This window comes from Ischnura elegans, chromosome 9 (assembly GCF_921293095.1).
Source record: "Ischnura elegans chromosome 9, ioIscEleg1.1, whole genome shotgun sequence".
NCBI classification, from domain to species: Eukaryota; Metazoa; Arthropoda; class Insecta; order Odonata; family Coenagrionidae; genus Ischnura; species Ischnura elegans.
Genome location: NC_060254.1, coordinates 27,832,446 through 27,954,341, shown reverse-complemented (window position 1 = coordinate 27,954,341; position 121,896 = coordinate 27,832,446). Strand labels below are relative to the sequence as shown.

The 121,896-nt window shown below is 37.8% G+C and overlaps 2 protein-coding genes across 2 annotated transcripts; one reads left to right on the top strand and one right to left on the bottom strand.

The window, feature by feature from the left end:
* The first annotated feature begins 2,327 nt into the window (after window positions 1-2,327).
* LOC124164905 (UBX domain-containing protein 4) lies at window positions 2,328-30,440 on the top strand. The gene is made up of 10 exons (XM_046542135.1): window positions 2,328-2,615; window positions 2,702-2,836; window positions 5,365-5,495; window positions 6,365-6,635; window positions 20,122-20,398; window positions 21,659-21,781; window positions 23,522-23,644; window positions 25,202-25,313; window positions 27,101-27,333; window positions 29,474-30,440. The coding sequence occupies exons 1-10, from the start codon at window positions 2,534-2,536 to the stop codon at window positions 29,703-29,705; spliced, it is 1,719 nt and encodes a 572-aa protein (XP_046398091.1). The 5' UTR covers window positions 2,328-2,533; the 3' UTR covers window positions 29,706-30,440.
* A 13,854-nt stretch (window positions 30,441-44,294) lies between these two features.
* LOC124165532 lies at window positions 44,295-61,037 on the bottom strand. Its single transcript, XM_046542976.1, has 9 exons — window positions 60,893-61,037; window positions 58,196-58,465; window positions 55,893-56,120; window positions 53,461-53,655; window positions 51,953-52,115; window positions 48,410-48,615; window positions 47,753-47,965; window positions 45,854-45,877; window positions 44,295-44,589 (listed from the first exon to the last, which is right to left on the bottom strand). Exons 1-9 carry the CDS (start codon window positions 61,020-61,022, stop codon window positions 44,585-44,587), a joined length of 1,434 nt encoding a protein of 477 aa, XP_046398932.1. The 5' UTR covers window positions 61,023-61,037; the 3' UTR covers window positions 44,295-44,584.
* Between the last annotated feature and the right edge of the window lie 60,859 nt (window positions 61,038-121,896).

Here is a 121,896-nt window from a genome sequence, read left to right as displayed (position 1 = left end):
AAAACATATTCCTAGTTATGCTACTGTTACAGATGGTGTCTATTCCCCTGAAGTGTGTGTGTGACCATCTCTAGAAAGTCAGAAACGCTTGGGTATGCGACAGGCACATAGTTAGGGGGCTTTTGGGGGTACATGCTTACCAAAACATTTTTCTCTCATGGCGACTACTCATCCTTACCTCATGAGGAGACCACCAGCCCAGGGGCACATGTCATCTGACACTCCAGTATTTAATATCCATACATAGTTACATTTCATGATGTTTGAGAATGACCACATTGACTTTTACTTTCAGCATTATAAAAACAAAATATATAGCTGAGTTAATGAAATGTGTGTTTTTCCTTTGCGTACGAACTGACAACTTATAACAGTATAGGCAAACCGTTTACCACCAAAGCTCCTCCAAAGTTAATTTCTTGCTACGTGCCTGCAGGTATCATGATGGCCAGTCAATCAGGAAAGGCCAAGAGAAATAATACAACTAACCTAAGGAAGGAGGAATCTAAACCAGCCATCAATGATGACTGAAATTGCACATGGATTCATTGAAGCGTATGACCATAGAGTTTATATTACTGTTACTGTACAGTATTTATGCGTATGATGAATATGTATGTACCTGGAGAACCTAACCCTGAACTAAGGGTTACCTAACCTAAGGGTTAAATATGAAAGATTATCCTGTATTTTTCACTGGAAAAGCATGTGACAATACCTCAGGCCTTCTGAAAATTTGCACCACCATTTAAAGAGTTAACTTTAAATTGAAATGATCTGAGTATAATTTGCCCTTATTTCCAAATTCGAGTGATGGGAACTGTTTTCCCAACTACCAGCTTTGGTGTTCAAAGAAAGAGGGGCCAATTTTCTCCAGACCCTCATGATTGATAGAAAGGGTCCCTGAAGATAATTTTGCCTCAAGAAAATGCAGGCTTCATAGACAACTGTGGCTGCTTCCATTCCTCTTTAAAGTGCTGGAATCAACACAAAATATTCCCAACTTAAGCTTTTCATAAAGAAAACAAAATCTTGAATGAAGGCAGGACTTCCATTTCCAGGAAGGCTAAGTAACCAACAATAAACGAAGCAAGAAAGGTAAAGTCAGTTCAATTCATCTTTGAATTCAACTTATTACTACTAATGCAGTTAACACTCAAGGTAAAGAGGAATCTACAAATAGCAGTGGTGAAATAGTGCATGCATGATAGTGAGGCATTTGTAATGGTGGTAAAGTAGTCAAGAGGCATCATATATGTGAAAGATTAAAAGCATATCCTCGTTCATGAGGAATATGATTGAAAGAAGGAAGAGTGGGTGAAAAGAGCAGTCTCCGGAAAACCTGAAGAGGAAGATGGGATGATTTAATCCGGCAAATTCTCTAACACAATGATTAATAAGACAAACTGTTGAAGGACAAAATTAAATGGAAAATCTGCAAGAGAAAGTTTGGGATAATTTATAGAGAAAAGCAGTGAATAAAAGGGTCAATTAAGAATATTTTATTGCTTCAATGTGCTCCCCTCTTATAGACAAAAATCTCCAGAAATTAAGACATGGATAGCACAGGCGAGCACAAATGACTTTTCATAAATTGAATTCTCAATAATTATGGAGTTGGTCATATCTGTAGGGGAATGTACTTAGAGAATTGCGAAATTTAAGCATTCAGAGATTGGCATGTTGGATAGTTGAGTGATTGGCTTGCTTCCATCAAGCTAATCCCAGATTCGTTGAGATGATGTTAATTTTTTTAATATTTAGGAATCCTCATAATGATAAAATTAAGCCCCAAGTGTAAGGAAAAAAAACTTAAGAAGAATACACAAATTCAAAGTAAACTGACAGTATAATAGAACTATTTTAGGGCAAACCATTGAAGTATATGCATACCATTGAAGAATAGCTGTATGGATGAAAGGATCCTTTTCCAGTCGACTACCTTGAACAAGCACCTTTATTTTGCAATTAAGACAACTCAAATATTGTTCCACCGTTAAATAAATCCAGCACAATATGTTCGATAGTCCAAAAGACATTTAAAATTCAATATTTTCGCCTTCATAATATGTGAGTGTCGGAAAAATTGCAGTACTTGAACCGAAGAATGGAAGGGAGAATAATGTGAAAGGAGATGGGCAAGTCAAAAAGTGATTTAAAATTTTATTTTAGCACTTATCAAAGGAAATCGAATGCTATATTTCCCTATTTTTTTAACTATACCTCCACGTTCACAACAAATACTCCACAAATTGAGAATTTAATAACTATTTCATAACTACAGCAAAAATCGTTTTTTCTTTGTTATGCGCTCAAACAATATTCATCTGTTTTTAAAAAATCAGTGTCATCATCTCAGGGAAAATGTTATGGGCTACAGAATTTCCTAAAGTATTATGGTATTGACATTGAAATTGGCAATTGATTGTGAGGAGTGACGGCTAAAAACTTTCATCTGGTTGCTTGATCGAAAAATTACTGCTGTCTTCGTCGTCGAAATTATCTCGAGTCACCAACTGGAGAAGATAGCAAAATGAATTGGTTCCAAGGCTCTATCGGAGAGGCTATAGTCGCCTCTAAATCCAAGCAAGCATTATTTGTTGTCTTCATTGCAGGTGAAATTCTGTTTCAAGGGCATCTTTAATACTATTTACTTGGTCTTTAGTAGTTGGAATATTTGTATTTTTTTCCTTTCATGAAGGTGACGATGGTGCATCGAAGAGCACTACGGCTGCCATAGAAAGCCGTGAGGTGTCTTCAAAACTTGGAAGTGATGATTTTGTTGCCATTAGACTCGAAAGTGGTTCGGAACCGTACAGGCAGTTCGTCCAAATATGTATCCTTTCCTTCAGTCATGTAAGAACTTGAATTCAATCCCATGAGAGTTGGTTGTGTTCAATTTTTATGCCATTTTTATGTTTCTGACATTCGATTGAAGGTGAATTGAATTACTGATTATGTTTTAAGTTCAGTGAATGACCATTTTTGTCTGTGTACGTGAGCAATAGCTGTGATTATCATTACTTAAATCAGCTACTGGCGTTCTTACAGTTCACAGGTTAACTAAAGCCAGTAAATTCAGTTAATTTCAGCATTCCTCATTACGAAGAGAATTATTTATCGTATAAGCGAATCAGTTTTTGTCTGAAGGCAGAACACTAAGTATTAGTTTCCGTCGTGCACAAGCATGAACTGAGACACTGCAGACGTAATTTTAGTTCGTTATTTTACAAGTTGCTCCCGAAAACCTTAATGCCCTAGGTCTCCGTGAATATTATTAGTACTTGTAAACTATTGGTCATGCTGTCCTATTCCATCAGTATTGTCGCTCTTACGTTACTTGTGCCATTTTACAGTATGAAATTTATATTTGATATCATAAAATGGTTGTCAAGCATTGTTGTTACCTTTTTTGATGCTATTTCCTGTTTTTATAAATGCTCTAGTATGTATTTTCAACCATTTTCATGCTTAATTTAAATGCTAAGAAGTAATAACCATGTTAAGAGGGAACATTGTTTAAAGATTATGTGATAACAAATTAAGAAGGGAGGCGGAGGAATTGAAAGTGATGGAGATTAAATATAAATGGTGTATAATAGGTTGGTTTTTTAGTATTGGGAAATAGAATTTTAAAATGAAATAGGATTTGGCGCCTTTAGAAGTTTTCTAAGTTCCACCTCTAGGCCAAGATCCAATTCTGTTGATATTTATATCCTCTACATCAGGATTATTTTCAAAGTGAAATGATTTTCATCCTTGGAATTGTCCTATATAGGTGCTTCAAGTAGTTTTTTGCTTTAAGAAGTTTTCTCATGTCGTTCAGTAAGTCTGGGCATCGGTTACATATCGAAAAAGGCATATGAAGCCGTTTCAGGCTTGATTTTGTGGAAGTTTGCTATGTCCACGATAAAAACACAAATGGTAATTTCCACACTATTTAATTGAACACTCTACGACCGACCATGGTTTCAACACTTCGTGTCATTGGTCGCGTTCAGCAGACTCGAAAGTTGCGGAACCGGTGAGACAATTTCTGCTGAACGCTCTCTGGTAGGTCACCGGTGTTACTGATCAGACGCCATTTTTTCCACCAGAGAAAATCATCGATCACTGGTTGGAACATGTTGAGAATCAATATGGCTGCGCCCAGTACTAGCAAGTCGTCTGGTGCTATAGTTGCAAAAAGACATGCTTACGGAGGAATGACATTTGAAATTCTGGATACTGAAGAAAAACAAGTAAAACTGGCTTCAGGTTTGTCATCGACTAAGTAAGCTATCGTCCTGAAAACGAGGGACTATCCTTTCGTAATAGTTTTCATTCCGCGGCCTATTTCTTCTGAGGCGTACGGCTTAGGGATTTCTTCTAAAGAATCTCGTCTCGCGTTGAATTAAACCGAACAAATTGTTCACAGTATCATCGTCTCCCGCAATTAAAATCGCTAGCGCTTCTAAAAGAATCTAAAATTCTAAAAGAATTCTAAAATAATAAAAAAAGAATTCTAAAAGAATCGCATTACCGCCCATTTTGAATGTTTCTGCTCTTTGGTCACGTGACTGATCACTGCTCAGCAACCGTTCAGCAGATCGCAATGACCGGTCGCTCACCGGTGAGGGATCTCTTGATCCTGGTGAGTATCTGCTGAACGCGACCATTGTCAAGGATCATCAGTCACTTGCCGTCATGGTTCAAGTGACTGGTGATTGGTCAATGGAGGTTCCAAAGTATGTCAAGGAAGCCCCCTGGTTGGCTGACATTTTTCCGTCTGTTTTCTTTTCTCCTCTTCTTAATTTTTACCACCAGCACCAGTTTTCAGGGACTGCTTAGGTTATAGCTCCTTTTTTTGTTTTTCTTTATTATATAAATTTCAATGGCTTCTTTGTAGACTCAGTTCCAATACCCAGCAGAGTTTTCTGGCATCATTGAAATTGATGAAGCTATTCATAGTGAAGCTGCGCTCACCAATCGCTGATTTTTTAATGTGTCACTGGTTCTAAAATCATGTGTACTGTGCGTAGCAAGGCTTTCGGGTTGACCTCCGTGATGATTCATCTTCATAACGACATTTTCGCTGGCGTTGCAGCTGGTGTCTTCAGGTTCAAAGTGTTTGATGCAGGTTTTTGCCCATCTTATATAGGCCTTGGTTTTGGCTAGGTGCGTTAGGATTGATCCGTTTGGGTAAGAGTCTCTTCCAGGCGTTTGAGAGCGAATAGCTGTCCACCCTGTTGAGAGTGGATGTTTTTGATATTTTGATAGCTTGAAAAACCAAAGAAGTTACAGAATTGACATTCATTTCCTCATTACGTATACTGTGATATTTGTGTGCCTATTTTTTGTTTCACTCCTTAACTATGACTGCAGATCAACTAGTCCCAATCCCATCTCTTTTCTTCATTGGTAAAAATGGTGAGCCTGTTGAAATACTGGCAGGAGAGAGGTCAGCATCTCAGCTTTGTGGCCACATAGACAAAGTTCTCGAAAAATGTGGCAAGGTAAGTCAAATAATCGAAATCTTATACCTTTTAAGAGTGTATTGCACTTTGGCTTTTAAAAACTCTAGATTTAGTGCTCCTTACAAATAGTGCAATAGTTTTTTAAGTAATTGATTATTATTCCTGGATTAAAACAATAAGAATCTGTGATAATTTTCTGGATTCTGTTGTTTGTTTACAATATGTTGATGTTGTGGTTATTCTAATGCATTTTGGGAAATTCGTTGTGTCATTATAGACCATAAAGAAAACTACACACCCATAATGAAGCTGGAAATATGTATCAGTCACTTCAAGCCTTCTCAGACTAGAGTTGACCTTTGACCTATTAGTTGTTATAAAAATAAAAATGGACTTTTTGTCATTTCTTATTTTTGCTAAGCATATACCAACCTAAAAATAATTGTTAGTTAATTTGTATATAATACTCAGTGTTATCAAACATTAATTTAATAATCTGGAATCATATTTCATACTACTGCAACAGCCATAGGCGGATCTAGGGGGGGCACGTGCCCCCTTCCCCCCCCAGACTGTTAAAAAGATGCAACATTTTTAATACGATCCCATTATCATTCGTCCGTTTTGTATTACGAGGTATCCTTGTGCCCCCCCCCCCCCCCCCCCCCAGAAAGAAATCCTGCATCCGCCCCTGGCAGCAGCTAATTTAATGGCAACTAATATGTAATTGAGTTCTACAAAAATATTAAATTTACCATTTCTTCCCTCATGGCACTCATTCACTCATCAGAATTACTCACAGTTGGCTTATGTAAGCAGTCAATGAATGTGTACAAATGTGCTTATAGCTCCAGCCTATCAATTACTATAAATTTAAACCTATATCCATTATTATAAATTTAATTTAGCGAGCTCCAGCTACGGATGCTGCTGCATCTTCGTCAGAGGGTGTTGCTTCAAAAGCAGAGTCTGCCACAACAGAAGCTGTTCCTGAAATTGTTCCTGTATCATCAGCTCCAGTGAATTCAGAAAAAGCTCCTGAAATAGAAAAGAGTCCTGCAGTCGTGGCCCCACCAGTTACAGAACAGTCTTTGGGAAGTACTTCCACGGCAACTGTTGAGGTGAAAGCTGAAGGTTCATCGGAGGTGGAAATGCAAGACGACAAAGTTCCTGAAAAAGGTTTTTATTCATGAATTTTATTAATTCTCTTGTTGTGGTGTTAATAATCTGTGGTGTGTGTGAATATCAAGTGTGAAGTTTGAATTGCTCAAAGTTTAACGAGTACACTACTCCCTCGTCCATGTAGGTTGTATATTATCTCTGACTTACCATTCTGCCAATTTATAGTGCTATTGTAGACTCATGTTATTACGAAGATCACGGGACTGAAAAACCAGAGGTTTGTAATAACGAAGTTGGTACGAATGTTACTTTTAGGAATCATCGAAAAAAACATACTTTGTCAAAATTTCTTGTCTCTCCCGTGCTTATAGTCGCACTGTGAAATGGCTTCAGAGACAAGTGTATAATATAAGCAATTATACCTCATGGAAATATATTAAAACAAGCACATTTATTTGATTTTTCTCAATAGAAGAATGAGGTATGATGAAATCGAGGGTTGATATCTTCCCAAACACTGTAAGTCCTCGACTTATGAACAACATGCATTCCGAGACCTAGCTCGTAAGTTGATAAACCTATGCAAGGCGGTTATGCTGCAGAGGTTATGAGGAGAGCGGTTATGCTGCAGAATGCAGTGCTGCTTCACAGTAGTGTGTTAACTCATGATTGTGACGAACTGATCCAGTCGGGCATGCGATGCAGCCGATGCCGAAAAAAATCGTCCGCAGGAAGGAAGAATGGGCGAAACACTGAACAGTTCCTGACATCACACCGAAATAAATGATACTTTGTTCAGATTATGCCCAAAGTGCAAGTTCCTCTACTACACCCATCCGATACTCCGTATCACATCGGCCAACTCGAAAGGCACCAAATTTGAAAATTTGGGCACGCTTGAATTTTTCGAACGTTCGTATCTCTGAAAGTTCATAAATCGAATGTGCGTAGGATGGGGAATAACTGTACGTCAATTTACAAGCAGTAATGAGTGGGTCACCTTGATTCTACAGGAATGAAGCTTATCATTTGATGTTGTCGGCATAATGAAGTATCTCCTACTGAAGAAAGAACCATAAATTACACTTTTGGGTACAGTACACAAGGAGAACTGAAATGTAGCGTAGTGCACATCCACCTAAATGCCATTGCTTATTCGTGGAATTTTGTATTAAAGTTCATATTGTAACCGCCGGGACCGAGACTGAGGGTCGTAATTTAGTAATAATGTTTTTTTTTACTATAGATTGGATAGGTCTTTTCTTTGGGAACAACGATTTACTTCGTAATGATAAGAACTTTGTGGTAAGGTTGTTTGTATTAACAAGAGTCTATTGTGTCAATATTTATGCACTAGTCGTTGTAGGTTATGGGCACATTCATCTGTTACTTTCTTCTGCTTTGTTTTTTTCTTTCCTTATTAGTACTGTCTAGTTTATTTTCTCCTATACTTATACCTAACGCTTGCTTTAACATTTACCAAACAGTGGGGTTGATCAAGCGCTTGCTTATTTGGGTTTTCCTGTTATATTTTTTTTGCCTCTGGCCATCTATTTTTCTCTTCCTATCATTAATTGTGAAAGCTGAGTATGGTATCTTAACACTTGGGCTGCATGCCTAGCTAAGGATACCAACTTAGTATATATACCATGCGCTAACTCAAATACATCTTCAGGATGTTCTAGCAAACCGGAACCTACCTACGTATGATCAAAGTTCTTGTAGTCTAATGCAGTTGTCTTCGAGCTATAAAGCAAAACAAATCGCTTGGTGCTGTGTTGTGCTGAAGGATATGCATAAAAGTTATGGATAAAATGGTAATGACCATCTTAGATAGTTCAAGCGTTGCTTGGAGAATCATCGTGTTTGTAGGAAGTTTGGAGGCATTACTTCGGTGTTGAAATGGAGAATGAAATGTGTCGACAAAGAGCTTCAATTTTTTTTAGTACATTATGTTACATACTTAAATTATGCATTAAGGAACAGAAATACTAAATGAGACTCTCTCAGGGGGAGGGCCCTTTAACTTTGAAACACTATTTAAAATTATCAGTAGGGCATGGACATAAATGCAGTTAAACCTTGATTTGATGCAGTTGGGGCAACCAAACTGGGAATCATTAAAGTATACTGTGATGTGGGTATACATGACCCTGAAATGATTGAAATAAAAATTAAGCATCTCATAAAAGATATTATTTAGATCATTTCAGGAATAATAACTCAAAAATTTAGGCTATTTTGATAAAATAATCCAAAGCATATACACATGACTCATAACTGCCCGTAGGACATAAGAGCAAAATGGAGCAATATTTTCCCTAAAATTAACTTCCTAACAATCGGTTAGCAATTAGCAACGTGCAATTGATACTCATCACTCCATGTTAATTTCACTTCCGACAGATTGCTAGCAATTGCTGCTACTGAGCTCTAGTAGTGAATGTTTTCCGAAGATTGAATCTCTTGTAATAGTGGATGCCTACTCCAAAAGGGGTTTGTCTTAACTGTATTTTTTTACATGCTAATCATGGGTCAGTTGATGGTGCCCCTGTAATTTCTCATTTTGGTAGGGATCTTGCGACAGGCCATACTCATACTAATGTGACTCCACTGTAACAGATAGTTAATGATGGTATGTGATCCAATCAATAGGTAAAGGCATTAATTGGTTAAATTGCTTCATTATAAATTTTAAAAACTTGGTAAATTTCACATATTTATAATTTTGGAGGACTGGTTTTGTATGTTGCACAAGAGTTTCAAATGTCATGCCGTGAAAAAACTGGCCATGATGTAAAATTATATAAGTTTTTATTTAAAGTGTTATTTTTTTCTATTTATCTGATGAAAGCATTCCTGCAGAGTTCATTCAAACCTCTGAATTTTCCATCTCATGAAATTTGTTATAACTTCTCGTGTATATATATACCGTATTTCTCCGAATATAGTCCCCTTCTGAATGTAGTCCCCCCCCCCCAAATTTTGAGGCTTCAGTTTCGGGAAAAGTGAAAAAAATGCGTTTGAATATAGTCCCCCCCCCTTTACTTTTACCGTGGGCAGTTTTGGAAAAAAAGGGGGGACTATATTCAGACGTATACAGTATATTCCATGTATATAGCTATGTTAGAGTTATTTCTTGCACATTGGTCTGAATTTAGTTTCCATCAAGTGGTAACTTTTTTAAAAGAATAGATGTGAAAATTTTAGGGAAGTTAAGGCTGTGTCAGCATTTACTTCAGGAATAGGGCAGGGTTGCATGCAAATGAATGTGGTATGCTCCTTCAATTCCTGCATGCTATAAAATTATTTTTTCTCCTTGATGCTTTTTTACTTTGGCTTAAACATTTTATTTTCCAGGCATCTGATGGGTGGTGGCAGTTTACCTTGTTGATCAAATCATTTGTGAAAGATGCTGTTGATAATTTATACTCTGTGGTTCTTTTTGTGTAGAAGTCCAATAATATTTGTCCATGTATTTATTACAATAAGCCATCTGTGTTTGTTCCTAATGTATTATAATCTTGGTCTATCGTTCTCAAAAGTAAACATCCTACTTAGCTAAATTTTTAATTTTGTAATGATGTTCATATATTGTCATACTTATTCTTTGGTAGTGGATATTTCTTGAAATATCAATGACTGAAATTATTTGTGGAAAAGTGACCAATAAATCTGTTTATCAAATATGAAAGAATTATCTCAATCACATTTAGGCTAAATGCGATAGGAATATAGGAGAATAGTAATCCACATTTAACATTTTTAATTTTAAAAATGCTGCATTCTTTTTCATGTTATGCAGTCATTATTGAGAATGTTTAATTAATAAATTCATACTTGTAAGTTTTGTTGGCCTCAGGGTCCATCTGATGCGTACACTTTTTCATTTCTTTGTTGAATATCTTACCCATGCATGTTATATCAGTCGCAATTTCTTGCAGCTTGCTCTTTTTTACTTAAGTGACATCAGCATAATGTCTGCATTATATTTTTTGCGAAATAATATCAAGTTAATAGCTTTTCTTGTACAACCAAATTTAATTTAAAAAGTTTTTATTGCAGTGCCGTTGATTCACTCATTACACCCATGTCTCGTATAGCGCAATTTCGATTAGCGCAATTTCGATATAGCGCAAATTCTTTCCTCGGGGAAACATTGCAACGCAGTGTAGCCTAATCAAAATTTTTAAACGCTCTCGTGATAAAACGTGAACTTGCGCTAAGTACACACGTAATTTCTATCAATTTACGCATATTAATATTATTTCTTGCCTCAAATCTTCTTTTTTGTTTATATATTAATCGAAATTCATTGCTGTGCAATTGCCAAAAGTATTACTCGTCATTGGGTCCGGATAGCCGGCCTACCGAAGATTTATCTCGTCTCCTTAACAGAATGATAATAAATAATTTAGATCGTTAATTAAGCGTGGGGCTAGTGGAAATGAGTTTTTTTTCAGCAATACGGTTTGAGACGTATTTTTGCCGTCGTAGGTTACCGGGCGATTGACTTCCAGGTAGGTCTAGGCCGTCTACGCTAAAGCCTTCAAGGTCATCGGTATTCACGGGGGAGAAATGGAGCGGTGGCCGAGTTGCGCATGAATAGCATCAACACATAAAAGGGTACGCTATAGAGCCTCAAACACAATGGCTTCGTTCCCTCCCCGCAGTCATAGGCCTTCTGCGTCTCAGGAATACAGTTCAGCAGAAGAAGGTGATTTAGATAGAGCCATACAGAGTAAAAACCAAGAGAATATGGCAAAAAATAGGAATGCGTGTAGAAAAATCAAGAATTTATCAAGAAAAACCATAAACCTAGAAGAGGACTTGAGAGAGGTCAATTGCTTTGAAAATGGAGAGCGTCAAAGCGATATTGCGTGGAAGTTTAAACTCACATGATGCCTTATTTTGAATAAAGACGAAGCTAAAATATCAGTGACCTCAGCCGCACCAACTTCAACCAAACGGTCTACACATACGGAAAGTTCATGGTGAATCAGTACAAAAAGACGAGAGTGGTAATCGCTCGGAGACATTTAGTGAAAGCGGTTGGTTCCAGAATTTAAACGGCAAGCAGGTATTTTCAGTGCGGCGCTATCAGGTGAATCTGCAAGTGTTGATAGCGCAGCCACCACAACATTTTCTGATGAACTCCAAGCTGTTATTGAAAGTGGCTCCTTTCCCCCTCAACTAGTTTTTAGTGTTGATGAGACGATATTATTTTGGAAAAGAATGCATTCTCGTTCATTCATTTTCAGGGAAGGAAAACCTGGGTCAGGTTTCAAGGCATTTAAAGACTGTTTCACGTAGCTGCTAATGACTCGGAGGACTCCGCTAGCTATGAAATGGCATTTAAAGTAGCATTTTCTTGTCATTTCGATGAGCTACAAAAGGGCGTGGGTGACACAACAGTTGTTTTTAGACTAGTTTTAAAAATCGTCAACTGCCGGCAACGCATTACAATCCCCTGAGATAGCAGATGTTAGCCCACCCGCACGACAGGATGGAATTTCGAAAGCACGTAAGAATTTTTTTTAACGTGAATAAAAGTCTTTGAATGCGTGAATACTATCTTTAAAGATGTTTTAAACTATAAATATTTATAGAAATAATGTTTTCTAAGGCTTTTTATGGGAATATAGATGTTTTAGAGGAAATTCAATACCAAAGACCTATGCTACCAGGAACGCATCCCTATCTTCCCTATGTTAAAACGCTCTCGTTTAACGCAAATTCGTATAGCGCAAAGACCCCAAGGAACGCATCCCTTGCGCTATACGAGACATGGGTGTATATTCTTTCAATGACGTCGCACGCATAATACTCAAAATGGAACATTTTTTTAAACATAGGCAATTTTAATCACATCATTAAGATTGTTGAGAAGACGTTTTAGTGTAGATAATGAAGACATTGCATTGGATGATTGGAAAGGTCTTCCAAGGCAGGATCGTTCTACCACCTTCCACCTTTTTCATTTGCAGAAACAAATACGGTACATTATTTCACATAACTTCCACGAAATGTACGGGAACAATGAACATACACCAATGTGAGCATTTGAGGCATTAAATAACTGCGATACTGTTTTATCAGCAATAGTTTGAATTTTCTGCGGGAAATACAAAAACAATAGATTGATCACGTAAATGCACAACGTGCATAAAAAAAAGGCTTCGTCGGTTGTGCATTGGGATAATGTTGACTAAGCAATGCTTTGCATGATTTTTATTTAGTTCTGCACTTAGAAATTCAATGGCTTGTTGGTTAATAAGGTAAGGAAATTTAGTGATGCAACAAAAGCATCGCCTTTCATCTGAATTTATGCTTGCGTTTATCAGATAGAACTGTCTACATTACCGCACCTATCCTGTTCCTATATAAGTGTTGACAATGTGTTTATTGGATGTTATTTGCTCCACCTATGGTAAAGCGACAATTTAGTATTGCGATTGTTTATTTGAGTACCATAGGGTCTCGTTTTATCAAGGTTGCTCTGTATATCATTAGTAGATGATGACAAAGTGTGGTGAAACATAGTTATTTGACAAAATACGGAATAGTTTAAATAATTACAGGGTAGAACAATAATAAATTAAGGAATTATTGATCAATTAATCTCTGCATCCGCTATGCTAACTGGTGCCAAGATTCTTTGGAGTGCAGCATTTCCAAACTTAGCTTTTTCTTGGCTGATGGCAAGAAATTTTTGCTTTACATAACAGAAGTTACCAGGGATCTCTCTCAACCTCTCTAGTAGCTGCCAATGAAAATACATGTAATCATCTATGAAGCAGGCCCAGCATCCAGTGGAGTAGCAAGAGGGGTCCAAACCCCCTCCCACCAAACAAAAGTACTCTGCTTCATCATGAAAGACAACAAAATATTGAAAAACCATGAATTTACGAAAGATTTCTTTGAAAAATGAAGTGTTTTCGAATATGAAAAGTGTTTAGATTAGTTTAAAACCCTCTGCTTAGTACCCAATTTTTCAAAAAATTTCCCCCAGAACTACTAAATACTGCTACCAAGGTTATGGAATATCCCCTCCTTCCCCGAACGAAATTCTTGGGTGCACTACTGCCTATGTCTCACGGCAATACTTACCAGCAGTGGCATAGCCAGGTCTAGGAGGTCTGGATCCCCCCAAAATATAAAAACGCCGTTATTTTCCTTCATAAAAGAAAAAAATAATGAAAAATCATGAATTTACAAAATACATATTTCTTATTTGGAAATAATGGAATTCTTCAAATATGGAAACTCTTAAAATTAGTTTAAAACCCTGCAACTTTGTACCCTTTTCAGAACAAAATTCCTGGCTACACCACTGCTAATCAGTGGTGTTATAGCAAAATTAGCAGAGCCAGAACGCATTGTCCTTAACTTTTCTTACAAGTGAAATATTACTCTCTGTGTTTCAATTATTTCAGCAAATATAGAATAAACAAATAGAAAAAAAATGTTTTGGTTATGAATTTATACCAGAAATTTTGAGGTACCAAAATGACAAGAGTATTATTTGACTATTAAGTAATTTCTTAACCAGTGCCAGAATGGCATTCGGGCACGTTCTGGCACCATGACACTACTGGTACTAACGCTAGTCTCCCGCAAGACCTCCACACTCGAAGTGAGACCCAAACGATCACTCTGTGTCCCGGTTCACGTGGTGCCAACTGACCTCCTGTGCCCTGCTGCCCAAAACCACCAGAGCCATGCCATATCTACATTTTCACTAACACAGTCGGTCATTGCTGTGCTCCACCAAAGTTTTGCCGTTATAGCTGTCCGCCACAATGCTATTCTAAAATCGTAATGCAGGGTCTGCCTTGTGTAAATGCCAACGAGGTAAGTCTGGTGGTGGAGGAACAGAGTGATGCGTTCTCCGATCTACGAGTTTAAGACTGATGTGGGTGCCAACGACACTTTTTGACACTGACCCTCTTCCAACCCGGCAGCATGCGGTGGGGATGGGGTAAAATATAACTTTACTTTCCAGGAGTAGAGTTTTTTATGACGACGCAATCTTTGTGCGATGATGCCATGAAGGAACCTGATTCAATGTCAAATGCAAATGGCAGAAAGCAAATCACAAAATGTAATTATCACTAGGTATAGAATTATCGCTAACGATCTTCAGTTGTGTTAAAAACTGTAGTCAAGGTCGTAGTTTGATAAAAAACTCCATTCCCAGGAAGAAATGGAAAGAGAGGGAAGGTTTTCTGTCTTCCGGCAGCTATCGCATAGGTTGGTGAACTCGCCGATTTCACACCTTCAAATTGGTGGCAACAGCATGCGAAAATAGGCTGGTGGCGGTGATGTAGCTTGCCCGTGCCCAAGTCTAGTTTGAGTCCCAGCCAATAAGCAATGGTGGAGCATTTCAACAGCACTCGGCACTGAATTTACGAATTATGCCATCAAAAAGGCAAATTTGCATTTTAAATGTCATGAAAGTCCAGTCATCGTGCCTCTTTCACACTTATTCATGTGCATTCCATCCATATCGCATATGCATGTGCTATTTTCATGTATCACTTATGATTGGGAATAATTTTTTTTGTCTTTCTTGTCGGCTTGATTCCCTCCCCCTCACCCCCTAAATGCCTTGTGTTATTAATGGATGCTCCCTAATGTAATAATGATAATTTATTTGTCCTATGATCATTTGACACTAGATATGCATGGGTAATTCGGCAAATCCTGAAATTTTTGATAGGCGCAATGCATTATTATTTTTATTGCATTATTATTAATGCATTATTTTGAAAGCTCAATCACACATTCTACTTTTTCACTTGGAGTTTAAAAATTCCTTTAGAAAATAAAATATTTACGGAAAAAAACTTGTATGTATTTTCTCTGAATTCTTCAAGCTTAAATTTTGGATTAAAGCTTGAATAGTAGATGCTCACAAATCATCAAGGATATGGACATAAAGTCCATAATCAGCAGTGGTGGTGGTTACCAAAAAAGTTTGATGATGGTTTCTGTGCCTTCCGGTATTTTGAGATTAATATTGTTATTATTTAAATAATTTGATAATTTTTTTTTCCTGGCTGACATACAAGGAGCATATAAGCACTAGGAATTGGTATTAAACCCAGCCTCTTAGACAAAGGAAGACAGTTTGCGTCAGCTATGACATTGCTTATTAGCCTTATCACATGTTTTTGAATGTTATACTTGATAATGCTGAAATTGGCAATGTTATCTTTATTTATAAAACTATTTTAGGTGAGATGTGAGTGAATGAATGATCCTTTGTAGACTCTAAGTACTTGCACTTTTTATGAAAGGCATGTTTCAGCATTGTCACTAACTTGACAATTATGTAACAATGTCACAATGCATCGTGTCTAATATACTAGGGATGAGTCAATTCCACTTTTTTTCGATTCCAATTCCGATTCATTCAAATCGATTCCCGATTCTCGATTCCGATTCCATCAATTCTTATTCCTTCTAACAGGTGGGATTTTGATTTATCTGTAGCATTGCTGTCATTAAAATTTGAGAATTGAATGGAATAAAACAGCTAGGGATGGACGGATCCAGAATTTTTGATCTTTCGAATTGGATATTTTCGAATCCAAATGCATTTTCAAATTCCTGCCATTAAACAAAGTCATTATTCAAGTTTATTCTGGGTACATATAATCAATGGAATGCTTTTTAGATTTTCATACACATTTTAATATTTTTATAAAGTAAAAATTATTTTATGGGATTTCAAGTTGTTTTTTTAAAAACATCTTTACATACTCAGGGCCTAAACTGTTACGCTTGGGTTTGGAAATGAAAATAGGAAAAATCTTAGGATGAACCACTGACCAGAGGCGTAGCGAGAGGACCCCCAAAATATAAAAACACAATTACTTTCCTTCATAAAAGGAAACAAAATATTTAAAAATAATGAATTTACAAAAATGAAAAATGGAAAAAATGAATCTTTGAAAAATGAAGTTTTTTCTATTATGAAGGGTGTTAAAATTAGTTTGAAACCCTCTCCTTTGTACCCTGTTGTTTAATAATTTCCCCCACCTGGTTTTGGACCCCCCTTAACAAAATTCTCGGCTACCCCCCTGCCATCGACTGAATTCAAATTTTCCTCACGCACGTTTCCCCCGAATTTTTCTTTCTCATCACATACGGACTTGTGTTTCACCCGAAAATGCTTAAGCATGGTGAGGTGGATTTAGCATATCCTCGCGATAATTTACGCTACCGTGCACGCACACGGCATTCATTGGTTCTCCTTATCTCAATGGAAATGTTTATACACAATGAAAGACATTTTTATCGGTGTATCATTAAATTGAATTGCAACGGCGCAATTATCAACACAATTAACAGTATTTCAAACGGCATTAACGTCACGTGCGATGAGGTGCTCAACCGCTCAGCATGAGGAAGGAGTGGGCAGCAGAAGCGTGAATAGGAGAGGTGGAGGGGAAGGAGCAGTGGCGTAGCCAGGAATTTCGTTCGGGGGGGGATCCAAAACCAGGGGGGAAAATTTTTGAAAAAACGGGCACTAAATAATGGGTTTTAAACTAATTTCAACACTTTTCATAATCGAAAAAACTTAATTTGTTAAAGAAAAATATGGTAAATTCCTGATTTTTCAATATTTTGTTTTCTTTTGTGAAGGGCAATCATTGTGTTTTTATATTTTGGGGGGGTGGGGTCTGGACCCTCCCCCTAGCTACACCAGTGGGAAGGAGCGCGTAAGGGAGAGGTGGAGTGGAAGGAGCGTGCTCCCTCCGTATTTCAAACAAGGCTACAAATGAGGGAGTCAAGGACGAAGAAGTCAAATCTTGCTTCAGTGACATCGTTGCCTTCAAAGCGAAGCCGGGCACGCTACGTGATATATGTAGCTGGCGTTTCCAATCCATCTCTTATTATTTGAGGGGTTAATGCTGCGCTTGTTCTTTGAAAATTGTGCGGTTTGGATAATGTTGCATATCAGTAAAGTCTAATTGTAGATAGAAAACTGAGTGGCAATTACTTAGAGCTGAAATATAAACAGAAATATCGTCAGGAATGCGTCTCATTTGGTCTAATTCTTTTTTAAATCTCATGCATGTCATCTAATTGTCGAAGCTATCAAGATATCTTCGGGCCCAGAAAGTCACTCTCCTAGCATTTGTCATCTAGAAACGGAGAGTTGAAGCAGGTAGGCCAAAAAAGGTCTGTTGGTGAGACGAGGTAGGGATGAAACACGCTTCAATTGTTTTCGTGTGATTTGATATTTTCCTTAGAAGACAATGATGATGGACGGCCGAGGGTGGTTTTCTGAAATCTGCGACGTAGTTACTTTTGACGTTGTTATTATCCTACGGCGCTGAGATTCCCCCGATGATTGTTCAATCTCTTGGGAAGAGTCACACTATGTGCCAGTCGTATTTTGTATTTTTTATTTTCTGGCTCTAAATCCTGGCCACGGCTGAAATTCTACTCGTAACCTCTGCGAGAGCTTTCAAACAAAACGGTCCATGAGTAGGACAAGAATCACATGCGACGGCGCTTTCAAAGAGAGAATCGGAACTCTTTCCACCATTCACTGAAGCTATTATTTAAAATTTCGGATCCAGATCCGATGTCTTCCGCGACTTTGGATCCGATGAAGGGCAATATCCGCGGATATTTGGATCTGAGGCATCCGATCCGACCATCCCTAAAAATAACAATAGCCGCGGTGGCTACATTATCGTTCGGCCGCGATGGCTAAACAATAATGTAGCGTTCATTGTGTCCATACATACCAGAGCAGCCTGGCGGGTGCGCGGTGGCGGCCGAACGCAACCTGTCGAGTCCGCCTGGAGGCATATGCCAAGCAAGTATCAACTTTCTCAAGGGTTGCATTGATGAAACTGGTCTATACAAACGCGAATGTGTCTAAATTTTTTATTATTGACGCAGACGCGTGTTAGTCTAAAAAAGTTACATGTATAAAAAACCCGCTCTCAGTGCGTATTTATAAGATACATTTCACAGGAAAACTCGGTCTCTGCACGTTTTTATTATCATCAGACTTTCGAAAATAAAAAAATATATTTCAATCTATTATACTTTAAAATTGGTGGTCCAGATGAATTCTCTGAATGTGATTCTTAATCGCAATATTTGATTTGCCGTGACCAGTGGTTAATAAAAGAACGGGAAACGCATGCATTGCTTCCCGATCCCGTGGTTTCCAATTTTTTTTTCTCTGAGAGTTGCTCATGAACACGCGCCATTTCAGGGTTCGTCGGTTTGTCGCTCTTGCCAACATTTTCATGTTTCCCAGGCCTCCAAGGCATGTTCGTCGTAGCACCCACGTGCCGGGCGTATCCTCCGCGCGGGCAAGGCCGGTACCGCTTAGGTGTGTGGCAGCCTTTATGCCCCAAACTTATAGTCTATGCTCAAAACATTTATCTTCTTGGAATCGATGGAATCAGAATTGACTTTAGGCGATCGATTCCGATTCCGTGCCCGAGAATCGATGGAATCGAGAATCGACATTTGGAATCGACACATCCCTATAATATACTGTCTTTAACACTTTCACTGTCTCTTCGCTCTTTCCTCATAGGAAAATCCACTAGAATCGCTGGAACATTAATTGCTTATGCTTGGTTTCGCTAATAGTAGGGCCCTCTTCGCTTCTATAGCGTTGGGGTGTTCTTCCCTCCTCCCGTCCCTTCCGTCCCTTTCCCTTCCCAGAGGCGTCAACGGGCTCCTATTGCGGCGGCGCCTCTTTCCTTTTTCCTTCCTCTCCAGCCTCTCCCCGGGTGATCGGTCGTATAAGCCACTGGCTTGGTTCCCAGCCCCGGTGCGTTGTATCCTTCAAAGGGTTCGCCCAGAACCCTCTTACTCTTGTCTCTTCGGTCTATCTAGCGATTTGATCGATGGATTTTCCTTCCTCATAGAAAAATCCTCTAAAATCGCTGGCACATTAATGGCTTTGCCTGGTTTTGCTATTTAGTTGTGCCCTCTTAGCTTCTATAGCGTTAAGGTGTTTTTCCCCATCCCATCCCTTCCGAACCTATCCTACCCCAGAGGCGTCGACAAGCTCCCATCGCGGCGGCGCCTCTTTCCTTTTGCCTTCCTCTCCAGCCCCTCCCCCGCTGATTTGGCGTATAAGCCTCTGGCTTGGTACCCGGCCCCAGTGTGTTGTATCCCTGAAGCGCTCTCCTTGAGCCCTCTATCCGTTTGTCGTTTCAGTCATAATAACTGAAGAATGAGTCACTTTTTTGGCCTCTCATAACATGCCGTCGGTCACAGTGACTTCGTTACTGCATATATAATGTGACTGACACGACCCACTCAGTTGAATGCACACGAAAACTCAAATGGAAATGATCCAAGTGTATAAGCAAAAGGAAAAGAAAAACACATTGGCGCAATGGATAAATTCATCTAAAAACCCATGGTTGGGTGTTAAGTGGAAACTGCGAAGGATCATTCATGTAATCTATGTTGCTATTGACTCATTGTCCTGGTAACCATATCATGTGCTGGGTAAAAATTGTATTTTGCCTTTTCTCACCGTTTCCAGAGACTGACAAGAAAAAGGAAAGTGGTGAAGGTGTTCCTGTCAAAGTGGATCACGCAAAGGAGCTGATAGCCCAGCGTCGGCAGGAGAGGGAAGCAGAGGAGCAAGCCAAGGAACTGGAGAGAGAGGAGATGAGGAGGAGGTCCGGGAAGGAGACGGCTCGCTTCCGCCGGGAGCAAGAGGAGAGGAACATCTTAGCTGCTCAAAAGGAGAGGGAACGGGAGAAGGCAGAGGAGAAGGCAGCAAGAGAAAGGATTTTGAAGCAGATTGCCATGGACAGGTGAGGAAGGAAAGGATGTGCTGTGAAAGCTTTTGCTTGACATTTCCCACAAATTCAACACAATCACTGCAGCATGACTTACTGATGTGACATCCATCTTGTAAGATGTCAGTTTTCTATTTTGGGGATTGGGTTAGTGTGGTAGGAAGACTGTTGGCCCTCCTACTGTGGGTTAAGTTCACATCTCGGCAGTAGCAAAGAATTTTCAGGTATCTGATCCCTGCTACGTTCTTTGTGTAGGGCAGTTGAAACCTGGGTCTGTTGTATAAAATTGTGACATGTCAAAAAGCTGACTGTCTTAATAGCAGCTAACTGTGAGTTTCACTAACTTCTGCCTTGTGCTATCAAGTATACAGTAAAGCTTATTGGTTACAAATCCGTGTTTGGCAAAATGACGTGAATTTGAAAACTTCTTTCCTAATCCCAGTCATGCATATGTAGTTGAACCTCCCATTAACGATCCTGTTATTTTCAAAGTGACACTATTTTACAAACTACTCTCCTGGTCCTGTTCATGCATATGCAATAGAACCTCCCATTTATGAACTTGTACTTTATGGAGTGGCACCATTTTACAAACTACCTACTGTCCTGGTCCTAATCATATCTATAGGAACAACTGTGTAAAAAAAAACCTCTCAAGTCATTTCATGCAATAGAATTGGGCCTCCAGGGATTAGAAAATTTAGTGCAGCAATTTAAATGTTCAACTAATATGTTCCTTGCAGGTGGGTAGCAACCAGGGGTGAATTTAGGCAAGTTGTCACAAGGGTCATGACCCCCCCCCCCCCAAATTTTATCAAATATTTTTAATTTTTATTATATTAGTAGTTTTGTGTGTTGCATGACTAAAATTATTCAATTTCATCCGTAGTTAGGAATAAAAATGAAATTTTAGGCTCCAGAAAGCGTAAAAATGGGTATTTAAAAGAAATTTACATGGTAGAAAGCCCCTCTCTCGTGGGGAATAATCCATACTCCCCAGAACCAGGTCATTACCCTCCCACCCCAAAATTTGATGCTCCGCCTCCATTAGCAACCATATATGCAGCTTTTGCTATTTTATTTGAAAATAATGACTGAAAGGTGGAATGAAGAAGATTTTTTAAATCATAATTTATGTCTACCAAATTCTTTTAATGAATTGCAAATGAGAGTCCAAGTAAAGGATTCTGTTTTGAAAGTAGTCAAGGAAAGTCAGGAAATTTTATATTTAGATTTGATTGGCCACCCTGTGATCATTTGTTGTTGGTTTGGCAGGGCAGAGCAGTCGGCACGCTACGAGGCTGAGAAGAATGCAGCTAAGAAAAGGAAGTTGGAAGAGGACCAGAGGAGGGCTGCTGAAGAACAGGAACGGGCATCCCAATTGGCTGCTGCTCGAAGGTCAGTTTTTTACTGCTTATGTGGGAAAATATTTTTTATCACCTCATGTACCGCAATTACTGGGGCACCTTGATTTTTGGAAATGTGAATTTTCATGATCTCATTGTTGCTTGCAAATTTTGAACTTATTACTAAGGTGCAATCACCAATCTAAATCATGCTAAAGTCATAAGTGACTCAAAAAGTCATAAGTGACTCACATGACTCTTGAACCCTTTCGAGATGGTGGAGTTCTCGCCTTAGCATGACTGCTGTACTGAGCCCCAAGAGACTCTTCCGTGCCCTCCATACGGACCATTTTTGCAGGACATTTGTTAACACGTTGCGTACGGATGGCGAGAATTCTCATTATTTTTTTCCCGAACATTCCGGACGGATGACGAAGATTCTCATCATTTAGGCGCGTCAACCTAAACAATTTTAAAGCGTAGAATATGTATTCGTTAGTACGTTTTCAGTTGTTGTTCGTTATTCATAATGAATTGATGCATCATAGCGTTTGATTGGGTAAAGTTATATTCTAAACATTAGCTTTTTAACCATGTTCAAACCAAAGGCATTATGCCCTAATAGGCACAATTTCCATTCTCGGCATTCCTAGGAATTTCAATACCGCGGTACGCAACGTGTTAAGAAGGGTCTCGCTACGAACCTTTTTCGACCCTTCCTAGTGGGGACTCCGCATTATCTCAGACTCTAAGGGTAGTTGGGCTCCCTCCTTTCGGGGTTTATAACTCTACCAGCGGCACTGGTTCGCGGTCAATCATGCCTCGTTTATATGAATTAGCAATATGGATAATTGCTGCTTGAGCATAAATTGCAGACTTCAAATTGTATTCCTCATTTGATTCTGAGAATTGTCAAATTTTGAACAAAGATCTACTGTAAAAATTAATGCATTTAATGCAGCAACAATTTCCATATTGATGTTTTTACTGAAATGGAGATATAAGATAATATCTATCGTAGAATTTCATTTTTAAATTACTGCTCAAAAGACAATGCAATCCTTATTTTATATTTTTTGAGAAAGGAACAAGTATTTATTTCGAAAACTGACTAAATAAACAATTGAATGACCGCAGTCCCTTACCACAAAGAGGGGTAATACAATACGAGGGGTCCGGGTACCTGCTCCCGGATTTCAAGGGTATGGCCAAAGTCCCTCTTTATTGGGTCTCAAAAATAAGACTTTGCAAACTCATGGCCATCACAAAAGGGGGAGAGCAAGGAAACATATATTTTCGGCATTCAGTCGCTTGCATAGAAAAATCTCTGACGAAAATTTGCTGCTTTCGTCTCCTGGGTCAAGAAACGTCCTACCTCATTTTTTTGTCATTTGTAGGGAAAGGGTTAACACTAGAATGCTGGAATGAGTCATATTGGCTATGGCATGCTGTTGTTCTTGGGAAAGTATCATTTATTTCCTAAAAGTCTTCACACTGCAGATACCTGATTGTAATAACTTAAAATGGATGAAAAGTCACAGAAGACCAAATTCATCAAAAGAAGTTGGTAAATAGGGTGAAGGAATAAATTTCACTGGTATACTTCATCATTCTAGTGCTAAAATCATGGAAAAAATACAAATAGTATGAAGTCTCAAACATTTTGACTTACTAAAATTAAGGCAGTCAGCATTAAGTGTAAGATATTACTCTGTAAAATTATTCTTCTGCCTGTTTTGGTGTTCATTCCTTTGCATAAGTTTTATTGAAATGAGGTCCTTTGACATTCCAGTAATTCAGCCCGAATCCAGTTCCGATTACCTGATGGCACATCACACACCCACCAATTTGATGCTGGAGCTACGCTTGGTGACGTCCGTTCATACGTTAAGAGCAATGTCACCCTACCCTTTAGGTAAGACTTTTTAAGTTGAAGCATGTATAGTTTATGCTGTGGAAACTATTGTCATGCTTTGATGACTTATTCGGCAAGTTTTTTGCCTCCTTCAAGGTCGTGTATTTGAATCCATCTAAGGTGATGAATGTTCTTCTTGGGATTGTTTGACAGACCATGGTTTATAGTTTTATTGCATTAAAATTCTAAAAAAAATTATACCACTTTTTCCGTGTGCTGAAGACCAGAAATCTAGAAACCCTTTGGTCCCAATCTTTCCGGATTTGAGGTCCTCAAATGTATAGGACTAGGATCCTTAGAGATTGCTGGCCTTTATAAGTTCCCTAGCAATCTCTAGTCTCTTGCAGCTGAAAGCAGGGATAATTTCGTGGAAGATTATTTCTCAAAATGTGATTGTGTGAAGCCAGATTTAATCATTCAAATGCACTCATATTGTGATCAATATCTGGTACCCAAAAGAACATCGTTCATTGATTTGAGGTGGAATTAACTGTCATCATAATTCTTTTTGGTAGTATTAATTATTATTATTTAAGTATTTTAGAGTTAAAGCATTTAATGAATCACCCTGGTCTTGTCTTCAGGAGGGCCCTCAGTGTTTTAAAATGAGTCATTTTTATGAACCATGCATTTAATGGAAACTAACTGAGGTCAGCATAACCAGCACTTAGCTAACTCTAAGCATAAAGTGAATAGAGCTTTTTATGTTCTCCCAATAAATGTTACAGGATAATTGAGTGGAGAGCTGGATCAAACCAATATTAGGATTATAAAAACTGTGATGATTATGAAATGTTCCTTCTAGTTTTCAATTAAATAAATAAAACATAATAATTGCCTTTATTTGCATGTACAACTTGGTCCTTCTAAGCCATAAGGCTTGTCAGAAGGTTCCATTTATCCTACACAGTAACATATTGAATGCATAGCATTCATTTTACATTTCAAGTTTCAACTTCATAAACAAAAACAACAACAATAACATGGCACAAAAAAGTTTTAGGAACTTTGAAACCAAATTAGGAGAATCAATATAACTTGTACATTAATATAAAATTTACAATATTGTATGCATTAATTAAAATATAATATTTAATAAACCTTTAAAAATGAATTTTTACTACTATTATTCCGAAAATGCACATTCTTTAATTTATCACCTTTGCCCATATTAAGCAGCCACCCCTTTAAATGGCCACTTATTTTCAGAACTAGTAGTGGCCATCTTAGGGAGGGATTGCTGTATAGAATTACCGTATTTCTCCGAGTATAGTCCCCCTCTGAATATAGTCCCCCCTCCAAATTGTGAGGCTCCAGCTTCGGGAAAATTTTAAGAAATACGTTTGAATATAGTTCCCCCTTCACTTTTACTTTGGGCATTTTTGGAAAAAAAAGGGGACTCTATCCAGATAAATATGTTGATTGTTGCATGCTTTGATGATTTGGTGTGGTGTAGCCGTATTTACATTATTTTTCTCTGTGTCCTTCTTCCTTTCTTTTTATTTCCTAGTGAGATTTATGTCACATGACTTAACTTGCGACTTTTAATGCTTGCAGGAATTTCACTATGTCCTTGGCATTCCCTAGAAGAGAATTCACGGCTGATGAAGATGTAAAAACCTTACGAGAGTTGGAGCTGGCTCCTTCTGCTGCTGTTCTTATTCTTCCTGTAAGATCTTTTTTATCATAGAAAGTTTAGGTTTCCACCTCTTTAAATTTCACTAAATTCTGGTGACATTTATCCTTTCTTCAATTTTTGTTGTAATCTGCTCTTTTTGTTGCAATTTCTCTTTCGTAATGAAATCATGTTTGCCAAATTATGAATAGATAGTTATTTATTGAATCATGTGAGAACCAAGTGTCCCAAAGTTACCTATAATTATTTATTACCCTCCTAACAGATGTACATATTAAAATTCACTTAAATTTTCTAAGTTTTTACTCTGTTTACTCTTTAAACACATGGTCCTTCCCCTGCTTCTTAGTGGCCATTATAAGCAATTCTTTATTAATTTTATCATGTTACTAACATTTTTAGCTTAGCCCTATGTTTGTGTATTAAATTTGCACTGTATTTATTATTTAATGAAATTGTGATCCAGAATTCAGCTGTGAACTTATCTTTTAAGTCTTGCTGTTGATTGACCTAGAACACTGCTAAAGGTTGTCTAAAACACTGCTAAATTTATATAGTTTCCTTGATTTGAGCTTAAGGAGAGTATTATGATTGATAATGTGCCATGTATTTTGATTTGAAGACCAAAGTATTGTATTCATTTTACTTGGATTTATCTAAAATTGCCGTTTTCTATCCAAAGTTTTGTAATAAATTTTCCCTTAAGAGGATGTTACGGAAAATTCTGTGTACTGTTTCCCTTCATTTCAATACTCTATATAACAATACTCTACTGACTACTACAGCAGGAAAATTAAGGAAAAGATTGAAGTTACATGAAACACAATCTCCTCCAATAAGCTGTGGCATTTTTAGAATATATTGAGGATATTTTTAATAGAATGGCACTAGTGCTTATGAAGTCTTTTGGTTTACATTATCAAATGTGGGGAAAAAATTCCTGGTGAAACAAAAACACAGTACTATTCCACAAAATTTATTTAAGCTGTCTACTAGTTTCAACATTTACACCATCATTATCAAGACTAACATTGGCTCAGTTGGTCTTGATAATGACGGTGTAAACGTTGAAACTAGTAGACAGCTTAAATAAATTTTGTGGAATAGTACTGTGTTTTTGTTTCGCCATAAATATTACATCGTTCCACCAAGTAACGCCCAAATCAGTTGATTTTATTCGTGGGGAAAAAATATTGCCAAGCGTAAAGAGGCTGGAAGTAGCAGAGTTATTAATCAAAATCTATAATTTTTGTTCTATCTTTATAACACTGGCATCGCATCCTTTTGTGTTGAAATGGTCATGTAATGCAAAGTTTTAGAGTAAAAAGACTCCATGAAATGCATCAGTTGCTCTAAATGAGGCATGTCTAAAAGACATCACGCTACTTCAAATCCAAATTTGGCCATTTTGTAATGAAGGCATGGGCATTAAACATGGATATCGCTTAACTTTATTTTCGATTCTGTTTTTGAAGGCAAGAGATGCAAACGGTTGGTTGTTTCATTAAACTTATCGAACCATGAAAATAAATATTATCATTTACATTGTCAAAATTGTTTTTTGCTTGAACGAACGTTAAAAAAAACATTGAATTATTTACATTGTCAACCTCTTTTTAAAATATTTTGTGTTCAAAGAAAAATTTCACTGCAACAAAATTTTGCTTATGAGCTTCTATCCTGTCTTATCACCAATGGAAAATTTTAGATACATATTTTGTGTTACAGACTGAATAGCATATATCATAACATCCCAAATTTCCTTCTCTGATTCATTTCAGTAATTTCCCTACAAATCGTTCAATTTCTTCTTCACCCAGGTCATGACGACTGAAATAACATCTGCTGGCCCTGGAGGAGGCGGTTTGTCTGCATTTATTTGGAGGATCATATCACCTTTCATGTTTATCTTCTCTTTCCTTCGTGGTCTTGTGTTCGGGAGCAGCGACCGACGAGACGACCAGAGCCAACAGTCTGGAGGCCGCAGGGAAGACGCTGATAGAAAGAGCCACTCTGGCTCGGCTTCGATTTCCTCTCCACCTCCATCCATGCAGTGAGTTCTCTCACTCGTCCTCTCATATTCTTTACCTTTAGTTTTGAGAGCGATCAAATTAGCCACTTTCGAGTTGGTATTGAGTGAAATGCTTTCCTTTTACAAACCTAGAATCCTATGAAGACTTAATGGATATATTCATCACAAAACAAACAAATTCTTTGTTTTCTGGGAATAGAGACCCTGTTTTTGTATTCATGAATCTCATTTCTGACAGTCCAGTTAGCGTGTCTCAAAGATAGGGGTGCTGGTGCACTGGCATGTATGTTAGGCCCCAATTTTCATCATTTTAGATACATTTAAAAGTGTTATGTTCTCTTCTTGTTGAAAGCCTTTCAAAATGTATTAGTTGTGTCATTTAAGTTGCTAATGTACTCCTTATCTTCGAATAATTAATCTGTAATGAGTGTTTACAGTTAAATTTCTTTTGAAGGTTAAGATGTAATTTATGTTAAAACTTCATTAAATCGTCCTAAGATGTTATCTTTCTTGCCAATGCAAATATTATTTGAGATAAATTTGAAGACATTTTTCCCTTATAGTGATCATATATTTGTATTTAGCTTCAAAACAATTAATGAAAGTAATTAAAAGAATGGTTTTATCAAAATCTAATGTCAAACTCTGTTTACACTGTTTAACTTTGGCATAGCCTTTTCAAGGTGGTTATTGTAAATTAGTGATTGTTACCTTAGCAGTATTTCCTATGGTTAGGATTCAAATCTTGTAGCTCAAATGGTGTTCATTTTCCATGATTTCTTGTTTTTCTTATGTTCAGCATTAATTTTACAATAACTCAGATTGTAGTACACTCTGTATTTGCACAAATCTAAACATATGAGATGACACAAAGGATAAATTGTTATTTTGCATTAGAATATTTTACGTGGAATTTGTTACATCTGACATTGTCTTCAATATCTCAACTCCTTCTTGTCAGTCTTTGTACACTTTTGTCACATTCCTTTCTTTCTATTGATTTATATATTCCTTATCTCCAAAATCTTCTGGGCTATCCTCTTTCTAGTTCTTGTGGAGGTTTGCATTTTAGCATTTGTTTTGGCTCCACAATCCTAATCATCCATTCTTCTTGTTTGGCTTAGCCAAACTAGAAGTTGATTCCTTTTAACAGAATCCAACGTATATATGTACATCCTGCCAAATACATACACAAAAAGGGTTGTCATAAGTACAGTAGACTCTTGTTAATACAAACAACATTATTATGAAGTTCTCGTTATTACGAAGCAAATCGTTGGTCCCGACGAAAAGGCCTATCCAAGCTGTAGCAAAAGAAACGTTATTACACAATTTTCATTTTTACGAAATTACGAACCTCAGTCCCTGACCCGGCGGCTACAAAATGAACTTAATTACGAAGTTCCACGCATAATCAACGGAATTTAGCTGGGTATTAACTAAGCTAAGTTTTAATAATTGCGCCACGTTTAAGTTCTTCTCGTGTTGTGCCCATCACATACATCAGCATAAAACCAAGTATTTATGCCCAACTTTTGGCCTAAGGCTGTTAGTTGGAATTTGATGATTTCCTGTTATTTAATTTTTGACTTTGCTTTGGTAAAAAGTTTGCTCTGCCAGGCAGTATGTTTTTGCATATTTTCTTTACTTTAATTCCTTGTCAAAGCTTCCCTTTAGAATGGCCAATGAAGAAAACAAAAAGACCTAATACAGAAAATTTGCATATTTAAATCCCCATTCTTCAGTGAATACCTGTATGCTACGAAAGGGTTTTGGCATCGTGAAGTCAGGCTATTTATTATGTAATAGTACCGTTTAAAATTTCGTGACACTTACATAAACCAATAAGTGTAACTGGTTATGTAGATTCCCTGTAGGTTTTTTTGTGGGAAAATTGTATTAGCCATTCTATTAGTTTTTTATGCAATTTCTCACCAAATATGTCAGTAAAACTATTGACTAGTTGAAGAATTTCAATACAATGGGAAATCAACTCATTTTTATTCAGAAATCTGGATGTTTGGAGAAAAAAACTGTCTTAGATTTGTGCAAATATGATAGATTGCTTCTTGCTTGAGTTATTTTTATCTTCAGATCTTGTTAAAACTATTCTTTTACCATATTCCTGTTAAGTATTTCATCCCTATTTTCACGAATGTAGCGGTGCCATAAGACGTAGGGGAAGTGGAATGTCCCTGGCAGGAGGCAGTGTCGGAACAGGTGGTGGCATTGGCATTGGGGGGGGCAGTTTGAGTGGTAGCCTTGGCACGTCGACGGATATGCCATCTAGGATGAGGAGGGAGGGCAACGTCCACCGTCTACCCACCGGACATGACGGCGACTCTGATGATGATAATAACACATGGAATGGTAACTCAACACAACAGATGTGAGAGTAAACGAAACAAAGGGTGAATGAATTTTTTCAGACGACAAAAAAGGGATGGTTCTCTTCTAAATGATAAATATTTTTTTCAAGTCATGAATTGTTGCTGTTGCTTTTAAATTTGTCATTGCTCATTGTTTTACTGGAGGAGTTGAAAGTTTTTGTCGTTATTGGATGCAAGTAGTGTGAATTTTTAAGAGTGAATCGCTCAAGCAAGAGTGCATGGATTTGGATCTCGGTGATTGGACTAAGTTTTTGCTGATTTTCTTAACGCTCTAAGCTTTGGGATTTTTAATGCTTCAGAATTAAAGATATCAGCTCATTTCACCAGCAGTCTTAGTGATGCTATCCACATCTAAGCCTAAGAATTTATCCAGTTGTGAATAAATTATTGCATAACTTTTATGATCTGTTTGAATTACTCCGATTAGTGGATATTTCGCATTCTTGCATTCTTTTTGGAATAACAGCAGTTGTTAAAAAAAAAGGCTCTTATAAATTTGTGAAAGAAATGTCTCATGTTACTTAACCCTGTTTGGTCTGTTTGATTGGAGTTGTGGAACCCATTTAGGTAGAAAATGTGGGTATCAATCAGACTAAGACCTCTTCTGAGTAATCAATTGAGGTGGCCTTTAAAATATATCTATTTTATTTAAGCCATAGATTGTAAAGTAGTCAACGGCCACAGGGAAAAACGGATACTGAATTCTTGTCTCTCTTAATAAAAGTTATGTTAAAATAATGTGTCGTATTATTTCTAATTTACTGTGTTAACACTTTCGCTGCGGCGGACGCACCGGTGCGTCCTGCGAAAACTATTATGCTGAGCGGAGGACGCACCCGTGCGTCCTGCTTCGACCCGTTTTCAAATGCCCATAGAATCAGCCGAGAACGTCTTGGGCGCTCCAAATTACCTCTCGCTGCTCTATTACATTCCGTACCATCCAGTATTGGCCGTCGTTTCTAGGATTCACCTTTCATTATTTAGGTAAATACTTTTTCATCTTTTTTCTATTTTTTCGTAATTTTTTTGATATTTTAATTTTTCTGACCTAAATTGTCTCGGAACTGGAGATAAATGGGTCTCGTATGCCTTATAAACTCTTCTAAATATTATTTATGTCAAATAAAGTTTTATATTCAGTTTATCCGAATATGTGGAAATGTGTCGATATATCCGAAGATTGCAAAAATATGTGAACACATTGGTTTGGACAATTGTCATGGCTGCTTCTTTTGTACATAAAAGGTATTACGTTTAGCTATAATAAATCCTTTGAAAAAGTAATACGCGTGATTGAGCCAGGTTCGATGCCAGAATTTTCTATACATGTCCCTTTATCGTGCATAACGTGGAAAAAGTTAGCTCTAAGAAATTATCACCATACATTCGATAATAATGAATTATAATCCATTGCACTCTTCTTTTATTCTTCCATATAGCCTATTGATTATGTAAACATGCCGTAATGTTGCCGAATTTTGCTGAAATATAATGAAAAATTTTGTTGAGCATTCAATCACTTGTTCCACAAAACCCCGAAACACAATATTATAAACAAGTGTCTCGTTATATTACGGTTCAATCGCAAAGGCTATGTACTTTGTTAAACTGACAGATAGGTATATAATTACCACTCTGCGTATACATTACACACGGAACTGAAATCGACCACTATTTCAAGATAAAATATTTTACACAGGATCCATTAGCATTGACCTTGAGAATGAAATTCAATGCCGGTATGACGGAAATGTAACACCGGGAATTCCAAGACGATCACGATAATGTGTGAAATAAAAGGGTAATATTTCGTCTCATTTCATGCGGATATCGTTTCGTATGGCCTATAAAAACAAAGTCGTCGAGGCATTCCTTTCACTCTCATCCCTCCACGCCCTCTGGCCGAAATATCATTGCAAGTACGACGCTGCCACAGGAAAGTACTAGGTGCTCGTGGCCTTCGGAATAGATTCATATGCTCGATTTTCGGAGATATCTATCCTCTGAAGTATCATCGGAGGTGTCATCGGTTACCTGAATATCTTGATTTTTCCCATTACATTAGATGGCTGAGGAGCCAGTGGCATCAACGTCTGGTTCAGCGGGAACGCGATGAAAAAAGAGATGAATATCCTTAGAGAATTTTGAAGAAAAAGACTAATTAAGAGTTTATGGATATCCTTATGCAGTTTGATGAGGAGATGGACAGCAAGGAAGATAATGCATCCCAGGAAGGAATTCCAGAGGAGTCGTCCGAAGAGAGTCAGGAAGAAAACGCCCATGCTTCTTCATCAAAACTGTTCCGAAAGCACTCAAATAACTTCGATTTATGGTACAAAGCTGAACTCCAAGTAACAGATATCCCTTTTACTGGCACCTCAGGACAAAAATTAAATGTTCCCAGCGGGAATCCTTACAACTTACGACTCATTGCCAATGATGTTTTTTGAGTTGCAACAGAAACGAATATCAATGCTGAATATGTGGTTCGAAATAATACTTCTCCAAATTAGAATATCGTCTTGGAATAAGTCTTGAGTCGAAGATAATTGGAAACTTTTTTGACCTTCTATTTCCGATGGGTTTTATTTCTCTTAGTAGATTATAATATTATTGGAAAAATCTGAAATATATTATCTCCCTGTTTTTTCCATATACATGTCTCGAGATAGCTTTTGCAAATATTGCGCGCTATGCACTAAGATAGAAATGTGGTTGAATGCGAACACTTACCCAGTGATCCATTTTACAATATACGACCCTTGCATGATACATTCTATGCAAGTATGAGTGAATTGTACTACGTGGAAAGGGCTGTGAGTCTAGACGAATCCATGGTTCTATGGAGTTGACGTTATCCACAGTTACTATTAAAACAAGTCATTCCTTACAAACGTCACAAATATGAAATAAAATTGTACATTATCACTGAACCACGCGGTTTGGATTTGGATTGCTTGATATATTGTGGCACCGAGGGTAAAAAAGTGGGGGGAGCATGGAACGCAGAGAAAGTCACTCATAAATTGTTGGCAAATTTAAAAAATAAGGGGCACGCTGTGTACAGGGATAACTTTTACGACAGCGTGAACCTTTTCCATTGTCTGCAAAAACATGCTGTACAGAGAAAACATACTGTTCAGTCATTCTGATAATGAAGAGATGTGAAGATGATTTCCTCCGAGTATGGACACGATTTTGCGGGCAGGCAGGGAAGGGTTTGAACTAAGCCCAGTACGGTGGACGATTACAATAAACATTTTGGAGGCAAAGATTAGACCGATCAAATGTTGTCATATTATCTTTACGAAACAAAAACTCGCCGTTGGTACCTACAGCTGAGAATATACTTAATTCAGATAATAATGATTCATTCTTTCATTCTATACCAAAGATTTAGTGGGAAACGTGTACATTTGTTAGAATACCGCGATGAATTAATAAACTATACTATAAACATTGCTAAATGTCCAACCTGAGGTAATGCCTTCAATAAGTTCCCCTAAACATGGTCACTCACCACATAATTTGGAAATGAAAAGAAAAGGAAGAAAGAAGTGCCGAGTATGAGCCAAAAATAGAGTGAGGAAATATGTTAGCACTTACGATCCAGGTTGCCCGTAAAAACACGGTTTTATGCTTTAGGATATTTTCTAACATCTTATATTTATTGCTGACTTAAATAGCACTCTTCATTCTAGTGTTTTTTCAGGATGATTCTTGAAAGTTATCCCAAAACCATGAGTAAATTATGAGTTTGTAATTATTTTACGAGAAAATTATATTTTCATTAAAAAAATTATCACTTTCGAATACTCCAAATTTTTAAAACATCTATTTATTTGCAAAATCAGTCGAATAATAAGAACGTTAGATGAGAATTAAGGGAGATAAAAATATTTGTGTAGCGGGTTGCATAACGCATGTGACACGGGTTGCATAGCTTTGGCAATGCTGTGAGCGGCAGACGCACCGGTGCGTCCTTCGTTTTATTTGTTTAAAACAATCATAGGATTTTTATTATTATTTTTTACGGTATCCATAGAGACATATCTACTTGGTTATGCTGAAAAACCACTGCCGCTCACAGCGATATTTATCATCAAAATGGCTAGCAGCGAAAGTGTTAAATGGCAGGACAAATGCTAAAAATTCCATGGATTAATTACTGTTCCCTGTTGATTTTAATAACATCATTAGGCTACTAGGAGACAGTTGAATGCATTTCTCATTTCGAAATTGACATTTTTTTGAGTGAATAGTAAAATCTGGCAGAAGTTGCCTGCCTAAATGCATATTGGCCATGTGATTTTTTTCCGTAGTAATTACCTAAGTCTGAGTATTTGTGAGTTCAAAACTTAGCTTACTCACTTAAGTTGGTCATTGCTTTTAATAATACAAGGTTTTCAGTGAGTGGTATTTTTTATTGATAGAAATGTCTGGTATGATGTAAATTTGATTTATTGCCTTGGCTCTTGCACTTGTATGTCCTGTATATCCTGTGTAATGCCACTTTCTATTAATTTGATGACCTACGCTGATTACTGAAGTTATCTTTGTTCATAGTAGGCTATCAGCATACTAGTTTTACTTTTTTGCCATGAAACTGAAATGCATGGAGAACCAGTCAGCGCTATAAATTAAGGAGGATTTTATAGCAATATTTCTAGTCAGAAATAGCAGGAAAAACATTTTAATATGGAGATTTACTTTAGGGAAGGAGTGAAAGGTGGAAATACCTTGCAAGTTGCCTATAGTCTATATGCATATACATATTTTAACTCACTGGGCCGTTCACCAATTTTATTTTATTGTTTAATGTGATAGGGTCATAATATGAATTAAATTTAAAAAATTATAAAAACATGCATTTTCCAAAAATATTATTTAATGCACTAAAAGGAACAAAATTAGCTTTTCATCACTCTGAAAATGAAGTGTGGGTTCAGATTAGGTGTATTAAGGCCGTTTTACACGGTACACGGAATTGCACAGGTTAGAGCTGCATTCATTTCAAATGAGTGCAGAAGAGCCTGTCGAGTGAGGAAAGGCCATTTTACACGGTACACGGAATTGCGCAGTCTGACGTACGTGTGAAGGTGCAATCAAAATTGCGTCGTGTAAAGCGGTGAATTGATAGAACACATGTGAGAATGTGTGGATGCGAGACGGCAAAATAGCCACTGTTCTAATTTCGTTCATGCATTCGCGCAATTCCACGTCATTTTAGAAATAAATGCAGCTCTGACCTGCGCAATTCCGTGTACCGTGTAAAACGGCCTTAAGAATTGGCACACAATGTTAATATCTAAACCTAATCAGCACCCACACTTTATTCTCCAAGTAATGGAAAGGTTAACTTTTACTTTTTAGTGAATTTTGTACTGATTTTGGAAAAACTTGTCTTTTATTCTTTTTATTTTGTACCTATTTTTATTTCCTGTTAACTTTTGGGCAAAAAGTTTTTAGCCAACACCGTCTACCGTATTTCTCTGAATATAGTCCCCCCCCATAATTTTGAGGCGTGAGTTTTGGGAAAAGTAAAAAAATGTGTTTGAATATTGGTCCCCCCCTTTACTTTTACCACGGGCATTATTGGAAAAAAGGGGGGACTATATTCAGTTATAAACGGTATTTAGAAAATTTAAAACCTTTTATCCATATCGATGGCTAAGTTCTAACAACACGTGTATCTCAAAAATATAAACTTTCCAGGAGAGCAAAAAGCTATTAATTTTTTTTTAATTGCACGCTAAAATTAAAGACCAAAAGTTCATAAAACGGAAAAAGAAGCACACATTTGCCAAAGAGAGTTTTTTTTTGCTTGAATTTTATTTTTTAATGTTATTACACTTTTTTTTAAGATACCTATGTCAGTCCAGCCAAATTTGGAGATACGTGTTATAAGAAATTAGCCATCGATATGGAAATTTAGTTAATTAATTAGATCACAATGGAACAAAATTTCAAATGCCTGGTTATTGAATATACAGCAGACTCCCGATTATCCGAGTGCGGCTTATTCTTGTTGCGGATTATCAGTGCATGAGTTCAATCTCACTTGATGTTTTCCGCGATCCTTTTAAAAAAATAATATCGTACTCGAAAGCAGCTGGATATTTGCATTTTAATGCATGGTTACATGGGACCCTTTATTTCCATTAGATTTCCCTCCGTAAAAAAGAATTAGTTAACTGCTGACTAGGAATGTTTCAAGTTTACTCGGATGGCTGATTTAGCATTACAGACGACAATCGGTAGTGGGAAAAAACTATTAGAGTGATTTTAGAATATTCTGCAATGGTTAACCAATCTTAAAGTGTAAAAATTTTATCTACGATCATTTAATGTATATTTCATGTCACGAAAGTACAATTATTGCCGTGGATTCGGATGCGGTTGAATGCGGCCCAAGGAAGCTGGAGATTTCATCGCACTTGGGCATGTTTATGCCGTAATAATTAGTCAAGGTCATACTGGAGTGGTAGGGAGTAATGGAAGCAGATGAGTTGAAGTGAAGGCAGTGGGGGAAGTAGAAGTAGAGATAGCATGGGTCATAGCCAGGCACTTGCTTGCGTTGAGTTTTCCATAAGACCTGGTTTCCCATAACCACTGCTGATCGATGGAGTGAAAATTTTCAAGCGCGGGAAAACGCAACGGCTAATTATGAATGCTGGGAAAAGCCCGTGTGACATCATTCTGGTTCCCGCCGCTGCCGTGTGAGGTGACCCTGGGGCGAGGATATGTGCACCGCTGCGATGCAAGCTGCTAGCAGGTAGCAGAGTACCCTGCTAGCAGGTAGCACTTGGCTTAAATAAGGATTATTAATACCTTATCAAACGAAGGAAACTTTCCAACGATAGGGAGTTTTTATAGGTGATTATTAAGAGATGTTTCCCTGATCTCTGTGCCTCATGCATGCATTGGTAATCTCAGACGATGTAAAACTCCTATCTACTCATATAGAAACTAGGTCCCTATGACGTCACATGGAGTGGCATCGCATGGGTGCCAATCTGGCCTTTTTCAAATGCAGTTAAAATTGACCATTCCCCTTCGTCTATACTGGGATTTCTAAAACCAAATAATTTTTAGATAATGAATACACTAATGGTGGGTAACGAATCGTAATCAATGCCTTTCGTTTTCTTCGAGGAAGGAAACTACCCTATTATTTTCCCTACTCTTGGCTTTGCTGACGCTCTTGCCAGGCTTGTAGCCAGAAATTTACTTTGGGGGTGCTGGTGAAGTTTAGGGGTTTGGCTATATTGATATTCTGTTGTCAAATTGCTCCCTCCGGAAAACCATAAATTTCAATAATTCCACTATGTATTTCGTTTGAATAATGCTGAAATTTAAATTCATCGTTCATTAGTTTCAGAAATTATGAAATGTAATTGCATCGGAAAACCGAGTGTCAGGCTAAAATGCACAAAGTAGGGGGTCATGCATAATTGAAGTTGACAATTTAAGAAGGTATGTCCAAGAAATGAGGTTCTTCAAAACATCGACTGGCATAGGTGATTCAGCGATGTTTGACTTCCTCTACTTCAGTTTACTATTGTATTTATAGATGCCCCTGATCTAGTGGTCTTCTCAGCAAATGAATCGCAGGCGATCGCCACGAGGGAAAAATTTTTGGGGGTATCAGCCCCCGAAGGTCCCCCTGACTACGTACCCCTCGATTACATATCATATGACGTGCAAACCTGACCTCTCCCATCAGACTAAGGAATGTTCTTGGACTAACTGAAATAAAGTCATCAGTTTTTTACTCTCTCAGGTGTAATATGCATGTGGCGAAACCCCCTACATTCCATAGCCTTTCCCATCCCCCAATCAATGTCACACCATGAGTAAGCAGCAGTAAGAAGCACGTCAGGGTTTTTTCTCAAAATCCTGATGCCGTCATAGTGAAGCGTGAGAATTCGAACAGTACGGTGGGTGTTCAGGCTGACGGAAGTAGTTGAAATGTCACTGAATAATATTTAAGGTAAGTCTTAAGGCCTGGTTTCACTATAAATCAACACATAGTAGTTATGTAATGCATTAATACATTGATTAATTGTGCACATACTTCTTTGAGTTTCTTCGATTCTTTTTCCGGTGTTCATTCCAATATTGGCATTATTGAGAAGTTAAGGTTTTCATGTTTCCTTGATGTAAGGCCTGGTTTAACCACTTGCAAATTAATGGATGAGTTAAGGGATATGAATGGCATATATCCATATAAGTTTTGAAATGCTTTTTCCAGTTTTCATAGCATTATAGTCATTATTGGGAAGTTCAGGGTTTCATTTTGCCTTTGTTTAGGGGTTTCAAGATGCGAAAACGTGCAAGTTGATGTGTAGTTGTAAAAATGTGAGAGGATAGGTGAAAATTAACCATGTAACAACCCAAATTGTATGATTTTTTGAACGGAGAATATAAATTGTTTTAGTTACTAGTCTAATCCACCACAATCGTACACACAATCTCATTAGCTCGTTTGGGTTTAAGCATCGAGTTGCCGGACCTTGACTATCATGAATGATTTAAAATTCTACGCTGTTTTTTGCAATTATATACAGAAAAAATAGCAAAATTATGCATGAAGGCAACATATCCTTTGGTAATGACGCTGCCTGATAGCAGCGCCAGATCCAGGATAGGGACAAGACTCATTGCAGTAGTGGTGGCCCGAACAAAATTAACATTTTATCTAGCGTTAATTGGATACCCAAGCACCTCTGTATCCGCTACTGCCAATTAGAACCTAGTTGTGTTGTTTCCTTTATCGCTGACAGTTCGAAAATCAAATTTGTGTATTTGGTCCAGCCCTTAGAGGCCGTTTTACACGGAGCACGGAATTGCGCAGGTTATGGCTGCATTAATGTCTAAAATGGCGAGGAATTGCGCAAATGCAGTGGCGGATACAGATGGGGGGCGCAGGGGGTGCGCGCCCCCCCCTTGCGGGTCCGCTTGTATTGCCGAACATTGCAAAACCACAATTGTAACTTTTTTATATCATAAGATGGCATTGTCTTTTACATGTTCATAATCACTTTAAATAAAATTTTCATATACTTTGCCTGTGACTTGATGATCTTTTATTACGATAAAAGTAAAGACAACTCAAGATATGTTGCACCCCCCCCTTGAGTTTTTTCTGTATCCGCCACTGCGCAAATGTATGAACGAAATTAGAACAGGCTATTTTGCCATCTCACGTCCACGCATTTTCGCATGTGTTCTAGCAATTCACTGCTTTACACGATGCAATTTTGACTGCACCTTCGTACACACGTCAGATTATACAAGTACGTGCCCCGTGTGAAACGGCCTTAAGACTATTATCGTAGGTCATAGGTACTGCCATGGGCGTACTCAGCGAGGAGCCAGGGGGGTCAGCTGCCCCCCTCCCCCCTAGAAGCAAAAATCGTAAAAGTCTTTAAGCAAAATCAGTACTGAATTGAAACGAAAATATTCAACAAATTTTCTTCAAACCCACGAAAAATGATATGTATTAGTAACTATTTTTACTAGGTAAACTATTTTTTCAAGGAAATAATCTCATAAATTAATAAAGCACTGTTATAATTTTCTTAAAATGTTGGTTTCATTCACCTTTTTCATGCTAAAATGTCATAACTTGGCTTCCCCCCCTCCCAGTTATGATCCTGGGTACGCCCTTGGCTACTGTTCGAAGAATGTATGTCTTATGGAAATAATGTGAAGGTGTTTTACTCAACGGCTGCAGCGAGTTTTATAACAGAAATACAATGCAGTGATTGTCAGTGTTCATAGAAAAATATATATGGTCAGTTGTGTGTTGAGTGTGAAGTGCTAGTGAACTTGTCTTTTTATGTTTGTGGAATCGCCGATCGAAAGCTGAGCTCTATGGCCGATGGACCCTGCAGCGAATACGGCGGGAAATCTATTCTTCTTTTTCAGCATGATGGTTTAAAATGAAGAGGAATGAGGCAGTGTTTTCTCGACTTAAGAAGCGGGCCACGGAATATATTTCAAAATGCATAGTTTCATTTGAAACTTCGATTATTTTTTTGTATCACTATCGGTTAAAGATGGAAAAATTGCAATGGACTCGTAGCCACTTTTAGTTTATTCTCTATTTCTACTATTATTCTATTATGCCTTCACTCAATGGAAGTTTCTGCCTCTGCGAGTTAATAACCCAGACCTCAAATGACGTAACCAACACATGTTAGGTGGATATAACTTTCTTATTTTCTTAATTTACTCTTACGAGCTCATAGCTGAATGGGGAAGATTATTTTTTGTCGTGACTTTATCTTCCCATCTAGATACCGAATTCTTTTAAAGAATTATAATTTCATGTGTTAGTGAACAACCTAACTATCCCATTAAGTCAATAGATGTCTATAGGTTTTATGGGGTGAAAGGTAAAAATATTCTCTATATTCTGCGCTGTTGAAACGAGAACATGCAAACCCATGAGCAGCGCTGGGGCATAGGGCGCCATTTGACTGAGACTTCATTCACCGATATATATGAAAAACTGGGTGGTTTTTTAGTTGGTGTGATGCGTTGTATCACTTTCAGGAAGTTTTTTCTATGAATAAAACTGAGAGTATGGTCAGGGGGGGGCAAAGATCAGTTTGTCATCCCCCTTTCTCCCTCCCTCACCCTTCCCTCGCCATTAAAATAAAATATAATAATCATTAAGCTATTTCTTTTAGATGCGGTAGTTGAAATTACACACCGCCTGTTTGCAGTAAAGAAGTTTTATTAATATCATTACTTAATAATTTATAAATTAATAATTATTGTTAAATGACTTAATTAAAAAAAATGAAATAACTTTAATAAACTTGTCAAATTTTGCTGCCCCCGGAAATCTGCCGCCTGGGGAATTTTCCCCCTCAGCCCCACCCGAATTCCGGGCCTGTCTAAAGAAGACCCACTTCAACATTTTACAATAACAGAGACAGTTGATTCAGGCTTTATCTGGTGGCATTATAACTAATTGTGCTTGAAAACTTACCAGCAATTTTCCACGAAAATTCTTATTCTCGCGACCGGTTTCATATACATCGCATTATCATCTTGTGACTTTTTCTCTGAGAGTTCGTTTTTATACCCTTGAGGTGAAACAAGTAGTTGTAGGACTTGGTTGGTGGGAGAGAGAGTCGTATGGGAGGAGAGTAGAGGACTAATAATGTGTTCGGAGAGCAGAAGTGAGGTGAAAATATCATTAATTGGCTCGGAACGAACACGTAATGCTGCTGGGACGAGCACTAAAGATGACGCATCCCTTAATGCTCAACTTATCCGATTTCCTGACGAAATATACATTAAAATATTTTCTGTGATTTTTGTGTAATTTTTTTTGCCGTATGATTCCACAGCGAATCAATCCTTGAAAAATGGAGATAATTGGGCGGAGTAGACCTACGAACGGATGATTGAAGAATAAGTTACTGGCAATTTTATACCAATACTTTATTAATCACCGGCCGCTTTCAATACAATTTGTATTACCTTCCGGAACCAATATATCGAAATCGGTCGTGAATTGAAAATTGAGCATTGTCGGTCAATGGCGCCGACTCCATGGGGCAAGAGGGGGCTGGAGTCCCATCAAAAAATTCGTTATGGGTGTGAGGAAAAAATGTGTCAGGCTTGTCGATTTTCCCCGGAGTGTGCAGATATCGAGATTCGAGTTATCAGGGTTCTAATATTGATCAAATGACTCTTCTAAAATTCTTTAAAAAAATTAAAACTCACTACTTATAAAATTTCCCGGGGCAAGATCCCCGGTTTGAGCCCCCTCAATATTTTTTGTAAGTCGGCATCCCTGTTGTTGGTAACTTTTAATTTATTAAAATATGTTATAATTCTACCATATTAAGACTGAAACAACTCTCTTTATATGTTGTACGGAGAAGATAAAGCTCCCCCCATCTACAACAGATTTCAGAAAAATAACTTGCGAAAAATCTACTTAGAGTGCCAAGGATAAATGGGTCGCTCTGCAGAAAGGAGGATGTATAATGTTATGAAAAAGTTATCGAATTGAAATTTTCAGAGCATATAAAGTATACCCATGTTATTATTTGCCTTCTTATTATTTTCTTGTATTGTTTTATTATTTTCTATATTTTTTAAGTATTTGAGATGTAGGCAAATTCACTTGAGGTCGATTCAGTACGCCCTTAAAACTTAAAGATGATAGTCATTTTTTTGAACGAACTATATGTTAACAAAGACGATATGCTATTGGTCGAACGGGAATAATGCGTCATCGTATGCTATCTTCTTTCCTGCTTTACTCATTTTGAACCACATGACATTTTTTAAATCCTTGTAAATACTTATCGACCCTTTCCTATATGACTTCTTCCCTTAATTCACATCCTTTCCCGAAACTTTACTTAAATGGACGCATCGCGGTCGTATATAGTATGAGATATAGTCAAAGCCGAATTCCGATCGCTCGTAGCATCTACTGCACACGCATCGACATTACACGTTTACAACTTCAATTACATTTAGTAATAGCAATTATTGTTCCATCCCAAGGGATGTTTAAACAATAGCTTAGAACCCCAGCCCATTGCAGACATATTTTATTATCCCATAATCCACAATTAGCATCAATTTATAAAATTAAGAGAGTATTGACTGATTATTCAGCGTATTGTGAGGCGGCAGCAGCTCTTTCCCGTCGACCACTTGCGATTTTCCAAATGGTTGAATACTTCTCGGGAATCGATTAAATCACGTACTGCTTTCCTTACGGAAGTTTCCATTGAATAATCAGCTGATCCCATGAAAACCCACGGTACTGATTCTGTTGCGAGATGAAGTCCACGTTTGCATGTGATTCCAGATGCAAAAATAAAAGAGGTGTAAAGTACTGTATGATAATAAAAATCGATATAAATACGCCCCTTGAGATTTTATAGGCATTTATGTCGGTGAACCTTTGATTTACACCTAATTAAAAAACAAAACTTTGCAAGTAAATGGAACGCTAAAAGACCATGACCGCATACGTTTGATTATTACAAATACTTCGCCGTTAGAGAAAAGAATCGAGTTAAAGTTGGGTAAAACTCATTTGAGAGATGAATTCAACTAAGATATTGTTTTTATACGATTAAAAATCGTACATAATCGTATACTGCAAATAAAAAAAGGATGCAACGGAATTAGAATGGTTTGAATCATGGCGGACTTCTTTCTATTGCTCTTCGATTGTTTCTCTCGAATGCATGCGATATGCGATTTTGTCAGTTCCATGCTCTGTCAGTGCTGTCTGTATCTCGGTATTTCCATCCATGTGACTCGTGCATTTATGCGAAGAAAGTAATGACAATATGCGGAGGAAATACATTGAGCTAGGCTCGTAGTTTTATTTGGATTGGTGTTTCCGGTATGTGAGGATAAAATTCAAGGAGCTCTCCACTCGTGACATCGTCTCCTTGAAGGTGAGGTAGGATGGAGCATTCTCAAGTGTAAGTCATTTCGCCGTCATATGTACTATTCCATTACGTGGTATGTCGCCATAACCCCTTGAAAATTTGCTGTTGAATCATGCCTTGGATTATTACCTTTGCTATCAGTGTTTTATGGGTTTTTGTTGCCTGCGTTTCGTATTTTCAAAACCTTGTTTGGTAACCCAATATGAGAGTCGTCTTCGAGAGGCGTGGTGGCATTCCTGACTGGCAATCGGGAGATCTGGGTTCGAATCTCTGCTAAGCCAACATTTTTTCATGGCTTTCATCCTATGTGTGTATTTGCTTGAAAGGCTCAACTACGGGCCTCGAAGACCAATCGCAATACCTTGGAGCCATTCAATCAATGGCAAGTAATACTTCATACCTTATCACTAGAAATATTCTAGTGATAAGGTATGATCATTGGTACTTCTCGGCAATTAAGCCTGACCCTCCCACTCATTTATTATCATCCTCACTGCAAGAATCCGTTGTGAGGTGAGGTGAGGATGTTGTCAATAGTTTTTTCAATGATATTATTTGTGCATACAACAATTTTTTTAATACTTTGAAATGAATTATTCAATTGTTCCTTGCATAAGCAATTTTTGAACAAAACTTTAGCGTCAAAAATGACAGCCTTCCGGACTTATAGCCTTATTACCTTGTATTTAATAACTTTGCTGTTATTAACATGGAAAACTCATTTAAAATTCCACAGTGCTTAAAAAATGTTATTAATTCTTGTAGAAGAGTAAATTATTGAAAATTAAATACAATGTTTTGTAGAAAAAACACAGGTAACGCAATAAGTTGACTGTGGATTCGTGCTATGATAGGGTTAGAGGGTGTAGTCCAGTGGCTGGGGTAAGGGTTGGGCGCCTCACTGAGCTAGGTCCCATATCTGAGGGACGAAAACACCCAGGCTACTCACCCCCAAAAAAGAAGTCCGTACAGAGAGGTTTAAAATATTCTCCTGCTACTCGTCACACGAAAAAAATTTCGTAATGCAGGTGCTGGCAGGAAAGGGTTAACAATATTACCTCTCAGGTTTTGAGGAAACTTGTATGTTGGAGACAATGTTCTTCAACCTTTGTAAATCCTCAATAAAGGATTAAGTATCCATTGATTGATTTTAATGCATTCTTTATTTTATAGCAGCAATGTAATTGTTGTGTTAAAAATTACCCATGCATTGGGGTATACTCTTTAAAAACATATCAGGACTATAAAACAAGGGTAAGTTTCATGAACTTTGTGTGCATGTGTCTTGAAGCAGATACATCATCATGCTTTCTTTCAACTTATTTGCTGAAAAGCATTTATACATAATTAGGTACACAATTTTGATCATTGGTAACTTTACTGTGCTGAATGTTTTTGTTGTTCCAAATCAATCATCCTAAATGGAGTAGCATTTTAGCCTGAAATGTAAGAAAAAATAATGTTATATATTATTGATTGTTTTTGGTGTTTTGCCTACATGTCTATTTATTAGTGCTTAATGTAGTATATGTGAAAAAATTGAAAAAATTTTCATATACCCCTAAACATTTCATGAGTTTGGCTTCCTTGAAATACCTACGTGGTTTCAAAGTGTGGCTCATCAGTTACTTTTGTGCCTCAACTCAATAAATCAAGTGAGCTCCTACTTCAGTGGCATAGAAATCATGCTTCAGTTTCCCAGAAAATTTGCTTCGTTCAGTTCAAGCTGCTATTTCGATACTACTTAATTAGTTTACTTTTATGGGAACAGCATAAATTTTATATTCCCTTACCCCTCTAACAATGAACACTATGCATCATTAGCCCTGCCCCATGGATGTAGGATTTTGTGAATGTGGATGGAAATGCAGCTGTTATGCCCTCGTAATAATGTTCACTCCTGATCGTGTCTCTATTAATTCTTGTTCTTGTATGACAATACATACAAGAATAATATTTCAGCCTTTCTCCAGCGTGTAGCTAACCAGATATATCATTAGCCCTGTCCCATAGGTATGGGGTTAAATTAATTGACTATACCAATTTATAGGTTGGGGGTGCAACTTTTATTCCCTTACTTATAGCCCTGTTTGCAAATCTATCGATGTTTTCTTTTCATTCAAGTTATTAGCTTTTTAAATGGACAGATTTTTTATGTTTTCCTCGAGATAAAATCACTTGATCATTTTTTTCATCCCTCTTAGTGATGTCTGTGGCGATAGCTTTTCAGGGACCAAAAAAGTGATTGCTCCACCCATCATTTTCTGAATCACACTGTTATTCTGCTATCCCTTTTTCCATAGTTTTTTCCACTGTGCTCACCGTTTATAACTGTCATCCCAACTAAAGTCAAATGTGGCATTACTATCATTATTAGTTGCCATACATTCTGATTGGCTCGAAAACAGTATTAGTGATCATTTCATAAACAGAAAAATGGACGTGCCGAGTGATGGAAAAAGGGAAGGGATTCCAGTCTCTTTGCAGAAAATGCTTGTGTCAAATTTCTAACCCCTCTCTCTACTCATAAAAAAATTTGAAAATATGTATAGAGCACCATAGTTAAGCATGCATACTGTAAATGCATCTGAAAATCTGGCTGGGTTATTGGCATAGTAAATAATTAAATATAAAAGGATATGCATTAGACATTAAATTTTAAATGCTATAATTAGGATAACTAATTTAATTAATGATACTCACAGTTTAGCTTGTTGTCCGAGTAGGCTGCAAAATAAATAAGATTGACTCAATTAAGAAATTGTCATGTATCCTTAGAAAATAATTGGAGTTACAAATGGAGGACTGTTAAGTTTGTCAGTTATTAAAAGTGATCATATTAAGAATTATTCCTCATTTTTATTGCCCTTATGGATAGTTTGCATTAAAAGAAGGTTTCTTTGCTGAAGAGTGATAGTTATGCTAATGGGTTAGAGGTTTTTGTTCAATATACTTTGTATATGATTCAAATATTCATATGCATTGAGCCCTCATCTTTCACTATATTTTCTTGTATAATATGCTAACAGCCATGGTGATTGCTTGTCAATTCCGCTGTATTGCCTAGAGTCCCACCGTTATCACTAACTTACGTAAATGCCAACATTAGTGTGAGGAGAACTAATCACTCAACAAAATTCAGCTGAAGTCATCCATCGGCGAAAAATCAGTGACATTAAAAATTTTAAAAATTAATTGGCTGTACTCTTAAATTTCCAAACTCATTCTAATGATGTGTGGATGTATGATAGTGTATATATTTAAAATGCCTATTTACCTCCCTGTGAGGAGAACCCCTAGAAGTTAGGCAAGTGGCCAAAAACTAGCTGAATTGCTGCTGTATAATGAGGCAAAAATTGTGGAAGGAGGAAAAAAACTCTTCATTTGTGTAAGTTCTCTTTTTATTAATATGCTGTCATGCTCAAATCATTTTTCAGGCCTCTCACTCGTGTATGCCCTAGCCGCAGTCCTAAATACCAATTAAGAAATCCGGAAGATGTCTAATATTTGTGGATGCCTTGTTTGCTGATGATGGAATTTCCATGCAAAATACGCCATGTTTTTGGTGGGCTTCAACCCAACAAGCATAAGTGGGGGAGTGGGTAGGTCAAGTTTCTTGACACACGACTTTCCCTTTGCTAATCAATAAACTGTAGGCTTGGTCTAGTGCTTTGGAAATGCGGTCGCTCTCAGATCTCCGTCATGTTAACATTGTGAATCTGCTCGTGGAGCAGTGACGCCAAACCTCCTGCATTCTCCTTGTATGTCTTTAAGTATACCTTTCACCAACAGTACAGTATTCGGTTTAGTAGCTGACAATGTCATGGGCTTCTGTGAAGGAATTATCCTCAGTAACTTCCAAATGAGTCGGCATATTGTCTCGGCGCTGGGGCCAGAATACCTGTGGCCACCTATGACTCACACGTTTTCAGTGACAAAGTAGGGCAGCTATGTACATTTGGCAACGTTATGTTCGTTCCTCCTCTCTCTATCGGTACTACCCCTCCCCCACCAGCAAAGTACTCCGAGAGTGTCCTCATGAAAGCTCACCCACAAACTAAAAGTGAACAGGTAATAGTGAAATTAAATAGAGAACATTCTAAGTTATGCCCTCTCTTTCTCTAATTCTTGTACACTCTTACAGTGGTGGCCACAGAGAGTTTGTTTTTGTAACTGCTTGTAGGTCTACATCTTCTACCTGCTCCGCCCCTCAGATTTCCCTATTACAGTGGAAGACGTGCAATATAGCTACCACATCCAGAGGGTTAACATTGTTTTTTTTTACTGTATTAATCGATCCTTCCTATTGAATGATCATCTCTGCTAGACTGAGATACTGTTTCAGCCCACAGTCAATGGGGAAAAAAGATATTTTAATCACCTTCATACGTGGCTCTACCATGTTTCTATCTAAAGCTAGTACATATCTAAAACTAGTAAATATGACTTTTCAATTTCTCTGTGATTACATGTTTCCACATTCAGTTTTGGCCTAATACAGCCATTAGAGTCTTGTGTTAATGAATGCTAATCCCTGTACATAAGTAATGAAATTTACAGTGGAAAACTGTCTATCGTAATTTATATTCTATAGTAACTTACTTGTGTTTAAGTAATTTGCTACCACATTGAATACGTCAAATGAGGTGACACCAAAGAAATTTGGAGATCCATCATCTGATAGTGTAGCTAATGGTTCCAGTTGGTCACGTTGATAGTCTGCCACACCGATTGTAAAAACAATGTTTCCTGCTGCTTTAAGTTTATTTGCAGCTGGTGTAGGATCAGTGGTGCTGATGCCATCTGTCACAAGGACTGCAGAATAATGAAAGAGAGGTTTTTGATTACAAAAATAGTTCTTCTCTTTATAATGCATGATGACTTGTTTGAATTTTTTTAACTACCTTTAAGAATCTAGTAAAATGGAATCTTTTTTTTTCATAAGATGAAGTACCACATTGGAATGCATTGCTGAAAAAATTTGTATCAAATCCGAATATTTTAATATAGCAATTTTTCAGCGGTGAAGGCTTATCCTGATCAGCGAAACATTTTTTTTATTTACTTTATTAATGTCTTGTGAACTTAATTTTTGGCCATTAAGTTACTAAATTCTCATGAAAATGAGTAACACCTTGTTTTTACTTAAAGAAAATTCCTCTTCTGATAATATTCAATTATTTCTGGGATGACGACGTATATTTAACTGGTTTTAAGTTTTAAAAGTAATGAAATTAATGAGAAATAAATGTAACTCACAAACTAGTGTTAGGTTGTGGATAGCATTTGTTTGTACTTCATTGATGGCCAAATTCATGGCATTCAGAATATTTGTTCCTCCCTTGGTGTAAACAATTTGATTCATATCATTAAGGAATTCGCAGGTGTCACTTGTTCCAAGGTGAATATCCACATCAGCAACGTGGCTGAAAGTAATCACTCCGGCACTGCGATTCACTGATAGGCTGTAATAGAGAGACATCTATCATTTGCAAAATAATTGATAACAGTGGTGTAACTATGGGGGGACATGGATGAGGGGATAGATCCTCCACAAAGCCTTGGAGAAAAAAAAATTAGAAATATTGTCTAGTTTTGACATTTAATAAATGCATTTGCTTAAAGTCAATATTTTATTGCCAAAATGGTGTAAAATGTTCGAGGCATGTCAAAAAAAATTTCAAAAATTTTCCTGGACATTGCTTTAGGGGTTAGGGTCGCTACCCCAGGCCATCCCATCCCGCCCCCAAAGCATATTTCTAGTTATGCCACATATTGATGCGTCATCATATAAAAAATATGAATGGCTGTATTTTTTTCCTTCGGGTAGTGTGGTGGCTTAGTGGGTAGAGTGCTTGGCTGATACTCTGAAGGTCCTGGGTTCATGTCCAAGGTTAAGCCTTCCAACCTAATTCAACATGCTGGTAGTGTAAGATAGTTCAGGGAAAGGAAATGACTCCCCTACCAGGAATTTGTGAATTTACATACCTGTGGCTTAGTCTTGAAATTAACTATATATACCCTAACATAATCCCTCAAACGTGACTTTAAATGCACATGGTCCTTCTCTCCTCATGTATGACGTAGCGTATCGAGTCCTCTGAAGGCCATGCCTCACGGCTGGAACTAGTAGTTTTGTCAAGAGGGGAATACAAATTTGTACACCAGCAAGCACATTTGTACAATAGCAAGTATATGGTGTGATATTACACACCATATGCTTGTGAAATTACACACCATATGCTTGCTATTAAGACATTTTAATAATTTTATTATTCAATGATTTATATCCTAATAATTTAAGCACTGACATGGAGAAGGTAGTGAGTTACTAAATATGAATTTTACAGGAGACGAAAGAAAGAGGTTTGCTAACATTGTGAAGCTTATATTAGTGAACAAACTTTGTCAATCATAGCAACTGATATATTGTACCAATTGACTTCCTGCCTTGTCCATGCCTTAGGCCTGTGCAAGAATATAATACCTTCTCCAAAAATAAAGGAAATTAGGATTTTTTATAACTTACTAATTTTCCCATGTCAAAACTTCAATTATTGTTAAATAATTAAATTAGAAAAATTAAATGACTTTTAAAAATAAACTTTTCAAATTTTGCCGCCTCCTAAAATCGGCCACCAGGGGAACGTGCCCCCCCCCCTGTCAAACCCTAGTTCCAGGCCTATCTCAAGTGTGTGTGACACACCGTAGGCCTTTGAATGTTTCAATAAGAACTCCTATCTCTTGAGCTCCCATATATTTAGTTTTGGCGAGTATATACATATGTGAACATCTGCCTGCTTTTTTTCTGTGCCACCACATTAACTGTGTTTGTGTGCTCGTATTTTTTTAGAATACTTTTTCCAATTAATGCTGGGAAAGAAATGCTTCATCTAGGAGCAGTGTGTTGTGGATGCTAATGAAAAGTATTCTTCCACTCACACTCTGATTTATGAGTTTTTTTAGTGATTGTGTGTTCTTTGTGGCGATGCAGTGGTTCATTATTTTCTGATTTTCTGCTTAATCATTCCTTTCTCTTTTATCATTGCTATGACAGAGAACCCTCGAGGCATTGCCACTCAATGCATCTTGGAACCTCAAAGACCTGCCAGCATCTGGCATCTTATTTTTGACCTTTTAAGCTTATGGTTGGTAGTTTTCATGCCTACACTTACTTTGGTGATTTTATTACAATTTTTGCAAATAGTAATAAAATCACCAAAAATTTTTGTGGATAGTTGGTGTTGATGGTCTGCTTATTGCTCCATAAGTTCTGAGCAGAACTGAATGAATTTCTCTGTTCAGAAAAATGGCTGACCACTCTCTGTGAGCGTTCCCAGAGAGCATGTGCCGGATTGTTTAGGAGCAGTTCCGAACCTGCTCCTTGTCTGAAAACATCCAATATGTTTGTTAAATCAATGCAGTGAAGCAAAATATAGCTGTGTAATTCCTCATTATCACCACAGGAAAGCTAATAAAAGGGAGAAAGGAGGTTGATTTGCAAGGAATTTTTTACCTTTTTTAATTAAAATTCTCATTGGGGTTGATTCATAAGTTTCTTCTGGGTAGGAGCCTTAACCTTTCGGTAGGTACAATATTGGAATTGCTCAGTTCAGATGCAATGTGCCTGACAGGCACAGATGTGAAAAAACATTATTAACTCCTGGCATGGGTCACTGGTACACATTTAAAGTCAAAAGCGCCATTATTAGTGTAGTTGAACACTTACATGATGTCTTTCGTGCTACGCATATGCCCCTTTACACACTGCCATACGGCCCTGGACTGATCCAGCAAGGTCCTATTTAACGTGCTCTTTAGACTATTTAGTATCATTATAAGTAATGTATTTTAGCATGTGAATCCTATAAGATCAGTGTTTTTCATTTTTCTATCTTATTCATCTAATAATGCTTTTATTTTCTTTATTGTGCCATTATTTTGCTCAATTATGCTGAATAGTCTGCCTTTGAACTGTCGGCATAAATGCAAAAAGTGAAAGACTGTATGGAGCGTGTCAAAACAAAAAGCTACTACAGTAGATTCCGGTTAATTGGGACATATCAGGACTTGTGCACTTTGCCCCAATTAAGCGGCTGCTCCAATTAGGCGAACTCTCTTATGTATGGACATAAAAAACTTTGAAATGGTGGAAAGAAGACTAAAGAATGTTTGTAATGCAACATAAGTTTATTAAACTATTAATTTGATTAATAAATCAGCGAGTTTATTTAATTAGTTATGAGTTTTATGAATTATAACAATTTAGTTAAAAATATTTTTCACGGCCTCGGGCGATGCTGAATGAATGTCTTTTACCAAGTCCTATTAAAGAAAAGTCCTATCCTCTTGCGGATAGTATAACAAAAAGAGCTTTCAAAAAAGGGCAAGAATAGGAACATTTGTGAAAAATAAGAGTAAATCAAAGAGGGAAAATAGAAAAAAATGGTATTCTGGAAACAAAAAAATTTAATTTCGTTGCGAGTATAGATGTCGCCGACTCATGGCCCAATAAAGCGGCATGCTGTCCCAATGAAGCGGAGAATGCTCTGGGATATTCCTCTATTGGGTTCTGTTCTTCAAGATCTGCCCCAATTAAGCGGCTGCCCCAAGTAACCGGTGGACCCATTAAACAGAATCTACTGTATAAGCATCAAGGGTCTAAGCCACATAGTGGCTCAGAGAAATGAAAAAAAAAAACTCGTGCTGTGCCTGTCAGATCCATTGCGTCCGATGGAAAGTTAAAACTATAGGGGTGTGGTTTTTTGGGTGGATTGAAACATGACATGGGAAATAACTCACGGAAAGGCTGCTGCTAGAGCTTTGACAAAAGTCAGCTCCATATCAAACTGGGCTGGTGACACACTAACAGATTCATCAAGAAGGAATAGCAGTCCTGCCGGTCTCCCATTGGACAAGGTGTCGTTGATCTTGTCCACAAAATCCTCTCCGAGTTCTTCAGGAGCTGTAACGGAGTTGAATATGTAATAATGACCTTACTTTTTGGTTGGATAGTTTTAGCACTATGATATTCGAATCCTAGTTGTATACTGAAATGATTTATTTTTAAAGGTAATCTAATGCAGAAAATTTTCATGAGTTGTCAACCAGGTGAATGGATCCATCTCTAATTTTTTGTCTGCTCACTCTGCTACTATCTTCAGGGTAAATGAGTGAGTCCTTTGAGAGGGAGAACTCTTCAATCCTGAAAAGGCTAGCAGTGTGTGCTATCAAAACGCTGGAAATGAAGCCATACTCTTAGTTCAAAACCCAACTGAGAAGAATTTATGTATATTATCCACTTGAAAAAATTCTAATCTTTTGGTAATATATTGGTTTAGATAGATGTACTATGGATCACAATACATACTCTATTTCAACAATCATCCCTCTGCCAGTTCTATTCATTGTCAGTTGTCAAAACATCAGCATGGAGCCAACTCCAGCTGTTTGAAAGCCCGAGATCGTTTCATCTCACAGTCTTAAGTACAAGGTTGATAAAAATAATACTTTTCAAAAAAATTATTTTTGTTGATTATTTTCAATTTCAAAGAGATGTTTTTGATTTTCAAATTAATAATCAATAAGTCAGTAATTTTTAATACTAGAACTGTATGCTTGCAAATTTAACTATTAAATGTAACCCTTATGTTTGTAATTAGCTCTTATAATGCAATGGAAAAATACTAGAGCTTTTAATGAACCAAATATAAGCTCAGGATGAATGCTTAGTGTAATACTCGTAATGACAATTATTTTATGATTAACTCAAGAAAAAGCTGTATGTATTATTTGGCAAAGCAGATTTATTAAGGGATTCCCATATGTGGATCATTACATTAATAACTATTGAAATGTGCCAGAAAGAAGCCGTTTTGCAAATTACATATAAGGTTTTCACTGAAAAGAGTATTAAGCGATTTGAACAAGATGAGAAATGGATAAAAATAATGATTAAAAATGGGCCCATTAGCATTTAAATGAAATTCACATATCCTTAATTAATTCACTGAAATTTTCAGGTAATCAGCACTGTTAAGAAAGGAAGAAAAACTATTTTGTATTTCTTGCACTTGAATTATAATTTTTGTATGTTGATATTTTATTGTTAAATCGCCTTATTTTTATAAAAAAAAATCAAGTGATTGAAATTGCCATTTTAATCATGTCTTATGTCAATGTGATGATTTAAATCAATCATCTCCGTTTAGATTTACTACCTCCAAATAAACTCTCTGAAATGCATATCTCCCTCCAGAGTAATACCCCACGAAACATTTTTCTGGCCAGGGCTTTTGTATTGAACTCACTTCTGCAGTGTGGCAGGTGTCCGAATCCTCCTGTTCCGTTCCAGCCGGCCCCCGTGCATTCAATGACTTCACTGCCGCTCAGCTGGTACTCTGGGTTGCACACGAACCGACACTTGTCACCCTTTTCTCCGCCTTCATCCACGCATGACTCCGGCTCCCAGTGACCGCGGTCGGTATCCTTGAGGCGCACACATCCTGCGGTGCAAGAATCAATCTGTTTAGGATTTATTTTTCGCGTGGATTCCATCAGTGCTTATGAGCGCTCTCAGGAATGAAGTCTCCTCTGCATTTGCTCCTGTACTTCCTGCATTCCAATGGCCTGACATTTATTTACTGCATAGTAAATGCCATCTAGCGCGCACAGACGTGTCTACAGTGGGTGTCAATATTAGCCAATTAATCCTGTATTTTTTTCAGCTTTGGGGTTTTCAATTTTGTTATGCTTTTATGTTAATTGATTTTAAAAATAATGGGAACGACAACTTAAAGTACTTAAAAAAAAAGTTTTATGACGATTGATATACTATGAAAATATCATTATGATTTAAGTAATTTTGATTCTTCGCAATGTGGCTATACTTAGCCTTGAGGATTGTCAAATGGAGGAAGCGAAATGTTGGTGGTAAAAGTGGAAATTGGAAAATTTTTAATTAATTTACCAAACCTCCATAACATCATTTTACGAAATAACCGTTGTCAAGAACGATTCCATAATTATAAATTGAGTCTCTTATATGAATAATATTTTGTCGCGATGCTTTTCTCATTTAAAGCTAGCGCCATCATCTTCAAATTTAGGGCATAAAGATATACCCTTACCCTAGTCGAAAGTTGCATTTAGGTCGAATTAGGAAAATTTACTGTGATGTGTTCATACATGTCAATTTTTTACCTTTTAGATGCAGGCAAATGTGGGCAAAGATCATCTGTGTATACTTTGGAACTTCTAAATTTTATGCATGAATCTAAACGAGTAATATGCCAGGAAAAAGATGTCCGGTCGAGCGAAAAAATGTTGCCCAATATGTAAACTTATATTCTCAAAACCCAAGATAAGAAACATGCAAAAGCTACAACTGCTAAAAAAAGCATTTTAAATGCCGATAAGGACTCCTGCTTCATAATTATTCATAAATGAGACTAAATTTTATACCATTCTGTCGCTCCTGACCACTCCTTCCTCTTTTAGGGGACTCCTCACTTTCCTCGACAGGTAGTATTTTGGGCTTTCGTCCTGAAACATTACTTTTTTTTAAAGGCATAACGCTATCATATTGATATTTTCTGGGGATACTCGTAATTTTTGTAGGGTAGACACATATCACCATTTACTATTACTACAAATATAGAGTGATGCGTCCATTTTAACACTGCGCCCGAATTTAAGGGAACTTCCTTTAAGGTTGCAATGTAACTTCTTGATCCGACAATTGGGTCGGATACACTTCATATTGTCGGATAATTTTTCCGACGATTACGTCGGGAGGAATGCGGCACTGTAAGATTGAATAAAGTAATGCGGAGTATAGGAATATTTGAGTGTTAGGGGCAACGTATGAGTATGACAGGCTGTGTTCAGCATCAAATGTCATTTGAAACTATGTATTCTAATGTTATTTAAATAAATTATCGCGGCCTACGCAGCCACGTACCTTCACTGACACTCGTAAGTGCACATTCTGTGCGAAAATTCAACAGAAAAAATTCATTTGTCTTGACTGGTATGTAAGGAAGGAGAAACCATGGTTTGTTTAATTGATAAAACATGTGGCAGGAATGCGGGAGATCCGGCTTCGAATCCCAGTGAGGGTTAATGAATTTTTTCCGTGGAATTTTCACACTGGCTATTCTTAAGCTTCTGCATGGCGTTATTGCTGAAATATTATTCCTGTATGATTTGGACTGGCTCGATTCGAATCTGACGTCATAGGAAGTCGATCATGCAGTATCAGATTCCCTGTAACGTAATTTGCGGAAGGATCTTCCGACATCCAATCTGACTGTCGGATTGGAATGTTATTTCGATTAAAGGCGTGTTTAAGCCATACATTAGGTACACGTACGAGTTAATGCCTGATTTCATGAATGATTTGGAGGAACAGAACGTATAATGTACGAATGCGTGAGCCAAATTAGAGCAGGTTCTTTTTTCTGTAGATGCGTTCGCACAAGTTTGGTGGTTACACGTTACATTTTTGCATTCATTCACGCGTTCCGACATTAAGACTTGGTTTTATGTAGCTATCTTGTAAATAGGCCTTAAGACTTGTTAAAGCCCTTAGCGTATTAGAGAAATGGGGCTCTCAAGAAATTGGGGCCCCTGTGTAGCTTTTACGTAAATGCTTCACTTTTCATGGTAAATTACAAGGAATTTTTTTTTCTTCCTTTGCCTTTAAGCTCATATCTCCCCTACAGCAGTTTTCTAAATATACCTCTTTCGCAGACGAAGCTCCTGTGACGGTCGCACTTCAGATCCTGGAATCGTGGTCTGTTCCAGAGGAACCTCTCAACCGAGAGGCAATCCCTGCCCTTGATGCCAGTGAAGAGTCCCCACGGTGGGTAGCCGTTGCTGTCCGGCTTAGGGGGGATGACTTGTCCTGTATAGTCCCATCTCCATCCATCCTTCTCGTAATGTCCACCCACCCAAACGCTTTGTAGAGCTGCGAAAAGACATTTTGATTGAACATGGAAATATTTTGACGTTTGAAATTGGCATTTTGGCTTATATCCGAGGAAATTATGAAGGTTTTGTATTGGGTATTTTATTATCGCTGGAAATACTTAAATTTTATGCGTATTTCAATAGCTGACACTTGCCAGTGCCGGATCCAGACTGGGGCTTGGGAGAGCTATAGCCCCCCTCTGGGATATTCAATTTACACAAGATAAAATGGTAATTTTGTTTTCATATTTTTTTATGATTTAATTCTTTGGAAAATTATTGTAATGAGACATAACTTTAAGTGCTGTCATCAGCCCTAAAATTTTCGTAATCTACCGGACCCCCCCTACTGCTGGGAGGTTACCCCCTTAGGCCGCCCATCTAGCCCTTGTCGATATCCTGGATCCACCGGTTCCACTTTATGACAGTTATGGAAATTAATTTCTCGGAGAAGAGCGTCGCTGGAGTCGATCATAAATTTTCCCTTTTCGTCACTCAACGTTGACGATGGAACACTTACAGTTTTCCGTGTATTTTATTGACAAAGGATGGATATTTGAACTTATAATAAGGCATAATTAATTGAATTGCGGGTTTCAATTAAAAATAGGTTTAATTAAGGTTATTTTCCGTTTCTCGATAAAATTTCATTAAATTTTTCCCCCGCAAGGGAATATATCTAGGGGTATGGCTTCAAAGATTGGATATTAATTTCGTGTGAAAATAACATATATTTCTGCGTTTATAGATAGAAATCTACAGTTGTATCATGTACGAATGCATGTGTTAGAGTTTTTTTCATTGGCGTATTTCGCCTCTTGTGGCAAAAAAACAAAAAACATGCGTTTGTCTATTCTGTAACGTATTTTTTTTAATATTTCAATTATACAGCTGACTTCTTAGTTCCGTGCTTTTCATACTCCTATATTATGGCACCTCTTAGGAGTGGAGGTACCTAACTAATTTACTAATATTGGGTACTGGCATTTTGAAAACACTGCGGTGTATTCCGGCTTGGAAAAATAAAACAATACATATAACGATCCCTTCTGCCCACCATCCCAAGAGCTATTACGGACCGAATGCAGATGGGATTGAACCTTAATCAATTAATGGATTAATATTTACTTAAATGACCTGAAGATAATAGAAAATGCATTGAAACCGCTGGTGAAATTAAAGTCATAGTTGAAAATTGCCAGTAAATTTTAATTCCTTTGTAAATTAGCTAATAACCCAACCGCATGCGGCCCGCGATAGCCTCTGAATGTTCTGCATTAGGGATGTGCCGTGCATATCAGAATAATGGAGTAATCTTCTCAATGTATCGATAAATTATGATACATTTGTCCGGTTTGTAAAGCCGGAGTGTTCATTAATGTTTTCAAAATACCAGTACCCGATACTATTAAATTAATTATTTCCTCTCTTCGGAGGATTCATAAGAGGAGGAGAGTACGGAATTAAAGAGTCAGGTGCATGTCAATTAGACTAAAAATATAAGCTATAGAATGTACAAACGCCGGTGAAAAAAACTCAAAATAAGCGTTCGTACATTCTATAATGCATATTTATTTCTTGATATTCCTCAATGACGTATTTACCATAAATATTACCCATGTTGGCAAAGACTCAGTATAAAAAGACACAGGTCTTTTTTAAATTTAGGTGGCACGACTATACTCCTCAGAGGTAGGAACAATAGTCTCTTGTTCCTATCTCTGGTGAAGGTGGTAGTGCTACAGAAAAATTAATGGAACCGTGCGTCTCTTTCTTAAACTGTGTCTTTCCGAACATGGCCTTCACTCTATATCTATATACATAAAAATGCATGTTTCTTTACTGTTAAAATAAGAAATATATTAAGCTATTCTTTATTATACCTTTATATTTAGGGACTAAAGGAATACATTAAAGTTGATTGGAAAACGGTAAATATCCTTAGCCAGTACCCAATCCGAAGCAATTATGCAAAATTTCTAGTTAACTTTTGATTTATTTATGTGCTAGAAATATACTATAACAAGCCTTAAAAAACTCATCATTGTGGGATTATAATGTTTAGGTGCTCACAGACAAAATTGCAGAGGCTTCCAGCCATGGCTTCTGAGAGGAACTGCGCCTCCTCCATGTCCTCGATGACCGCGAGATACGATCCCGGACCCTCGGATTCGCAGATGGCCTTGGCCTCGTGCCAGGTCACCCTGTCCTCGTGGTGGAAGCGGTAGATGTGGCCTTCGTACTCGTACACTAGGATTCCCTCGCCCGGAAGGGAGCGAGTGGAGATCCCGGAACTGGAGGATAGGGGGCCAATGTCCATTCGCAGCTCCATTGGGTCCGTGCCTGGAGAAATAATGAAAAAGTGTTGTGAATTATAGATACAGTGAAACCTGTATTGCTAGATCGAGAAGCATGAGACCCGTCATTTTGACGTGTAACCTCTACTTACTTAATCAAACTGCCTAGAATTTTTTTCCGTCGTCTTCAATTTAGTGACTTATATTTATTTTCTATGGGACGTATGCTGTTAAAATATAATTTATTTATATTTTAACAGCACACGTCTGTAACCTGTATTCAGCATAGTTCTGTTGTTTAATAAGTTCAACAGATTCAGGTTTCAATTGGCGGAAGTTAGACATATTTAAATAAATAAAAGATCGTTGCACTTTTCCACAAGATTTGTTGTTTAACCTGTCTACCTTAAAAGACCAACTCTAGTTAAAATGACTGGTTAAACGTTTCTATTATATTTGTAACGGTAACGCGTGTTTTATTCTGGGTAGCACTGCACTATGTTAATTATGGCCATTTTGATGTTTTAGTTAACACATTTCTGTATGCAGCTTTCTTTGTTACATTTTGAACGGAAATAAACAGCATATCTACCATAGTCAGGTACTATACAGGCTATATACCAAGTGGCGTGTGGTAAGCCAGGCCAAGGGAAGGAGGAGCGAGGTGAACGCTTTTCAGTTTTATTCCAAAATGATTATTAAAAAAACACTCGATTTTATTGACAAATAAAGGAAAAGGTTATATTTGATGAACTTATCAATTAAATTTCAATTAAAATAAGAAATACTTAAAATAATGCTACCAGTCAAAATGACGGTTCTGCTAAAATAATAGTTCTTTTAGGTAGCCATACAACCCCGGTCCTTCTATTGTTTAACGACTATCGATGGTTCCGCTAAAACATAATGGGTGGTAAGGTCCGGTTTGGTTGGATCGTTGAATATATGTTGAAACGTAGAAGAAAATCTATTCAAAGAATCGGAAACTTCATTTCCTCAGCCACGCGAATAAAAGAATACCATCCCTCTATCATCTTAGAAAGTAATTTTAAAAAGAAGAATACGATACCACGGCGGCGCGTTGGATGGACAACAGGGGAAGACCTAGGGGCGAGATATAGAATAAACTGGTGGTACAAAAACCTTCTTCGGGGAAAAAATTCGTGCTAACTTACACGATTTACGAAGTTCCGGTTTCGGGGTCTGTCGATTTTGGATGGGTATACAGACTTCAGTTCGTAAGGGACCAATAAAGGAGTTATGGGTTATAAAGGACTATGTAACCAAATTGGAAAAATTCGCAAAATTTCGGAGCTCACGAAACGTTTTAAGCTGTGAGACAATATTTTGTTTGAATTTTTTTACAGAATCCCCGGAAATTTTCTAATTGATAATAATTTAATTCGATATTTTCTATTCCAAAGCATACAATTAAATATGTCGGACTGGAAGAGAAATGCCAATATCATTATATAGATTAGCCGGTACACCAAATATATTTGCGAAAATGCGTCACGAGTGTTACAAATGCACGTAAAAATGACGTTTCTTAGTTTACAATGTCTAGTATATGGAGCTTTTTCATTCGCTGAAAATGCCTTACGAAGTGAGTGTTAGGTTGGAGTGATGGGTGGTCTTTGAATAAGGGTATTAAATACCATGAACCTTATGAGTAATGCATTCGGTTCCGCAAAGTACTGGACTCTAAGAGAGATTTCACTTTATATTGAACTAAGAAAACACTTTTGAATATCACCTGTCGTTTCCATTCAGGATTTTTGTTAAAATCTCCCCCGTTAATGTCATGAAATCATGAAAATGTTGTCAAGACGAAATCCATCGTATTATGTGTCAACTTCTGCTGGAATGTATTCGATGATGTAAAAAAAATATTATTATGAGAAATTATTTCCACATTTACTGGGATGGCATCAATACAATGCGAATGTATAGTTCTGATATATTTATTGACTTTAATATCGCGAATTCCAATGTACGCGTGCGATTGGTCAGTTATGGATTTTATTTTAATGAGTGATATGAGTAATGACAGTGACAACCATTTTCGTGTGCGCATTGTCAAATTATGCTCCTATTCAGTATTTCAAGGCGTTTTCAAGAGTTCCTATTATTTTTTTTCTTTTTTTGGGGGATTTGTTGCCATCCTGGCAGGACGGCAAGGGGTGGTGCCGATTTGGGGTTATTCCACTTAACTTTGACTACTTTATTTTACAGCGAACCATGATGCATTTTTCCATAAAATCCCTATGTACGACTGATTTTTCATTGACATAAAGTCAGAGAATTAAAAAAAAAATCTAGAAGTTATGGGAGTGTCAGGGAAATTGAACATAGAAAGTGAAGGGAAGTTAAGAGTAGATCGTTTGAAACCTACTTATCAATCAGGCTGAATCACTTTTATTGTAGGGAGAGTGTGTGAACCTTAGTGATATTGTAAATAGATTTAACTTACCGCCATCGGCAAGGCATGAAGCCGTCATAGCGAGCAAGACGAACAGCATCCCACTGAGTTTGGAGACCGCCATGGCGAAAATGCACACGTTCAACTGGAGCGGGTTCCTAGCAGATATGGACGGTGGCATCTCCGAAGGCTGCTTATATGTAATTTTTGTCCCCAACTCCGGGGATTTCTGTTCAAGATAACTCGTGCATTTGAAGTATCATCTCTCTACAGTACTCCGATAATCTTTAGTATATCCACCTATTAATTGTTTAATGGAACAGAGTAAAAGCTTTTCCGCATCTTTCTTAGAACACATATATTGAGTTATAATTGCTATTCTTATCGCCATAGGTGCTTTTGAATTGTTGTCTATCATCGGCTTTTATGGAATGTACCTGATGCTATTCATAGTCCCCCTACTCCCGTGAATTGCTGAGTTATTGCCGGTACAATCATTGGGGCTATTTATCAACCATCTACGTAAGGAATGGGGAGTATGAAACTGATAGCATCGTAATATGCTCATGGGTTGGAATAATGCTATATCTTCGCATTATCAAATCTGCTTGATGGGAAATGGTGCATTTGAGTGCATCCCGTTACATTGTTTGTTCAAAGATTAAGGTCGTTTCTCTTAATTCTTTCACCCATTGTCGGTGTTAGTGCTCGAGTATGAACATAGAAAGTGAAGGGAAGTTAAGAGTAGATCGTTTGAAACCTACTTATCAATCAGGCTGAATCACTTTTATTGTAGGGAGAGTGTGTGAACCTTAGTGATATTGTAAATAGATCTGGACATTACTCAAAGGGGTTGGAGTTTGAAAATTACTTTTGTTATCCATGGCATGCGTAAAATATCAGGAGGTGTATCAGAGTTAAACTTTTTTAGCAGGGAAATGAGACGTTAATGACAAAAATTATTTAATGGGACCGTTGCTATTCGTCTAAAGGCATTTTATTTCACTTTTTTATCAATATCCATGTTATTCATCAAGACATCCGGCCCTCGGAAAACCATTAGTTGTGGATCGAGACTTGATTTACATCTCAGTAATTTAGTCCATTCCTTGGTTGTCTTGTAAGCAATGATTGACCGATATTACATATCGCATTTTATGTATTTACCTGGGGAGCGTGGTTTTCTAGTGGGTACCGATTAGTGGGTCTCGGCTTCATATCGTGCATCCTCAAATGAAATCCTTGAAGTTTGAGGAGGCCTCGGAATAAGGACTGCCGTCTAACCCTGTCATTACTTACCAATGACTTAGTCTAGGGTGAGCTTAATTCTCACGTATCCAAATCAGCCTCACGGGTTGCATCACGAGAGAGTGATGCATTTACTCAGTATTCATTAGTTCCCGGGAGTCGACTAATTTCTATTTCTTTATCAGTGGCGGATAATGAGGTGGAAGGGACGGGACGCCTATTCCGTATTTTATGGAAAAATGAAAAAATATGGTAATTTTTACGGTGGTATAATTTAGTCCATGTCTTGGTTGTCTGATAGGCCACTTATTACCGGTATTACGTGAATGTTGCGCTGATGTAAGTTTTTATTTCACCAGCCAAAGAAATAATGTTTTGGAATAATTGATGAATTGGAAAATTAACCACTTGTCTGCGCATATCAGACCACTGATGCATTATCGCTGCGAGGAAAAGAATTGGACCGTTCTCTAAAAACAATGACCTTGTCTGTTATCTTGACATTGTTCTACGTGAATGTTTATTGCGAATTAATATTTTACGCGAGCAGTACATTATGTATATAGATAAAATGCCCATGAATGGCCTACAGAAAAAAGTTCTCGTGGACCGGGGATCAATTGACGGTGTGATGTCTTGTATTTCGATTTCATATCGGTGCGGTCAAGGTAAATGTTTCACATTTCCTATCTTTTCTTGCTAGTGTAGAAGTAGCCACTGTAAAATTGCCTAGGACTATCCAAATATGCCTACTCATTTCTTCCTTTTTATCTTGTACCAAATATTGATCCATTGTAACCTACTGTGACGCTTTTATAGAATTCTTTTCTTGCTGTATTCCTCCGACGGTAATCTTCAGTGGCCTCTACTCTCGTAACAGAATGCAAATGGACAACAATTTGCGCTGGCCTGAAAGTGCACCGGCCGCTATGTAACTTGCTGGGCATGCTAAAATATACGTACTTTCAACTGTACAATGGGTCATATTAATTTCTCAACTAATGAAGTGGCGCCGCGTATCCTCTTGGACGTAAATTTATTTTCTATTTTGTTGTACATCATTTTAAGACCACGCACATGAACGAGCTAAATTGGTAAACAATTCCTATGTTTACCTTTTAATCATAGAGGATAATTACGTGGATTGTATAACGCCTTTCCATTTGCCGTGCTTGGTCGACCTGTTGAAAATAAATAGTAGATGTAGCAATTTCTTTGATCTTCTCGATATTTCTAACATTTTTGAAAGTCCATCACGATAATAAAATCCAAGAAGATATGAATTGAAAATTATATTTATTCGCAAGTGCGTGGATCGAATAACATGCATTATCAGAGAAATTCAAATTCCGTCAATGAGTATAGGTGGCGCCTCTCAGTTTGTTGGTTAACTTTTTGACCCATCTTACATGGTTGATGGAAATCCTGAAATTATGCTCTCCATCTCAGCATCTACACATTTTGAACTCATTTTATTGTTGTTCTTGTGACTATTACGGAGGTGCTTAGATCATATAAACAGTTAGTGTGTTCCTTGGATAAAATATTGGTCCCAACATCTTAACTTTTAAAAGATTCATGAGGAATTTGTCCTAGATCATTAGCGTCCCGTGCCTCATGAGTCCTGCTGTGCATGAGCAGTCCAGTCTGTCCTCCAACCTGAAAAACGTGGGGTACTCGGGAAATTCTGAGCTTCCAGAAAAAAACTCAGGGAAATACGATGAGTGTTCTGGAAAAATCTGTGGACGGCGTATGGCGAAAACTAGCGTTGAATGCTCGCGACTAATCCAAAGCAAAGCAATTGCATATTACTATTTTATTTTTCTTGAAAGTTTTCCCTGAATTCTTGACTCTTTTAAGTGCAATATCCTTTTAAGATAGGATTAGGAAAGTGGTAAATTAATATGCTTCTCTTATTGTCATACCTACAGCTCGTATATCGTTACCCTAAATGTAAAACCTCGTAATAAAAAAATTTCATGATAATCAGATTTTTATGCCAATAGTTGTAAAACCTCATATTTCGAATAATACAACTGAAAAAATCTATTTAATATTGAATTTAATGAATTTAAAAACCAAAGCAGTTGTTTAAATGTTGTATGGCAATAAAAATGAAGTTTTTTGTATATACTGTAAATTTTGATATTTTTGATTTACGACGGTAATGACGGTATGTGAAACTAGGTAGCAGAACTGTTTGGTTACCTACTGGAATTCGGCTCACTGCTACTCCATCTGGGGTATTTAATTATTTCATGGTCGCTGTCTTGCGTTTCAATATGAGAGCTGTGCTGTGGTCATTGCAATGAGCAATAGCTTTCAATGTCTATGATGAAGATTGAATAGCAACATGTGAAACAAAGCAATTCCCATGGAAAGCCTGAGAAATCTCTGGGAAAATTTTAATTGCTGCATCGCAGATACCTTGGCACTCCGGAGCACCTCGCTGCAAAACAGTATGAATTGACTCCAAAGTTGAAAACGTGAACAGCGTGGAGTCAGTTGCTCTGGTTGATGCTGGCTCCACTTACCTCATTGGTAATCTCTCTTAAGGGATGTATCTGTATACTAATTTGATCGAGGATACCGCACCGATCCAGGAAAATCGATATAATAAGGGTTTCTGAGAGTAATTGAAAACAAAAGTGTGAAAACCACATAATAACCAAAAGCGAAGTTTCAAGAAAACGGAGAAATTAATTACTGTTCTTGCATTCAAAGGTTAGAACGTAAGTGTTCTATAATGTGTTCTGAATTTATTAAAAACTTAATGCTGAAGAAAAACAATGTGTGCTGGTACAGTGGAGGAGTAGTGTGTTTTTTGGAAATCTCATATTTTCCCAAATTGGTTATCATTGTGTCCTAAAACTCAGGTCTTCAATTCTCATCTTCCCTATTCATCATCCTTGGTTTTCTTTCTTCCGCGTTCATCGTCCGAGATTTTCTTTAACCCTCACGAATATAATTTAGTTCATCACACGTCTTGGTTGTCTGGTAAGCCACGAATTTTCTCTGTCAAATGTACATGACATGCTCACTGTTACTGCATTTTATGTATTAACCTGGGCAGCGTGGCAGCCAATATTTTCTCCTGAAAGAGCAATTATTTTTCTCTAATACAAAACTATAAGTTTTCATCTCGTCGACGTCATTTCATACTTCGTTAATAAGGCTCAAGACGGTATGCTCTGTCGTCAGGGAAGCATTGAATGACTTCACAACAATCGACCGTAAGCCATGACAAATATTCATCTATTCTTATATATTCCATAAAGCCCCTTAACGATCACTCACTCACTCATTCATTCATTCACTCACTCATACAAATGTTTGGGGTGAGCGAGACGAGATACGACAAAAAGTCTTATGAAGACCCCTTCTAAAATTGTCTGAAACCCCAGGAAAAATTATGAAAACACTAAATCTCCTATTATTTAACTGTTTATTCAATTAAAATTGAGTATGGGGATTAGTTCAAAAAAGGCCACCAAAATCCAATGGCGGATCGGCGATCATAGAAACAAATAATCATAGCAACACCTTTGTTTATGCAAGCAAGAGAATCTAAATTGGAAAAGAAGATAAAGGAATTAAAACGAAAAACTGATAAGATAAGGTAGGAAATTTAGAAAGTAATTTTTGAAATGTCTATTTCTTTACGTCTTCTTTCCACATGAACAAACATTTGTTTACATCAAAGCGTATTCAACTGGTAGGAAATTACTTATTGTTTTTGGTATATTAAATCGAAAGTGTGGTTGTTATTAAATTCAAGTTAACAAGTGCACATTATACCATTTTAAAAAGATGATTCGTGCCGTTGACTGTAGTTCGTGCCTTGTTGGCGATACACGATTGTCGTAGAAAGACTTACACAAGACTTCCATAAAATGTAGGTAGGTAAAAATGATTTTGTTTTCATTTTTATAATGGCGATAACTTTTTATTTTTGTTTATGTTCTTATTCCGTTAATGTCCTTTTTAATGTGCAATGTTATCCGTGAGCAGGTGCATCAAAGGCAGTAAAGAATACAATATGGAGGATAAAAGCAATTAAAGTTATTTCTTATTCAATTATTTGTCTTACGAAAATCACGTTTCCTTGAGTGACTAAGTTAGTCAACTGTAAACATTATCGAAATCTTGACATTCACAATGTCTTGTTCACCCAAGGCTGTCATCTGCTACTCACCAGATTTATTGCGCATTGCGTTTGATATTAAAGCTCTATATTTGTGAGCTGAGATGTTTGTGTATCCCGATTCATTAAAATTTTAAATAGAGGTATTCCTGAAGTGGTATCATTCGCGATTATGATAAATAATCTTTCGATAAAATACTTCGTCATACAAGCCCCAATTCATGCTAAGGAACTCCATCTGGCGCATTTGCACTAGATACTGATATTCAGTTCCTACGTAATTCTATTGTGCGTACCATCTCTCTCTAAAGCTTACGAAGGGAAGCAGCTATGACATCTTATTCATATATAAAGAATTTGGTTGAGTTTTGTAAAAAAATAATTAATAAACGTTTATTTCATTCTAGTACGTATGCATTGGGTGTTACAGTGGAACATGGTCTCAACGTTTTTTTGTATTTGAATTGAATAAGTTAGAGATACTCTCAGATTCGTAGAAATTTATTTAACCTTATTAGCCCCTCAGAAAAACTTTTTCTTTATAAATATTTATATTCATGTTGTAGCCTACGTACCATGCGCTCGTTTTAAGTGAAAGTGGAAATATTGCTTGCCCCTGCAGCGAGCAAAGCAAGTCTCAATACATTATATGAGTGGGTTGGAAGCCAAGGGGTACAAGTGATTTCTTTCTTAACAGAGTTAGGTAAAGTTAATTGTTAGAATAAATACACAAACACCTGGTTGCCAAGAGAAACGAGTGAATCTCTGTTCTGTGCCGACATCGAGTGGAAAATCCTAAATACACTACTAATTATCTAATTGATCTGGTTTGTTTTCTATATCTAATTTCTGTACCTAACTCTGTATAGAAAAGAGAAATCACTTGTAACACTTGGCTTCCAACCCACTCATATATGAAGAATGCTTTCAAACTGTTAGTGAAAACAAATTTTGACCTTTAAATTGGATGTTGGCTTGAGAAACCTCGGAAATTCAGATGGTCAAACAGTTTTGATTATGGACCGTGTGCACCGTGGTTCTTCGTTCTCCTACGCCGACTTCGCTGAGGAGATGGAATTTCTCCCTTCAATTTATGACCAACGGCTTTGAAATAGACTTTGAACGCGCCTCCCTCAATTATGAGTTTCTCGGTGCGACACAAAATTTTTCAAATTCCAGTAATCGAAAAAAAATTGAGGATATACGACTAATAGACCATCTGCGAGTAAACAAGTGGAGATGAGGGCAATATATTCATAGCGGTCTGCGCAAGGCGCGGAAATGATTCCAGGAAATGAGTTGTGGGTGGAAGACAGCGATAATCAAGGTCGTAAAAACTAGGGATTGGTCAATTTAGAACTTATTTCCGCTGCTTATTGATTAAATGAATGTTGGTTTATCCTAGGCTGTCACAATAAGAGATTGCCATTAAATTATTTGTCTCATTTTATTTTGTAAGCATAGGCGGATCTAGGGGGGGGGGGGCGCGTGCCCCCGCACCCTTAAAAAGTATGCAAGATTTTTAGTATGGTTTTAATTATCATTGTGCTCGTTGTATATTACGAGGTATCCTTGTGCCCCCCAGAACAAAATCCTGGATACAGCCTTGCTTGTGCCTCCCCAGAAAGAAATCCTGGATCTGGCCCTGATTGTAAGTAATTAGAATTGGTATATAGGATTGGTTTTTAAAATTTCATTTCCCACAATATATCCAATAATTTAGGAGGAAGCGCCACGCTCTCTAAACCGTTACTCTAGTGAGGTCTTGCTTGTTTATATCTTAAGTAATACTCTTCAAATATTTAGTGTGTAGAGAATAAATCCCTTGTCAACACCTATATGCATTTATAATGTTTCTCCAGTATATCTCAGTCATATTTTTTAAATATTTGAAACGTGTAGTGTTGTTCGTAAAAATAATTTGCCGTAACTGAGATGCGAACTCGTACCTCCTAAATCCGCCAGATGTTCTACCATATGTTGGAATGGGTCTACTCTATATTATCTGAAAATGTCTTGTTGATAGCTTTAGTTTTAAACCGGTAATTCATCGCGGGAAAGAAACTAGTTCTCCATGTTGATTCGGGGTGATGCGTCCTCTTACATTTATCGACGACGAGGACGAACGAAATCGTACGACAACTTACGAGCCATCTCCAACGGAGGAGACATGTGCTGGTGATCGACGTGTTATATGGTTTTCCGTCGTATAAGTAGGGCAGGAAGTGCGTCTAATTATTGCAATATAAAATTTGAACAACTTGAATGTGAATTAAACTGTTGGTAATTACACTACATTGTTTTAAAATACTATGTCTGTGGTGAAACAGAAATCGTTATTTTCCGAATTCTATCAAAATCAATGTTGAACGAGCACTTTGTGTGAAATATCCAAGCCGGTTTTACAAGTCGAAGTAGACTGCTAAAGGAGTGGCTCAAGAAGGTCTTCTCTCTGTACTATTATCTGCACGGAATTGTCCCATGAGTGTCACAAAGAGGAGAACCACAGTGAGGTATTGAATGGTAAATGGAATCCTTTAGGGGACTTCTGAACACCACAATCCGTCCGACCCAACGTGTTTTGCTCACTGTCGTCTGATAATTAATGTCTGCTTTCGCGATCGGTTTGCCGTGAGCCCTATTCCGCTCAATTCGCGCTAGCGAATTTTTTAGAAGCGTAGGATGGAATGGTGTCCGTCATTGATTTTCTGATTTTTTTTAACCTGATTATTTTAGATACGAATCGAATTATCCTTTCCCAAAAGTGTCCAACTTTAACATTTTCAGGCTAGCGTTGGATCACAACGAAATCTGTACTCGAATTATTCTACGTTCTTGAATTCATTTTTTCATTACGGTGAGTCAATTTCCCTGTATGTGAGATGCTTCCATAGGTTTACCGGATACTTATAGTGTCAGTTTTAAAAATGAAAATATATGCTTGAAAATAAATAACGCGATTACGCCATCGTTTTTCGGCACGTTTAAAACTACCTAGCTGATGTGCAACTTTCATATGTCGCGTTCGACGAAATTTCACGGCCGATATCTTGAATTATTACTAATATCGCGAAATGGTATGGATTTTGGGAAAACGAAATGCTTTTCCATCACTTTTTGATAGCGATAACGCATGTAGAGGTGCAGCTTTTTTAACTTCTTGCGGGAAGTTCGCGATTTTGTCAAAATCGAAAAAAGCCAATCTTTATCCATAGCCAGCGACTTTTACTGCGTTAAAAGTTGAATTGCTTCAACAAAAGCTAATAGTTCGAATGAAGACCTCAATCGATTCGTGCTCTCTTAGGGGTGTTTTGTCTTCACTGTCCTCACGTACAATTCTAGTTTAAAAGTAGTCTATTGAGGCTATGAATGTTACAAAAGAGGATCCTCTAGTCGGCATCTAACAGTGTTGTCACCCACCGCGCGTATAAATGGGTTTACAAAAGTCGCCACTCGCGTCGCTGACGCACAAATCGATCTGAGTTTCACGGGGTAATAGGGTAAAATTAGGGGTGCTAACCGAAACTCATACACATGATGATGTGATCTATCAAAGTCATTACTTTTCAAAGCCATTACTCGCAATTACAAACATTTTACTTCAAAATATTGGATGAAAGTGGATCGCATTGCACTCAACGCCGCGCCACGGACATTTTTGAAAACCGATTACAATATTATTATTATTATTATTATTGCATAAGTTACAATTTGGCAACTGGCCAGGTGGTAACATATATGTACAAAAAAGAAAAACACAACATCCCCACAAAGTCATATATCAACTAGACAGTTGTACAAATTTTAAAATTTAATTAAAATTTCTAAAAAATTAAATACTTTTTCAGCTTTTTCTTAAATATTTTTACATTTTTAGGAAAGGGCTCAAATAATTCTGCAGGCAATCTGTTCCAATCTTCAATTGTTTTATTCAGGTATGAAACTTTTTTAACATTGGTCCTCTGCGCCCGGCATTTGATTTTGACCTGATGATCGTTCTTACCAATGAAATTAGGTTTTCCCACTTCATTGCTTAATTCCCTCCATGCTTTATCCCCTTTGAATATTTTATACATACCGCAGTGTCGGTTTCTTTTTCTCCTACTTTCCAAAGATTCCCACCCCAGTATTTTTAACATGCCTGTTACGCTCTCTATCCTCCAATGCCTACCCAAAACGTATCGAGCCGCTTTTCTTTGAACTCTCTCCAAGGCCTTTATATGTCCCACCTCATAGGGATCCCACACCATTGAGGCATACTCTAGGATAGGCCTAACCAGTGTTTTATACGCCATTTCCTTCGTGCGAAACTTGCTTCCCTTTAGATTTCTCATCACCCAGTGCAGTTTCTTGAAGGCTTTCTTGGCAGTATATTGAACGTTCAGCCCCCAATTCAAGTCTTTAGACAGGTAGACACCTAAGTATTTACAGTTGACACACCTAGGAATAGGGTTACCTAAGAACTGATTGTCCCTTTTGGTAGACTTTATCTTGTTGCCGAAGGATATAAGCTTACATTTACTAACGTTTATATCCATCCCGTTCTGAGTCACCCAATCTGCCATTTTATTAATGTCCACTTGCAGAGTTTCATGATCGCTCTCTCCTCCTACCTGTTTATAAATAATGCAATCGTCGGCAAAAAGTCTAACATGCGAGTTAATTTTGTTTGGGAGGTCATTTATATAAATTAAAAACAAGATTGGCCCAAGAACACTTCCTTGAGGCACCCCCGATGTAACCATTGTTTCATCGGAACTCATATCCCCAACTTGTACTCTTTGAGTTCGACCTTTCAGAAAGTCCTCAACCCACAGAATCACCCGTTTGTCTATTTGCTGGGGTAATTGTCTCATCTTTAGTATGAGTCGATTGTGTTCGACTTTATCGAAGGCTTTAGACAGGTCTACTAGAACGGCGTCCACTTCCAAACCCGCATCCATGGAGTCAGCCATTTCTTGACAGAACCCTAGGAGTTGGGTTTGACATGAGTGTCCTTTTCTAAAACCGTGTTGTCGTTCGAATAACCAATTTTCACTTTCCCACAAATCCCGGAGGTACTCAGCAATTATCTTTTCAACTAATTTACAAACCACTGAAGTCAAGCTTACTGGCCTATAATTCTCAACAAGTTTTTTGTCACCACCTTTAAATATGGGCTTTATGTTAGCCTTCTTCCAGTCCTTGGGTAGGGTATTGTTGTTCATAGTTACATTGAATAAATGAAGAATATAACCCGTCACAGCACTCCCTCCCAGTTTCAGTAAATCGATTGAAATTCCATCTGGTCCTATTGATTTATTTGGCCTCATTTTTTTGATTTTGTTATATATTTCTGAGTTGGTAGTGGAAATATTTATAGGGTTCTGTGGGTTCGTCATCCCCGACCGTTCCCAAGAAACCAGTGAAATATCTGAATTATCTATTCTATTCATTGCGCTCGCAAAAACATTAGAATACCAGACGCTGAACTCATTAGCCTTCTCTTTATCATCTGTAACTAAGGACCCCTTTTTGTTTAATAAAACTGCGATGTTGTCCCTGCTCCCCTTCCTCCTTCTCAAATATTTATAAAATTTATTACCGTTGTCTTTAGAGATAATATTCCGCAAAAACGTTTCTTTGGCTAATTTCTTTTCCTTATTTAATAAGCGGATTAACATTTTATACTTGGTAGATAAATCTGGACTCCGATCCCGTTTTTTGTGAATCACTCTTATTTTTCTCTTCAGCGATCTATTTGTATGGTTGTAGTATTCTGGGTCGGTATTTTCTTTGATTCTTTTATTCGGAACGAAGGTACTTAGGCATTCATTCATTATCTGCTTAAATGTCTCCCAAATTTCCTCAACACTCTGTCCCTTGCTTATCCATTCAGAGAACCTCTCCCTTAAAAATAACTGGAATCCTTCTCTATCCCCTCTCGCAAAATGCCATATTATCTTTTCCTTATCTGGTTCTTTAAACTGAGCCTTGGCCCAGTTGAGTTGTACGCACACCGCCGAATGGTCGCTTATTCCTGGAGAGACAATTACTTCACCCGCCAACCCTCCTGGTCTCACCAGCATGACGTCAAGTATGTTTGCCCCACGGGTGGGTTTTTCCACCACCTGCACAAATATGACCGAAGTGGCAACAGAAATCAGCCTTCTATAGGATGAAATTGGGCCTTCTATATGCAGTCCCCTATTTGCTGTTGCAGTCAACTTCGGCGTGTAATTCCGGATATTCTCTTGGACAAGACCCCACCGTGAGGGATAGAGCCTGCTCTCTTATGGAGAGGCTCCTTGCAAGAATGTCGGCATTGGGTTTCTTAATTATCACCGCCACGTGCCCCCATGGCATTCTGGGCACGTTCTCTGGCGTTCGCCTGCCGCCGCGCCAATTTAATTAACAGGCATCGCGCGAGAAATCAGTTTTCCGAGTTGATGATGGAAGCAAACACCGCCTTTAGCGTTGAGATGCGCTTGCTAATCGTGTTAACTCCCGCTTTTTTCCGTTTGTTGGCCGGCTGAACGATAATATGCTCAGCTGCTGGGGTGGAAAAAATGTAGCTGCCTGTTGGAATCCCTTGGCAGAAAACGGAGGAGTACACCTAAGAGAGAGCCAAGGGTTTAAATTCATACTCTACTGCTCATTAATATATACTACCCTGTAGTTGTCAATATTAACATAGTCTTACTCTTAATGCATGCAATTATTATCGCAGTCCAGCGTGCCTAAGACAATAGAACGGGTCCTATTTCCGACCTACATTGGTTATCTTGCGCTTTCTTTATTGTCATGATGTAATTTTCTCTGCTCTTTTGCGCTTATGGAATGGCTTGGGTGAAACGGCCTTTATAATGTGGGGACCAGCTCTGTTTTTTGGTGGATTCCCCGATTTGTATCGAGTTTATTTGACAATTAACATGTTCACTCGCAATTGGTGGTATAATATGTATTACAATTAGTCTTGTACAAATTTGCAAAACGCATCGATTGCCAGTAGATCATTGAAATTGAGGGCACGGTACTATTTAATTTGCACTTGCATTATCGAATGTTTTTTCCTCGTTGTCGCGCATCAAATTACACTGTTCAACTCCGTGCAATCGTCTCAACTAACATCAAAATCCGGCCGTTTAATGCCAATGATCTATGGAGAAATTGTACTAAACCAGCGGTTTTTTGCTAACCTTGAGTGATTCAACGTTTCAGCTATTACAACGGAACATAGGTACGATTTAATAAATACCCTGAAGATGAAAATAACACTTTTTTCATCTGAGTAGAAACTTGATAGGACTAATTTTTTATCTCGTTGTCATGGATTTTTATAATATGATCAGATCAGTATGCACTGGTTCCTAAATTCAAAATTGGCAGTTTTTTTTTATTTATACCCAAGTATGCGTTCGACATAATTTATTTCATTGACAAAGGAATATAGACGGTGCAATCGAGGCGAAAGCAAGCTCTGTATTTCTGTTAGTTCCTAAGTTACAGCTCTTCAAAAGTGGGCATCAATCATTTTTGGTGAACATACAATTTTGTAGATTTTTGGTCTCATCATTATACCGTCCTAAGTTTAGTGTCACCTATTGGGCAGTCGTTATCATACCTCGAGAGACTATCATTTAGGCTCCCTTTTCTCTTAATGGAACTCTGGTATGGAGAATTAAAGTTATCATTATTGATGCAAGGCAACTAAATTTGGCAGTCAGTACCAGTTATTAGACCAGTTTTCATATTGTCTATTTTCGTTTATGCCTTCAGTTTTAGCGTGGTGCTTAATGATTTCTTTCGAGTAACGCTAACTATTCTATAACGAATAGAAAAGAAAACTTTGTAATTCCACGTAAATATTTATGTGGAATGGAATGGAAATATAAAGAGTTCTCGAGATCGCCACCGGGTCAGGAACTCCATATCTGCCAACGTTTCGATGTCCGACTCGGTCATCGTCCTCAGGGCTGTGACAGTCCTGTTCACAGCCCTGAGGACGATGACCGAGTCGGACATCGAAACGTTGGCAGATATGGAGTTCCTGACCCGGTGGCGATCCCGAGAACTCTTTACCAAGTCCATTCGCCGGGAAAGCACGAAATCTTTCTTCATGGAATGTAAACTTTACTTTTTATTACATCTAGTTGATTCCATAAAGTCACCCCTGAAACGACTAATTATGACTTTTTTAGTATATAAAAATGGATGTTCGTATACCCGAGATCCTCAAAGGATAAATAAGCTTTGATGGTGAATTGTTAGCTGACCGTTTCGGGAGCCCCAGCGCCCGTGCCCGCGTTAATTTGAAATTCATTAATGAATATGGAGAATTAAAGTTCTCAGTATTGGTGCACGGGAGATAAATTTGATTTATTAGACGCGCATTCAGAAAATAGAGCGCCTTAGAAATCCCTTAGACATTTAAATACCTGATGTGGAGATTAATAATCCCTTTTAACGACAAAAATATTTAAAACGTAGGGCCAGATGAGCCGTGATGATGGTAAGGGGATTATTCTTTTATTTTTCCTTCCTTCTTTTCTACACTATTATCATAATCCCAACCATGCAATTACGATGCCGCGTTCGTAGAAATACACTGTTCGATGTCTCTTAGAAATCACGGTTAATGAGAAAATAGTGTGAAATGAAGATATTGCATTTAGTAAGGTTTACTATGGAGATTTAATGGGCTCGACCCGGGTTTTATAGCACAGTTACATTTTCAGATTTGTCTCCAAAATATATGTAGTGACCCTTACTAAGTGTAATACTTTTATTCCATTATTGAAAGTTATCACAAGGTGATGCCTTAAATTATCAGTACCTTCCTACCTAATGGGGAGTAAAGTTTTTACCTATATTTCTTCGAGAATATTATGTCCTTATTTTTTTATATTTTTAATGAATTTTAAGATGCCTTCATTATACTATTTGAATTTTTTGCTTTACTATTTACCCTTTACTATGAATTCACATAATTACAGCATAATATAGCTGCATTCTAGCTGCTCCCCAAAGTGTTAATCATATCTCCTATCTCGCGATTCCACTTTTTTGCGACCTCGAAGAATTAGCTTTTTGAAGTTCTACTGTCTGTTTTTAGAATATGCGACGAGCTTTCTTCCCGAGTTGTGCTATTTTATAATGAGCATCCATACACACTTTTTCGTGGTAATCGCAATTGTAGCGTGGCAACTGTAGAGTTGGAGGTTTTTGCAACATCAACTCAGCACCAGTTTTCATAATGTCTATTTTCGTTTATTTCGCTCATGAGTTTTAGCGTGGCGCTTAATCAATTTCTTCAGATTTACTATAACTATTCTATGAAGAAAAGTAAAGAAAACTAGGTAATTCCACATAGTACTTATCATTTTTCACTTTTCATTATGCCTATTAGATTCCATAAAGTCACGACTGAAACAATTAATTATAACTATTCTATTATATAAAAATGGATTTTCGCATACCTGAGATCAATAGACAATGAATCATGCGTTTCACCGACCACCTGGAAAGTTCGTACCTTATGTATTTTTTAATGATATTGTTTTTACGCAATTTGATTTGTTGCAACTAGTTATAAGGTCACGCAAATCTCGTAGAGGTGGCCCTCAAGCTAAACAGTGGGTTCAGTGCATCAATTTCATTTTTCCTGTTTAAAGTGCGTACTTTAACTCAGGATAGAGGGCTGGGTTATTTACCAGATCGCTCAATTTTTACGCTTCTCGTTTCTGTCAGAATTTTGTATTTTGCTTACATGTGTCATATGTTTTGCGGAAATCCTTGACAACCGGTGATATTGGTTATAAATATGACTTTTATAATTATAGGTGAGTAACTTTGAAGCGTACCTAGTATCGTTTCAATTCTAATTTTATTGAATGTTGGATGTTAATTTTTAATTATTTCTCCCCTTTCAATATCTTTTTTTATACAATAACCGAGTTTAAATTAAATATAAATACTAGGAAAACGTAAGCTAGCGTTGTAGTAAAATTTCAATGAAATGAAAAGGCTACCATAGCGTGGGGACCTGTTACACTGGCTCGGACTTCATTCTTTGAAAATCAATTTAATTAGTTTTGAATAAAATAGGTTAGTTGCCGTTCCATGCCTGTGAAACGACCAAAATTTATGAATAATTCAACGAAGATTCGGGCACTGTGTGTCATTTACGAGTGGTGATTAGCTATTGTGCTGATATTGTAAATATGTTAGTTCGACATCTTAATTAATTTGCACGGTTATTTCGTCTCGGTTTGCAGATGACTCTGATAGCGATGTCCCTGTGGGTAACATTCGTGATACGCGATCACTTGTTGTTTTTGCGGTTATGGTCGTTTGTGTGTAGTAACAATAGGGTAGTTTCCTTCATCAAAGATAACGAAAGACATTTATTGCGATTCGTTACCCACCATTAATATATTCATATTACACAAATTATTTAGTTTTAGAAATCCTAGTTTAGACGAATGGCAATGGCCAATTTTAACCTCATTTGAAAAATGCCAGATTGGCGGCCATGTGACGCCACTCCACGTGACGTCAGAGGGGCCCAGATGCTGTACGAGTAGTCAGGAGTATTACATCGTCTCAAATTACCAATGCATGTATGAGGAACAGAGCTCAGGGAAACATATCTTAATAATCGCCCATTAAAATTGCCTATGGTCGGAAAGTTCCCTCGGTTGATAGGGTATTAGTATTCCTTACTTAAGCCAAGCGCTACCAGGCTAGTAGGGTACTCTGCTGTCTGCTAGTAGCCTGCATCGTAGCGGCGCTCATAGCCTCGCACCAAGGTGGCCTCACACGGCGGCAGCTGGAACAAGAACGACGTTACTCGGGCTTTTCCCAGCATTTATTCTTAGCCGTCGCGTTTTCGCGCGCTTCAAAGTTTTCACCTTTCTTTTAATTGCGAAAAATAGGTATCGTCATTTAAAAATCTAAAAGCGTAAAATACGTGCTCTAATAATAATCTTTCGATTTAGGTAATTAAAAAAAAATAGGAAACCATCCTGTTGATATTGGCGAGAATTGTTTCAAAATTAGTTTATCGGATTCGACGTAATACACGCAGGTCACAATGAAATTGTTATTCCTTGTATTTTAATCTGTGGTATGAAATACATTTAATGCTACAGAGTAAGTTAAATGAAATCGCATGCTCTTTGGAACGGTTGAATGGGCTCATTTCTCCTGGCTCCGTATTTTTAAACGGCGAGAAAATATTAGAGCTCTTTCAAACGGAATAGAAAGCGAACTACATATTCTCCATTTGGTATTTTTGGTATTTTCAAAAGGTTTAGTATTGAAAAATCCTTGAAAAAGTCTGGAATTTGGTTTTCACGTTTTGGTGGACATCGTTTATATACTGCCTTTAATTGTTAATTTCTTTCTTTTTCATTGACATAGTACTGAAATAAAATTTCACTTTCAAGTTCTCCGTCCTTTATTGCCAATGCTCATGATAAATTAATGGGGCTTTCCTGAGTCCAAATCATAAATTCGATTGTTCTCTTCCTTTGGGAGATAGGTCGAGCGATAGGTTCGAATAACCGTTAAGGTTCTCAATAACCGTTGTAGATATTACTAATAATTTTCTAGCGAACGACTTTTGTTATAGCAATGCCATGCCGAGTCTTTTCTGGAGTCTTGTTCATTATCAATATCCTGTTTCCTTTTCTTGGCAGACCAAGACGCCGGAAAAGACTCAGCATAGTTTAGATTGTACTATCATTTTCTGTACCCCATGGTTAGAACAATGTATCCAGAGATTTTGACCATGTTAAAATTTCAATTTCCATATTATTTTTATTTGATAATTAGAGAAAAATATAGGCCTGTGATGTACATATGTTTGCGAGGGTTGCACGCCGATAATTTACCCCACCTCGCCACAGATTTAATGTCAGTAACCGTTTACGGGGCAATCACCCCTCGCCTTAGGCGTAGTAAGGTGATAATTTTTTTATCGCTCTAAGCGAACGGTTATCTGATTACCTGCTCATTTAGTCTGCGCGTAGCGCCACTCCAGATAGCTCTGATTACTGGGTTCATCTGCCTTATGTTGTTGGCCTTCCAGTGTTACTTACCTGAGCTGTATTTCGATAGTCTGGAATAATAGATACGCGAGGGTGAATGAAAATGCTGTAAAATCAAAACACAGTTACTTGCAGCGTGTTTATGCTGTGGATGGTATTAAAATAAAGACTACAAACGAATTGTAGTACCTAGGAGTTACGATAACCTCGAACCTCTCGTGGGGGAACACACATAAGGAATATTTGTGGCATAGCCCTGAAGAAATTGGGATTAATCAAGCGTATTGTGGGAAGATTTTCGGATGAGAAAGTAAAAGAAAGGCTCTATTTCGCACTCGCCCGACCGCACCTTGAATATGCAGCGAGCGTATGGGATCCGATACAGAAATACTTAATCCACGAACTGAATAAAATACAAAGGAAAGCTGCGCGGTTCGTAAAAGACTGTTACGGACGTACAGACATCGTTACGCAGTTGTTAAGCGAATCAGGCAGAGAGCCGCTGGAGACTCGAAGGCTGAGCGCAAAGCCTTAATTGCTTGAATAATTGAGAATGGATATCTTTATGAGCGACACGGAGTACATATTACTAGAGCCCCTCTGCATTTCCAGGTCCGACAGACGCGATAAATTAAGAGAGATGGTTTGCCGAGCTGATAGATATGGGAATTCGTTTTTCCTTCGAACCATAAAGGACTTTAATAAATGCTAGTAGTAATTTCGTTAGAGCACTTCCTTTTTGTGTGCTAACGGCTGGTGTCCTAACACCCCCTGCCACACGCCTTTTAGGCGATTTGCGGGGAGGTATGTAGATGAACCGATTTACTTTTACATCCATTGGTAGATTGATCATATGCTATTAGAGTGGATATCATTCAGGAATGGCTATTAATGCAATTGTCTATGGATGCAACGGTTAATGGCTTTTCGGTCATAATATTTTTATAGTATTTAAAATAGGCAAGCAAATTTATGTTACGATTGTCTATTGCGAAGAAATTTATAGCGTCCGATGGAAAATGTAGCAAGTCCACTTGTTAGGAGTAAGAAAAGATTCATGTTTAAAGTGGATACTCAATGGACTTTAAGTAATGTAAATACTTTTCCTGGAATAAATAAGTTCATCGTTTGGATGAAAATTGAAAAATAATGTTCAAATTATTTTATCAATGACGAAAAATCGTAGTTTTCGTTTCTACTTAATGAATATTCAATTCGTTGAAATGCGTGAAGAGTCCCTAGTTTTGTACTACGTGGGAAAAGTATTAAAAAAATTTTGCCGCCGCTGTCATTCACCAGAAAAATGCGTTTTCGTACTGTTTTTATACTTTGGTCGACAAGGGTAATTCAGCAATGCAAACCATCTCCATTTTTCGTAGTACAAATTCGCGACGAAATAGGGGTGTCCCTCAACCCGAGGGCCTGTCTGCTCCGCAACGGCCCTACGCCATGTAATGGAGGTGCATTAGATGGCATGATGTGCCCATTGGATATATTACGTTGAATTCTTCTTTGCATGCCTTGACATAACGACAGCACTAGTGGACATATATGGGTTACAGCGACACCAAGAACGACAAAAGCCGTAACTCTTAGCAAGACGGTTAAAACTATGACTTCTCAACTAAGAGACAATTAATTATTATTAAATGAGTGAAATGTTAGTTAAGAGTTCTTCTAGTGATGATAAAAAAGTACCAACTAAAATATAATTAACGGTAATTATGATTTTTAAACATCAATATAGGTGTAATATTTCAAACCCTGCCGCGTGAACGGCGGTGAAATATACAAGAATTGCCATGAGAAAAAATTTAAGTTGATTAAGTAGTTTAAATTCATTAAGTAGAAACGAAAACTACGATTTTTCGTCATTGATAAAATAATTTGAACATTATTTTTCAATTTTCATCCAAACGATGAACTTATTTATTCCAGGAAAAGTATTTACATTACTTAAAGTCCATTGAGTATCCACTTTAAACATGAATCTTTTCTTACTCCTAACAAGTGGACTTGCTACATTTTCCATCGGACGCTATAAATTTCTTCGCAATAGACAATCGTAACATAAATTTGCTTGCCTATTTTAAATACTATAAAAATATTATGACCGAAAAGCCATTATCAATTTAATTTAATCAATATAGGTACTTAAATTTAGAAGAAAAACTTACCGTCCTTTGTCACAATTTGCTTGTGCATTGAGTAAAAAATACTAAAAGCGGTTAACATAATAACTAGATGGTGATGTGGTGATGATTTTTGAGGTACCAGATTTTCAGAGACAAGAGAGCGAAGGAGTGGGGATGATCTGTATTCCAGGATTTGCACGAGTGAAATAGTAAGTGCAAAGCATCGGAGGAAACGGTAAAGGATGATGGGAGGGACGTATTTGTTAAACGTGAATTTAATAAAGGATATTGAATGCACCTCCATTCTGTTAACTAGCACGAATTACGCTTGAGGTAGGCGAGCAGGCGAAACTCCGACCCAACCTTGCTTGATTATGGGAGACTGTGTGAATCCCCTTCGTCTAGTTTCTAAGAGTAATGTACCGTCTGAAAGGAAGATAATTTTTTAGAAGAGAAAAATTGATTGCCCCGTATATTACTACAGAGGATCCTCAAGTCGGCTTATAAATGTGTTGTCCCTGCGCATTTAAATGGGGTTACTAAAGTCGCCACTCGCGGCGCTGAAAGACAAAGTGATCCGTGTTTCACGGAAAGTAGGTATAATTAGGGGAGTAAACCGAAATTTATACACATTGAGGTGATCTACCAAATTTATAACTTTTCAATGCTATTCCTCCCTATTACAAGCAACGTAATGCAAAATATTGGAAAAAAGTGGCTCGCATTGCACTCATCACCGCGCGGCGGACAGTTTTAAAACCGAGTAAAATGCGACCTAAGTGGCAATGGAATTCAGCCTTCAGTGGGATGGAATTGGGCCTCGTCTATGCAGTCCCTTTGGTGGTGGCATAAGCTTTGTTGGGATACTTGTTTTCCCCAAGTGCATATTTAACCAGTTTCACTTGATTTTGACAAAAATCTAGGTTGCCAATGTCTAGAAATTATTAATTTTTCCTATGGAAACAAGAAAAAGTTTCGATCAATATGTGTCCATATTTTCAATAAAAAATTACCCGAAGTTGTGTGCTAATTATCAAATTAATGTCGATGAGTGGTAAATTGGACTTTGCCATCAAAATAAGTTTCCATTCATGATGCTTAAACAGCAAGCAATGATTTCGATGAATTTTTGACAAACTTTTATTCTTCGACATTTCTTTGTTGAGGCTCTAAAAGTTAATGGCATAGCCATTGTTGGTTTTAAAAGGTTATATCAATACAATGTATCATGAAATAATTTGCATATTTTTTCTGGTTTAAGTTTATTATATTATCCTACAATTAGGTATCTCTTTGGGGGATGGAACTGGTAACGAAAAAAAGTCAGAAATCAATACAAATTCATTAAAAGCAATACAAATATTTTGAATAAGAATTACCGTAAAATAAGAAATAACTGTTACTCAATAAATAAAGAAATTACGAAAAATATTACCTTTTTAATTGCTCTCGCTTTCGTTGTGTATCGTTTTAACTGAGAAATAAATAATTTAAAAATACATAGGCACTTAATTATTATGAGTTCCTAAGAATTTGTAAATTATGGAGACCATTATTTTTCTATTGCCAACTTGTCAAATCGTTAATTTATACGTCTAGAAACGTTATTTTCAATGATTATAGTCATCTACAGCTGATGAATTGATATTCATATGATTGAACATATGATTTCCATAAAAGTAACACATTTCATAAATAAAGAGAAGATTTCTATATTAACAATGATTGATTCGTTAGTGTAATTGAGATTTCTGATCCTTAAACGGAACTTAATTTCCGAACAGATATTGTATATCTGTCACGTACTCATTGTGAGGACGCATTCTCAGTTTTGAATTAATAATTTGCGACAGAGACATTCGCCTCTTTTTAAGTTTGAAGCCTCTTTCCCCTCTAAGATAAGAAACATATGTACAATCTCTTTAAAATTTATCAAAATTTGTTAAGAAAAATTGGAATTCGTAGGTTGGCAGTGCAGGTGACGCAAAGTTTTTTCATCTTTTTCAATGGAGCCAAAATTTAATTTGAGTTTGTCACGTTTGGAAACGTTGCGTAAGATACTCAAGTCTCCTGTAATGGCTAGTCCTTTTTGCATACAGAAACTTGGTATCTCCATGTATCGAGTGTATTCCAGACCTCCAACCAGCGCAATTAAATGGTATTCTGTCACGAATTGGTGTTGGATAGACAAAGATATTCGCCTCTACAGGGTTAAAAATGTATGCTTATAATTAGTATAGGTGATGGACGAGGAAGTCACATATACTCACCCTCTCAATAATATAACAAATTAGCACAATGCGTGAAGTACACCTTTTGAGCAACAATGCGAACCTCATTGTCTCTATAACCCGTAAAGTAACTTGCTGTGAAAAATTCAATCACCACATGACAAACTCAATCTTTCACTGTTATTTGTTAAAAAGGAATCGATCTTCTTCGATGTATGTACTCCAACGTTGGTTCATGTAGTCTTCTTTACTGGTTGATCTATCCATGTGAATTGATGTTTTAAGAGACGCATGGAGCCTGTCCATAAAGAGAGCAACTCCATGACAGTGTATCAACAATACTGTCGACGGATAGCTCTCTTGATAGCCACGACTCTAACAATCGAAGTATTCATCTGATGTCACTGTTGAATCGGGGAAATCCGTGAACACTCCCAGGATTACTCTCTCCAGGCCATCATGGTTCAAAATGGGTACATCGATATGGAATTAAAAATGTGCGAAACATAAAAATGCATAAAAAAAAGAAAAATATATTACATCGATCATCAGAGAATCTTAATGGCTAGATAGGTTATTATCACATATAATCGTAATTTCTTGAATAACTGAGTTTATACCTATACTTATGGTCCAAAATGGATATTACCGCAATATAAATGTAAATTTACGAAGCACTTTCATAAATATTTAAAAACTACTGATGGGGAAAAAGAATCCATAGCTGTACTAGATAAAATGACCATAGTATAGGAAACAGAGTTGTAACGGCCTCTTAGCACCAATAATCGTGGTTCTTTTACTCCTTTACGAGTTCGAAAAATTGAATTTGTTATGAGAAAAAAATATTCTTACAGGAATTGATCAATGTACTAATGCTAATTACTGTATGAAAATATAAACCCCTTATGAACTGTATATGATGTATACACTCAACAACGCTCGTTGCGTCATGAGTTTCGTACCATCCTTCACGTGATGCGTTTACCGAATTTTTTTTATTGCGGATGTATTGAGGGTTACGTGAAATTTTCGCGGCCGGATTGGAAATGGAAACACTTTGACTCTTGTCACTATTTAACTATGGGAAGAATTGCATTAGTTAATGTTAGGTAAAGTTTTCCGCATGTCTTGAATTAATGTACAATTATAATATGTACTTAAGTATTGTTTGAATTTTTTGATTTCAAAATTTGATTCTCTGAATTTTGGAGGTTTGTTCCCAGTTGTAATGTTAACTTATGGTTTGTTGTACATAGCTAAAAACATGGTGTATCGTATGCTGTGTGTGAATGTGTCAATGCATTATACAAATTTTTTTCGGTGCAATGAGTGCTTTTAATCCCAAAACGGAAAATGCTTTCCGTAGAACCCTCATAAGTCAGTCAAATTCTGTAAGGGAAAATGGATTCGCGCTTTGTAGAAGTATAACTCGACGTGAGTATTTCCTCTTCCAATTTTACTGCCTCTGGGGGTATGCTATATGGTTATATGCTATCTATTCTGTATGGTTACTATACCTGTGTTGCTAGTCCGTGTTATACGTATGAGAATTCGCACAGTCACCTGCCTTCCAGCGCCTGTGGGTTGCACGTCTACTCCTCTGCCACGTGGAAATGTATCTGATGTTCATTTGGCCATTGCCTCACCTCAGTGTCAGGTTTTTTCCCATCCAGTCCGATTCGCCAAGACGTTGCGTAAGCTGCAATAAAGAAAGAAAAACAGCCCCAGGTCATAACTCCACCGTGAGGTTTTAAACACATTTCAGGTTAACAATGAGTGTCGGCGCCATCATTAGGGAACTCAAGATCCGTATTTCTTATCTTGAACCATGCAAACGGAATGTTTGCCTAAAAGATTTACTTCAAGCGCCTCTTGGTAGAAGGGAATGATAAATTTCGTTACAAAGTGTGTCTCAGTCATTGTCTTCGATAAGAAGAAGGCAGCTGTTGCCAGTGACGCATTCTTAAGCGTCGTTTTGTGGTAAAAAATTATCATTTTGTCATTTTTAGTGGATTTCTAATTATAGTCCGGAAAGAATGGCTTCACGGGAAAAATTTCTGAACATCTTTAAATACCATACTATTACTGACGTAGATAACGTCATTTTTAAAATCATATATTTATGAAATCCTTGGAACATCATCTTAAAATATTCTCGAGGTGGACCAGGAAAAGGAGGTGGGTGGTTCCCTTAACGTGCATTTGTAATATAACACACCTACGCCGTAGTTCGAGTTTAGCTTTACCCTCACTTTTCCTAGCCAACCTGTGGGTTGAATTACTAAGAGAGTTATGCTAGACCGTATGCACAAAACATTTTCAGAGGGTGTGGGAAAAGAAGTGCTCATTTGTTGGGAAGGGCGCATACAGAAGTTGAAATTTGTTGAGGGTTCACTTAGGCTTGAGGACATCCCCAAAATTTTGTGGAATAAGTATTGAAAATGTCAATTTAATCGGGAAATAATAGTTTTGCAAAGAAATTGAACGTATGAAGGTAGCATATCGCTCTTTATAGTTTATTCGTCAGCATTTTTATCATATTTGAGAATGGAACTAGCCAATAAAACGTTTCCGAAAGGGAGGCAATTAATTTTTAGAGGGAGGGTGCTTTTTGTGAGGGGTTTATTTCGTTAGCATTTGCTCAAGACATTCCCTAAAATTTCGCGGGGAGGCAGGTGCGTAGCCGGGCGGTTTTGGGGTCTTTAGCGCTACCTCAATTTTTTCCCGTTTGGCAACTGCCTCTCCATACAACCCCTTCGGAGATAATTAGCCCAGTGGAATTTATCATCCGACTTTCTGTCAACGATTAAAAGTTATGGACCGAGATCAGGGTGAAAATCAGGCGGACTTCCGAAATAAATGCCCTCGGAGTCTGGTACATTCGCCCACGAATACAATGGAACCTGTAAATGATTTAAACCCTGTGTAAATCAGTTGGAAAATAAAAATTCGATAATACTACATGAATTTCTGTCTCAAATTTTAGTGAAAAAAATTCTACCGTGGCAAAGTCGTTTTCCTTATCTAGGATTCGAACCAAAGTCTCCGGTATTCGCGTCAAGTGTTATACCACTTAAAATAACTAGCCATTTTTCCTCTGTGGTATTTCGTTGTCTTGAGACGAAAATAACTTTGGCCGTTTCTGAAAAAATCTACGATTACCATAAATTGCAGCACTATGAAAACTAAATGTATAGCTGATCAATGGTTTTCCTATGCCTGAAAATTGACAAAACATCTTCAATGTGGGCTACCCGCACAAGCTGAAGTCCTCCCTGAAGAAAATTTATGGCTACGTGGTTAGGGAAGGGTTACGTTTATCAACAGCATGAGTACAACTAGTGATGACCAGGGTTGTTCTAATGGTTTATATTAACTACCCGTAGTTTCTTTATGGACGCGGGAAAGCACTTCGCTTGCATCGCATCTAGCTTCCTATTTCTTTTCTCGGCGATGTATGCGAACTTTGTACCGTTTGACGTCTAAGCATTTCCTCTTGACCTTGGCTAGTGGGTAACCCTTTTGCGATTTCTCGAGTTGCTTCGTTAAGGTTGGGTATTCTTGCATCGGAAATGACAGTTTTGTTGTAACCCCTGAGGTATGTTCCAAGAATTTCTAGCTTGGGAGTATTAAAAAAAAACATTTTAATCTTTAATTTTAGTTATTTTTTTTAGGTTATAAGATTGGGTGCTGTTATTTAATTTGGAGAAAAATCGTTGGTGCTGATTTGTAGAAGCCAAGGTGTATCCTTATGTTAATTTATATCAGCAATCTAGACTTCGGAAGTAGAATAAAATGTTTTGCGCTTCATTTAATTTACTATTCTTTGAATTTGCTCCGGTTATTTTCCATTTATTTTAAACTTTGATAACCACGTACAACAGTGTTGTTATTTTATGGTGGCCAGATAAAAGGTGTCATAAACCAGTTATGCTCAGAATACTGTAATTTATTTATTGTTAAATTATCGTTTATCATAAATGTCAAGGTCTGTGATAAATTTTTAGTATCTACCTGTCATGATTTGAGAGCGTTTGGCCATCAATCGAAGAGTACCGGGCTCAAATCCATGCCTATAAATCGCCGCCAATAAGAAATATTTACATATTGATGGAGGCTTGCGCAGAGGGGTGCAAAAGGCGGAGGTAGCTTTCGAGTTGTCCTCCACGTCGATTCATCTTCGGGATGACAGTTTCGCCGGCGTTGCAGCTGACGTCTTCAGGTTTGAAGTGAAGTCTGAACTTTTCATATTTGAAGCCTGTTGACTTCAGTGGTCAAACTGAAGTCTATTGACTTCCGGCTTTTGGAATCAATAGACTCCAGGTGTTTGAAATCTGTTGGCCTCAAACTCTTAAAGGCGTGTTCAGGTTTGAAGTCAACGTACGTCAAACCTGAAGGAGCCTTCATGTTTGAAGTTTTGAAGACGCCTGCTGCAACAACAACCCGGAAGCCTAACCTGGGCCTAAAGATTTTTATCGTTCGGGGTGGACAATGGGAAACGTAAATGGCTCCAAATGCATGGAATCCATGCACCTGTGGCTTATGCGTGAGGGGAAACTTCTCTTACCCATCCCTACCAAGCCTATGGTTTAAACACAGTGATTCATCATATCCGATTGGCTTCTCTTCATAGTGAAGAAAGATGATAGTTAATCTTTGGTGTACCGATATGGTTTTCCTTATTTGGTTGCAAATTGCGAACCATTCGACTACCTTTGATGCTGGCGTCAGCGTTATAACTGGAAAATTGACTTGGGTGATAAGCTGTATGAGATTGACTCAAGAATTTAATAGCGGATGGCTTGTGTTGAAACTGAATCCAATCATGTTGTGACATATTTAATGCACTTTAGTGATTATTGAGGAAAACAACGATGGTCCGTTCATTCTCTAATAGAGCGGAACCTGTACTCACAATCAGTCGTAAAATAAAAATTCGATGACGACTGTAGTCATAAACTTTCATGAAAAAAATCCGGTGATGGAAAATCGTTTTACTTGAATGGGATTGGAATCAAGATCACCGGTATTCGATTCAAGTGTTCTGCCCCTTAAACTACCTAGCAGTGGCGTAACTAGGGGGAGAGGTGTCCAGTGGCGCAGACTTCATGGGGCCTGAGGGGTCCCGGGCCCCCTCAAAAATTCGTAACGGGTGTGAGGAAAAAATGTGTCAGGCTTGTCGATTTTCCCCGGTGTGTCCAGATATTTAGATTCGAGTTATCAGGGTTCTAATGTTGATCATATGACTCTTCTAAAATGCTTAAAAAACTTAAAACTCACTACTTATAAAATTTCTCGGGGCATGATCCCCGGTTTCGGCCCCCCAAAATTTTTTGTAAGTCGGCACCCCTGGATAGATCCTACCAAACCCTCAGGCAAATAAATAAAAAAAACTAATGTCTATTTTTGATGTATAATAACAGCATCTTCTTAAAGTTAAATTTTGATCGCCAAAATGATGTTAAATGTATTTCCAGGAATGTCATTATTCAAATATTTTCCAGGCACCCCCGTTGCCTTGGGGGGGGGTCCCCCTACCATACCTCTCCACCCCCCCAATAGCATAATCCTAGCTACGCTACTGCAGTTCCTAGATATTATTTTCCTCTGCGGTGTTTTGTTGTGTCAAGAGGAAAAGGTGGTTTATGATGCCAGACGTATTATGGACCATGTTTTTGCGCATAGCACCACAGTCCCGAGACTGAAGCTAGAACATATTCATATTCAAGGAACGACTTACACTTGACATTCAGTGGAGGGTGATTGCATTAAGTACTCCGCTGGATAGTTCGAGGTTAATTCGTCTATTATATAAAATTTTTATTCCCTACAGTATTTTAAATGCATTTTATGTATCATGAATTCATTTATAGTTAAATTCTCTCTCGATGTAAGCGAAGTCACGGATTCGATTAACTCGGAGGAATCAGTCAGTATTTCTGTCTTCTCAGTTGAGGAATGGCCAAATTTTAATACGGGAGATCACACGAGTTCGTTTCGTGAGATTCTATTTTTATAAATTCCACGTGCATCGGTTTCCCCTAACCTTTTTCTGAGGACCACTCGCGCAGTGATTCTAACCGCAGTTTGCTCTGGAAAGGTGAAGGTAAAGCTCACCTCAGACCAATCCATAGGCGTATGGCGCATTCATGGTGGGGTGGACGGTTCATTTTATTCGTGGCATCGCACGGGGAAAGTTATCGTATTTGTCTCGTGAGTATCAACGAATGATAGAGCCGAGTGAAAGATTGATATACTTTTGTTTGCCCAGTTATTTCCGATTGGCGTCCGTCACCATGACTGTTATCAATTATCAATTTTATCATATTTGCTTTGGATTCCCTCCAGCTTATTCGCTTAGTTCATCATTTTTCTCCCGAAACCCCGCCACTTCTTATCTACTACTCATACTCTCCCTTTTTCCTATCTGAATCATTATACCGTTTTCAGTTTTGTAATAGAATTGGCAGTTGCCTCGATCTTTCGATCGGAAAGTTCGAATTACACTGAGTAGTGATTAGTTGTTCTTTTTGAATCTGTTATGGTTGAAACGCTGATGGGGGGTATATCTGCTGGGAGGAAATGAATGACTCTACAGGGCGTAGGTGTCGGTTGTTTGATCTCGTAAGCTCTGCGTCAGTCGGCTCTTGTCGTGAGGTTGCGCGAATCGCCACCTATGGCGAGTTGGCAGCACATCCGCTTCGAGATATTTCGAGCGTCTGTTTCTTTGTTTGAAAATGGAAATCGACCTTCATCTTGACAGAGGAGCTTCGTCTCCTGCCTAGGCGTCTCTTACCACAGACTGTCGTCTCCAGCCTCCGAGAATGTCTTTATTTAGTAATACTGCTTGAAGGGTTATGGAGAAGGCTATCCTAATGCACATCACACTACTCTACCATCAACACCGATAAATTGCTTATAATCCAAATCAATACCTTTTCTACACTTAACCTGATATATAGGAGTACCTCAAATTTGAGTTGCTTTGTGGGATGAATTTTATGGAGTTCAGCCATCGGTTTTTCTGGAAGTTATCAATGGTTCCTAAGAAATGTGTATCTTTCTCACTCTTATTCAGGAGAATCCCTCGTTTTGCCGTTTTCATCCATCCCAAACAAATGATAGACATGTTTTGCTTGTAAATTTTACTGTATTCTCTTGATTTAATTAATTAATTTTTTATTCGCTGAAGCGGTGAAATAATCATAAATTACATTTTGCCAGTCCTCTTATATTTAATCCACAGTCTTAATTTATGATCAGTACGATAAAAATCATGTGATTTTAGTACGTACCTACATTGATGATGAGTTATACTTTTGGCATGAATAACCTATGAATTCCTGAGCGTACTGAAGAGATATTAATGAGACGTGAACATATTCTTGAGAATAGTGAGCAGTGGCGTAGCCAGGAATTTCTTTCGGTGTTAGTCCAAAACCAGGGGGATAAATTTTTGAAAAACAGGGTACTAAGTAATGGGTTATAAACTAATTTTAACACTTTTCATAATCGAAAAAACTTCATTTGTTAAAGAAATATTTTGTAAATTCATGATTTTTCAATATTTTTTATCTTTTATGAAGGAAAATAATTGCGTTTTTATATTTCGGGGGTGGGGGGTCTGGACCCCCTGATCCCTCCCCCCCCCTGGCTACGCCACTGATATTGAGTTTCATGCCTTTTTCCTGTCGCCGTTTTGATCGTGTGCATTATTATCCATGCTGAATATTTTTATTACATCATTGTACTGAAATGGGTTGACTTTTTGAGTAAACTATTTTTCGATGGCTTATTGTGAAATCAGTAATCGTAAATTAAGTAATTTTTATGTTCCCTTTATCTGGAGGGGTTTGGAGCTTCACATTTTGTCGTACGAAAATGTCACTTGCAATTGTTTTTTATTGTTTGTAGTGTGTAATAACTCTTTTTTATGTTCGAGAAAGAGACTTGACGATATATGGGACCTTGCGTTGATTTTTACTTTAATCTTTGTAAGCGAGTCCCTGAAATGAAATGAGGTGGTAGAAGGTGCTTCTGCAGTTTAGAGCTTACCGTGCTTAGAGGATTTTGCAAGAAATAATCCTGTATCAGTCCTCATTTGGGGGGGTGGGGGGGTAGGTTACAGTCCAGTTTGGCCTTCGAAGTCCACTGCTCGATGGGTAGGAAAACTGAGGATAAGAAAATGAATAATAATAATAAGAATCACTGGAAAATTATGCTCTTAAATTCCTCGGAAAGCAGTTTTAATTTTCTTCACATTTTCTTAACTTCTACTGATTTTAATATATGTATACTACTGTCGTCGCATTAAAATATTGATTTCAGTAATTTTCTTATCAATATAAATGTATCCGTCCTTATGAGCTTTTGATTCACTTGAGCGCTCATGCATTTAATTTGTCGATGTTTCACCGCTTCCGAAAGATTTCGCCATTTAGAGATTTGGAAGAGGTATTAACTGTCTTCAAGTGAGCATTGAATGATGGTGGTGGAATGGGGTAGTGTAGGGGAAGTTGCAGTTGCTGTGACACGATAAACTCTCATTTCCTTCTGTTGTTGGCGGCTATTCTGTCTCCTCGATTGCTTGTTTCACGAATGTACTGGATTTTCATTCCAAGGGCACCAAACCATCTACTCAAAGGGCATTGAGTTGTGTTGTCAGAATAAACACGTACAACAGCGCTAAAGGTGCCTTCGTTGGAAGCTGAGGCCAATATCGAAACCCCAACTTTTCAGGTTGTTGCGAGAAACGTAAAGTGTGTAGTTTCTAAAAGTTAAATACTTGCCGTATTATTTCTCTATAGTGTGACCAATAACTTATGTACAACTTAAATATTAGATGACCATTCGCATTAATTAATAATTGGGGACTTTATTTCATGGGTAACTCTCTTCATTTTTTCCATCAAATTTAGATTCGAAATCGCAATTCATTGAATGAAATCGGTAATGAATGAGTTGTCATCCTCTTTTAATGAGTTGGCGACGTCATTACAGGGCAGTTTGAGTAATTCACTGGGTGAGAATCTCTCACAGAGGCAAGGAATCGTGCACAAGAGTGTCAACAACAAAGACCATGTGAGACCATTGTGCGTGACCAATAAGCAAGGGAAATGTAGTACCGCGCTCGGCAAATGATCATGACGTCATCAACTCATCTGCCCAAGGGTGAAAATCGCCGATTTTATCACCGCTTGTAGCTCGGGAAGTATGCAACGGATTGAAAATCGGAAAAATACGGGTCTCACAATTTTTCTAACTCTATTACAATCAAGAACGACGAAGGGTTGGACACAGTAGTGTGGTAGGTGAGGAAAGACAATTTATGGATGAGATACAGAGGAGAAAGAAGGTTTGGATGGAGCGAGTACGTAGCGGGGAGGGGATATTGAAAACTGTTAGAGGTTAGAATGTTGGGTAAACGAGGGCGAGGAAGGAAGAGAGTAGGCCTTATGATGAATTGAAGAGAGAAGTCCAAGAAAGGAGGGGAGACCACCCAGAGTACTTCTTAAATACTTCGTGCAAAGCTTCTTTAATCGGTATAACGCTATTATAATAATTATAATTAGCAATTGCAGAATATTGTATGCAACGAGCCCATTGCTTTGAGCAGTAGTAGATCACTATCAATTCTTTTCTTTCTCTTTCGGGTACCGGGAGGTGTGACCGCGAGTGTCACCTGTATGTCATGGCATTCGATCTATCTTGAGAGGGCGTAACAGGTGTTTTTCCCTCCGCCTGCGTTTCTTGCTTGTGTGGGAGAACATCATCCGGCTACGGCACCGAGGACTTCATTTCGCGTCGGAGGAAGAAAATGTGTCACTTCATCCTTATTTACACTCGCCGGATGGGTGCGAGGTGGAGGAGGAGTTGGGGGATATGGGGAAATGAGTGGAAAAAGGGGTGGAGGCGAGATTATGTGTGGTGAGGAAGATGGCGCCGATGCGCAACCTCCGCCCTCGTTCATTATTGGCTCACCCGCGCCTTCCCCTACTTTTCCCCTCCTCCCAACTCTACTTCTCCTCACTCTCCCCTTCCCCCGTGACCTCGCTCCACGTTGTCGAATCGGAAGGGGACTCAGCAGAGCTCGCTGGAAAAGCGGAAAAGCTCTGTCGCCACGGACGCGAAGTGCGCTGCTTAGCGTGTCTCTTGTTTTATGCGGGAGAAAGGAAAAAAGACCGCGCGACGTGAAATTATATAGCTTACTTAGCTTAGCATTGTCCGCCTTCCACGAAGGCCGGCGGGTGACCGTTATAACCCGCCATGTGACGGCTCGCGACGCGTGATCTACCGGTAGCCCGAATACCTCCATGTTTGACAGCGCTTGCGGTTTTGAGCATGTATATCATTCTACATCTGAGCCCCGAAAAACACAAGTGGTGTAACTACAATATAATTTTATGATATGCCTTATAAATTCTGCTATTTTAAATAAAAGTTCCCTCATTTCTCTAGAACTTTTGTTTCTTGTTAATTAATGTAAGAATCTAATGTAGGGAAAGTCGTTTATCTTTATCGTCTCAGGCTCAGCCTTGAGGAAGTTCATTTTATCGTAAATGAAAAGAAAAACTTTGTCTCATTCCATCATTCATTTCAGGTACTTCAGCTGTACCTGAAAATAAATTGGCAAATAAAATAAAGGGGAATATAATAAAGTTTTCCCTTTAATTTACGAAGAATTCGTTTCTCATCGCAACTTCTAGCAGGTTCCATTATCTATCTACATCTACATAATTCCCCGCAAGCCGTCTCATTGCGTATGGCGGGTAGTGCCAGGGCTCCAGCTGGTAAAAAATAAAGGAGAAAAAGCGGAGACGCTCGTACTGAGTCACACCTAGAATTTATTAGCGGTCTACCAGTGTCTCGAACAATCAGCGTCGAGGACCTCGATTTTTGGCTTTCTGTTTCGCGTATAAGTCTTTTAAACGCAAATACTTATACGCAAAACAGAACCCCAAAAATCGAGGTAGCCCCTCTACATATACCACCGTGATAGCCTCGCTGTATATACCACCCCTGTTATAGGGTGGTATGTATAGCGGGCCATTTCCATCCATTGGCATTCAGGCCTGGTCTGAAGATGTGACTAGCATAGGCCACGAAACGTCATCAGAACTCAACTTATACGCAGCTTACCCGAAAAGCAATGGAAAGAACTGCAATCCAGCGCTGCGAAAGCCTCAAGCAGAAATATTATGTCTCTTCATTAGTCGTTTCTGTCGGACTTAGAAATATTATGAAGCTCTAACGACAATATTCGTGACAAAAATCTATGACCTTGACTCTCTCCTAGAAAAGTTGACGACGTCACCGACTCCAGCCCAAAGGATGACCACGTTTCCGCTACTCCTTGGCGTCGGGCTTGGGTCACGCGTGGTTCATTGTTGTTTAGGGCCCTTCAGCCCCCCCTTTGATCCGGCCACCCAGAAATGCCTGCAGATAGCTAGTATTCATAGGCGGATTCGGGCACGTGCCCCCCCCACCCTAGGCGCTTATGAAGTAGACAAGATTTTAATGACGGTTATCATTACGATTGTTTTATTTTGTGTATTACGGAGCCTCAATCATTAAATTTAATATTAATAACTGTTATATCAAAATGAAGAGAATATTTTCTACAGTAATTGTTGTATTTTGTTGTTAATATCAAGTGTTAGAAGACCTGTCTGGCCGTAGTGCCCCCCTCCCAGAAAATTAAAAAATTAAAAAGAAATAAAAAAACTGTAAGAAGCTATTTATTATTAATGCAGAGCCTAGTTAATGTAGTCCGAGTCGAGGTATCCCAGAGATAACCTATCGCACGTATTACAATCCCTCAATGCACGCGGGAAAAACAGGATCTTAAATTTATCGGTTCTGCAGTCAATTTCCCTAATCTTATGCTTGTGATTGTTTCTACCGTAATAATTAGGCTCTCTCAAAATATCTTGAGTATCGGGCAAAAAGTACTCTACTTGAAATTTCCGCAAAAGATTTAATCTACATCGAATGAAAATTAAACTACGTTTTATGTGGAAAAACATAGTTTAATTTTAATGTAAATAATTTTGAATTTTGAATTTAATGTTTTGAATGAAAAACAGTTTTATTTCAATATGAATAAATTCCATGTACTAACGCCTCAAACCATCAACTTACTCTAAATCGTCAGTGCGTATATCATTTTTTTAGACTGCAGTTAGGAGGGGTTGATGGTGCCAGGAGTCTGTCGTGAATATTTTCATTCCCATCCGTCGTCACCCTCGTGACAGATGTGTATGCCATCATTGTCAATGGCCGTGCATTGCAATGAGATAATTGCCTGGCCTTGAAAATTTACCATAGCCATCCTCCCACTGTTATTGCTTGCCTCGGCAAACTTTCCATTCGCAACTCACGGTTATGACTTCGGTGGCAATCGTTGGTGTGGCAACTGTTAGAACATAGGTAGAGAAATCTTGTATGCCAGTGGGAAGGCTTCGCACTAGCCAGGCGCGCAGCTAGGAATTAATGCTATGGGGGTTTTAGGAGCAACTGATACTAGGGGGTATGGAATACGAGAGGTGCGGGTGCCCTCCCGCTGAAAAGTTGAAGTAAGAGAAGTGGTTTAAAATGGTGAGTTTTGCGGCTTTCTGAGGGATATTTTATTATTCCCTACAGCATTCTATAAGTAATATTTATCCAATGAAGTAAAATTAATTAAATTTTAAAATTTCTCTGAGTTCTGGCGGGGAGGGGGGGGGGAGGTTATCCCCCAAAACCCCCGCTCGCTGTGCCGTCGGTACTAGAATTCTATCTTTACTGTCCGTACACCATCAATAATATTCACTCAAACCAGTAGTGGGTTTATTGGGGAAGGGCTAAGGCATTTAGTCGATGCATATGCCAGTGAAAATCGAAATTTTTGGAGGGCAACACTTTGTAGAAATAATTAGTTTTATTTTCAGACAAATTTACCGACTGAAATGGTTTAAAATATAATTTAGTTCAAACCTAGAAGTAGTGGCATAGTAGGCAAAGTAATGGTAAGTAGAAAAAATAAAATAACTAGTTTAGTGGAAGCATTTAGTTATATTTTCCCACCGAAACGAAATAAAAATAAAATTATTACTTGGAAAATAGGGCTTATTGAATACGCTTTTTTCTTACGTTGGTTGAGTTCATATTTCTACGTTTCCAAAATCCTATGTTTTCCGAGGAGGCCACCCAGCCTTTGCCCCACCTCTCAGTCCATACCTACATGCACCACTTTCTCACTCATTTTCATTGGAATTATCGCACGCTTGGCTAAAATCGAAAGAATCTGGTCAAAATAAATCAATGCTCTTTTTGGATTCTCTAAGGTGAAGCTTTAGAAGATGGTTTAAAATCGATTGATCAGGCCTATTTTTTTTTTCTTGTTCCCCATATTATAAGTATTTATTTCTTCAAATGCATTGCCCAAAAGACTCTCAAATTCATGATACATTATCCTAAATCTATTATATAAAATGTTTCATTTTACTGAAGTAAAATTTTCCAATTTCATTCGCAAGCAAATTTTGGCTTATTTTTAATTTATACACCCTGAAATTTTCAGTTCGACAGTGTGATTTATACCAGAATTATGTTTATGTAATGTAGTTTAAACCAGTCAAACAGGAGTACATCGTCCTCGTGAGAGATGTCTGATGTCATCATCATACGTAGAACAAGATAGATAGTAAATGGCTAGATTTATTTTTCGTATCGCATTACAAGTTAAGCGGTCACTATCGGTATGTCTTTTGTGGAAAAGCATTAGGCGATAAAGCGAGACTACAGAAGAGCAAATATCAAATCGCATTATGTCCTAAAACCCTGAGATAATATAGATCTTGCTTATCAGTGAATTCTTGGTTTGTTCAGGAATGCGCCGCTAAGTATCTTGGCGCCGTGCCTTATATATTTAAGTGAAGAAGACATTCTAGACGCCATCTCGATTTTTCCGGTTACGAGACGTGTGGCTCCAAGATTTTTATTTTTAGCACTCGATAAAAGTTATTGCACCACTTCAAGTTTTATTTTGAGATTAGGGATACCTCTCTAAATTGTGAATTCCAGCATCTCTATAACTCAGTCTGAGTGATAAGTGATAACTTTACGACTCTTAATCGCGAATTCTGTTTGCGCCTTTTATCTAAAACTTTACGAAAGTATCAATATGTGTAGTTTCCCGTATCCGTTACAATTGACGCCATCTAGATCGCTCGTGATGACGCCTAAAAGGCGACAAAATCGGTTGGAAATGAATCATTTTAACGAATAACATGGCTTATGTCTTGCAAATTCAATGCCTAGACTTAATGTATTGCATGTCACATGTTTTCAATTGATTGGTTGTATAGTCAGTAGTAAACTTGCAACACATTAAGGAGATAAATTAGGTAAGGCGCAGTAATAAAAACAAAGTGCACTTTTTGTCGTTTTTAATTCCAGCTTGCACCTATTTCGGAACTGAATTATTTTTAAAGCAACTTGGAATCTTGTTTCCACTGTCAAAAAAAAGTTTTAAACGTCATTCAAGCCGTTAAAAATTGTGTGTGGCGATTACAATTATAAACGTCCACTTACTTGACTCGTATAACATCCTTTTCGTTCGGGAGGCGTTGAAAAATCTTCTTGTTATTGCATCTGTGCCGATCTCTCACGATAAAATAGGGTGACTGATTTCGGAGCAGCTGAATTGTAAAATGCAAGAATTATCTCATATTCGTTACGTGGGAAAATGAGTTTAGCAATCTTCTTAAGCGTAAAATATAGTCTCCTTACCCCTCAAGCTACCCAGAAGTACGTCGGTCTCGGTTTTTGCTCTATCAAACGCGCGCTGCGTTAAACGTTACATGCAATGCCCTACAGAAATATGTGGAATTTTAAATTTAGCGGTGTGATCATACCCTATGCATGCATCGCACAATTAAATATGTATAGCTACGAGGCCATGGGAAATGCTGGGTTGGGTGCAAGGTCTCCAGGTCACACTTGGCTGATAAAAATTATTAAGTAATATGAAAAGAAATAATTTGAACTTGACAGAGATACGTCCGCTCAAAGATGAAAGCACGAGTATTACAATGTTAGATTATCCAGAACGCCACAATTTTCTGTTGGCCACCGTGCATTTGAGTGGATTTGAGAAAGTTATTACTATATGTACCACTATATGTACTATTATCGGGTGAAAGCATCAAGTGTAAGTCTCTTCAATCATCCAAGGAAGACCTGGGCTGCATTTAATTTACGGAATTATTATTATTATATTATACATTGCTGCAAGTAGGCTATTGCCTGGTGGCAGCATTAGATGTACATGAAGAACAACAGAATAGATATTCATGGTAAAAATAATACACTAATTCTTATCTCATACAACTAAGAATTTAACATTGTCCCAATAAAACAATTAAAAACAATCCATTAAATACATTAATTCTAATATAATACAACTAAAAAATGAACCTTGACCCAACTTCACACTCTCCCTTTTAAACCACTATGTAATTAATAAATGAGTGATGCACACTTCTTCCTAAAAATTTTGGCATTTGAAGGGAAGATCTTAAAAATCACTTCAGGTAGGTCATTCCACTCCTTTATTCCTCTATGTAGGAAGGACTTTCTCAAAATGTCTGTTTTCTGTTTTTTTTAACTTGATTTAAAATGATGTCCTTTACGATTGCAGCTTGCGAAAACAAACACCAATTAAGGGCAGGGTACCTACTGAATGAGGATGAAGAGAAAGCCGTTCTTCGAAACGTCGGAAGACGTGACCCGGTGGAAAACTCGAGAATCTTTCTGCTCTTTATTGACCGGGAAGATCTGAGATTTTATAAAAGGTCAATTAAATTTTAATTATATGTACTTTTAAAAAGCCCCTTAAATTATTCCGGTGATCTAGTGGATATAATTAATTGTGATTGTTGCAATCTATATATATCTCGGAAATCTTTTATTGCTAATGCAATACACAGATAGCGGATGATGGCTTTCTTGGACCAATTAACGGTGCAAAGTTGAGATGCCGCTGGCTACTTAAAGAGTATTTGCAAATATGCCGTTCTTCGCCCTATTTTAAGTTTCGTATTTGGGATCGAACGAAATGTTTGCATCATACATTTGCATCATACTATGCGAGCCCCCTCTCGGGTGTTTGGCAAGGGGTGATCAATCACCATCATGCAATAGGATTCCCACATGCTCGCCAACGGTCCAGAAAAAGTTACGCATGCTAACAAATGATAGTACTACATTCATGCGAAGGCGAAACTTGCCAAATTCTCATTAAGGTTATCTGCCAATAAAGCCAGAGCTAACCAAATATGGTGTTAGAATTAATGAGAAAATTCAGAAACATGCATTAAGGAACACATAAGTTAGTTGGCTACTCTACTAGTCATCTAATCTATTTGTGAATTCTAACGCTGCCATTACAGTCTCTTATTGGTCGTGGAAAAAACGACATTCTGAATCTATCTGTTCTACTGTCTATCTCTCTTATTTTATTTATATGATCATGATATAGCATCGGCGAGTTTCATTCAGCTCACCCGTCCACACTATTCTGGATGGTTTATTTTTGCCTGCATTTTGCCGTTGCGTTGTGAGAATACCTTTTCCTTAGAGGTCAGGCCCAGAATAAATGCATCTGCATGGTAATAGCCTTCCTAGGTGAGGGCAATCTCCCGGTTTTGCACCCAGAGCTCGTGGCCTTGAGGGAACAGAGAACCCAGGAAAACAGCTGGGTTGCGTCAGTTCCCATTGTATGTACTCTTCCGTCTTGCGTCATGCTTTCCCCAACTTTTCCCTCTATAATCTCTCTTTCTTCCTCATTTACCTGCCTTCTTTGACTAGCACTTAGCCTGTGCGTGCCTTTGCGATAGTTTCTACCGAGTGGACAGCATAGAGGAGGCCCAATTCCACCCCGTAGAAGGCCATTCTGTTGCCACTTCGCTCGCACGTTAATCGGTATTCAAAAATGTCCGCGGCGCGGTGATGAGTGCAATGCGATCCACTTTTTTTTCCAAATTTTGCAATGTAATGTTTGTCATCACGAGGAATAGCATTGAGCAGTTATCAATTTTATGGATAACATCATCATTTATATGAATTTCGGTTAAAACTCCTAATTATTCCTTATTTTCTCGTGAAACTCGGATCACTTTGTTCGTCATCGACGCGAGTGGCGACTTTTGTAAACCCATTGAAATTCGCGGCGGGTGGCAACACATTTAGAGGTCGCTTGAGGATCCGCTTTTGTAATATTTTGTGAGCACTTATTCTTGTTGTTCCCTTGCGATGGTCTCTTACCATTAGCAGGAATATTTGGGGAGGGGAGGACGTTAGGTTGAAATTGAAAGGGTTGAATCCCCTTCTAGGTTTAAAATTAGGCAAGTCATAATCGAAGTTTTCATATGGTTCCACTTAATGAATGTATTCGGTTATTCTCCCCGACACATTTTTCTCTAATAACGAATTAAAGGAACAGATGAATTTCAAACTTTTACTGACTATTTAATAAACTACAGACTATTTTATACGCTTTTGATATGCAACAGGCGGAAGCGAGTCTTGCGTATTTTTCTTTAATAACGAATTGCAGTATCGATTTATTTCAAACTTAACCCCTGTTTTAAACTTTTTTGATTTGCTAACGTCGGAAGCGATTCTTGCGAAACTCTGCTTATTTTAAATGCTCATATCAATAAAAAAATCAAAAATCACTGTATTCGATTATTGAAAATACAAAATTTTCTGGACGCCTCCTAAACTCCTTTTAGCTGAGGGAATCCCCTCATTTGGTCCACATCTAGATCTTCATTGCCTTGCAATGCCTTCGCTTTGCGGTTACTAAAAAGTTATCTGAGAATTAAGTAAAAATTATTTTGATGAAAAATTCTAAGTGCGTTATGCGTATTGAATTTTACCGGATTCCGAATAAAAATCGGCCTTTCCACGATATCGATGGCTAAGTTCTAACAAATCGTATATGGAAAATAGTGACTTTTCAGGAGAGCAAAATAAACTATTTTTATTCTTAATTGTACTCTGAAATTAAAAACCAAAAATTTATAAAACTGAAAAAAAGCATGCGTTTGCAAACAAACCATTGTTTTTTGCTTGAATTTTATTTTTTTAATTTCATTACACTTTTTTAAATATACCTGTCTCAAACCGGCCAAATTTTGAGATACGTGTTGTTAGAACTTAGCCATCGATATATTGTTTCATTAATCGTCTTTCTAAACTGCATTTCTACTCTCTCATGTCGGTGTTGAGCTCATAATAATTGGACCATCAGAGTATTAGGCAGTTCAACCAAATATTCCACCAGCCACTTCAATCATAAACATGCACATCCAAAATTATTATAAACTAGAATAATAGTATAGTTTTTTGGATTACCGGTCAGTCAGATTATGCCTGGAAGTTAACATACCATGGAAACGTGGCAGGTCTGATAATCCAGTGAAATTTCCTACCTCGTAAATATGCACTAATACAGCATAAAAATCATTCGAGAATATTTAGCCCTCTTTAGCACATAAAAAAAAGCAATCGTGGTGCGGTATGTAAAAACCGCAACAGCAATTTTTGGGTCATGGATGAAATTTGACTAAACAGGTGTAGGCGTACTAATGAATGCTGAACTATTAATTGTTTAGACAAGTAATCTACATCTACATCTACAAATTACCCTGCGAGCCACCTCTAGGGTGTTTGGCAGGGGGTGATCAATCACCAGCATGCAGCATGCATTTGGACTCCCACATGCACACCACACCGTCCAAGAAACGTCCCGTATAATAACAAACTATACTACTATATGCAGTTAGAAATAGAATATAGAATAGAAATTCAGAAACATGCAGTAAGTTTTACATAGGTTAGTAGGCTACACTACAAGTCATGCAATCTATTTACGCGTTCTATTGCTGCCGTTATAATCTCTTATCGATCGTGGAAAAAATGACATTCGGAATCTGTCTGTTCTGCAATCTATCTCTCTTATTTTATTTATATGATCTGATCTTCCGTAGTACGTTGGCGTCCGCAAGATATGGTTAACTTCGTCAGAAAAGACACTGCTCTTGAATTTATCTGAAAGGTTTAGTCTATTTTTCAATCTACGGTCCGACAGAGATTCCCATCCGAGTTTATGTAAGAGGTCAGTTACACTAACAAGACTATCGTAACGACCTTTCACATACCTGGCAGCTCTTCTTTGCACGCGTTCTAACTCTGTTATTAAGCCTTTTTCATGAGGGTCCCAAACTTGTAATATTGGAAAATAGACTACAAATGTGCACTGTATTAAAAGTCTTCTCTCGGGTCAGGTTCACGGATTCAAAGAAACCATGAAACTCAGAGTAAGACACTAGCTACGAAAATCATTTCTGGAATTGACCGGAGATCAAACACAGAACTCCTAATTTTTAGTGAACACTAATACACTAACTAACTAACATTAATACACAACGAGTACACAACCTTACTGGGATCTGAGCACGGAACTTCGGGCCTGAAAGCCTGTACTATCTTGCTTTTAGTCGCCATGGTATCTTTCACTGAACACTTGTGAAAGCAAAGACTTGAAGTGTTTTATGTGTTATAAATAAGAAAGTAAGCGAATACCTTAGTTCATGTTGTCGTCGTAGACCGCAGCTCGGCGCCACCAAGTTTCTCCCGTGGCGGGACAGTTGAATGACGATCTTCCGTGCTGGTGACTGCGGTAGTTCCCTGTTTCCTTCTAGTTGTCAGCTGGACTCGCACCCTCTGGAACTTCTATTCTGGATTTGTGGTCATTGAAGTTCCTGATGATAGCGATGGACATCGTAAACGTTAATTCTTCATTGGTAGTTGTCTCTTGTTAAAGATGGTACATTCTTTATGTTTGGCTATTGTCAATGGTTGTGCACCACTCGTAGTCTTTAAAAGACTGTCGTTGGCTACTTGGGCTAAGGTTATCTATTGTTAACAGCTATCGAATTTCGGAAGTTATTTTCCATTGGTAATCTTAATTATCCAATACCTGTTGATTGGCAATCGAGAAAAGATATTTGATCAGCGTTTGAGAGAGATCTACTTTCGGAAATTAAACAGAGAATAACGGAAATTCAAATTTGATCAACGTTTGAAAATGATTTACCGTCGAAAATAAAGCAAAAACTGAAACTAATATCGCAATTTACCATCTTATAGTGGCTATGTCCGTCCATCGCCGATACAGTCGTATCGATTAATCGAAACGCAACAATCGACCGTGCTTTCGGTTAGCTGAACCAACGACCAAACCTTCCAGGGAGTCACGAAGATATATCTTTCTCACAAGACTGGAGGCAGCCGACTAGACCGTCTCCTTAGCACCAACTAACGCTCGTGGGCATTGTCGTGAAGTCACAATCACTCCCACCCACGACCCAACCCCATACCACCAACCTCCTCCCCTCCCTAACACCCACAGGTGAACGGCACCCCCACACCATCCTTCCCCTCCAACCTCCACCATTTCCTAGGTTCCAACCCCTCCAGTCCTCTCTATTAAACCCTTCCAAGGACGATAATGAATTCTGGGCACGGAGTGAACAACATATTTTCACCGTCGCACTTACGAGGGCTTCCTCTCTTGTCCTTTACCCCTCCTTATCTCCTTTCCTGCTTCCTATCCGTTCTCTTTCAACCGCATTCTCCTTCCTACTCATTCACATCCTCCCTGCTAAAATATGGGGTGGGTGTGACTTATGTTAATTCATGTTGGAAATCGTAAAATTGCGTCTACGTGTCAGCGCGTTCGCGGAAGCAACTCTGGTACATGCATACTGTTCGCCCGGATTCCATAATATGCCCATTTCATATACATCTACGAGGTGCCGTGCAAGCCACCACCAGGGTGTATGGCACGGAGTCATTCAACACCAGGCATGCAGCACCCATTCTAGTCTTAATAAAAAAACGCGCTCGCTTTCCGGACAGAAGCCAAGCTTTTTCACTTGCTTAGGATGTATGATCGAGAAACATACATTATATGCTACCCCACAAGCCTAATATCAGTCTTTAAGGCATATGTGAATAAATAATTACCCTCTGAACGGAGTACTTTCCACAATAATTAACAATGTTTCTCTCAGAAAATTACGAATGAATGAAATATTTGAGGCTCTGCCTGTGGATGAAATGCCAAAATTCTTCTCGGGTTGTCGATCCGGTAAATTTCTCCATCACCTACGTTTCGACAGCTCTATCTGCTACCGTCTATATGCTTTGTCGAGGTTAGGTAGGGTAAAATCTATCGCAAAATCTAGTATTGGCCCTGATTGCTTTGTAGAACAATTCTTTAGCCGTGATCCTATATTTGACAAGTGTGGTCTATCTATCTCACATTTGTTGGAAAGGTTTTAGTGGAACTACTCGTTTGTGAGAAGAAAACCATCTTGCTTGTATCTTTTATTGAACAGTGTCCTAACCCGATACTTGTGGAAGTGGGTTGATAAGGTATGAATTTAGTCCCATAACTGGTATATCAAACGTGGAAACCATAGTAACAAATCCAAATGGATTGTTTAAAGTTTTAGTTTAACCTAAACGTTTGTGGAAAACGATTAAGAATAATGTGACATGATAATTTTATAACGTACCTTCTTTACTATTTGTACCCAAACTGGTTTACACGTAACGATATCGCACCATAACGTTAACGGTGTGGGACCGTAGTTACTTCATATTTTCTAATGGCTGCCTCGAATCCGTGGTTACGTGAAAATAATCACTACCACTGACGTGGTTCGAACCTAGTCCCTTGTGTTAGGAAGATAGTGCTGTACCCACGACTCAGCTTTTTCACTCGCATAAAGAGTAACCTATTCGTGACAATCCTGGCGTTGATAATGGCTGACATTCTTTTTTCCAGAAAGAAAACAAATGTTATGATAAGTCCCGGGTTCGATGCCGGCGTACAGTAGGAAGATAGGGCACGTTCTGAGATAGCTGTATCAGGCGCACGGGGGCACTATGCGTTTCGTTGGTGAACCTGCCGTGTCGAACCCGTGTTACAGCGCGCAGCGGCGCCAGCGACTCGAAGCTGTTTCTTCAAGCGTGACGCACTGGAATACCGTGGCGGAAAAAAGCTGAGAAAAATATGATGTCAGGAGACTGAAGAATTACGAATCCCTACAAATATGGGTACTTTTTGTTATACGCGGATTTTTGTCGAACCATTTCGCTTCAAATGACGAAATCTTTCACGGTGGAGTCGCTGTTGGCTGTTGGAGTGTTACTCCGGGTCGAAAATTCCAATCAATTTTTATGTTTCTTAGATTTCAATTTGTTTTCCTTAGTCATGTCTAATGAGGATGGCAATGCGCGCTTTGGCCCGGAGGATGGATTAGTAGCAAGTACTTACAGTCGAACTCGGGACTCTTCAGGGCGAGTGCCGACGTTTCGAAAACTGACTCGGTGTTTTTGAAATGTCGATATCAGTGGAGATTTTCACCCGTTGGACAGCCCGAGTTCAACTACAAGACATCATTCACCGGGAAACGATCGGATCATACTGAATATATACTTGCTCTCCGATATCTCCTTGGAAATTTGTACTCGGTGGACTCAAAAAGCTTGCAACACTGCAACACGGGATGGGTACAAATCGTCCCCGAAGCGCTATCAGACACTTGTATTTTAGAGTTGGTATTTTCAAATTATACTATGTAAACCACTGGATATATGCAGTTCCTTTCACAAGCACAAGTTCACTGTTGTTTCACTACTTAAATTCACTTGGAGATCACTTCGCGTACCAGGCGGATCATTACGCAAACCATTTGGTACTAAAAACTTCGAAATTTGGTTTATTTGATTCCTTAAATATAGTTACGAACCTCAGGGCCACTAAAGACCTTTTTTAGACTTTTATGACGAAGAACATTTTGTTTTACTAATGAAGTAGGAGCTTGAAGGCTTGGGAACTTAGGAGACATACGCAGGAAGATTGGTGAATCATTCGCTCACGTAACAGCTTTTTCTCCCGACGAAAATCCAGTATTTATATTCGTGAATTCCTCTTCGTAGCACCCAACCGTTCTTATGTTTGAACAGTTCGAATCGGTCGTCTGTGCGACGACGCGAGGCATACTGGTTTATCTCAGAAAAAGCAGATTGCTTATTTTCGGAGCCTTTTTATCTTCTTCCTTTCCTCAAGACAAATTTATGACATTTTTTTGTCCCCTGCCACTTACCCAACCGAAACTTGTTTTATTTTTTCATATTTTTCTTCCCCGTTATCAATTAATGCGAGTGTGGCGCGTCGACAGTCTTTTTTTCCTCGTTTAATCTCTTCCTAGTTGGGTTGATTGTTCCAAGTTCTGGGGTCAAGTCGTGTCGCCATGCGGGCGATGCAATAAGAGCGACGCGATTACACGGAACAAGTTATTCTAATAGCCTGTCTCTTGTTTCACGAAGCGACTGGACGACGTGTAGTCATACTGACGGGTTTGGGAATAACCTCCGAATGGTTTAACCTGTGAACGCTACCGTTGAAAATGTAAACGGTGGCTGATAACTATTGAAGAGTCATCGTGACGATATATTTATAACCGAAATTCTCAAAACGGCGCAGGTCTACGAGCATTATTCACAAAATGTATTAATGTGTTTGTTAATATTGCGTTGAACCTACCCCGTTTAAAACTCCAAGGAAGAGTGGATGAAATTTTATCGGGTTTTTAGCCGGGTGAGTTTGCCCAGGATAACCATATAACCGTTTTTTTTTGAGGTCCTAATCGTTCCTTGCTATGAATGGTAAATATGCACTGAAATTGCTGACCGGCAAATGTCTTGATTATGGGTGACTCGGTTGAACACCCGAGTAAATTTAATTTGGCAATTCAGTGGTTAAGCGCGACAGTTTGAATCACATCAGTATAGGATAGTGGAGCACTATAAATATGTAAATTTTTTACATAACCCTTTACAAAGCAGCTCATTGCAAGTGTGAAATGAGAAGTATGGCCTAGCGGCGGCTAAGTTATCAACCGTGTCACAATTTATACCCTCGTGGTTAAATATATCAGTGTTTTGTTTCATGCTTCCAGATGTTTCTTTTTGAAAACTCGCGAGTAAAGTAAACCATAATTCACTCTCAATCAGTGTTGTCCTCCATGAAGGTTTTTTTAATGAAGTTACGTGGTGTTTTTCTATAGCTTGAGGATGACATGAAGACATTATACTTGGTCTGATTTATTATATTTAAACGAAAACATATTCACGGGTTAAGAGGTGCACAGCATCACGTACAGATATCGAACTTTGCATATGTTTTATATCGGGTACAAATCAAATCTCACTGGAGTTTATGGGTTCTGATTTTAAACATTGTCTTCGCCTTTAGTTTTATAGTGCACTTGGTGAAACTCTTGTAAATATCCGAATTTATTTATTTATAAAAATTCAAAAAATGATTACATTTAGGATATTCTGCTAGTTAGTATGCATAAGAGCGCTATGAAATGTATTCCGCAAACGTAATTTTTCCAGTGTTGCCTCATCACGGGAATGAAGGTACTTCATTATATAGGTATATCCATCAGTTCTAGGAAAGTAAAATATGTTTTTAGCCTTCCTTGCTGCTTCCAGAAAATGAATCGGCGGAGAATGACTTAAAATGTGAATGAATAACTTTGGTATTTTCTCCGGTATCATCATGACTCACAAATCTTATTCCCATAACTTCCATTCACAGCCGCGCTCATAGTAGTCTTGTAATACCCGAAGGAATGAGTCTTAATGCGTTTCTGTTTTGCATTGTTGGAAATTCAGCAATTGTATTTTGCGGTTTATTATCCTCCCTGCACCGCAGTTAAGTGAAGTTGTAATTCAAGATTCAATTTTTTCGGATAAAAGAAGAATATCTATAATTTTGGAATGAGAAAGGTACATTAATACGGATCGCAACTACCATACATGCACCTATTGACCATCATATTCACACGGTTGTTCTTATTAGTGAACATTTTTACTTTTCCTTTCGTTTTTTGTTTATTTTCAAGTGTATATTTATTTGATTCTCAGTTTTAAACTGGCGTAGTATTGATTTGAATACTTCATATTTATTATGTGACGAGTGCTTGTATGGATGGAGGCCTTGAAAAAAACTCCAATCTCGCCCCATTGAATTCGATTTATTTTCGAAAAAGATATTAACTTACAATTGTTAGCCTTCAATTTTATAATTTCTCCTGAATATTTCTAATTTCCCTAATTTTTTTCCCTCGTATCGATCCAAATTGTATGAGTCTTCGTGTTAAGAGTTTTAGTTGAAATTATTGCGGCCCACTCACCACCGGTTACCACCATAAGCGCGGGGAATTACTTAAAATACTGGCACGTCGTAGATATAATAAGTTCCATTAAGCACTTCGATAGAAGTTGCAGTTACGCTGCTTTGCTTAAATTTTCTCTGGCATTTCAATTTCAATGTCATTACCTGCTGCACCGTACCTAATTCTGTGGCCGTGATGGCGATAATAACCGCGCATTTATCGCATTTATGAAAAAAATCGGAATTTCCCCGTGGAAAACATTAATGCGATTGTTTCCATTGAAAGGCATCAATAAGGTTGCAAAGCGTTGAGAGAAGGTATGAAACTCTGAGAAAGTAGTGGTAACGTGAATAGGAGACCTAGACGGAACATTTCTATTATCTTATAGTTTTTACGTAGTACATGGAGACAAAGAGTCCAATTTTTAGAATGGCATAACTATTAGCAATTAATTGTTGGTTAAAGTCGTCACTTTGTGGGATGCAATTACAAACATGGCACCAATTTTACTTATTTTTTTCCACACTATACTGTGAAGCACTCAAGAAAAGGACTATTGAAGCCTATGTCGGGAATATAGTTATTTAGTGACCTACTAGCTGACCCGGCGAACTTCGTATCACCTAACAATCAATGAGCTTAAAGTTTACTTACACCATTTATAAATCAAGAGCGGCTGTATCATTTTTAATCATGTTTAATTTATTATAATGAAATAAGGACACAAATTCAATAAAACTACGTAAATGAGTACCAAAATTGCTTGTCAGAAGGACATTTTCTTTATTGAATCTATATAGGGTGGATCGGAGCACGTCTACGCGGATATTTTTCAGCAAATTTTATTACGTTTTAGCTTAAGAAATGTTGGGCATTGTGGTTTAATAAAGCAGTTCATGAAATAAAAATTATACGCATTCAGTTGTTGGCTATTTGCGTTATTAGGTGTAAAAAAATGTTTTTAGGTCCAAGTCTGTTGCCTACACTTGGCCCATTCAGGGGGCAGGTTGACACGACCCCAGACCGACGCTTGACTGATGCTCAAAATCGTGCAAGAAAAGCCCCTATGAGGCAGCATTCGCATTAAATGACTTAAGGCGCGCCAGTTTTAGTATCTCTGTTTGAAAAAAATGCACTGCGTAAACGTACTGCATGCGTAAACGCACCACGGTGAGCTCTACACATTCGGGTTTAATTTCTTGCGTCAAGCACCTTCTGAGAAACAACAGTTTTGTTTTGTTATCAGGCGCAAGATGAAGCGGATGAAGCTAAATAAATATAGCGAAGCAAAGCAGTGACGCAGCGAGGGAAGGTTTTGGCGGATAAACCCCCCCCCCCCCCCCCAAGGGCTTAGAGAATTTTTATATGAAAGATTTTGTTATTAATATTAGGGGGACGGATGACTAACAAACAAAACATATTTAACTATTCAAACAGACGCAAAACCCACTATTTTGAACCATTTATCTTAAAAAAATGTCTGGGGGAAGTGCTCCCACACTTCCCGCTTACCTTAGCGAGTTTTCTATACCCTACAGACCCGTGGTATTAGCTGCGCCCAAAACCCCCTATCCTAGCTACGCACTTGAAGCGAAGGAAGAAATACAGAGGATGGTTTATCGACTCGTGAACATAGCACGTTAAATTGACCATGAGAAAATCATGGGTTTTCATTAGCACATGAGCACAAACAACACAAAAACTGAAAGACTGACCATGCGATTTTTTAATCGTTATCACGAATGCAACACGAATTGGAAATTGAATACGTTTAATCTCAAAAGGGCATATGAGTTGAGATAATGAAATCTACGGAATAAGGACTTCCTCACCTTTGAATTTTCCTTTGAGTGAAGTTGCGTGAATCACATTCATTACCAATTATTTAAACACCAAACACGTTCCGTTGGATAGTTATGGTTAGTTTAGGCTTCGAAAGATCATGAACACAGAAACTACATTTTTCTGTAAATCGTGCCTTGGTAAGCTAGGTATGTCCAAGGACTTAAAATATTCAGATAGGTAGTTGGTGATTTCGTCTTCGTTTGTTGCACATTTAAAAGATTCGAATTCATGCAGAGTACGAACTATTTGAATTTACCTCGTTTTAGTCATCCGCATCTTCGTTCTTGCTCGCTAAATCAACCATCTTTGATTCTTTTGGTGATCAATCATATTCTGAAACTCTTTGTTGATGAGCTCACTGAAACTAATTTGCAATCATTCCAAGGAAATGAGTTAAAACTACTCGATTCCTCGACAGGAACACGGACATTACCGTTTGTCAACAATTGCTTGGAGATTTGTTTACAAACACGGTAGTGAAGTGTCAACTCGAGCTTGGCCACGTCTGGGCTTACAATTAGCTCGAATTAAATTTTTAAATGTAATTTCAATTTAATTAATATTTTGAATATATTTAGTAATTAAAATGTTATATTGTTACTAAATTCAGTTATTAAAGTGGTAAAAACAAAACAAATTATTTAATTTGTAGTTTTGACCGACTTATCAATTGTTGTGTTACTATAACTCCTAAAAGCATGTCTATGGGAAAGAGATGAATTTTTTTTGTGAAATTATCCTTTTTTTAATAGCCTATATGTTAACCCCGCCTGAGACGAATCCAAAGAACCAAATCTCATTGAAATCGGTGCGGCCGTTCTCGAGTTATAAGTGTTCTAACTAACACGATTTTCGACTTTCTTTTATATATATAGATGTATGTGAGTACGGGTAATTACTAATATCTTGTCACGTTGTAAATGTAATTTATTCCAATCAGTCCCAGCATAATAAAGTTTCAGTTACTTATACTTAGTAAAATTCCATACATGCGAGTAGAACTTGAAACATTGCCTTGGCTTTAAACTCCTGCGATGGAAGAATACCCGAAATACGATACTTATAATATTTTTACCTTTTTATGATGCGGCGCAACAGTTTTAAGTTTTATCTGGTGTACTAAAAATTATTTGTCATGTATTTAATTCAGATTGGACTTAATCCAGAATTTCCGTTGTGGCAGAGTCGAAATAAAATGGCGCTGTAATGGCGTAGGTTTCTAGTTTAAAAGATTAAACCAGTATGTTGCCTAGCGGATAGCTATAGGAATTCGTTTTTACCCCAAACAAAAAACGACTCTTGTAAATTCTAGGCCAAACTCAGGCGGTCAAATCTCTCTACTCAAACCTTACGGACACAATGGTTTTATTTTTCTCGTATAGGTTAACGGCTGGTATCATAACACCTCCCGCCACTGGTCTATTGATGCGGTTTGTGGGATAGCATGTAGATGTTGATGCAAACTACATGATTTCACAAAGGGGACATCTTTGATAGACAACTGATCCATGTCTCCGGTAGTTAACATCATTATATCGTTTCGTCCGGTGCATCTCGGAAACCCACCTATTCTTGCAGTCACTCGGGACGCCAGTTCACAAAGTGCAGCATTGCACTTAAGGGGAACGAATAGTTTTACCCCCTACTCCCTTGACGAATAGGTAATCAGTTTTTTCATTCCCATTCCCTTCGTTGTTATTTTTTTCCTGCACATGTCGTAAGTGGTCTCCATCATTCCTGACTGCATAGTCCTTTTCTTTTTCATCCGGCGTTCCTATCTCTCTTCCCCTTTTTCCTTTGTCTTTTGTTTACACAGTCCTTCACGAGTTCCTCTGAGCCGCACTGACGGACCATAACGGTAAATGCGGTGCTCACACACAATGGTTGAGAAAGACGACTCCCTTTTGCCGTCGCATGACCGAAGAGAAAAAGGGCTGAGGTAATTTTTTTGTTCAATTTTATTTCATTTCCCATGTCGCGTTGAGGGCTCGTTTTCGAAGGGCCGAAGTCTTGAGGATATTACTTTACCGTCGGATCAGTATCCGTCTCTAGCGTGGCTTCTAAATCATACAGCTCCGAATATGGCGTAGCCATTTAAAATTAGTATTAGGGAGATTACATAGAGGAGGCCGCAGTCGATCCGTGAAAGTTGATTTATGCTAACAATTTGAGCGTTTTTTATTCGTCTATCAAAAATGTCATCACACTGGCTATTAACGCAAAGCGACCCAAATATTCACCATGTGTGCAAGAAGTTATTTGCTCCCTCGAAGAATAGCATTGAAAACTTGTAAAGCCGATAAAATATATTATTTCGGATGTAAATTTCGGCTGGCAGCTCTAATTATAGTTTTTGTCCTGAAATTCGCATTATTCCATCGTCATCATCACGGACGCAGCTAGGAATTAAGACTAGGGGGGGGGGGGTGTTTAGACGCAACTAATGCTGGGGGGTATGGAATACCCGGCAGGGTAAGCGGGAGTTGCGGGGGCCCTCATGCAGATAAATTTTAAGATAAATGGTTCAATGTGGTAAGTTTTACGACTTTATTAGGGATATTTTATTAATTCTTACACCATTCAATTAGTAATATTAATCCTATGAATAATAACATGGATTTAACTTAAAAATTTCTCTGAGCTCTGTGGGGGGTTTATCCCCGAAAACTCCCCCCTCGCTGCACCACTGGTCAGTATTGTAATAGACTACGTTTGTAAACACATTTAAATGTGCGTGCGGTGAGTGATAGTATATTTACTGCCGACCGGAAAATCCTCTTTTTTCATTTTCGTGGGCAGAAAACCCTGAATACTTATAAGGTATTATTTTCAAATTTTCAAAACTTTTTTGTGGGATAAACTAATGACTACGCTCCGAGAATACTCACTATAATGTCCTGCAAGATCCATCTTCATTCTGCGATTGCATCAGGTTAGCCTCTTGTGATCACTGATTCGAGGATGCAGCACGTGTCCATTTCATGGTTGAATCTGAAATTTTAATAATATTTATGCTTGATTAGTGTTGTTATGTGCTATAAAAATGATTTATAGAAAAATGAGAAACAGTTTATATTTAAAGTCATTCAAAGGAAATTTCATATCCGATAGAATTGATTGATACGTGTATTTACTTTTTCAATAATTCACCGCAGTCGGTGACGTAAACTCAGGCATCTGCTTATGGTGCCCGGTATCAACTGAAATACCCCTTTTGGGTGCGGGGGGGGGTCTTCCCCAGAAGTTACAGAAACCAATAGATATATTATAATAATATAGTTGGTACTCTTTGAGTTTTCCCCCTTAAAGTAATGAAATTATAAATTTACCGATAAAGATAATCACTACGTTTTGAGATTGCACAATACTAAATTAGAATATTTTGAATGGATACAAGTACCAACTCTCATCACCCCCTAGTTACACAAATACACGATCGGAACTCCAGTTTTTAGGTGAGGACGCTAATAAATTTTGACTCGGTTTGTGAATATGATAACATTTCATTTTCGTTTGTGAATATAATTGCGATATATTTATTATGACATAGCGATATCGTCCAAATGGCAACACACGTGAATTCATATCTTCCCTCGATATTATTGTGCTATTGCGTTAACTAAATACAGCATGATATTTGCTTCTGTGCAGGAAAGCAGCTTTCATTTTAGAACAAGATTAACATTCATTCCCCGGAGCGATTGTTGAACTCACGACCTTTCCCTTTTCCTCTTTGGCTTCCAAATGCATGGTATGCATCTGCCTCTGTCAGATTTGTTTATTTTCTGGCAGGACCATCGCCTTCTCTCAAATGGCAAAGATAGGTTTTTCGGTTTAGTCTTCAAATGCGATAGCACAGAGCTGAAGTAGACATCTCATTTGAGGCAGCAAGTTTGACCTCCCCCATGGTCGTAGAACATTTAATGTGGTCATAGCCATTACGGAAGGAATTGCTCAAGGCAAGGAAGTAATCGTGGCGGAAAAACCTTTTGTCTAGCAGAAAATAGTTAATTGCAGTATGAGAGTATGTACTTCGTGATAATATTCATGTCTAGTGATGCAGGTATGGTAAATACCGAGTGGGTTTGGTATTTCATTCATTTATGAAACCCGAAGGTTGGTTGGGACAGGTGTGGGTAGATCTCACTACAGATTAAGCCGCAGTTCCACATGTGAAACCTTAAATTAGGAATACATTGTTCCTGCTAATTTCAATCTAAATTACTTAAAAATCCTTGGTAATCCCTCTTTGCTGAATCGCTCCTTTGTGATACCTTGGCGTATTCAGTACTATGAAAGGCCACAAAAGGTGAAATATTAGCCGTACAAATGAACTGAATCGAAAATCATTTGGCGGCAAATGGCGTTTTCCCTAGGAAGTTAGCTTCATAAATCGACAATTCTTTCACTATAAATATTTCTCGAAGGAAATGAATGGTAATCGTTTTACGCTAGAGTTTCCTGGCAACGTCTCTCTTTTCCTCTTTCACTAATTCAGCAGTGACACCTGAGTAGTTAGTCCTTTTATTAGTCCCTTTCCTAGAATTCCCTATTCTTGGACTCTAGCCTGTCTATGATCTCTCTTCCTTGCGCAAGTCAATGGCTTCACTTGGCACTGATGAGGAAATTTACAAATATAAACTATTTTCCGCTTCATCCCCGTGTTTTTTGAATAAGCTGTCCCATGAAAATCAGTGGAATATCTTAATTGCATTTTCAATACTACGCACATGTATTCTTTAGTTTAGTGGGTTTAAAAAGTATATCTAGGCTATGTTGGATGAGTATTTTTTGTTTTCTATGAATTTAGATTTCAACTATATTTAATGTTCCCTAGTTTTATTAATATAATTCGTTGTTAAGTGTTTTGTTATGTATATGTGTGGAACCTTCTAAAAAGCCGTGTGGCTTGGTTAGACCTTACATGGTTAACGCAATAAATGGATGAATTAATATTAAGGTAAAAAAATACACAATAGCCGAGTTCTTCCCCCGTCAAAAATATGCTTCATTTTAATGGACATATTTTTGGCGACTGATCGAATTTTTACTGCCGAAATCATGAGAGAAAGTTAGAAAAATTTGCTCCGCAGTTCCAGTGCTTACTCTTGGTAAGTTTCCGCCAGTTCTCATCAGCATGCATAACTTGGTATGGATTAAAGTCGCCTAGCCCACGAGCCCATCCACGCACTTTCAGCTTTCCTGGCAACTGCTCATATTGATCAGTGTTTGATAGGTCTCGTTTTGCCATTTATGGGTTCTAATTTACATCATTGCTCTGATGGTGAGTTTGTCTCATTAATATCAATGGCGATGATAAAATGTAGCATTGGTGGTGGCAAGATCAATGATAGGTCACAGTAAGTAATTTCAAACAACAATCAGAGATTAAACGAATTAGGCTGGGAGCCGCTAGAGACGTGGAGGCTGCACGCTATACTTAAATTGCTTGAGCAATTGAGAATAGATTACTTTAAGGTCGACACAGGGAACATCATATTAGACTCCCACTACAGTTGCAGGTCCGGCAGAAGAGATAAATTGAGTGAGGTATTTTGACGTATGGATAGGTATGGGAGTTCGTTTTCCCCCGAACAATAGAGGACTTTAATGAATATGAAAGCTAGGCGGAACTTCATTAGAGCATTTACTTTTTATTTGTAAACGGCTAGTATCCCAACACCTCCCGCCACACGCCCGTTCATGCGGTTTGCGGGGTAGTTTGTAGTTTTATAGCCCTTGATACTATGTGATACACTTAATATTTTATTAGTTTAGCTGTACTAAAATATCCTGGGGCAATGGGGGATACGTAATGACGAGGATTCGAACTCGGATCCCTAATTTACTGTCGACTGCTTTTGCCAGATTGCTAGCTAATTGGGGGATCCTGACTCGAAACCTGGTGTAGGCGAATGTTTTTTTTTCCCTTTGGAAATTTTTCACAATTTGTGCATTGCGGGTGACTCTGTAAAGTTATCACCGAGGCTAATCCCGGTATACTTAAACTAATAGAGGTAATAGCTTCATTATTGCGTTTTATACGAGTACCTGGATACTGAATAGGAAGTACTATTTCTATCGCTCCAAGTTGCTCATTTAGTTCTAAGCTGTCGGAAACTTAAACGCCGCGAAGTCCACCTGGCGAGTACGCAAATTAGTTATCTACTGCTCGTTGCGTACCAATCAACTGAACTGCCATCCTGCCTGCCCCAAAAAATGTAATTTAATGATTTATTGGGAAGTTTTTATAATGTTGTTTCACTCATCGTTCCAATAAATCTTTCGCTTGGTAATTGAACTATGAATTAATGTCACTCTCCAAAATACTGCGTTAAGAATTCATTGGGTGTCTATGAAATGAAACAGATGATTTTATTTTTTTAAATACCTACTTTTATCCTCTGGTGTCACCTACTAAACATATTCGTGAAGTTACACATTTATATGCAGTTTTTCACAAGGAATGTTCGAACTACCTCGGTTTACACTGTATCAATGGATGTGGTTGCTTCGGCGGAAGTCCATGAAAGTCATTGGAGAATTACCTACATTCCCGCTGGCTGGAGGCCAGTTCCTTGGCATTGAGCAATCTCAGCTGAGAGAATGCACTCCACGCGCGCCAGACCTGGAAGCCACTAATGACCACTGCCCCAAAGGCATTCAGAAAACGGGAATCCCAGGCGAGGAATATTCGAATGGAGTCAAAGACCGAGGGTCGGGTGATAAACAGAGGCATGTAATACTTGAACCTTCCTTATGAAATCGTTTCAGGCTTGACTTAGTGGAAATGCGATATATCCATGATAAATACTACCAATGGTAATTTCTACATTTAAGTGTAAAACTCCACCATCGACCATGGTTTCAACATTCTATGCCATTTCTCTATTCTCTATATGGCGTTTAAGGCTTCCTATTTTTTCAGGTTTTTTTAATGAAAGATTTCATATTGGTGAGATGACTTATGGAGGCTGAAGCGTTTTATTAAAATTACAAATTTGTTTTGGACTCGGTACCAGTGGCGGCGGCGGGTACTCTTAATTATTGGAATTTTGGAGCATTTGGAAATACGATTATCTTTACATTTCTATTTCACCATCTCAAAGAATGTTTAAAAATATTTGATAAATATCTAAAAGTCACTTGCCTACGAATCCCTCAGACTCATCATCTCTGTAAGGTAATGCATACCACTAAGGCTCCGCGGGCAGTAACGAACCCCCTTAAAAACAACAGCGACCTTTATCCACCCCTGATCCACGCTCATGCTTTATTTAGTGAAGTTCTTGGATGTTGGTAATATAATCACATAAGTCACCGAATAGTTTTGTAGGCTTTCAATTTCATTTTGACTCAAAGTCTTACTATTAATGATAGAAATTAGTGAATAATTGAGTCTTAGAAGTGCTGTCTACTTATCAGGAAGATATCGTATGTAAAATATGGTTGATAAGCTTCTATGAAACAGTCAAAATTATTTGCTGATACAAGTATCGAAAGAAACAAGTTTCAATATCATTATCGCTTTTGTCATTCGTATCTCAATTTTAGTAGGCGTAAATTTGTTTCAGATGACCAATTTTGAATGTAGCCCAAATTATGTGGTTATACCGGTTATGACTGTCGAAAAAAAAAACACTTATCATCTGTGCATGCCAAGGTTTAACCTTGCCATTGACAGTGAAACGAGTTCGTGTCCAAGAGATTGGGGTTTTCTTTTTTGGTATATCTGGTTTGGCTCATTGATTCGGAAGCATGAGCTACCAAAATGCCCCTGTTATCCGGAGATAACAGAAAAGTCGCGCATACGAGGTTAGCGGAAAAGGTCGAGCACGTGGACTACGAGTTGGTTGTATCACACTATTTCACGAACAGGATTGATAAAGTTAGGAGCAGGTTTGGTCGTAAATGCGATTGCCCTAGGGTCTCAAGTTTATCGCAGATTATTCTAAAAAATTGGAATACTTAATTAAATTTAAAATTGCTGCTCAAAAATTTAATGAAGCAACTCATTAGTGTGGAATTGCACTAAATTATTTTCTGATAATGATGTTGTCTTAGGTAGTCGGCTATTTCATTAACTAAGTTCAAATCATCGTAGTGCCAAAAAGACGGAGAAATTTTGAAAGTGGATGGCAGCTAATACATGCCGCTCGCCCGTGGTACGCAATGTTGAAAGACCTTCAACAAATTTGTTGTAAAACCATTAGCCTTGTTATTGGTATTAAGAGAAACTAAGACTAGGGTAAGGAGCGGAAGGCTAATAACTTCGATATTTCACCGCATACAGTTAGGTCCGCGAAGTTTAACGGATATTTATATTTTAAACTAATGTGGAAGCACTTATCTTAGGTATTGATTTTACCGAATATGGGGTTCTTGAATATTTTAAGACTTTTTATATTTTAAATATTTTGACTGAAGGTACGGGCATGAATGATTTGAAACTTTTACCATTTGAACCTTCTCATTATTGTTTTATGTTTTTTATTATTTGTTAGCAGTACTTATTTACACAATTTCTTCTTTTACTCAACAACAACAAATGTTTGTTATTTTAAATACTCATAACGACAAATCTAAGTCAATAAATACGTAATAAACAAGCTTAAAGATGCAAATATCAGCACTCTTAAATGGGTGGTCAAGTCAATAATAGCTTGGTCTGATTCGACGCTGGAAAATTTCATTGACATTTATTTTCATATTTTCTGATTCAGGAATTATTGGCGGAAACTTAAGTAATATGACTATAAAATGCGAGTATTTGAATGCCCAGTCTGGTTTAAAAAATAGGTAAAACACGTGAAATACATTTTGGCGTAAATTAGTGAAAAATAGTAGTTTAGTAGGTACTTAGAAATATCTTCGGTTTTTATTCCCAATCACGACCGATTTCACTTACTTCAGGCATCTCGCTATTGTTTGGGCATACTATTGCCCTTACTGTTATAGCTCTGTATCAATTATTGTTGGTGTCACTTAGTCTTTGTTAAGCCCCGTTCTCAACGACTTTATTTTGCGTAAATTTTCTTAATAAAACTCTGGCTTTAGGGTGAAATATTCCAGCAGTCACTGCTCAGACTGAGTTTCAATCATGGAATCTATTTCCGAGTGCTTTTGAAAATTCGAATGGCTGTCGATAGACACTGCCATATTCCGTGCTCGGGACTACTTTTAAGAAATGTTTGTTCTTTTTTCAACTAATGAATATTACAAGTTGAGTGATGGCACTTCAAGTTGTTTTGAACCAAAAATGGTATGCTAAAGCTTTCAACTACATAGTTACGCCAAGTTAATTCAAGTTAAGTTTTTGTTGGCGAGCCCTTATCAAATTTATTAAGTCAGTGGCTCTTATTTTCTTATCGCATACGGAAACTAAAGCAAATTTAAGAACGAATCCATCAGGTTTTAGACGTCTTTGCCTTGGAAATTTGTCATCTACCGCGACATGGCGCGAGCATAGATGTTGGCAGGAACTGGTGAAATGGACAAGGGATACGGTGAACGAGTTAGCGGAGATAGCCGCTTGACTTCGCGGTGGAGTGGGCGGGGACTACGGTGGTATGTCGGTTAGGTAGAACGACTTAGGGGAACGGAGGTCTTATCCGGAGAAAAAACTGGTGAGATAGGAGCGCTATCTCGAGAAGGCCGCGTCGGTTAGATAAGCCATTGTGTTGTGTGCTCGAGTGCCGGCTCTTAATACCTCTTGCCTTCTAGTGGGAGTTACGGCTTTTTAAGGCAGCTAGTTGTTTCCATAAGTGCACATTATTTATTATAAAAACTTTGTAAAAGAATGAATTCGTGTGGAAAATACCATTAAACATCTAATAGGACCTTGTAAGCCATCTCTTAATTGTTTAAAATTGAGTTTTTTCTACCATTTATAAACCTAAATGTTACTTTTTTTGGGTTATACCTCATCAAAAAGCAGCTATTTTTTATCTGCGGGCTATACTAATTATTTCCTTAGGGTATGCCAAACGTCGACCATGCGTATTGAACTAGAAGTACATACATTCAACTGAACACATCATTATGTCTTCAATATAAAAGTATTTTGTGCTATTTATCATGCTTCAGGATGAGGAAATTAGTTCACGAGTGGGATTTATTATGAAGGAGTTTAATTTATTGCAATTGATGAGGATAGAAGTTAGAATTTTTAGGATACCGATGCTGCTTGGCTCGCTACTTTCTATTCTAGAGCGGCTAATTGCGTAGTTGTGTTTATTGCATTGCATTTGTGTCAGGTCCTTTTCTCTCATTTTTCATAACATGGATGAGTTCTATGTGAACCAAGAATAATCTTGAAAATACCAGTAAGGAAGCATTTTTGATTCCAGCAATGAACGAAACTGACCTACCGTGCAAACACTTGAATTTTCTACCGTGTATTGTGGAAGGACAGCGTTTGAATTCGTAAGAATGCAGTGACGGCAGAAATATATACCTTGGTACCTATAAATGCTTAAAATAAAACCTCAAATGAATCATCTGTTGCGTGACCAAGTGCAATACTTTGGAAAACATCATAAAAAGCAAGCATAATGGTGTTATGTTTAGGTAGGCACTGTATAGCCTATGGTTTACTGATTTTAAGGTATTCTGAGGAAATGACACTTTTTAAAAGGGTGAAAAAATGGCGATCGGCATTATGGATACCTGACTAAGCGTGAACTCATAAATCTTCGAGAATGCGGAAGAGTAGACTGAAGAGAACGAGCCTTTGTCTCTCACGAATATGCCTTTCTGTGGAATAAAAGAAAACAGTCCTTCAAATCATGATTTTATTTCTCGCAGCGTTTGACACTCACTCTGGTTTTTTATTTGCGACAGTTGGATTGTAAATTTTGGTGCGGTAACTGCGTGTATTCCACTTTTCAAATCGCATATCTTACTTGTTCCATAACTTTTCGGTTTTCTCACGGGAAGCATATTTTAACCCCCTATTTATTGCTTCAAAAGCCGACATATTTCCGTTTTGAAAGAATATAATTATCTCTCGCATTTAGGGTAAAATACGTAAAAAGAGGTAGATTGATAGCCTTCATTCGCTATATAGCCAATTTTTATTGTTTTCCACACTAGGAAAACTGGTGGTCAGTTGACCATAAAATCTTTTTTTTTTTGGTGGTTCAAGGGCTGTGTATTGTGAGCGGTAATTATTGTTTTTACTTACACTTTCGACATTACCGCAGTTCTTCGAATCATTGAAATGGAAAGAATCACAGCACCCTGAAAACAATGTGAAGTTTGCTCTTTCATTGTTTTTTGGGTGCTCCAATGCTCAAAGGTAAAAAAATCTGTTTTACATTAACGTACATGTTGAGTACCATTTTTCTAAGAACTACTACAGCAATATGTGCCTACCTGTGGCAGAAGTAAACTGTTCTTTCACCCATAACTCTCCTCCAATAGCAGGGACTTTAGGATCTCAGTGCTATACTCATTTGGTTACCTTATGCAAAAACTTGGTGAGTACGTATCGAAATGTAAGTATCACAAAGCGTAATATCCTGCTATTCTTGAAGAAAAATATATTTCTTTTCCTCATGCTTAGGGATCGGAAAACTGGATCACGAGCGGGATTTGTTATGAAAAAGTAAAATTTATAGCTGTAGATGAAGATGAAAAATTTCGTTTCATAATTTATTTTGCCCCTTCAGTATTATTATTATTATTATGTGTATGTGCAAGAATTGAGAAAATAGGCAATTCACATAGACCTCGGGGCATGTATTGGTTTCACGCTATTATTATTTTATGTATATCTATTTTTCCTAAATAGTTCATTTAAAAAAATTGTAACCTTAATTTTTTATACAATCTGCTTTCCCTATCTTATACTTTAGTATGTTTCTGGATATTTTATTTTTATTTAAAAAAATCCGCATCGTTTATCGCTAGTAAGAGGGGAAAATACATATTGAGAGCGTAATCTTATGCAAAGATTCATATCTATCGCGTCTCAAGTGATGGATAAACTTGAAGTTGAGTGATTTCTGGAGTAGATCACTTATGAGTTATCATAATTGTAGAAGGGACTGAACCGGCGATAGCAAAGAGGGATACCTTCATTAAAAAATTGAAACCTAATAACT

What these genes read in the sequence shown, in the direction of transcription:
- LOC124164905 (XM_046542135.1), top strand. Translation starts at nt 2,534, where the DNA reads ATGAATTGGTTCCAAGGCTCTATCGGAGAGGCTATAGTCGCCTCTAAA. An exon ending in AAGCAGATTGCCATGGACAG is followed by an intron (nt 20,399 to 21,658) that starts GTGAGGAAGGAA and finishes TTGGTTTGGCAG; the next exon opens with GGCAGAGCAGTCGGCACGCT. An exon ending in CTGCTGTTCTTATTCTTCCT is followed by an intron (nt 25,314 to 27,100) that starts GTAAGATCTTTT and finishes TTCTTCACCCAG; the next exon opens with GTCATGACGACTGAAATAAC.
- LOC124165532 (XM_046542976.1), bottom strand. Translation starts at nt 61,022, where the DNA reads ATGCCACCGTCCATATCTGCTAGGAACCCGCTCCAGTTGAACGTGTGC. An exon ending in ACACCTGCCACACTGCAGAA is followed by an intron (nt 52,116 to 53,460) that starts GTGAGTTCAATA and finishes ACTCCGTTACAG; the next exon opens with CTCCTGAAGAACTCGGAGAG. An exon ending in AGCAAATTACTTAAACACAA is followed by an intron (nt 45,878 to 47,752) that starts GTAAGTTACTAT and finishes TTTATTTTGCAG; the next exon opens with CCTACTCGGACAACAAGCTA.